Here is a 144,179-nt window from a genome sequence, read left to right as displayed (position 1 = left end):
TTGGAAGTGAGGTCAGGAGCAGCAGCGAGGCAGTCAAGGCACCATCTGCCATTGCAGGTGAGGTCAGGAGCAGCAGCGAAGCGCCCATGTACAATAAGAACATATGAAGGTCTGCTCACTTTCCGAGGCACCATCTGCAATGGCATGTGAAGTCAGGAGCAGCAGCGAGGCACCCATGTACTATAAGAACATATGAAGGTCTGCTCACTTTCCGAGGCACCATCTGTCATTGCAAGTGAGGTCAGGAGCAGCAGCGAGGCGCCCATGTACTATAAGAACATATGAAGGTCTGCTCACTTTCCGAGGCACCATCTGCCATTCCAAGTGAGGTCAGGAGCAGCAGCGAGGCACCCAAGGCACCATCTGTCATTGGAAGTGAGGTCAGGAGCAGCAGCGAGGCAGTCAAGGCACCATCTGCCATTGCAGGTGAGGTCAGGAGCAGCAGCGAGGCGCCCGTGTACAATAAGAACATATGAAGGTCTGCTCACTTTCCGAGGCACCATCTGCAATGGCAAGTGAAGTCAGGAGCAGCAGCGAGGCACCCATGTACTATAAGAACATATGAAGGTCTGCTCACTTTCCGAGGCACCATCTGCCATTGCAAGTGAGGTCAGGAGCAGCAGCGAGGCACCCATGTACTATAAGAACATATGAAGGTCTGCTCACTTTCCGAGGCACCATCTGCCATTGCAAGTGAGGTCAGGAGCAGCAGCGAGGCACCCATGTACTATAAGAACATATGAAGGTCTGCTCACTTTCCGAGGCACCATCTGCCTTTGCAAGTGAGGTCAGGAGCAGCAGCGCGGCACCCATGTACTATAAGAACATACGAAGGTCTGCTCACTTTCCGAAGCACCATCTGCCATGGCAAGTGAGGTCAGGAGCTGCTGCGGGGCACCCATGTACAATAAGAACATATGAAGGACTGGTCACTTTCCGAGGCAGCATCTGCCATTACAAGTGAGGTCAGGAGTGGCAGCGAGGCACCCATATACAATAAGAACTTATGAAGGTCTGCTCACTTTCCAAGGCACCATCTGCCATTGCAATTGAGGTCAGGATCGGCAGCGAGGCACCCATGTACTATAAGAACATATGAAGGTCTGCTCACTTTCCGAGGCACCACCTGCCATTGCAATTGAGGTAAGGAGCGGCAGCGAGGCACCCATGTACAATAAGAACATATGAAGGTCTGCTCACTTTCCGAGGCACCACTGCCATTGCAATTGAGGTCAGGAGGTCAGGAGCAGCAGCGAGGCACCCATGTACAATAGGAACATATGAAGGTCTGCTCACTTTCTGAGGCACCATCTGCCATGGCAAGTGATGTCAGGAGCAGCAGCGAGGCACCCGTGCACAATAGGAACATATGAAGGTCTGGTCACTTTCCGAGGCACCATCTGCCATTGCAAGTGAGGTCAGGAGCAGCAGCGAGGTTCCCATGTACAATAAGAACATATGAAGCTCTGCTCACTTTCCGAGGCACCATCTGCAATGGCAAGTGAAGTCAGGAGCAGCAGCGAGGCACCCATGTACTATAAGAACATATGAAGGTCTGCTCACTTCCCGAGGCACCATCTGCCATTGCAAGTGAGGTCAGAAGCTGCTGCAAGGCACCCATGTACAATAAGAACATATGAAGGTCTGCTCACTTCCCGAGGCACCATCTGCCATTGCAAGTGAGGTCAGGAGCGGCAGCGAGGCACCCATATACAATATGAACATATGAAGGTCTGCTCACTTTCCGAGGCACCATCTGCCATTGCAATTGAGGTAAGGAGCGGCAGCGAGGCACCCATGTACGTTAGGAACATATGAAGGAATGCTCACTTTCTGAGGCACAATCTACAATTGCAAGTGAAGTCAGGAGCAGCAGCGAGGCACCCATGTACTATAAGAACATATGAAGGTCTGCTCACTTCCCGAGGCACCATCTGCAATGGCAAGTGAAGTCAGGAGCAGCAGCGAGGCACCCATGTACTATAAGAACATATGAAGGTCTGCTCACTTCCCGAGGCACCATCTGCCATTGCAAGTGAGGTCAGAAGCTGCTGCAAGGCACCCATGTACAATAAGAACATATGAAGGTCTGGTCACTTTCCGAGGCATCATCTGACATTGCAAGTGAGGTCAGGAGCGGCAGCGAGGCACCCATATACAATAAGAACATATGAAGGTCTGCTCACTTTCCGAGGCACAATCTACAATTGCAAGTGAAGTCAGGAGCGGCAGCGAGGCACCCATGTACTATAAGAACATATGAAGGTCTGCTCACTTCCCGAGGCACCATCTGCAATGGCAAGTGAAGTCAGGAGCGGCAGCGAGGCACCCATGTACATTAAGAACATATGAAGGAATGCTCACTTTCTGAGGCACAATCTACAATTGCAAGTGAAGTCAGGAGCAGCAGCGAGGCACCCATGTACTATAAGAACATATGAAGGTCTGCTCACTTCCCGAGGCACCATCTGCAATGGCAAGTGAAGTCAGGAGCAGCAGCGAGGCACCCATGTACTATAAGAACATATGAAGGTCTGCTCACTTCCCGAGGCACCATCTGCCATTGCAAGTGAGGTCAGAAGCTGCTGCAAGGCACCCATGTACAATAAGAACATATGAAGGTCTGGTCACTTTCCGAGGCACCACCTGCCATGGCAATTGAGGTAAGGAGCGGCAGCGAGGCACCCATGTACATTAGGAACATATGAAGGAATGCTCACTTTCTGAGGCACAATCTACAATTACAAGTGAAGTCAGGAGCAGCAGCGAGGCACCCATGTACTATAAGAACATATGAAGGTCTGCTCACTTTCCGAGGCACCATCTGCCATTGCAAGTGAGGTAAGGAGCGGCAGCGAGGCACCCATATACAATAAGAACTTATGAAGGTCTGTTCACTTTCCGAGGCACCATCTGCCATTGCAAATGAGGTCAGGAGCAGCAGTGAGGCGCCCATGTACAATAAGAACATATGAAGGTCTGCTCACTTTCCGAGGCACCATCTGCCATTGCAAGTGAGGTCAGGAGCGGCAGCAAGGCACCCATATACAATAAGAATTTACGAAGGTCTGTTCACTTTCCGAGGCACCATCTGCCATTGCAATTGAGGTCAGGATCGGCAGCGAGGCACCCATGTACTATAAAAACATATGAAGGTCTGCTCACTTTCCGAGGCACCACCTGCCATTGCAATTGAGGTCAGGAGCGGCAGCGAGGCACCCATGTACAATAAGAACATATGAAGGTCTGCTCACTTTCCGAGGCATCATCTGCCATTGCAATTGAGGTCAGGAGCGGCAGCGAGGCACCCATGTACAATAAGAACATATGAAGGTCTGCTCACTTTCCGAGGCATCATCTGCCATTGCAAGTGAGGACAGGAGCGGTAGCGAGGCACCCATATACAATAAGAACATATGAAGGTCTGCTCACTTTCCGAGGCACCATCTGCCATTGCAAGTGAGGTCAGGAGCAGCAGCGAGGCACCCATGTACAATAAGAACATATGAAGGTCTGCTCACTTTCCGAGGCACCATCTGCCATTGCAAGTGAGGTCAGGAGCAGCAGCGCGGCACCCATGTACTATAAGGACATATGAAGGTCTGCTCACTTTCCGAGGCACCATCTGCCATGGCAAGTGAGGTCAGGAGCTGCTGCGAGGCACCCATGTACAATAAGAACATATGAAGGTCTGGTCACTTTCCGAGGCTACATCTGCCATTGCAAGTGAGGTCAGGAGCAGCAGCGAGGCACCCATGTACTATAAGAACATATGAAGGTCTGCTCACTTTCCGAGGCACCGTCTGCCATTGCAATTGAGGTAAGGAGCGGCAGCGAGGCACCCATGTACTATAAGAACATATGAAGGTCTGCTCACTTTCCGAGGCACCATCTGCCATGGCAAGCGAGGTCAGGAGCTGCTGCGAGGCACCCATGTACAATAAGAACATATGAAGGACTGGTCACTTTCCGAGGCAGCATCTGCCATTGCAAGTGAGGTCAGGAGCGGCAGCGGGGCACCCATATACAATAAGAACTTATGAAGGTCTGCTCACTTTCCAAAGCACCATCTGCCATTGCAATTGAGGTCAGGATCGGCAGCGAGGCACCCATGTACTATAAGAACATATGAAGGTCTGCTCACTTTCTGAGGCACAACCTGCCATTGCAAGTGAGGTCAGGAGCAGCAGCGAGGCACCCATGTACAATAAGAACATATGAAGGTCTGCTCACTTTCCGAGGCACCACTGCCATTGCAATTGAGGTCAGGAGGTCAGGAGCAGCAGCGAGGCACCCATGTACAATAGGAACATATGAAGGTCTGGTCACTTTCCGAGGCACCATCTGCCATTGCAAGTGAGGTCAGGAGCGGCAGCGAGGCACCCATATACAATAAGAACTTATGAAGGTCTGCTCACTTTCCGAGGCACCACCTGCCATTGCAATTGAGGTAAGGAGCGGCAGCGAGGCACCCATGTACAATAAGAACATATGGAGGTCTACTCACTTTCTGAGGCACAACCTGCCATTGCAAGTGAGGTCAGGAGCAGCAGCGAGGCACCCATGTACAATAAGAACATATGAAGGTCTGCTCACTTTCCGAGGCACCACTGCCATTGCAATTGATGTCAGGAGGTCAGGAGCAGCAGCGAGGCACCCATGTACAATAGGAACATATGAAGGTCTGGTCACTTTCCGAGGCACCATCTGCCATTGCAAGTGAGGTCAGGAGCAGCAGCGAGGTTCCCATGTACAATAAGAACATATGAAGATCTGCTCATTTTCCGAGGCACCATCTGCAGTTGCAAGTGAAGTCAGGAGCAGCAGCGAGGCACCCATGTACTATAAGAACATATGATGGTCTGCTCACTTCCCGAGGCACCATCTGCCATTGCAAGTGAGGTCAGGAGCAGCAGCGAGGCACCCATGTACTATAAGAACATATGAAGGTCTGCTCACTTTCCGAGGCACCTTCTGCCATGGCAAGTGCGGTCAGGAGCTGCTGCGAGGCACCCATGTACAATAAGAACATATGAAGGTCTGGTCACTTTCCGAGGCATCATCTGCCATTGCAAGTGAGGTCAGGAGCGGCAGCGAGGCACCCATATACAATAAGAACATATGAAGGTCTGCTCACTTTCCGAGGCACCATCTGTCATTGCAATTGAGGTCAGGAGCGGCAGCGAGGCACCCATGTACTATAAGAACATATGAAGGTCTGGTCACTTTCCGAGGCACCACCTGCCATTGCAATTGAGGTAAGGAGCGGCAGCGAGGCACCCATGTACATTAGGAACATATGAAGGAATGCTCACTTTCTGAGGCACAATCTACAATTGCAAGTGAAGTCAGGAGCAGCAGCGAGGCACCCATGTACTATAAGAACATATGAAGGTCTGCTCACTTCCCGAGGCACCATCTGCCATTGCAAGTGAGGTCAGGAGCGGCAGCGAGGCACCCATATACAATATGAACATATGAAGGTCTGCTCACTTTCCGAGGCACCATCTGCCATTGCAATTGAGGTCAGGAGCGGCACCGAGGCACCCATGTACTATAAGAACATATGAAGGTCTGCTCACTTTCCGAGGCACAACCTGCCATTGCATTTGAGGTAAGGAGCGGCAGCGAGGCACCCATGTACTATAAGAACATATGAAGGTCTGCTCACTTTCTGAGGCAACACCTGCCATTGCAAGTGAGGTCAGGAGTAGCAGCGAGGCACCCATGTACAATAAGAACATATGAAGGTCTGGTCACTTTCTGAGGCACCATCTGCCATTGCAAGTGAAGTCAGGAGCAGCAGCGAGGCACCCATGTACTATAAGAACATATGAAGGTCTGCTCACTTTCTGAGGCACCATCTGCCATTGCAGGTGAGGTCAGGAGCAGCAGCGAGGCACCCATGTACTATAAGAACATATGAAGGTCTGCTCACTTCCCGAGGCACCATCTGCCATTGCAAGAGAGGTCAGGAGCGCAGCGAGGCACCCATGTACTATAAGAACATATGAAGGTCTGCTCACTTCCCGAGGCACCATCTGCCATTGCAAGTGAGGTCAGGAGCAGCAGCGAGGCACCCATGTACTATAAGAACATATGAAGGTCTGCTCACTTCCCGAGGCACCATCTGCCATGGCAAGTGCGGTCAGGAGCTGCTGCGAGGCACCCATGTATAATAAGAACATATGAAGGTCTAGTCACTTTCCGAGGCATCATCTGCCAATGCAAGTGAGGTCAGGAGCGGCAGTGAGGCACCCATATACAATAAGAACATATGAAGGTCTGCTCACTTTCCGAGGCACCACCTGCCATTGCAATTGAGGTAAGGAGCGGCAGCGAGGCACCCATGTACTATACGAACATATGAAGGTCGGCTCACTTTCTGAGGCACCACCTGCCATTGCAAGTGAGGTCAGGAGCAGCAGCGAGGCACCCATGTACAATAAGAACATATGAAGGTCTGCTCACTTTCCGAGGCACCATCTGCCATTGCAAGTAAGGTCAGGAGCAGCAGCGAGGCGCCCATGTACTATAAGAACATATGATGGTCTGCTCACTTTCCGAGCCACCATCTGCCATTGCAAGTGAGGTCAGGAGCAGCAGCGCGGCACCCATGTACTATAAGAACATATGAAGGTCTGCTCACTTTCCGAGGCACCATCTGCCATGGCAAGTGAGGTCAGGAGCTGCTGCGAGGCACCCATGTACAATAAGAACATATGAATGTCTGGTCACTTTCCGAGGCATCATCTGCCATTGCAAGTGAGGTCAGGAGCAGCAGAGAGGCACCCATGTACTATAAGAACATATGAAGGTCTGCTCACTTTCCGAGGCACCACCTGCCATTGCAATTGAGGTAAGGAGCGGCAGCGAGGCACCCATGTACAATAAGAACATATAAAGGTCTGCTCACTTTCTGAGGCACCACTGCCATTGCAATTGAGGTCAGGAGGTCAGGAGCAGCAGCGAGGCACCCATGTAAAATAGGAACATATGAAGGTCTGCTCACTTTCTGAGGCAACACCTGCCATTGCAAGTGAAGTCAGGAGCAGCAGCGAGGCACCCATGTACAATAAGAACATATGAAGGTCTGCTCACTTTCTGAGGCACAATTGCCATTGCAATTGAGGTCAGGAGGTCAGGAGCAGCAGCGAGGCACCCATGTACTATAAGAACATATGAAGGTCTGCGCACTTCCCGAGGCACCATCTGCCATTGCAAGTGAGGTCAGGAGCGGCAGCGAGGCACCCATGTACTATAAGAAGATATGAAGGTCTGTTCACTTCCCGAGGCACCATCTGCCATTGCAAGTGAGGTCAGGAGCAGCAGCGAGGCACCCATGTACTATAAGAACATATGAAGTTCTGCTCACTCTCCGAGGCACCATCTGCCATGGCAAGTGCGGTCAAGAGCTGCTGCGAGGCACCCATGTACAATAAGAACATATGAAGGTCTGGTCACTTTCCGAGGCATCATCTGCCATTGCAAGTGAGGTCAGGAGCGGCAGCGAGGCACCCATATACAATAAGAACATATGAAGGTCTGCTTACTTTCCGAGGCACCATCTACCATTGCAATTGAGGTCAGGAGCGGCAGCGAGGCACCCATGTACTATAAGAACATATGAAGGTCTGCTCACTTTCCGAGGCACCACCTGCCATTGGAATTGAGGTAAGGAGAGGCAGCGAGGCACCCATGTACTATACGAACATATGAAGGTCTGCTCACTTTCTGAGGCACCATCTGCCATTGCAAGTGAAGTCAGGAGCAGCAGCGAGGCACCCATGTACAATAAGAACATATGAAGGTCTGCTCACTTTCCGAGGCACCACTGCCATTGCAATTGAGGTCAGGAGGTCAGGAGCAGCAGCGAGGCACCCATGTACATTAGGAACATATGAAGGTCTGCTCACTTTCTGAGGCACCATCTGCCATTGCAAGTGAAGTCAGGAGCGGCAGCGAGGCACCCATGTACTATAAGAACATATGAAGGTCTGCTCACTTCCCGAGGCACCATCTGCCATTGCAAGTGAGGTCAGGAGCGGCAGCGAGGCTCCCATGTACTATAAGAACATATGAAGGTCTTCTCACTTTCCGAGGCACCATCTGCCATGGCAAGTGAGGTCAGGAGCGGCAGTGAGGCACCCATGTACAATAAGAACATATGAAGGTCTGGTCACTTTCCGAGGCATCCTCTGCCATTGCAAGTGAGGACAGGAGCGGCAGCGAGGCACCCATGTACAATAAGAACATAAGAAGGTCTGCTCACTTTCCGAGGCACCATCTGCCATTGCAAGTGAGGTCAGGAGCAGCAGCGAGGCACCCATGTACAATAGGAACATATGAAGGTCTGCTCACTTTCTGAGGCACCATCTGCCTTTGCAAGTGAGGTCAGGAGCAGCAGCAAGGCACCCATGTACTATAAGAACATATGAAGGTCCTCTCACTTACCGAGGCACCATCTGCCATGGCAAGTGAGGTCAGGAGCTGCTGCGAGGCACCCATGTACAATAAGAACATATGAAGGTCTGCTCACTTTCCGAGGCACCACTGCCATTGCAATTGAGGTCAGGAGGTTAGGAGCAGCAGCGAGGCACCCATGTACAATAGGAACATATGAAGGTCTGCTCACTTTCTGAGGCACCATCTGCCATTGCAAGTGAGGTCAGGAGCAGCAGCGAGGCACCCGTGCACAATAGGAACATATGAAGGTCTGGTCACTTTCCGAGGCACCATCTGCCATTGCAAGTGAAGTCAGGCGCAGCAGCGAGGCACCCATGTACAATAAGAACATATGAAGGTCTGCTCACTTCCCGAGGCACCATCTGCCATTGCAAGTGAGGTCAAGAGCGACAGCGAGGCACCCGTGTACAATAAGAACATATGAAGGTCTGCTCACTTTCCGAGGCACCATCTGCCATTGCAATTGAGGTATGGAGCGGCAGCGAGGCACCCATGTACTATAAGAACATATGAAGGTCTGCTCACTTTCTGAGGCCCCACCTGCCATTGCAAGTGAGGTCAGGAGCAGCAGCGAGGCACCCATGTACAATAAGAACATATAAAGGTCTGCTCACTTTCCGAGGCACCACTGCCATTGCAATTGAGGTCAGGAGGTCAGGAGCAGCAGCGAGGCGCCCATGTACAATAGGAACATATGAAGGTCTGCTCACTTTACGAGGCACCATCTGCCATTGCAAGTAAGGTCAGGAGCAGCAGCGAGGCACCCGTGTACAATAAGAACATATGAAGGTCTGGTCACTTTCCGAGGCACCATCTGCCATTGCAAGTGAAGTCAGGAGCAACAGCGAGGCACCCATGTACAATAAGAACATATGAAGGTCTGCTCACTTCCCGAGGCACCATCTGCCATTGCAAGTGAGGTCAAGAGCAGCAGCGAGGCACCCGTGTACAATAAGAACATATGAAGGTCTGCTCACTTTCCGAGGCACCATCTGCCATTCCAAGTGAGGTCAGGAGCAGCAGTGAGGCACCCAAGGCACCATCTGTCATTGGAAGTGAGGTCAGGAGCAGCAGCGAGGCAGTCAAGGCACCATCTGCCATTGCAGGTGAGGTCAGGAGCAGCAGCGAAGCGCCCATGTACAATAAGAACATATGAAGGTCTGTCCACTTTCCGAGGCACCATCTGCAATGGCATGTGAAGTCAGGAGCAGCAGCGAGGCACCCATGTACTATAAGAACATATGAAGGTCTGCTCACTTTCCGAGGCACCATCTGCCATTGCAAGTGAGGTCAGGAGCAGCAGCGAGGCGCCCATGTACTATAAGAACATATGAAGGTCTGCTCACTTTCCGAGGCACCATCTGCCATTCCAAGTGAGGTCAGGAGCAGCAGCGAGGCACCCAAGGCACCATCTGTCATTGGAAGTGAGGTCAGGAGCAGCAGCGAGGCAGTCAAGGCACCATCTGCCATTGCAGGTGAGGTCAGGAGCAGCAGCGAGGCGCCCATGTACAATAAGAACATATGAAGGTCTGCTCACTTTCCGAGGCACCATCTGCAATGGCAAGTGAAGTCAGGAGCAGCAGCGAGGCACCCATGTACTATAAGAACATATGAAGGTCTGCTCACTTTCCGAGGCACCATCTGCCATTGCAAGTGAGGTCAGGAGCAGCAGCGAGGCACCCATGTACTATAAGAACATATGAAGGTCTGCTCACTTTCCGAGGCACCATCTGCCATTGCAAGTGAGGTCAGGAGCAGCAGCGAGGCACCCATGTACTATAAGAACATATGAAGGTCTGCTCACTTTCCGAGGCACCATCTGCCTTTGCAAGTGAGGTCAGGAGCAGCAGCGCGGCACCCATGTCCTATAAGAACATACGAAGGTCTGCTCACTTTCCGAGGCACCATCTGCCATGGCAAGTGAGGTCAGGAGCTGCTGCGGGGCACCCATGTACAATAAGAACATATGAAGGACTGGTCACTTTCCGAGGCAGCATCTGCCATTACAAGTGAGGTCAGGAGTGGCAGCGAGGCACCCATATACAATTAGAATTTATGAAGGTCTGCTCACTTTCCAAGGCACCATCTGCCATTGCAATTGAGGTCAGGATCGGCAGCGAGGCACCCATGTACTATAAGAACATATGAAGGTCTGCTCACTTTCCGAGCCACCACCTGCCATTGCAATTGAGGTAAGGAGCGGCAGCGAGGCACCCATGTACAATAAGAACATATGAAGGTCTGCTCACTTTCCGAGGCACCACTGCCATTGCAATTGAGGTCAGGAGGTCAGGGGCAGCAGCGAGGCACCCATGTACAATAGGAACATATGAAGGTCTGCTCACTTTCTGAGGCACCATCTGCCATGGCAAGTGATGTCAGGAGCAGCAGCGAGGCACCCGTGCACAATAGGAACATATGAAGGTCTGGTCACTTTCCGAGGCACCATCTGCCATTGCAAGTGAGGTCAGGAGCAGCAGCGAGGTGCCCATGTACAATAAGAACATATGAAGCTCTGCTCACTTTCCGAGGCACCATCTGCAATGGCAAGTGAAGTCAGGAGCAGCAGCGAGGCACCCATGTACTATAAGAACATATGAAGGTCTGCTCACTTCCCGAGGCACCATCTGCCATTGCAAGTGAGGTCAGAAGCTGCTGCAAGGCACCCATGTACAATAAGAACATATGAAGGTCTGCTCACTTCCCGAGGCACCATCTGCCATTGCAAGTGAGGTCAGGAGCGGCAGCGAGGCACCCATATACAATATGAACATATGAAGGTCTGCTCACTTTCCGAGGCACCATCTGCCATTGCAATTGAGGTAAGGAGCGGCAGAGAGGCACCCATGTACGTTAGGAACATATGAAGGAATGCTCACTTTCTGAGGCACAATCTACAATTGCAAGTGAAGTCAGGAGCAGCAGCGAGGCACCCATGTACTATAAGAACATATGAAGGTCTGCTCACTTCCCGAGGCACCATCTGCCATTGCAAGTGAGGTCAGAAGCTGCTGCAAGGCACCCATGTACAATAAGAACATATGAAGGTCTGGTCACTTTCCGAGGCATCATCTGACATTGCAAGTGAGGTCAGGAGCGGCAGCGAGGCACCCATATACAATAAGGACATATGAAGGTCTGCTCACTTTCCGAGGCACCACCTGCCATGGCAATTGAGGTAAGGAGCGGCAGCGAGGCACCCATGTACATTAGGAACATATGAAGGAATGCTCACTTTCTGAGGCACAATCTACAATTGCAATTGAGGTCAGGATCGGCAGCGAGGCACCCATGTACTATAAAAACATATGAAGGTCTGCTCACTTTCCAGGGCACCACCGGCCATTGCAATTGAGGTCAGAGCGGCAGCGAGGCACCCATGTACAATAAGAACATATGAAGGTCTGGTCACTTTCCGAGGCATCATCTGCCATTGCAAGTGAGGACAGGAGCGGTAGCGAGGCACCCATATGCAATAAGAACATATGAAGGTCTGCTCACTTTCCGAGGCACCCTCTGCCATTGCAAGTGAGGTCAGGAGCAGCAGCGAGGCACCCATGTACAATAAGAACATATGAAGGTCTGCTCACTTTCCGAGGCACCATCTGCCATTGCAAGTGAGGTCAGGAGCAGCAGCGCGGCACCCATGTACTATAAGAACATATGAAGGTCTGCTCACTTTCCGAGGCACCATCTGCCATGGCAAGTGAGGTCAGGAGCTGCTGCGAGGCACCCATGTACAATAAGAACATATGAAGGTCTGGTCACTTTCCGAGGCTACATCTGCCATTGCAAGTGAGGTCAGGAGCAGCAGCGAGGCACCCATGTACTATAAGAACATATGAAGGTCTGCTCACTTTCCGAGGCACCGCCTGCCATTGCAATTGAGGTAAGGAGCGGCAGCGAGGCACCCATGTACTATAAGAACATATGAAGGTCTGCTCACTTTCCGAGGCACCATCTGCCATGGCAAGCGAGGTCAGGAGCTGCTGCGAGGCACCCATGTACAATAAGAACATATGAAGGACTGGTCACTTTCCGAGGCAGCATCTGCCATTGCAAGTGAGGTCAGGAGCGGCAGCGGGGCACCCATATACAATAAGAACTTATGAAGGTCTGCTCACTTTCCAAAGCACCATCTGCCATTGCAATTGAGGTCAGGATCGGCAGCGAGGCACCCATGTACTATAAGAACATATGAAGGTCTGCTCACTTTCTGAGGCACAACCTGCCATTGCAAGTGAGGTCAGGAGCAGCAGCGAGGCACCCATGTACAATAAGACCATATGAAGGTCTGCTCACTTTCCGAGGCACCACTGCCATTGCAATTGAGGTCAGGAGGTCAGGAGCAGCAGCGAGGCACCCATGTACAATAGGAACATATGAAGGTCTGGTCACTTTCCGAGGCACCATCTGCCATTGCAAGTGAGGTCAGGAGCGGCAGCGAGGCACCCATATACAATAAGAACTTATGAAGGTCTGCTCACTTTCCGAGGCACCACCTGCCATTGCAATTGAGGTAAGGAGCGGCAGCGAGGCACCCATGTACAATAAGAACATATGGAGGTCTGCTCACTTTCTGAGGCACAACCTGCCATTGCAAGTGAGGTCAGGAGCAGCAGCGAGGCACCCATGTACAATAAGAACATATGAAGGTCTGCTCACTTTCCGAGGCACCACTGCCATTGCAATTGATGTCAGGAGGTCAGGAGCAGCAGCGAGGCACCCATGTACAATAGGAACATATGAAGGTCTGGTCACTTTCCGAGGCACCATCTGCCATTGCAAGTGAGGTCAGGAGCAGCAGCGAGGTTCCCATGTACAATAAGAACATATGAAGATCTGCTCATTTTCCGAGGCACCATCTGCAGTTGCAAGTGAAGTCAGGAGCAGCAGCGAGGCACCCATGTACTATAAGAACATATGATGGTCTGCTCACTTCCCGAGGCACCATCTGCCATTGCAAGTGAGGTCAGGAGCAGCAGCGAGGCACCCATGTACTATAAGAACATATGAAGGTCTGCTCACTTTCCGAGGCACCTTCTGCCATGGCAAGTGCGGTCAGGAGCTGCTGCGAGGCACCCATGTACAATAAGAACATATGAAGGTCTGGTCACTTTCCGAGGCATCATCTGCCATTGCAAGTGAGGTCAGGAGCGGCAGCGAGGCACCCATATACAATAAGAACATATGAAGGTCTGCTCACTTTCCGAGGCACCATCTGTCATTGCAATTGTGGTCAGGAGCGGCAGCGAGGCACCCATGTACTATAAGAACATATGAAGGTCTGCTCACTTTCCGAGGCACCACCTGCCATTGCAATTGAGGTAAGGAGCGGCAGCGAGGCACCCATGTACATTAGGAACATATGAAGGAATGCTCACTTTCTGAGGCACAATCTACAATTGCAAGTGAAGTCAGGAGCAGCAGCGAGGCACCCATGTACTATAAGAACATATGAAGGTCTGCTCACTTCCCGAGGCACCATCTGCCATTGCAAGTGAGGTCAGGAGCGGCAGCGAGGCACCCATATACAATATGAACATATGAAGGTCTGCTCACTTTCCGAGGCACCATCTGCCATTGCAATTGAGGTCAGGAGCGGCACCGAGGCACCCATGTACTATAAGAACATATGAAGGTCTGCTCACTTTCCGAGGCACAACCTGCCATTGCATTTGAGGTAAGGAGCGGCAGCGAGGCACCCATGTACTATAAGAACATATGAAGGTCTGCTCACTTTCTGAGGCAACACCTGCCATTGCAAGTGAGGTCAGGAGTAGCAGCGAGGCACCCATATACAATAAGAACATATGAAGGTGTGGTCACTTTCTGAGGCACCATCTGCCATTGCAAGTGAAGTCAGGAGCAGCAGCGAGGCACCCATGTACTATAAGAACATATGAAGGTCTGCTCACTTTCTGAGGCACCATCTGCCATTGCAGGTGAGGTCAGGAGCAGCAGCGAGGCACCCATGTACTATAAGAACATATGAAGGTCTGCTCACTTCCCGAGGCACCATCTGCCATTGCAAGTGAGGTCAGGAGCGCAGCGAGGCACCCATGTACTATAAGAACATATGAAGGTCTGCTCACTTCCCGAGGCACCATCTGCCATTGCAAGTGAGGTCAGGAGCAGCAGCGAGGCACCCATGTACTATAAGAACATATGAAGGTCTGCTCACTTCCCGAGGCACCATCTGCCATGGCAAGTGCGGTCAGGAGCTGCTGCGAGGCACCCATGTACAATAAGAACATATGAAGGTCTAGTCACTTTCCGAGGCATCATCTGCCAATGCAAGTGAGGTCAGGAGCGGCAGTGAGGCACCCATATACAATAAGAACATATGAAGGTCTGCTCACTTTCCGAGGCACCACATGCCATTGCAATTGAGGTAAGGAGCGGCAGCGAGGCACCCATGTACTATACGAACATATGAAGGTCTGCTCACTTTCTGAGGCACCACCTGCCATTGCAAGTGAGGTCAGGAGCAGCAGCGAGGCACCCATGTACAATAAGAACATATGAAGGTCTGCTCACTTTCCGAGGCACCATCTGCCATTGCAAGTAAGGTCAGGAGCAGCAGCGAGGCGCCCATGTACTATAAGAACATATGATGGTCTGCTCACTTTCCGAGCCACCATCTGCCATTGCAAGTGAGGTCAGGAGCAGCAGCGCGGCACCCATGTACTATAAGAACATATGAAGGTCTGCTCACTTTCCGAGGCACCATCTGCCATGGCAAGTGAGGTCAGGAGCTGCTGCGAGGCACCCATGTACAATAAGAACATATGAATGTCTGGTCACTTTCCGAGGCATCATCTGCCATTGCAAGTGAGGTCAGGAGCAGCAGAGAGGCACCCATGTACTATAAGAACATATGAAGGTCTGCTCACTTTCCGAGGCACCACCTGCCATTGCAATTGAGGTAAGGAGCGGCAGCGAGGCACCCATGTACAATAAGAACATATAAAGGTCTGCTCACTTTCTGAGGCACCACTGCCATTGCAATTGAGGTCAGGAGGTCAGGAGCAGCAGCGAGGCACCCATGTAAAATAGGAACATATGAAGGTCTGCTCACTTTCTGAGGCAACACCTGCCATTGCAAGTGAAGTCAGGAGCAGCAGCGAGGCACCCATGTACAATAAGAACATATGAAGGTCTGCTCACTTTCTGAGGCACAACTGCCATTGCAATTGAGGTCAGGAGGTCAGGAGCAGCAGCGAGGCACCCATGTACTATAAGAACATATGAAGGTCTGCGCACTTCCCGAGGCACCATCTGCCATTGCAAGTGAGGTCAGGAGCGGCAGCGAGGCACCCATGTACTATAAGAAGATATGAAGGTCTGTTCACTTCCCGAGGCACCATCTGCCATTGCAAGTGAGGTCAGGAGCAGCAGCGAGGCACCCATGTACAATAAGAACATATGAAGGTCTGGTCACTTTCCGAGGCATCATCTGCCATTGCAAGTGAGGTCAGGAGCGGCAGCGAGGCACCCATATACAATAAGAACATATGAAGGTCTGCTTACTTTCCGAGGCACCATCTACCATTGCAATTGAGGTCAGGAGCGGCAGCGAGGCACCCATGTACTATAAGAACATATGAAGGTCTGCTCACTTTCCGAGGCACCACCTGCCATTGTAATTGAGGTAAGGAGAGGCAGCGAGGCACCCATGTACTATACGAACATATGAAGGTCTGCTCACTTTCTGAGGCACCATCTGCCATTGCAAGTGAAGTCAGGAGCAGCAGCGAGGCACCCATGTACAATAAGAACATATGAAGGTCTGCTCACTTTCCGAGGCACCACTGCCATTGCAATTGAGGTCAGGAGGTCAGGAGCAGCAGCGAGGCACCCATGTACATTAGGAACATATGAAGGTCTGCTCACTTTCTGAGGCACCATCTGCCATTGCAAGTGAAGTCAGGAGCGGCAGCGAGGCACCCATGTACTATAAGAACATATGAAGGTCTGCTCACTTCCCGAGGCACCATCTGCCATTGCAAGTGAGGTCAGGAGCGGCAGCGAGGCACCCATGTACTATAAGAACATATGAAGGTCTTCTCACTTTCCGAGGCACCATCTGCCATGGCAAGTGAGGTCAGGAGCGGCAGTGAGGCACCCATGTACAATAAGAACATATGAAGGTCTGGTCACTTTCCGAGGCATCCTCTGCCATTGCAAGTGAGGACAGGAGCGGCAGCGAGGCACCCATGTACAATAAGAACATAAGAAGGTCTGCTCACTTTCCGAGGCACCATCTGCCATTGCAAGTGAGGTCAGGAGCAGCAGCGAGGCACCCATGTACAATAAGAACATATATAGGTCTGCTCACTTTCCGAGGCACCATCTGCCATTGCAAGTGAGGTCAGGAGCAGCAGCGCGGCACCCATCTACTATAAGAACATATGAAGGTCTGCTCAATTTCCGAGGCACCATCTGCCATGGCAAGTGAGGTCAGGAGCTGCTGCGAGGCACCCATGTACAATAAGAACATATGAATGTCTGGTCACTTTCCGAGGCATCATCTGCCATTGCAATTGAGGTCAGGAGCTGCTGCGAGGCACCCATGTACAATAAGAACATATGAAGGACTGATCACTTTCCGAGGCAGCATCTGCTATTGCAAGTGAGGTCAGGAGCGGCAGCGAGGCACCCATATACAATAAGAACTTATGAAGGTCTGCTCACTTTCCGAGGCACCATCTGCCATTGCAATTGAGGTCAGGAGCGGCAGCAAGGCACCCATGTACTATAAGAACATATGAAGGTCTGCTCACTTTCCGAGGCACCACTGCCATTGCAAATGAGGTCAGGAGGTCAGGAGCAGCAGCGAGGCACCCATGTACAATAGGAACATATGAAGGTCTGCTCACTTTCCGAGGCACCATCTGCCATTGCAAGTGAGGTCAAGAGCGCAGCGAGGCACCCATGTACTATAAGAACATATGAAGGTCTGCTCACTTCCCGAGGCACCATCTGCCATTGCAAGGGAGGTCAGGAGCAGCAGCGAGGCACCCATGTACTATAAGAACATATGAAGGTCTGCTCACTTCCCGAGGCACCATCTGCCATTGCAAGTGAGGTCAGGAGCGGAAGCGAGGCACCCATATACAATAAGAACATATGAAGGTCTGCTCACTTTCCGAGGCACCATCTGCCATTGCAATTGGGATCAGGAGCGGCAGCGAGGCACCCATGTACTATAAGAACATATGAAGGTCTGCTCACTTTCCGAGGCACCACCTGCCATTGCAATTGAGGTAAGGAGCGGCAGCGAGGCACCCATATACTATACGAACATATGAAGGTCTGCTCACTTTCTGAGGCACCACCTGCCATTGCAAGTGAGGTCAGGAGCAGCAGTGAGGCACCCATGTACAATAAGAACCTATGAAGGTCTGCTCACTTTCCGAGGCACCACCGCCATTGCAATTGAGGTCAGGAGGTCAGGCGCAGCAGTGAGGCACCCATGTACTATAAGAACATATGAAGGTCTGCTCACTTTCCGAGGCACCATCTGCCATGGCAAGTGCGGTCAGGAGCTGCTGCGAGGCACCTATGTACAATAAGAACATATGAAGGTCTGGTCACTTTCCGAGGCATCATCTGCCATTGCAAGTGAGGTCAGGAGCGGCAGCGAGGCACCCATATACAATAAGAACATATGAAGGTCTGCTCACTTTCCGAGGCACCATCTGCCATTGCAATTGAGGTCATGAGCGGCAGCGAAGCACCCATGTACTATAAGAACAAATGAAGCTCTGCTCACTTTCCGAGGCACCACCTGCCATTGCAATTGAGGTAAGGAGCGGCAGCGAGGCACCCATGTACTATACGAACATATGAAGGTCTGCTCACTTTCCGAGGCACCACCTGCCATTGCAAGTGAGGTCAGGAGCAGCAGCGAGGCACCCATGTACAATAAGAACATATGAAGGTATGCTCACTTTCTGAGGCACCATCTGCCATTGCAAGTGAAGTCAGGAGCAGCAGCGCGGCACCCATGTACTATAAGAACATACGAAGGTCTGCTCACTTCCCGAGGCACCAATTGCCATGGCAAGTGAGGTCAGGAGCAGCAGCGAGGCACCCATGTACAATAAGAACATATGAAGGACTGGTCATTTTCCGAGACACTAATGCCATTGCAATTGAGGTCAGGAGGTCAGGAGCAGCAGCGAGGCGCCCATGTACTATAAGAACATATGAAGGTCTGCTCACTTCCCGAGGCACCATCTGCCATGGCAAGTGAGGTCAGGAGCGGCAGCGAGGCACCCATGTACAATAAGAACATATGAAGGACTGGTCATTTTCCGAGGCACCAATGCCATTGCAATTGAGGTCAGGAGGTCAGGAGCAGCAACGAGGCACCCATGTACAATAAGAACATATGAAGGACTGGTCATTTTCCGAGACACTAATGCCATTGCAATTGAGGTCAGGAGGTCAGGAGCAGCAGCGAGGCGCCCATGTACTATAAGAACATATGAAGGTCTGCTCACTTCCCGAGGCACCATCTGCCATGGCAAGTGAGGTCAGGAGCAGCAGCGAGGCACCCATGTACAATAAGAACATATGAAGGACTGGTCATTTTCCGAGGCACCAATGCCATTGCAATTGAGGTCAGGAGGTTAGGAGCAGCAGCGAGGCACCCATGTACAATAAGAACATATGAAGGACTGGTCATTTTCCGAGACACTAATGCCATTGCAATTGAGGTCAGGAGGTCAGGAGCAGCAGCGAGGCGCCCATGTACTATAAGAACATATGAAGGTCTGCTCACTTCCCGAGGCACCATCTGCCATGGCAAGTGAGGTCAGGAGCGGCAGCGAGGCACCCATGTACAATAAGAACATATGAAGGACTGGTCATTTTCCGAGGCACCAATGCCATTGCAATTGAGGTCAGGAGGTCAGGAGCAGCAGCGAGGCACCCATGTACAATAAGAACATATGAAGGACTGGTCATTTTCCGAGACACTAATGCCATTGCAATTGAGGTCAGGAGGTCAGGAGCAGCAGCGAGGCGCCCATGTACTGTAAGAACATATGAAGGTCTGCTCACTTCCCGAGGCACCATCTGCCATGGCAAGTGAGGTCAGGAGCGGCAGCGAGGCACCCATGTACAATAAGAACATATGAAGGACTGGTCATTTTCCGAGGCACCAATGCCATTGCAATTGAGGTCAGGAGGTCAGGAGCAGCAGCGAGGCACCCATGTACAATAAGAACATATGAAGGACTGGTCATTTTCCGAGACACTAATGCCATTGCAATTGAGGTCAGGAGGTCAGGAGCAGCAGCGAGGCGCCCATGTACTATCAGAACATATGAAGGTCTGCTCACTTCCCGAGGCACCATCTGCCATGGCAAGTGAGGTCAGGAGCGGCAGTGAGGCACCCATGTACAATAAGAACATATGAAGGTCTGCTCACTTCCTGAGGCACCATCTGCCATGGCAAGTGATGTCAGGAGCAGCAGCGAGGCACCCATGTACAATAAGAACATTTGAAGGACTGGTCATTTTCCGAGGCACCAATGCCATTGCAATTGAGGTCAGGAGGTTAGGAGCAGCAGCGAGGCGCCCATGTACTATAAGAACATATGAAGGTCTGCTCACTTCCCGAGGCACCATCTGCCATGGCAAGTGAGGTCAGGAGCGGCAGCGAGGCACCCATGTACAATAAGAACATATGAAGGACTGGTCATTTTCCGAGGCACCAATGCCATTGCAATTGAGGTCAGGAGGTCAGGAGCAGCAGCGAGGCACCCATGTACAATAATAACATATGAAGGACTGGTCATTTTCCGAGACACTAATGCCATTGCAATTGAGGTCAGGAGGTCAGGAGCAGCAGCGAGGCGCCCATGTACTATAAGAACATATGAAGGTCTGCTCACTTCCCGAGGCACCATCTGCCATGGCAAGTGAGGTCAGGAGCGGCTGCGAGGCACCCATGTACAATAAGAACATATGAAGGACTGGTCATTTTCCGAGGCACCAATGCCATTGCAATTGAGGTCAGGAGGTCAGGAGCAGCAGCGAGGCACCCATGTACAATAAGAACATATGAAGGACTGGTCATTTTCCGAGACACTAATGCCATTGCAATTGAGGTCAGGAGGTCAGGAGCAGCAGCGAGGCGCCCATGTACTATAAGAACATATGAAGGTCTGCTCACTTCCCGAGGCACCATCTGCCATGGCAAGTGAGGTCAGGAGCGGCAGCGAGGCACCCATGTACAATAAGAACATATGAAGGACTGGTCATTTTCCGAGGCACCAATGCCATTGCAATTGAGGTCAGGAGGTCAGGAGCAGCAGCGAGACACCCATGTACAATAAGAACATATGAAGGACTGGTCATTTTCCGAGACACTAATGCCATTGCAATTGAGGTCAGGAGGTCAGGAGCAGCAGCGAGGCGCCCATGTACTATAAGAACATATGAAGGTCTGCTCACTTCCCGAGGCACCATCTGCCATGGCAAGTGAGGTCAGGAGCGGCAGCGAGGCACCCATGTACAATAAGAACATATGAAGGACTGGTCATTTTCCGAGGCACCAATGCCATTGCAATTGAGGTCAGGAGGTCAGGAGCAGCAGCGAGGCACCCATGTACAATAAGAACATATGAAGGACTGGTCATTTTCCGAGACACTAATGCCATTGCAATTGAGGTCAGGAGGTCAGGAGCAGCAGCGAGGCGCCCATGTACTATAAGAACATATGAAGGTCTGCTCACTTCCCGAGGCACCATCTGCCATGGCAAGTGAGGTCAGGAGCGGCAGTGAGGCACCCATGTACAATAAGAACATATGAAGGTCTGGTCACTTTCCGAGGCATCCTCTGCCATTGCAAGTGAGGACAGGAGCGGCAGCGAGGCACCCATGTACAATAAGAACATAAGAAGGTCTGCTCACTTTCCGAGGCACCATCTGCCATTGCAAGTGAGGTCAGGAGCAGCAGCGAGGCACCCATGTACAATAAGAACATATATAGGTCTGCTCACTTTCCGAGGCACCATCTGCCATTGCAAGTGAGGTCAGGAGCTGCTGCGAGGCACCCATGTACAATAAGAACATATGAATGTCTGGTCACTTTCTGAGGCACCATCTGCCATTGCAAGTGAAGTCAGGAGCAGCAGCGCGGCACCCATGTACTATAAGAACATACGAAGGTCTGCTCACTTCCCGAGGCACCATCTGCCATGGCAAGTGAGGTCAGGAGCAGCAGCGAGGCACCCACGTACAATAAGAACATATGAAGGACTGGTCATTTTCCGAGACACTAATGCCATTGCAATTGAGGTCAGGAGGTCAGGAGCAGCAGCGAGGCGCCCATGTACTATAAGAACATATGAAGGTCTGCTCACTTCCCGAGGCACCATCTGCCATGGCAAGTGAGGTCAGGAGCGGCAGCGAGGCACCCACGTACAATAAGAACATATGAAGGACTGGTCATTTTCCGAGGCACCAATGCCATTGCAATTGAGGTCAGGAGGTCAGGAGCAGCAGCGAGGCACCCATGTACAATAAGAACATATGAAGGACTGGTCATTTTCCGAGACACTAATGCCATTGCAATTGAGGTCAGGAGGTCAGGAGCAGCAGCGAGGCGCCCATGTACTATAAGAACATATGAAGGTCTGCTCACTTCCCGAGGCACCATCTGCCATGGCAAGTGAGGTCAGGAGCAGCAGCGAGGCACCCATGTACAATAAGAACATATGAAGGACTGGTCATTTTCCGAGGCACCAATGCCATTGCAATTGAGGTCAGGAGGTTAGGAGCAGCAGCGAGGCACCCATGTACAATAAGAACATATGAAGGACTGGTCATTTTCCGAGACACTAATGCCATTGCAATTGAGGTCAGGAGGTCAGGAGCAGCAGCGAGGCGCCCATGTACTATAAGAACATATGAAGGTCTGCTCACTTCCCGAGGCACCATCTGCCATGGCAAGTGAGGTCAGGAGCGGCAGCGAGGCACCCATGTACAATAAGAACATATGAAGGACTGGTCATTTTCCGAGGCACCAATGCCATTGCAATTGAGGTCAGGAGGTCAGGAGCAGCAGCGAGGCACCCATGTACAATAAGAACATATGAAGGACTGGTCATTTTCCGAGACACTAATGCCATTGCAATTGAGGTCAGGAGGTCAGGAGCAGCAGCGAGGCGCCCATGTACTATAAGAACATATGAAGGTCTGCTCACTTCCCGAGGCACCATCTGCCATGGCAAGTGAGGTCAGGAGCGGCAGCGAGTCACCCATGTACAATAAGAACATATGAAGGACTGGTCATTTTCCGAGGCACCAATGCCATTGCAATTGAGGTCAGGAGGTCAGGAGCAGCAGCGAGGCACCCATGTACAATAAGAACATATGAAGGACTGGTCATTTTCCGAGACACTAATGCCATTGCAATTGAGGTCAGGAGGTCAGGAGCAGCAGCGAGGCGCCCATGTACTATAAGAACATATGAAGGTCTGCTCACTTCCCGAGGCACCATCTGCCATGGCAAGTGAGGTCAGGAGCGGCAGTGAGGCACCCATGTACAATAAGAACATATGAAGGTCTGCTCACTTCCCGAGGCACCATCTGCCATGGCAAGTGAGGTCAGGAGCAGCAGCGAGGCACCCATGTACAATAAGAACATTTGAAGGACTGGTCATTTTCCGAGGCACCAATGCCATTGCAATTGAGGTCAGGAGGTTAGGAGCAGCAGCGAGGCACCCATGTACAATAAGAACATATGAAGGACTGGTCATTTTCCGAGACACTAATGCCATTGCAATTGAGGTCAGGAGGTCAGGAGCAGCAGCGAGGCGCCCATGTACTATAAGAACATATGAAGGTCTGCTCACTTCCCGAGGCACCATCTGCCATGGCAAGTGAGGTCAGGAGCGGCAGCGAGGCACCCATGTACAATAAGAACATATGAAGGACTGGTCATTTTCCGAGGCACCAATGCCATTGCAATTGAGTTCAGGAGGTCAGGAGCAGCAGCGAGGCACCCATGTACAATAAGAACATATGAAGGACTGGTCATTTTCCGAGACACTAATGCCATTGCAATTGAGGTCAGGAGGTCAGGAGCAGCAGCGAGGCGCCCATGTACTATAAGAACATATGAAGGTCTGCTCACTTCCCGAGGCACCATCTGCCATGGCAAGTGAGGTCAGGAGCAGCAGCGAGGCACCCATGTACAATAAGAACATATGAAGGACTGGTCATTTTCCGAGGCACCAATGCCATTGCAATTGAGGTCAGGAGGTCAGGAGCAGCAGCGAGGCACCCATGTACAATAAGAACATATGAAGGACTGGTCATTTTCCGAGACACTAATGCCATTGCAATTGAGGTCAGGAGGTCAGGAGCAGCAGCGAGGCGCCCATGTACTATAAGAACATATGAAGGTCTGCTCACTTCCCGAGGCACCATCTGCCATGGCAAGTGAGGTCAGGAGCGGCAGTGAGGCACCCATGTACAATAAGAACATATGAAGGTCTGGTCACTTTCCGAGGCATCCTCTGCCATTGCAAGTGAGGACAGGAGCGGCAGCGAGGCACCCATGTACAATAAGAACATAAGAAGGTCTGCTCACTTTCCGAGGCACCATCTGCCATTGCAAGTGAGGCCAGGAGCAGCAGCGAGGCACCCATGTACAATAAGAACATATATAGGTCTGCTCACTTTCCGAGGCACCATCTGCCATTGCAAGTGAGGTCAGGAGCTGCTGCGAGGCACCCATGTACAATAAGAACATATGAATGTCTGGTCACTTTCCGAGGCATCATCTGCCATTGCAATTGAGGTCAGGAGCGGCAGCGAGGCACCCATGTACTATAAGAACATATGAAGGTCTGCTCACTTTCCGAGGCACCACCTGCCATTGCAATTGAGGTAAGGAGCGGCAGGGATGGAACCCATATCCTATAAGAACATATGAAGGTCTGCTCACTTTCTGAGGCACCACCTGCCATTGCAAGTGAGGTCAGGAGCAGCAGCGAGGCACCCATGTACAATAAGAACATATGAAGGTCTGCTCACTTTCCGAGGCACCACTGCCATTGCAATTGAGGTCAGGAGCAGCAGCGAGGCACCCATGTACAATAGGAACATATGAAGGTCTGCTCACTTTCTGAGGCACCATCTGCCTTTGCAAGTGAGGTCAGGAGCAGCAGCAAGGCACCCATGTACTATAAGAACAAATGAAGGTCCTCTCACTTACCGAGGCACCATCTGCCATGGCAAGTGAGGTCAGGAGCTGCTGCGAGGCACCCATGTACAATAAGAACATATGAAGGACTGATCACTTTCCGAGGCAGCATCTGCTATTGCAAGTGAGGTCAGGAGCGGCAGCGAGGCACCCATATACAATAAGAACTTATGAAGGTCTGCTCACTTTCCGAGGCACCATCTGCCATTGCAATTGAGGTCAGGAGCGGCAGCAAGGCACCCATGTACTATAAGAACATATGAAGGTCTGCTCACTTTCCGAGGCACCACTGCCATTGCAAATGAGGTCAGGAGCAGCAGCGAGGCACCCATGTACAATAGGAACATATGAAGGTCTGCTCACTTTCCGAGGCACCATCTGCCATTGCAAGTGAGGTCAGGAGCGCAGCGAGGCACCCATGTACTATAAGAACATATGAAGGTCTGCTCACTTCCCGAGCCACCATCTGCCATTGCAAGTGAGGTCAGGAGCGGAAGCGAGGCACCCATATACAATAAGAACATATGAAGGTCTGCTCACTTTCCGAGGCACCATCTGCCATTGCAATTGGGATCAGGAGCGGCAGCGAGGCACCCATGTACTATAAGAACATATGAAGGTCTGCTCACTTTCCGAGGCACCACCTGCCATTGCAATTGAGGTAAGGAGCGGCAGCGAGGCACCCATATACTATACGAACATATGAAGGTCTGCTCACTTTCTGAGGCACCACCTGCCATTGCAAGTGAGGTCAGGAGCAGCAGCGAGGCACCCATGTACAATAAGAACATATGAAGGTCTGCTCACTTTCCGAGGCACCACTGCCATTGCAATTGAGGTCAGGAGGTCAGGCGCAGCAGCGAGGCACCCATGTACTATAAGAACATATGAAGGTCTGCTCACTTTCCGAGGCACCATCTGCCATGGCAAGTGTGGTCAGGAGCTGCTGCGAGGCACCCATGTACAATAAGAACATATGAAGGTCTGGTCACTTTCCGAGGCATCATCTGCCATTGCAAGTGAGGACAGGAGCGGCAGCGAGGCACCCATATACAATACGAACATATGAAGGTCTGCTCACTTTCCGAGGCACCATCTGCCATTGCAATTGAGGTCATGAGCGGCAGCGAAGCACCCATGTACTATAAGAACATATTAAGCTCTGCTCACTTTCCGAGGCACCACCTGCCATTGCAATTGAGGTAAGGAGCGGCAGCGAGGCACCCATGTACTATACGAACATATGAAGGTCTGCTCACTTTCCGAGGCACCACCTGCCATTGCAAGTGAGGTCAGGAGCAGCAGCGAGGCACCTATGTACAATAAGAACATATGAAGGTATGCTCACTTCCCGAGGCACCATCTGCCATGGCAAGTGAGGTCAGGAGCAGCTGCGAGGCACCCATGTACAATAAGAACATATGAAGGACTGGTCATTTTCCGAGACACTAATGCCATTGCAATTGAGGTCAGGAGGTCAGGAGCAGCAGCGAGGCGCCCATGTACTATAAGAACATATGAAGGTCTGCTCACTTCCCGAGGCACCATCTGCCATGGCAAGTGAGGTCAGGAGCGGCAGCGAGGCACCCATGTACAATAAGAACATATGAAGGACTGGTCATTTTCCGAGGCACTAATGCCATTGCAATTGAGGTCAGGAGGTCAGGAGCAGCAGCGAGGCACCCATGTACAATAAGAACATATGAAGGACTGGTCATTTTCCGAGACACTAATGCCATTGCAATTGAGGTCAGGAGGTCAGGAGCAGCAGCGAGGCGCCCATGTACTATAAGAACATATGAAGGTCTGCTCACTTCCCGAGGCACCATCTGCCATGGCAAGTGAGGTCAGGAGCGGCAGTGAGGCACCCATGTACTATAAGAACATACGAAGGTCTGCTCACTTCCCAAGGCACCATCTGCCATGGCAAGTGAGGTCAGGAGCAGCAGCGAGGCACCCATGTACAATAAGAACATATGAAGGACTGGTCATTTTCCGAGGCACCACTGCCATTGCAATTGAGGTCAGGAGGTCAGGAGCAGCAGCGAGGCGCCCATGTACAATATCATGCATATCATACTATTCAGAACCTTTATCATAACCTGAAGATGTTGGGCTACGCTTGGGATGGAGCACATGATTCAAGGAGGATTTCTCAAACATAAAAGGAGGCGCTATCTGTAGGGAAGGGACTGAGCTAATGAGAGGGTGTGATTACCAATTCCCCATTTCTGTTATCGCAGGGATACCCCTTAGCATTCTGTGTCGCCCTTTCATCCGCAACCTCTTTGTGCACAGGACGGGACAAATGCTTAATAACTGGGAGATGATTCACTATCTGGAGTGGAACTACTCACATGGATAAAAAAAAGTCCCTGCTTAAGATCATAAACTTGCCCCTGAATGCCACAGGGATATTGTGCCCCACAATCTCTGGGATGTGTCACCCAGCCAGTTTCTTTACCACAGCGATAGGCCCAGGGATATAGTCCCAACACACGTGTTGGCTTCTCTGTTTCTCTTTGCTCCAGAAATACTCACTCTCTGATCCTCAGGTCGCCTTCCTGACTCCTTGGCATCCTAGGATCCCACTAGCGAGGAACTCATCTTACTCCACCCCTTAGGGGATACCCTGCATCCGGAATTTCATCCCTCTTTCCTATGTGTTAATGTCACTATTACGAACAAGAATGTCTTCTGTTGTTGTCTGGCTGACGTTATTAGCATCCACCAGCCAAAGGTCAACCTCCTGGGCGTGACCCTCCGTGGGCTCTGGCTTCCCCCTTGTTGGTGCATGGCCATTCCTAGAATGTAACATGGCACTCCTAGCACTGTTGTGGCATGACCTTGTTGTCTGACCCTTCCCAGGGTCTGTGGTGTAGCCTCCTGCTGGCTCTGGCTCCTTCTCCTTCCTGGGGATATGCTATCGATCGTGGCTGGCCCGCTGCTTGTAGCTTATTTTCCTTAAACCACTGCGTTCCCTGCTCGAAACCTTTAATATAGGGCCTGTGGCGCTGGCCCTTTAAGGGCGCGCACGCGACAGGGTGACATTCACCCCGTCCCGTGCGCAGTATAAATAAACGGGGCGTTCCCGGCGGCCTCAGAGCCACCGGGGAGCCCACACAAACTGCATCACGTCTCCGTGTCTGGTGTGTATGCGAGTGGGGGGCTCACGGTCATGCAGTCTGAGTGAAGGCCAACAGTGGCGACGAACGATCAGACCCAACCCCGGGACAGGCGGTGAGCTTTGCAGAATGCGCGGATGATCTGACATGAGTGCATTTTGCAAAATATGCCGCGGAGAGGGGAGTGAGACACGCGGTCGGCGGCCATTTTGTTAAACAGGCCCTGGGAGGTCACGGCTTCATACCGAAGCGCCAGTGAGCCATCCAAGCCCAATTTTTGGACGATCCAGTGGCTGATAGCCACTAGAAGCAGCACATGTCATTTTCATAGGGACTTATTTACAGTTTCACTGTTTTTCACCGAGTACTTGGGTGAGGCACCAAGAAAGGCCTGCTAGGTGCGCACTTTGGGGCCCACCCTGCTCAATTTTCGGATCCTCCACATCTGCCTGGTTACCCGATCTACACATCGTGGAACTGTCTATGCCTGGCTGCATCTGAGGAACATTGGTATCCGTGGGCTGCCTGTGGCTACATTTAAGGGCCATCCACTGCAGAGGAACACTGTCTTGTGTGGTGGTGAGTTGCGGCCCCATTACTTGTACATCCCTGGGGTGCCTGTGCGCTTACCACCATGAGCCAAGCTGCAGCGGCTGCGGCTACCCCCCAACAACCGGCTGCTCCTGCACACCAGCCACCACCCATCCTGCCACCAAGACCTTTGCCCAAGCCACCTGGTGCCCTACAACCAATGCCTGAGTTTGATGTCTCAGGCACACCATCAAGCCTGGGACCAAGGTGGAAGATGTGGATGGACAGACTCGAGATGTACTTCAGGGCCACAATGGAGACTAGTGATGACAGTAAGTTGCCCACCCTCCTATACTGTGCAGGCCCTGCGGTACATGAGATATTCCTAACCCTGCAACCAGCGGATGGGTCATATGCAGCAGCGAAGGATGCGCTCCACAACCATTTTCTGCCGATGGCAAATGCAGATTATGAACGTTTCCTCATGGGGGCTGCGCGACAAAAGGATGATGAGACTCTTGATGTCTTCTATGGGAGGTTGCGCAGACTGGCGGTACCGTGTGCATGTAACGACCCAGACACCATGATTCGTAACCAACTCATACAAGGGTGTGTGTCTGGCAAGCTGCGGCGTCAAATCCTGCGAGAGCCTGGCATCACCCTTCCCCGCATCCTAGAACTTGGCAGGTGCCATGAGGTGTCCGAACTGTGGGCAACCAGAATGGAGGCCGGAGTGCGCCCCAGCAAGGCGGATGACATCTGTGCAGTTGGCAGAGGCCGTGGGTTGAGACGCCCGGCGAGTAGCCAAGAACCAAGAGCACAAGCAGGGAACAACTCATGCCTGAAATGCGGATACGATCTCCCGAACCCAGCAGAGTGCCCAGCCATGGGTATAAAGTGTGGCCAGTGTGGGGGTGCGGACCATTACGCCAGGATGTGTAGGGCCACAACTCCGAAGGTGGTTCCCAGGGGACCCATCCGGGCTGGTTTCTTCCGCCCCCAGAGGTCGTCTAATGTCGCCCAGGTGGACCAGGGTGATGATGGTGCCCCTCAGGAGGGTGACGAGGAGGAGGACGAAGAAAACGTGTTCTTTGTGTCCAGCGTTGGCGTCCTGAAAAACAACTCCAAGAGACAGCCCAGGTGTAATGTGTTGGTCAATGGGGACTCAATACCAATGCTAGTGGACACCGGTGCATCAGTCAATGTGATGGCCAGAGAACACTATGACTCTATGCAACCCCCGCCAGCTCTGGCGGTGCCGAAGGCACGTATCTTCACTTTTGGGGGCGACCAGCCAATTCCCCTAGACGGCGTGTTTGTGGCAGGGGTCAAGTACGGCAACACATCAGTCCGAGCAAGGTTCTACGTCACACCGGTGAGCAACAACACCCTGCTATGCTGTGCGGCGGCAGAGGCCCTTGCTATTGTGACATTTGCATACTCGGTATACCTGAACGACATACAGGTATTGCTGAGCAAGCATGCTTCCCTGTTTGAAGGAATAGGACAGATGGTGGGTGAACCTGTACGGCTACATATAGACGAGTCAATTCAACCAGTGGCGCTCAAACATCGGCGAGTACCCTTCCACCTTAGAGACCTGGTGGACCAGGAGTTGGACAACCTTTTCGGCTTAGGCATCATTGAAAAGGTGGAAGGCCCCACCCCGTGGGTGGCCCCCATTGTAATTGCCCGCAAGCCCAAACAACCCGACGCAGTGAGAATCTGTGTGGATATGCGTCTCCCCAACAAGGCCATAAAGAGGGAGCGGCATCTAACCCCCACCATTGATGACATTATAACGGAACTGCAAGGGGCAAAATTCTTCTCTAAGTTGGATCTAAGAGCAGGGTATCATCAGGTGGTCCTGCACCCCGAGTCCCGCTAAATAACAACATTCACCACTCATCGGGGGTTGTACAGATATAAAAGGCTGAGCTTTGGGGTCTCATCGGCGGCAGAGGTGTTTCAAAAGATCATCAGAGGGGCATTGGCGGACCTGGATGGAGTTCTTAACATCAGCGATGACATCCTGGTGTATGTCAAGTCAGAGGCGGAACACCTGGCACGCCTGGCCAAGACATTTGAGCACCTTCGCTTGCTGGGACTCACTCTGCACAGAGACAAATGCGAGTTTCTCAAAACTACCACTGAGTTTTTTGGATTTGTTTTCAAGGCGGACGGCGTGTCACCTGATGCCCGCAAGGTGAGGGACATAAAGGAGGCCAGACCACCGGGGAATGTAGCTAATGTGAGGAGTTTTCTGGGCATGGTCACGTATTGTGGCCGCTTCATCTGGAATTTGGCGTCCCGCTCGGAGCCATTGAGGACACTAACGAAGAAGGACACCGTGTGGCAGTGGGGGCCGCTTGAACAGGCAGCTTTGGATGACATCAAAGCGCCCTTGCTGCTGAGGACACCATGGCGTTTTTTGATCCGAGCCTACAGACTGAGATTGTCGTAGATGCTAGCCCCTATGGTCTGGGGGCGGTTCTCACACAGGTCGGGAGTGATCAGGAAGTCCGCCCGATAGCGTACGCCAGCAAGGCACTCTCCGACACCGAGCAACGGTATTCGCAAATCGAGCAAGAGGCCCTGGCGGTGCTGTGGGGTTGCAGACATTTTCACCTATACATCTTGGGGTGACCGGTGACTGTGATTACGGACCACAAGCCTCTGTTGCCAATCATGGCTGGCTCCTCATCCAAGCCACCAGTGAGGATAGAGCGCTGGATGCTTGCGCTCCTCGAGTATGGAGTTTCGCTGATCTATCGTCCGGGAAGTAATAACGTTGCTGACTACCTCTCCAGACATCCGATAGGGGGCTCCCAGTTGTCCACGTCAGCAGAGGAGGCGGATGAACACATTCGGCTTGTCATAGAAACGGCAACCCCAAACTCGATGCAGGTGGAGGAGCTAGAGCACGCGTCAAAGAAAGATGAGTGTTTTGAAATACTGAAAACGGCCATGGAGCAAGGTGCTTGGAAGACTGTGTTGGAAGCTTTGGGCCGAAGAACAAATGAGGCCAAAGTGGCGCTGGAACAATTCTGGCGGGTGCATGAAGAATTGACATTCTCAGATTCTGGGCTTCTGCTGAGAGGAGACAGGATTGTGATCCCCCAGGCCAAGATTCAGCAAATTATCGCCCTGGCGCACCAGGTTCAGCAAGGCATCCCCAAGACAAAGGCTCGTCTCGGTCAAAAGGTGTGGTTCCCAGAGCTGGAAAGGAGAGTGGAGGAGTTTGTGGCATCATGCGTGTGGTGCCAGGCTGCCTCACCGGCCTAGCGTAAACCATCCATCGAAACGATGCCCCAAGGGACCAGGCCATGGGAAGTGGTTCATGCTGACTTTGGGTCCACAACCAGGGGCACCCACTTCCTAGTGGTGGTGGACGAGTGGTCTCGGTACCCTGAGGTCGAGTTTGTGGAGTCGGTGGCGTTTGACAAGGTGGTCATAGCACTGGAGAAGGTCTTTGCCACCCATGGCCTACCCACTGTCTTGTGCTCCGACAATGGGGCGCCCTTCCAAGGAGACATCTTCGCAGACCTCATGAAGGACTATGGCATCCATCATAGAAAGGTCACTCCACTCTGGCCTCGGGCAAATGGGGAGGCAGAGCGCATGATGCGCACACTAAACAAAGTGTTTAGGATCGCTCAAGGAAAGGGCGAGTGCCTACAAAGAGCACTGTATGTGTTCCTACGGGGATACCGGACGACACCCCAATCCTCCACGGGTGTGGCACCAGCAGAGGCACTGTCCCAGCAATGCCCGAGAGACATTATACCTGAGGTGGGGAGCGAGAGCCGGCTGTCATCAACAATGACGAGGGCGAAGAGGAGAGAAGGGCAAGGACTGAAATGGAAAACAACAGAAGAGGTCTGAGACCCCCAAGGATTGCCCCGGGAGACGAAGTGCTAGTGAGGAATCGTCACCCACAGGGCAAAATGTCTCTCACGTATGAACCGGCTCCATTAGATGTAGTGGCGGTCAAGGGATCTATGGTGACTGCATCCAATGGAACAGCATCAGTGACTAGGAATGCCAGCTTCTTTAAGAGGCTGGGTGAGCCGAGGGCAGAGGCCATGGAGGACAGGGGCCTTAAAGATGCACCGGACGAAGGTGGGGGTTGAGCCCCCACAGTGGACTCTCCGGCGCGTGGGGGGCCAGGTGAAGGGACACCAGCCAGAGAAGCAGGCAGGAGGTACCCCCTGAGAACAGGGCGTGGGAAACCTGCTGTAAAGACTGGTAGGGGGGTCTGTACTTCTGCTCTCTATATGTAGAGGAGAGGCACAGAGGACCCCATCCAAGATTCTCTATTATTGGTAAACATGGTCGAGCAATCAAGGCCTAGATTCTCAAGAGGTGATGCAGGCTGGTTCTTAAGTACAATGTAGTCCCCAAGCCCCCACAAAGGCAGGCCCACACACTGTATTGGTTAGAACACAGTCTTTATATAATCAATATTCAAGGTTATGTACACTATCACAATAACTCACTTTGTACTCAGGAAAATCAACAATGGCAAATATATACAATTCTAAAGTGGTACCACCCTTTGTATTAGATCTCATTAAAGTGCATCAACCATACTGTAACAATGTCACACAGATCAGTCAAAGTGAAACCAGCAATAGAGAGAGGAGAGAAAGTAAGATGGTTGAAACAATAGGCAGAATACTGGCCCCTACCAAGAGACACAGTTCTGTGTGGAGATCCCCCACCTGGGCAACCTGTAAAATAAGATATATAGCACAAGCCCAGTCCATAGATTGTTCAATAGTCTTATTCCCTCCTATAATGTTTTTACTCCCCCAATGTACCTGGTGGAGTCGAGTTCGTGGACGAGGCGTCGACAGATCCTTCTTGAGTGACCCCCTTTAAAGCAGGAGTCACGGATCATCGAGAGGTGGCGAGAAACTCGGCGTTCGGCGTCGGGGAATCGACGACCGTTCTTGAGTGCCTTCCCTTTAAAGCAGGAGTCACGGGTCGTCGAACGTCCGACAGTGAACAGGGTAGAACGATGTCGATGAGGCGGCAGCTTCGATCCGAGCGGTGCTCGTCGACGACAGAGCGTTGGCGTCCTGCAAGGAAGAGGCGTGCGGGGCACCTCGGTGACAATAGTTCTGGACTGCAAAGAGATGATGAAGAACTGTGGCCCAGCAAGGGCGTCGAGTCGTCGGCATCTCTGTGGTCTTTGGGTGGCGGGAAACCCACCGGCGGATAAAGCGGGCGACGATGCAGACGAGAGCGTCCATTGATCAAATGAAGTTCTTAGGCAAACGTGAGCACGGCGGCTCCGGTCGGCGACGGCCGTCGTCGACGGTGGCGGTCAACAGTCCGGGCGCTTCTCTTTGGGATTCCGCGGCAGTCCCCGTCTCCGGTCGGCAGCCTGTCGTAGGCCTGTCTACCAGGGAGCGTTGGCAAAGATCAGCTGTGCACGATGATCCCTCGTAGCTCGGGAAGAGGGCGCCTTACCAGGTCCTCTCTGGGTCAGTCCTTGGAGACACAGCAGCTTTCAGATCGACGAAGTAGAGCAACAGCAAGACATCTCTTCCAGCGGGGCTTCAAGGTTAAGCTTCAGTTACTCCAGTTACTCGTCGTAGTGGACTTCAGCTTCTGAACACGATTCCTAGCAGTGAGAGGTCCCCAGATATACTGTTGATCTCCCATTCATTCCGCTGGGTCACACTCAAACATCCAATCACGACTACGGGCATTCATGCAGTCAGTCAGCCAATCAGGCACACAGTGCATTCAGGCCATTCTCCTCCCTCTCAGACACTCACAACAAGGAATGTGGATTGGGACAAGTACCCAGCCATTCAACACTACACACTGCATTCAGGCCAGTTTCGGGCAGGGCTGTCTCAGTCTTTGTCTCTCATGCCAGAAACCAGACAGCCACAACAAGAAGTGCATATTGGTCACACACTCCATTCACCCAGGTCCCACCCACAGGAGGTACCCACAACATACAGTCACTGGGAAGGCTCCAGCTAGTCTGCCCGGGCCTTCACAACAACACCATATATGGAACTTCCACCCAACGCCAGTCAGGGGGAAGGGACAGAGTCAGTGTTTCCCAGGTCTTTGGGAAAACAAGGTAATAGGCAATAGAAAGCAAGAGGCCACAGGGGCCATCTTGTTTCCTATCAGGAATCAAATGATTCCAATGGCAGGGCCTGGGCATCCCAAAATGGAGGACACCCAGGGCACCTGTCAAATTCAGCATTGAGCTGCCACCAGCCCATACCCTGCTCTGCGGGCCACCCATAGGTGCCCAAAAACATACATTAGGGGCACAGGGTTGTACCCCCACCCATGGGTGCCATAAGGGTATCCCATGGGTCTGTATACCAAAAGAAAAGAGAGAGCTGCACTGCCAGGAGTCCCACATGAACTCCTGTGCGGAAAACACGACAGAACACATGATAAAAAGCAGTAAAGCACAAGTATACGGAGGCCCTGTCCCTCCGATGCATTTCCAGCATCACACCTGCCTTTTATACAGACTATGTGACAGACTGAGATGGTAAGGCTGGTCGGTAGAGACGCCCAGGCCGTTGGGCAAGGTGCCATCGGGGGATCCAGTGTGGCTGTCAATAAAAGGGGGACTGTTGGGTTTTATAATGTGTGCTGTTAAATGTGTGGTAGTTTAGATCCTCTCTTTTCAAGTTTTGTTGTTATGGAAAAGGAGGAGTGTGGCACTGGCCCTTTAAGGGCGCGCACGCGACGGGGTGACGTTCACTCCGTCGCGTGCGCAGTATAAATAAACGGGGCGTTCCCGGCGGCCTCAGAGCCACCGGAAAGCCCACACGAACTGCATCACGTCTCCGTGTCTGGTGTGTATGCGAGTGGGGGGCACACGGTCATGCAGTCTGAGTGACTGCCAACAGGGCCGTCCTTACATTGTAGGGGGTTTATTGGACAATGTTTGTGATTTGCTTTGGGCCATCGCGCTGGCTAAAAGTCCCTTCTCATTCATCTCCCTATAAACTCTCTCATATGTGGTGTTATTCCTTCCCTCCCTCTCCTTAATGGTCTGATTGCGGGGCCCTCTGGTGATCGGGTGCAGGAAGCCCCTGTCCGCCATCTTAAGATCAGGAGGAAATGTGCACACTAGTGCATACATGCCAACCCTCCCGATTTAGGGGGGAGACTCCCGATTTTTCAGGGGAAAATACTGCTATTTTTCACGTTCTCCCACCTAACATTGTACTTTCCCCAATGCATTCCTATGGGTAAATTGTTCTCTCCCAATTTCTCTGAAAGAATCTCCCTCCCAGGTGCCTCGGAATGTTGGCATGTATGCTAGCGCATGAATCTGCATCCTGTCCATAGGATCACTGGTAGGTAATCCTGGTTTTTTCTATCAAGTGTCTCCGGATTCCTTTGCTGCAGTGTTCTGTGTACGTAGTGTGCACCCAGCAGCTGTGTTAATGCCAGGCAATGAGCAGAGCATTCCCCTGGGCTACATAGTGTGAATCACAACTAGAGATGAGCGACTGAGCCATGTCGGACACTTTCTACCTACGCTGGGTCTCTCACGCGTGGCAGTGATGTGTCTATGAAGCCTTTAGCCTGCGGAGGTTGGGGGGAGGAGAGGTTGCCTGAGAGATGCTCTTTTAACTATCTCTGGGTAGCTGACCACAGTGCTCATGGGTTTCCCTGGCTCCCAGAATACCCCATATCATTCACAAGTGGTCTCCTAAATATGGCTTTCCCCCACCTGTGAACCACACAACTGGCAACGTACCCCAAAGGGGAGGGTGGAGCAGACGAGAGCAGGTTGTTGACATTGAAAAAGAGTGCTGTACTGTCAGATTACTAAAAGGAACATACAAGTAGCTGCATGTTGGATAAGTGCAAATGCTCATAGAATACAGCACTACTCTTCATTACCGGCACCCTTGTTTCCGGACCGGCAAACTTATAATGAGGCCCTGTGTCTGTCTCATATGTCGGACTCATCACATATGGTGTCAGGGTGGGATACAGCCTAGTTGACCAAAACTGAGGGAGCCACCTAAGAGTTAAGATGGATCATGTCATCTCTACCCCTGGGAATAATGTCCACTGGGAAGGAATGGGTTATAGTCATCTTTTCCCATAGTAGGTCCTATACCATAGAAACAGAAAATGATCAGTCCCACTGTAGTCTCGTAGGACCACAAGAATAGGGTAAATTGAAAGGCTATGAACCCCATCCCTTAAATTCCCAGACCGATATGGCTTTCTCCCAACCTCCTGTGGTGAGGAATGCACAGAAGGGTCATTCTCGTCCTTCCCTCTCTGTGATTCTGTGATCTCCCATTTTTTGTACAGGGCTCTGCTGCTTGCCATCTGGGTTTGCGATCTACAAAATCCCATACATACATATTGACCTTTTGGGCATTTTCCTTACTGGGGGAGCAATGATGTGAACCACTGTGCTCTCATCTGCATTTCCATCCGTCAAACAAGCATATGCATACATTTTTCAAAGTGTATGTCAACATGACATGATGTATTTTAGAAATGCTGCATGTGGTATTTCTAAAATATTACATGCTTGGCATGACTTTGCCACCCTAAATGTGATAAGCCGGTCCGATAGCACAGCGAGTAGAACGCCCGCTTTGACATCCATTCAGAGCCTGCTGACGCAGGCTCGAATCCCGGCAGGGCCAAACTCAGTCTTTCATCAGCCTTACATCCTTGCGAGGTCGATAAATGAGCACCACACACCGTAGGTAATAATAAGCAGCGCTCAGATACCTGAGGGTTCGTAGCGCTATATAAATGCTAAATTATTATTATTATTATTATTATTTATTATTATTATCATTATTATTATTATTATTATAATAAAGTCCCAGTTTACTGTGACAATGCCAGTGGCCTGGCCTTGCCAAGCGGATGGTAACACTTCTGAGCCAGGGCGGGAGGCCTACCAGGGAGAAATCCACAGCCAGTCCTTCCCTTCAGGACAGTTGCAGGTGGGAGAGTCTGGGTTCCTGTTTGCCCCCCACCATGTCCCAGTATGTTTTTGGGCAGTAAAGTCTTGTCTCACACCTTGCCTCCTAAGCCAAAAGCTTGCCAGTGTCTTTATCTCTATTGCAAATACAGCAATGCGAACCTCAAGAGCAGCGAGAACACGATAAGTGATTCGAGCCCACCAGAGCCTTATGTGAATGGAACCTCCAGGCCCAGAGCAACATCCAGCGAGAATGAGCAGCGCCGGAGCTGCAGACTCACGCAACCACATAATAAACCACAGCGTCTGGGTGCTATTAGTGCCCTCGTGCTCCTCTTCCGGGCCACCCTCTAGGCTTCACTCGCCCACCTGTCGGACCGCCCCACCCTGCCTCTGGCGCTCTCCTGAGCTCAACACCTGCTGAGCCACTGCCTCACGACCGCCAGCGGGATCACCTCACCCTGCCCAGGACTGTGCGCCTGCAGAGCCCCTCACCAGAACCACCAGTAGCTGGGTGCTGTTGGCCCCCTCGAGCTCCGTCTCCAGCCCACTTTCTGGCCCTCATTCGCCCACCTGCTGGGCCGCCTCCGGCGCACTCCTGAGCCCACCACCCACAGGTACCTTGCCTCACTACCGCCTCCTGGGCCACCTTGCCCTTCCCAGGACATTGCTGTGCCCCTCGCCGGAACCACCAGCATCTGGGTGCTGCCACTGGTCTTCATTCCCCCCCATGCTGAGCCGCTTCATCCTTGCCTCCGGTGTGTTGGGTGTCCTGACCCACGTTTAAGCTATCATGCTACAACATTTGGTGCTGTGGGCTTAGAAAATTCAAGATGGCGGAAAACCCACATGTGCGCCGAAATCCAGGAAAGCTGCGCAGTTTGTGCGCACACCAAAATGGTTGCCTCACTTGCCACCCACCAGTGCGAGAATGATAGGCCGGGTTCCCATGAGGGAAATGGGTTGCCAAAGGAAAAACAGTAGCGCCGGTTAGCTTCAAAGCGTTTTAAAACCACCCTGTGTTTCTCTGAAGGCAGGCTCAAAATGTCTATTTTAAACATTGCAACACATCTAAAAACTCACTGGACACCAGCAGACATTTGGTAGAATGGAGTGTTGTGTGCCTACAAAATCTGGGAAATGAAGAGCCCAAAACAATGCTTATAACAAAACTGCTATGGAGTCAGCAGTTTAAGTTGCACTGGATTTAAAGACACTAAAATCGAAAATGTTTAGATTAAATGAGTGACCTATGTTTGGTGTCACATGCCTTTGTAACTGTTGAAATGTCATAGTTTTGCACTTAGAATCAGCATTCTAGCTGCATGTGTAAAATTGCAAGTTAATTTAAAAAGCAACAAAAAAAAACATGACAGTTAGCTGAAAGTCTGGCTTAAGGAACTTGATTTTGCTTGACAGCTACCCCCATCAGGAGTGAAACTTGAGTCACAACTGTGTTCCCAGGCCTATCTGCCTTTTGCTGGCCACACTAAGGATATACCATCTCTCTGATAATTGAATTAAGGGGAGCCCCCTACAGAATACAGGAGCTCTGAACAATGTAACCCCCTTCACCCAGGCAGATGGTTTATGGCAGGAGTCGTAAATGGTCGTAAAAAGTGGCTTCCTCCTGAAGGAAAGGGGAGGAGCACTGTCTGTGAGAGCAAGCTAGCTTGGCAGAAACTGGAAAGACTGGTTTCTGTACCATGTGACCTGAAAAGACACACCTCTATAGCCAGAATATGGTTTTAGAAAAAGATGAATAACTCATAGTACGGACATGTGAAAATTTTATAAATGACACCATAATTCTTGTGATTTTTCTGCCCACATTTTAAGAGGTTTTTCGAACCGGTGGCATGTTCAGGGGGGTTTTAGCGGAAAAGAGGATATTACTCAAAATGTGTGCATGTGAAAAATCTGACACTTCATCAACTAATGTCCATACTCCTTGCGCACATGTGTGTAAATTTGGGGTAATGTACGGTATCGCAAACCAGTTAAAAAGTGCAAAATATTGCCATTTCTGAATGCAAGCTCCCAGGAAGAGCAAAGTTTGGACAGGGTATATCTCCTGTGATATGTGATGTGTGCATGTAATTTTAAACCAATGTTTACCTGTGCAAATATGTCTTTTGTTATCAAATATAGAATGTGTGCAATTTGACAGGGGAGTGTCCTCTCTGCAAGCCATAAAATGACATCGCTCTGACTCACAGTTCCTTCCCCAATCAAGTGAGAAATGGAAGTTTGACCAATTAGAAGCTGAGAGAGAGGTAGGGTCAGTGATGCTCACACACACCCATTTTCAAAACACATAAAAGCAGAGAGACAGGACAGATAGGGACCTTCAAATCCATTTGCAGCTGGAAGCTCTGCCGGGAAAATCCATACCTTGCCTCCATCAAACCTCCAGAGAGCCAAACTAGAGACTTCAATCTATCCAGAACCAGAGACCCAGACCAGACCAGCAGGGTAGAGCTGACCTGTTAGCAGAACCAGAGAGAGAGCAGACCCAGATCACTGTGAAGTGCAGAGACCAGAGTCCCGTCTAAAACCTGACCAGATCCATGGCGAGGCCCATTTCACTCAAGAATATAGTGTGAGTACCTAGAAAACTGTGCAGAACCAATCTCTTAGTTAAAATAATATAATCCAAGCTATTTTAATCTAAGTAGAACTGCCTCCTAACTGTCACCTGTCATTTGCAAAGCAGTCACCTGTCATTTTCTAGTTGCAAGCTGCACTTGTCTTTTTGAACTTTAAAATTTCAAATCTGAAAAACGACCTTTATTCAATCGCTCATATCTCCGCGACCGTTTGTGCTAGAGACTTGCAGTAACTTTCATCTGGAAGCTGAGATCCTAGGCTTTCTTAGGACCCTAAAACGATAGTGATATTCCTTGTAGTTCCTCTGTAATAGCGCTCGGCGCATTCACGAATTTTACCGCGATTTGCAAATTTCTTCACGTGTAAAAATCAGCTGCTGCTTGCCTTCCATTTGCCAGAAAATCGTTTGCCTCATAAAAACTATCCCTGAATCATTGCAAGAGTGAGCCTGAGCTAATATTAACTAGATACCACTCACCCTGAATCTCTAGAGGGAATTAAAAGCATTTTTAGCATATATTTTTCACTCCATTGCCAGCACATATCAAAGCATTTTGGGCCTGTGTTTTCAAAACTCCTATCTGTTTTCTTTAAGCGTGCTTGGGGGGGATTGAACTGAATTACATTGATTGCATTTCTGAGAACTGTGTGCTTTCCTCCCATTTCCTTGCATTGCATAAAGAGGGGGGGAGTGAATAGCCAGAGAAAAGTGATTACATTGTTTGGTTGAAATCATATTGAGTATTTTCTGTACTGCATTCATTGAATATTGCATCCACCTGAGCTTACATAAAGCATTCTGTACCACCTTCTTCTTTTGTTCCTATTCACCTGTGTGCTACCTTATCCATTTCATGTCAACTCCTTATTGATTATAGAGAAGCGTGTTGGTGCCAGATTCTCCGTTGTTAATCTTTATCATATCAGATTAAGTGTGCTATTCAATTATTAATTTATTATAAAGTGTGATATATATATCTATTGTTTAAATTATCAAATAAACCTTTTAACTTGCAAAACAGAACTACTTCTTGGCTCAGTGGGGTCAGGAGGATTCCAAGAGAGGGGTGTTATATAGGGGTAGTCATCCAGAACGCATGAACTGGACATAAAGGTATATCAATAAGGGTTTTCATTCAGTATTCTAGACTAGGCGTTGACTTAGCTGTAGTGTTGAATTGAATCCTCTTACAAATTGGGGGCTCGTATCCGGGATTCTGGGTTAGAATACCACTTGTGCGGCTTAATACAGTGTGCTAACTGACAGTATACATACATCCAGTCGGATCACCACGCTGCATTACGCTGTGAAGCATTCCTCAAAAGGGACACTCCAAGAAAAGTTCTGTTCTGCAAAAATAAAATACAAACTTCTGTAAGTCAGGACAGAGACCAATCTCTAGAATGACGACCTTAGTAGACATGAAAATAGCCAGAGAGCACCTCTTGCATAAGCTATTTGTGAGAGGTGAATGGACCGAACAGGGCCAGGATGCGTGGTTGCAGGCAATCACACAACAGGTCACTGAAACACGGTCAGATATATATAGAGATCAGGGTCCCTTACATGTGGCCCTGAGTGAACTATATATGGCTCCTAAAGCCAAAGAGGAACACAATAAGATTGCCAGGATAGCAGCATACCTGTACCTATATATGGGAGACATGCAGGATAGATGTGCTGAAAGCCAAAATCTGGCAAATAGGCAACAGATGGGGTTAGAGAAGGTCCAATCTGACCTGGTCTCTTCTGAGCAGAGGCTGCAGAGGAGCCAGGAGTCAGAAAATGACAGCAGACGGTACATCACTAAAATAAAGGAGGATATGGATGTGCTGCAAAAGGAAAAGTCAGAACAGGATACCAGATTTCTGGCCTTGCAGAAGGAACACCAAGAAGGTTTGGACTCCCTACTGCAAAGCCAGAAAAAGCTGGAGCAACAGCTCGACTTCAATAGGGCATGTGCTGAGCAGGTAGTCACCCTGCAAAGCCACCTAGATAGGGAGAAGGCAGAGAGCAATAAACTGATTCTGAAAGACCTGGATACCCAGGCAGAGTTTGATCAGGAGCGCCAGAAAGCTGGTGCCTTCCAAAGGCAAAGGGACGACCTGACGGTACAGATGCAGACTCTTAGTCAGGAAAGGGACACCTTAGGCCAGGAAGTCTGCCACTTAAAAAGAAAAATGGAAGAAAATCACCTGGCCCTCCAGGGGCTGGGTGACCTCCAAAAAGAAAACCAGAACTTGGTAGAGCACACCAGAAGGGTGGAAGATGCTCTGGCAAGAAAGGAGCAGGCCGGTAGGGATGGGACTCAGGAGGTAAACCTCCTGCAGCAAAGACTGGCCCAGTTCTCCAGGACCAACCAGGAAGCACAGAGGGAAAATGAGGCCCTCTGTCAACACAATGATAGGCTCCAACAACAGGTAGCGATGCAGGAGAGACTGATAGAGTCTAGTAAGGCCTTGACTGAGGAACTGAAAGCACAAATGCAGGCTCTTGCATTGCAACAGGGAGCAGGGGCGGATAGAGATGAGGTCCGCTGGGAAAGAGAGACTCCTGACCATAACCTCAGGAGCCCTAACACCAGGGGCCTTCATCTCTCCCAGTCCCTGGACTCTACCACCCCCATGTCCCCTGGCGCACATGAGCACAGGGCCACAGGGATGGCAGATTACTATCCAGCTAAAAGTATGGGGCTCATAGGCCAGTACCACTCAGGAATGGAGGGGTGGGCATCCGGGTATGGGCACCCAAGTACAGTACAGTTCAGTGGGGAACCCCAGGAGAGTAGGCCCATTAAGGGCATCCTGAAAACCTCTGCCCAGTTAGGTCAGTGGGGGGGGTACCCAGCAAATCCTGGCAGCAAGGAGGGATCTGAAGACTCCTCTGAGCGGTACAGGAAACAGGAGACCAGGTCCCCACATTCTGCCAGCCATTCCCAGGCTCGCAGAATCCGGGAAAACCTGGAAGATCTGACGGGAACCTCTGGGAGCAGTGCCTCTGAGTCAGAGGATGAATGGACAAGAGTTACCCGAACCAAAAAGGCCAATAAGGCAAAAAGGGCCTTGCTTAAGGACCCCTTAAAGCAGATTAAGGCGATCAGGAGCGTCATCACACCTTACCATAAGAACGCTAAGTATTCTGTTTGGGAGCACTTAGAGTTGTTTGAGCAAATGATGGAGACTTTCCATTTGAAGGACAGCCAAAGCTGTATTCAATATGTAAAGTGGACCTTCTCCCCGGAATACTCCAGTTTCTTTGCGGGGCTGGAGGACCAAAATCATTTAAGATGGTCCACCTATAAGGCGGCCATCTTGAAACATTTTTCCATTCATAGAAATCCTCAAGAGGCTCGCAAGGCAGCCTACAATTTGCAATGTGGGGAGGATCAGGCCCCACAAGAATTTGTGCAAGAACTGAAACGTGCTTTTGCGCAGACCACCAGAAGGGTGCGCACAGACAGTAGAGAATTCATCAATACATTTTTTCATGCCTTGCCCAAATACATAATGACCCAGCTCGTGAGGGATTTTCACGAGAAAAGATCTTTAGACTGGGTCCTTGAGCAGGCTACCCGGATCTATGAGGTGCAGAAACCGGTAGATAGCAAAAATAATGCTCAGAAAAACCCCAAAGCCAACAGCACCCCTGCTGCTGCCAAGGTGGCAGAGGTAAAGGTCACCCCCGTTTTAGAGTTGGAGATGGGGGGGCCTAAAAACCTACCTGCACCTAATAATGCTAGGCCCAGAAGGTCCTCGGGCCAGTCACAGACAGGGAGCCAGGGAGGCAGCCCCACAAATGGGGTCCCTCGCTCTCCTGATTATGTAAGTCCCCGTTACAAGGGAAATCGACCCATCCTGGGTTATGTGTGGACTCCTCCAGCCCAAGGGGGGGGATCCAGCCAAGCACCTAACCCAGGGAACTTCCCTCCCAACTTCCCACAGGAGGGCAGAAATTCTCCAAATCCTGGGCAGAACTTTTTCCCCAGGTATCCACCCAATTTCCAACCCCAAAATCATCCATCCTTCTTTCCCCAATTCCCTGAGCCCAGACAACCTAATCCGGGAGAGGGGAGGCCAAGGGTGGAGGGGTACCCAAATCTTCCCAACCCGGGGTATTACCAGAGGAGGGACAGCTACCCTTCCCGGGATCAGCCCAGGGGAGAAAACAGGGCCCCGTATCAGCCTGAGCGGGTTTCCCAGTTAGAGCGCCAGGTTCAAAACATGGCACGGGATCTGGGTCACATACTGAGGGCTCAGCAGAACCCTCAGACCGGCATGCCGGCGCAGAACGCACCCAACTCTGGACCTGGTGCCCCAGAACAATGACGGGGGCAGCACCCCGATAACTCACCGGTTCCCAGGGAGGAGGCACAAAGGGAAGGGGGGTGTAAAGCCTTGGAGGAAGCTTCCTTCCTCACTTGTAAACAGCCCCTGGAAACCCAGGAACCGGAAACAAAATCTCTTGCCCCTGAAAGTCTGCCTCCTAAGGAGCAGAGGGGGGTAGGAGAAACAAAAGACCCAAACAGACTCAGTTTGAGGAGGAGGTACAGGTCTTCCAATTTGAGGGAGAGGGATCCTCAGAGGATCCTGGCAAAAGGATCTTCTCCTTCAGAGAGGGGGGAACTCCTCCCAAAGAAAAATGGGTCCCTAGGGATGCAAATCCAGACTGGGGAGATGTGGAGACTGAGCTACCGCCGCCCACTATCTCATCCCAGAACCAACAGCAAGAAAATCCCCTGGTTCAAACCCATCCTGGTGACTGCCTCCAAAAAGGGGGGGGCGGCCCAGAACCGGAGCCAGGGGAACCCAAAATGGCTCTGATCTCCAGTTGCCAACGTTTTCTTTCAGATTCCCAAGGCTCTCCACAGAATTCTGCCCAAATCTCTTCGCTAGCGATGTCCAAAACCAGAAAGTTAGCCCACCAGTTGTCCAAAAATGTGCATTATCTGTGCCCCCTTGAGGAGAAGGAGGGAAGATACTATGCCCCGGTACAAGTACAGGGGCAGGGTACAATTTCAGCGCTGGTGGACACGGGATCTCAAGCTACCCTTCTGTCCAGAAGGGCCTTTGACGAACTGAATGCAGGAAGGGGAGAGAATTATCGTATTCCTCTCACCTCTCTTCCTGGACAACTCCAGAACTTCGACGGGAAGGAAATTCCCGTTGAGGGGACGGCAGACTTGGACATTAAAATTGGGCGACACAAGTTGAAACACCCGGTCATAGTTGTGACTCCAGAGGGCACCCCTTGTTTACTAGGGAATGACCTCCTGAGAAGGTTGTCACCCCTAATAGATTGCGTAAACAGGGTCCTCTGGACCCAGACTAGCCGACCAATAAAATTAAAACAGAGTGTCAACCATGTTAGTTTAAACGGCACCTGCCACATGGTTGAACAAAAGTCTGACCAAGTAGAGTTCCACTTCCAGAATAACCAAATTCCAGACGTGACAGTAATAGCAGTAGGACAACAGACTGATGATGGGGGGTCCTCTCTATTTCTGAAAATCAACCTTCCTTCCAGTTTAAGGTGGTATTCCACGCTGGAAGGAAACACTCTGAAATTCTATACTAATCCACAATCAGAAACTCCCACTCCTATAGTCCAGAAAGATGTGAAATCAGCTCAGAGCCTGGCTGATATTCAACAAATTGGAGAGCAGTTGTTCATCCCTGTTCAGTTAAATGATGGGAAGGACTCTGTTCTCGCTCGAGTGTGTGTGAACAACGGTAAGAGCTTCATCAGCGAAGCCATGTTTCGCCAACTCCCAAAAGATCCAGCCATTCCCACCTTCAAACTGATAGACAAATGGGAAATGGACCTGGAAGCACCTAATTCCAAACATCTCCTGCCAAGCAGGTGTATGCTCAAAATCTCCATTGGCAACAAGAGCATAGTCCACAATTGATGGGTCGTGCGAGACGTCACTGCCGCCTTTTACTTAGGCAGTGACATTCTCAATCGCTTTGCCATTAGTTTGGACCTAATAAACTTCAAAGCTTGGTCCCGATTAGCGGATAATCCCATGGGCTTTGATGATCCAGAAAAAGCATTTAGGTCAGCTCAATTGCTACCTTATGCAGTTGAAATTCAGATTAAAGAGGAAGTCACCATCCCAGAAAGGACCCGACAATTCTCCCTGGAAGTGAAGGTTAAAAGGGGACAAGAGTTGAAAAACCCTGATGCTTACATACATCTAAATGCTTCTCTCCAACAGCAAGGGTTGGGGGTAAACCCAACTCCATTAGTCAACATAGAACATGACACCATTCCAATAGAGGTGGATAACAGCGACTTAAAGAGTATTACTCTAGCCGCAGGCACCATTATTGGAATGGCGGTTGATGACCGACATTTCTCCATTGATCTTGGAAATGAACTGTTAGGACCAATCCCCAAGGACTGTTTTGACAGTGACAGTGATGACAACGCAACACCAGACAGAATTTTTACCCGGCATGGGGGGAACTTCCTGGTGTACACTTCCTGCCCCTATGGTAAGGAAGATGTGACTTGTGACTTCAGGAGGGATGAGGTGATTTTCCAGGTCCATGAGGGCTGCCTTTCCCACCTGAAGCCTCCAGTCCAAATCAGCACTCTGACCAGGGACTTCTCCACCCAGCTGGAGGAGGCCGCTGAGATAGCCAAACCAGAAGCCTTTCCAGGCTTCAGGCAGATGGTGGAAGAGAGAGTCAACCTAGCTGATGCCTGTGTGACTCTGGAACAGAAGCAAAAGTTGAAACAAGTTTTCTTGGATTTCCAAGATCTCTTTGCGGTAGACTCATATGACTGTGGTCGCACTGACATCCACACAACAACAATCCCCACGGACCCTGGCATGACTCCTGTATTTGTGAAGCAATATCGTTTGCCTCTCGCATCAATGGAATCCCTTACTGAAATAATTAAGAACCTTGAGTCCCGGGGAATAATCCGTCCAGTCCACAGCACCTTCAATAATCCGGTGCTGGGAATATTGAAGCCAAACGGCCAGTGGAGACTCTGTGCTGACCTTAGGGAGCTCAACAAACGGGTCCATACTTCCCGATGGCCACTGCCCTACATTGACCAAGGGCTGGCCCAGATCCAGGGGTCACAGGTATTCACTGCAATAGACCTGACCAATGGATACTGGACCGTGCCTGTCAGTAGGGAGGACCAATACAAGCTGGCTTTTACCTTTGGGGGCCAGCAATACACATGGACCCGGACTCCCTTCGGATACCTCAACTCCGGTAATGAGTTCAATATTTTCCTACATAAGGCCATGCCCGACCTGGGTGCGAGGGGTAACCTGGCTTATGTAGATGATGTCCTCATCAAAAGTTCATCTGTGGAGGAACACATAGCGGAGATCCGTTATGTTCTGACCCAGTTGAGAGCCGCCGGAGCAAAACTTTCCTTTCAGAAAGCACAGTGGTGTAGAACCTGTGTTAATTTCTTGGGGCATGAGATTACTCCTCAGGGTCTCTGTCCCCAGGAAAAGAAAGTGGAAGCACTTCAGAAACTGAAAGACCCCACAACTCTGCGGGAACTAAGGAGCCTCCTTGGACTGACTAATTACAGCAGAAAGTTCATTGAGGGCTACGCAGAGATCACCAGACCCCTGATTCATCTCCTGAAGGGGGGGGTCAAGTGGGAATGGGGTCCAGAACAATCCGAGGCAGTAAAACAACTCAAGAGAAGCCTCTCACAAGCGCCTTGCCTAGCTTACCCTGTCAGAAACAAGGAGTTCTTCCTGGAGACAGGGTTCTCTAATACGTGCTTGACGGCAGTATTATACCACAAGCATGACAAGGTCAATAAAGTAATCTCCTATGCGAGCAAAACTTTATCCTCTGTGGAGGAAAAATTCAACGATTGTGAGAAGGCACTCCTGGCAACGGTGTGGGCATTGAAGAATTACCGCCCGTTTATCCAGGGGGAACACATCATAGTGGAGACTCCACACCAGCCTCTGCAATATCTCCAAAGTGACAGAATCCGGGCCGGAAATGTGAGTAATTCCCGAATTACTTCCTGGATTCTATCAATGCAAGGCTTTCCTGTGGAGGTCAGATATGGCCAAAACAAGAAGAGTCCCCTCGCGCAAGGTCTGGCTGACTTGCATGATTGTGCCAGAGAAAACTGTCTCGAGGACGAAAGTCTGAAAATCAAGGACAACATGGAGGCATACCTTAATTCCCCACACAAAGTCTTTGAAGAAGACAAGTGTGAGGGAATGCCCACTGTGTATGTGGATGGATGCTCTTACCATGTTAATAACAACGGGGAGAAAGAACTGGTGGCCGGCGTAGGGAATGCATGGGTGAATGAGTCCCCAGAACCCTCCGCTGGATACAAAATTGGTCCCCGAAGTAGTCAGGTGGCAGAATTGATGGCTGTGCATCAGGCCATCCTCACTGCTGTCCAGCATCAACTCCACGGACTGGTCATAATCACAGATTCGGATTATGTACGGAACGGGTTCGTGGAGCACCTGGTTAATTGGAAAACCAGAGGCATGTTATGTGCTAACAACAAACCCTTGAAACATGGGAAGTTGATCCAAAACATTGATGATCTGGTCACCTCGAATGAGATGACCATCTATTGGAAAAAGATCAAGGGTCATTCCAAAGTAGAGGGACCAGACAAAACTGGAAATGACTTAGCTGATCAGCTGGCCAAAACCGGGGCCATCCAAGCGGGTCTAATTGAGATTGAGTCCCTGTTGGGGGAAATCCAGGTCACTGCTATCACTATGTCCCAGACAAATGCTCACAACGACCTTTCAATTGCACAATGGAGTAAGGAGACCCCTGATGCTGATTTGATTACCGCTCAGAAGGGGGATCCAATAATTGGTAAATTTTACCAGCACCTTGAGGACCCTGAGAACTTTCCCCTGACGGATACCGATTACATTGGGAAAGAGGACCTAAGAGTGTTGATGAAATGTCCAAAAATGTTCCGAATCCAAGACGGTTTGCTGGTAAGGAAATCCAAAGCTGGCCACGATCAGTGGGTAGTTCCTACCTCATTCCGAAGCCTGATGTTAAGTCACGCCCATGATGCGGCCACCGCCGGTCATAGGGGGTTTCACACAACACTGGAAATCTTAAGAGAGGTTGCATACTGGCCACACATGGGGCAGGACCTCGACCAATACTTGAAGGGGTGTCTCGTGTGTGCACAATTTCAGCCATCATCCCTCACGCACCGCGCGCCTCTCCAAAAGCGGGGGATGACACTGCCATGGTCAGATTTACAAATCGACTTTGTAGGCCCCGTGATTCGCTCTGCTAGGGGGAATAAGTACATGTTGACTGTCACATGCTTGTTCACCAAGTGGGTGGAATGTCTCCCAGCCCCAAAGTGCAAGGCAGAAACGGCAGCTGCCTTGATGATTAACCACATCTTTTCCCGTTTTGGTCTACCTCAAAGGATTGAGTCAGACAGAGGTAGCCACTTCACCAGTGAAGTAATGACAAAGATGTGGGAGATACTGGGGGTCAAGAGAAAGCTGCATATTGCTTACAGGCCAGCTTCTTCTGGGGCAGTAGAGAGATATAACCGGACAATTGTGAGCATATTAAAGAAGTTTGTGGCAGATTCTGGGCCAAGTTGGGATATCCGATTACCTCTGGTCCTAATGGCCATCAGATCTACCCCTTCATCTGCAACCAAAATGTCACCATTTGAGTTGATGACTGGGCGCAAGATGGTGCTTCCGCAGCATTTGCTCTACAGGACCCAAGAGCAGACACTGATAAATGCCTCCACTACTCATGAGTATGTGGAGAATTTAAGGAAACACCTTCAACATGCTTTTGCTTATGCTCAGCGGAATCTAGAAAGATCGGCTGATAGCATGAAGACCCATTATGACCTGAAAACTTCCAGGAAGGAATATCAGGTGGGAGACCGGGTCTATCTATACAACTTCCAAAGGAACCAGGCCAAGCAGCGCAAATTTTTGCCTACATGGAAGGGACCCTTTGAGATCATCGACAAAATCTCCCCTGTGGCCTACAAAATCCACATCCCCAAAGGTCCTTTGGCAGCGGGGGAAGACAAGTGGGTCCACATAAACCAGTTGAAGTGTTGCCATCCCAGGCACGCTCTGCAACAACTGGAGGAATCCTCTGGAATCCTAGCGGGTACTGTCTCGGACTAATTCAGTTCCAATCATAAAACATACCACATCTAGTCTCTAAAATATTGTGATTTGCATGAAACTGTCTCTTAGTTATACTGTTTTTTTTTTCAAAATAAGAATGTAATGTTTCGTGATGATGAAATGCATATGCTGCCCCACTATCTCAACAGTGGTGGAAAAACGTCTATGAGTAGGTATTGCCGCTCTTCCTTTGTCGTCCTAGGAGAAAGAAAACCTGGAGACGGGCCAAGGAGGACGATCCGGAGACCGGGAGCAGAGACGCGATGGGCCCTGTGTACCGCCCAATACTCCCATCAGGACCGGCGAGGAGAACCGATCGATCAGTACCGGATGGAGAAGAAGATGCTGAGCTGTGCCATTTGCAGAATTGGAAGAAGATTATGCGGACAGACCGGTGCGTGGGTCAAAACCCTTGTGCACCCGACTCCCCATCGACTCAAATTCAAAGTGCAGTCGCGTGGGGGGGCTTGTTGGGTGTCCTGACCCACGTTTAAGCTATCATGCTACAACATTTGGTGCTGTGGGCTTAGAAAATTCAAGATGGCGGAAAACCCACATGTGCGCCGAAATCCAGGAAAGCTGCGCAGTTTGTGCGCACACCAAAATGGTTGCCTCACTTGCCACCCACCAGTGCGAGAATGATAGGCCGGGTTCCCATGAGGGAAATGGGTTGCCAAAGGAAAAACAGTAGCGCCGGTTAGCTTCAAAGCGCTTTAAAACCACCCTGTGTTTCTCTGAAGGCAGGCTCAAAATGTCTATTTTAAACATTGCAACACATCTAAAAACTCACTGGACACCAGCAGACATTTGGTAGAATGGAGTGTTGTGTGCCTACAAAATCTGGGAAATGAAGAGCCCAAAACAATGCTTATAACAAAACTGCTATGGAGTCAGCAGTTTAAGTTGCACTGGATTTAAAGACACTAAAATCGAAAATGTTTAGATTAAATGAGTGACCTATGTTTGGTGTCACATGCCTTTGTAACTGTTGAAATGTCATAGTTTTGCACTTAGAATCAGCATTCTAGCTGCATGTGTAAAATTGCAAGTTAATTTAAAAAGCAACAAAAAAAAACATGACAGTTAGCTGAAAGTCTGGCTTAAGGAACTTGATTTTGCTTGACAGCTACCCCCATCAGGAGTGAAACTTGAGTCACAACTGTGTTCCCAGGCCTATCTGCCTTTTGCTGGCCACACTAAGGATATACCATCTCTCTGATAATTGAATTAAGGGGAGCCCCCTACAGAATACAGGAGCTCTGAACAATGTAACCCCCTTCACCCAGGCAGATGGTTTATGGCAGGAGTCGTAAATGGTCGTAAAAAGTGGCTTCCTCCTGAAGGAAAGGGGAGGAGCACTGTCTGTGAGAGCAAGCTAGCTTGGCAGAAACTGGAAAGACTGGTTTCTGTACCATGTGACCTGAAAAGACACACCTCTATAGCCAGAATATGGTTTTAGAAAAAGATGAATAACTCATAGTACGGACATGTGAAAATTTTATAAATGACACCATAATTCTTGTGATTTTTCTGCCCACATTTTAAGAGGTTTTTCGAACCGGTGGCATGTTCAGGGGGGTTTTAGCGGAAAAGAGGATATTACTCAAAATGTGTGCATGTGAAAAATCTGACACTTCATCAACTAATGTCCATACTCCTTGCGCACATGTGTGTAAATTTGGGGTAATGTACGGTATCGCAAACCAGTTAAAAAGTGCAAAATATTGCCATTTCTGAATGCAAGCTCCCAGGAAGAGCAAAGTTTGGACAGGGTATATCTCCTGTGATATGTGATGTGTGCATGTAATTTTAAACCAATGTTTACCTGTGCAAATATGTCTTTTGTTATCAAATATAGAATGTGTGCAATTTGACAGGGGAGTGTCCTCTCTGCAAGCCATAAAATGACATCGCTCTGACTCACAGTTCCTTCCCCAATCAAGTGAGAAATGGAAGTTTGACCAATTAGAAGCTGAGAGAGAGGTAGGGTCAGTGATGCTCACACACACCCATTTTCAAAACACATAAAAGCAGAGAGACAGGACAGATAGGGACCTTCAAATCCATTTGCAGCTGGAAGCTCTGCCGGGAAAATCCATACCTTGCCTCCATCAAACCTCCAGAGAGCCAAACTAGAGACTTCAATCTATCCAGAACCAGAGACCCAGACCAGACCAGCAGGGTAGAGCTGACCTGTTAGCAGAACCAGAGAGAGAGCAGACCCAGATCACTGTGAAGTGCAGAGACCAGAGTCCCGTCTAAAACCTGACCAGATCCATGGCGAGGCCCATTTCACTCAAGAATATAGTGTGAGTACCTAGAAAACTGTGCAGAACCAATCTCTTAGTTAAAATAATATAATCCAAGCTATTTTAATCTAAGTAGAACTGCCTCCTAACTGTCACCTGTCATTTGCAAAGCAGTCACCTGTCATTTTCTAGTTGCAAGCTGCACTTGTCTTTTTGAACTTTAAAATTTCAAATCTGAAAAACGACCTTTATTCAATCGCTCATATCTCCGCGACCGTTTGTGCTAGAGACTTGCAGTAACTTTCATCTGGAAGCTGAGATCCTAGGCTTTCTTAGGACCCTAAAACGATAGTGATATTCCTTGTAGTTCCTCTGTAATAGCGCTCGGCGCATTCACGAATTTTACCGCGATTTGCAAATTTCTTCACGTGTAAAAATCAGCTGCTGCTTGCCTTCCATTTGCCAGAAAATCGTTTGCCTCATAAAAACTATCCCTGAATCATTGCAAGAGTGAGCCTGAGCTAATATTAACTAGATACCACTCACCCTGAATCTCTAGAGGGAATTAAAAGCATTTTTAGCATATATTTTTCACTCCATTGCCAGCACATATCAAAGCATTTTGGGCCTGTGTTTTCAAAACTCCTATCTGTTTTCTTTAAGCGTGCTTGGGGGGGATTGAACTGAATTACATTGATTGCATTTCTGAGAACTGTGTGCTTTCCTCCCATTTCCTTGCATTGCATAAAGAGGGGGGAGTGAATAGCCAGAGAAAAGTGATTACATTGTTTGGTTGAAATCATATTGAGTATTTTCTGTACTGCATTCATTGAATATTGCATCCACCTGAGCTTACATAAAGCATTCTGTACCACCTTCTTCTTTTGTTCCTATTCACCTGTGTGCTACCTTATCCATTTCATGTCAACTCCTTATTGATTATAGAGAAGCGTGTTGGTGCCAGATTCTCCGTTGTTAATCTTTATCATATCAGATTAAGTGTGCTATTCAATTATTAATTTATTATAAAGTGTGATATATATATCTATTGTTTAAATTATCAAATAAACCTTTTAACTTGCAAAACAGAACTACTTCTTGGCTCAGTGGGGTCAGGAGGATTCCAAGAGAGGGGTGTTATATAGGGGTAGTCATCCAGAACGCATGAACTGGACATAAAGGTATATCAATAAGGGTTTTCATTCAGTATTCTAGACTAGGCGTTGACTTAGCTGTAGTGTTGAATTGAATCCTCTTACAGGTGCTCTCCTGAGCCCACCACCAGCAGGACCCTTTACCTTACTACCGCATCCCGGGCCGCATTGCCCTTCCCAGGACTGTGCACATTGTTGAGCCCCTTGTCGGAACCACCAGGGTCTGGACGCTTTCGCTGCTCTTCACTTGCCCGCCTGCTGGGCCGCCTCACCTTTGCCCCTGGCACCCTCCTGAGTCCACCACCTGCAGGAGCCTTTGCCTTACTACCACCTCCTGGGCTGCCATCGTCTGGCTCTGCCACTGACCTCTCTGCTATGGACGCTCTGCTGCTCTCTGCCCTGGACGCTCTGCTGCCCTGCTGATCTTTCCAGCTGCCCTTGATCGCACCCTGCTGCAACCCTTACTCTAGGCCCCTGCTGTTGCCCTTCTTGCCCCTGCCCCTTGGGACTCCTCCTAGCCTCGGCTACCCACCCCTCTGCCCTGGACGCTCTGCTGCCCTCTGCCCTGGAAGCTCTGCTGCTCTGCTGACATCTCCAAACCCCCTTGATCACTTCCTGCTGCATCCCCTATTCCTGGCCCCTGCTGTCCTCACCTCTCCTACACTCACCAGCACTTACTCCTTTCCCTTCCTGCCATGCACCCCATCTGTCTCTCCCTTCGACGTCTTCCCTCCATCTCCCTCCCCCTCTCCCTCCTCCTCCTCCTCTACCTTCCCCTCATCCTAAGGTCCACCCCCTTGTCCCACCTCCCCCCTGCCCACCCCTCGCTCCCCGCACTATCCCTTCTCGCCCCAATCTTATCCACCTCCCCACTGCTACCCCCTCCAGCATCATCAACATTGCCCTCTGGAATGCCCGTTCCATCTGCAATAAAGCCACTGTGACCCTTGACCTGTTCTTCCGACTCAATCTTCACTTCCTCTGCATCACTGAGACTTGGATCCTCCTCTTCAATTCCACTGTCCCTGCGTCTCTCTCCACCTCCTTCTCTCATGTCTCACACCCCTCTGGTCGCGGAGGCGGCGTTGGCCTCATTTTTCACCCTAAATGTCTTTCCTCATCCCTTACCCTCACCCTCCCCACCTTCTCTTCCTTTGAATTTCTTTTCAAATCCTTCACTTATCCTCACGCAATCTCCTTCTTAATTATTTATAGACCTCCTGCCCCCCTCTCTTCCTTCTATGAAGACCTTGACCATCCTCTCTCTCTCATCTCTCCTTCCCCTACTCCTCTCTCAGTCCTTGGCGACTTCAACCTCCCTCTCTCATCCACATCTCATTCTTATCCTCTTCTTTCACTGCTTGACTCCTACCTCCTCTCTCCCCTTCCTACCCCCCCACTCACTCCTCTGGCTCCACGCTCGATCTCATCTTTCTCTCTTCTTACTCTTCCTCCCCTGTATCGTCTCTTCCTAACTATCTCTCTGACCATGCCTTGCTCTCCTTCTCCCTCACTACTCCCCCCTTATCTTCCCCCACCTTCCCCTCCTCTCCCTCCTTCTCTCGTCGCGACCTCCGCAACTTCAACCCTACTCTCTTCCTCGACTCCTGTTCTTCCTCCCTTCCCCCCTCTCTGATTTCGCTTCCCTCTCAGCAGATGACACCCTCTCCTCACTGTCCTCCTCTATAACCTCCAGTCTTGACCAACTCTATCCTCTCACTTCCTTCTCCCCCTCTCACAAACCTTCCCAACCCTGGCTCTCTTCACACCTTCTGTCCATGCGCCGCCTCCTCCGACGCCTCAAACGACGCTGGATCAAATCCCCTTCTCTGACTAATCAATCCTCTTATTTCTCATATCACTCTCTCTACGACTCTTGCCTCTCATCTGCCAAGCGCTCCTGCTACTCTACCCTATTCCACTCACAAGCCTCTCATCCTCGTTGTATCTTCCAGACCCTCTCTCGGCTCCTCTCCCCTCCCACTTCTGACCCTTCCACAAACTCTCCCCTCTCTCCCTCTGACTTTGCTAACTTCTTCTCATCCAAAATCCTCTCTCTTTGCCAGAACATCCTCTTCTTCCTTCTCCACCCTTCCCCCCTCCCCCTCTTCCAGCTCTGCCAACTTGTCCACTTTTTCTCCTATCACCCCTGCATGTGTCTCCCACCTCCTGTCCAAAACTCACCCTACTGCTGGCCCCTCTGACCCCATCTCCACCTCCCTCATCCCCAAAATGTACCCTCTCCTTATTACCTACCTAACCACCTTCTTCAACATATGTCTCTCCTCCACCACCTTTCCTTCAGCTTTCAAACATGCTACCATAATCCCTATCCTGAAGAAACCTTCCGCTAACCCTCTTCTTGCCTCCAACTTCCGGCCAATCTCCCTACTGCCCTTTACCTCTAAGCTCCTCGAGCGCCTTGCCGACTCTCAACTTTCAACTTTCGTCTCATTCCACTCCCTCCTCCCCAACTCTCAATCTGGTTTCCGCCCTAAACACTACACTGAGACTGCCCTCACCTATGTCCTCAACTCTCTCCTCACTGCTCGCTACGCTAAGCAATGTTCAATTCTCATCCTCCTTGATCTTTCTGGAGCTTTTGATACAATAGATCACCCCTTACTTCTTAGCACTCTATCCTCCTTTGGCTTCAAAGACTCTGTTCTCTCCGGGCTCACCTCTTACCTCTCCAATCGATCCTTCACTGTTTCCTGGGGCAGCCGTTCCTCCTCCAGCCTCCCCCTGAACTATGACGTCCCTCAGGGTTCCATGCTGGGACCCTTTCTTTTCTCTCTCTATAACTCCCTTCTCTCCCCAGTCAACTCTTCTTTCGGCATTTCCCACCACTTTTACGCCGATGACACCCAACTCTTTCTTTCCTTCTCTTCCTTCACATCTGACCTCCACCTCACTCCTTCTTCCTGCCTCACAGCCATAAAAGATTGGATGTCACCCCACTTTCTTTCCCTCAATACTGACAAGACTGAGCTGCTTTTCTTTCCTCCTAACACTCTCTCCCCTTCTCCCCCTCCCTTCATCCACTTTCCACCTTCCAACCTCCCCATATCTTCCCATGCCCGCAATCTCAGCCTCCACCTCGACTCCTCTCCTTCTCCAACCACATCTTTCTAACCTCTCGAGCCTGTCGCCACCACCTCTACAACATCCGCAAGATCCACTCCTCTCTCACATTCCATGCTTCCAAACTCCTAATCTCCTCCCTTATTTTCTCCCGCCTTATCTACTGCTCCTCTCTCCTCTTTGGACTCCCTGTCTCTCACCTAACTCCCCTAAAATCCATCTACCACTCCTCTATTCGTACTCTATGGGCCTCGTTACAAATCGCCCGGTATGGAAACAACGGTGGCGGTAAACCCGCCGCCACCGTTGTTTCCATGCCGGGCGATCACAACTCCTGCAAGCGGGAGGTGATGTTCCCGCCAGGTTTGACCTGTCGGGTTTAACACCGCCCGCCTGCAGGCAGACAAGGAAACACCGGCAGCATTACGAGATGCTGCCAGTGTTTCCATGATCCCCATTCCCATTGAGTCCTCAATGGGAATGGGGATTAACACCATTCCGCCTCCGTGATTCGTGGGAAACCGGGGTTGTAATGCCCCGGTAATTCCGGGAATCACGGAGGCGGAATGGTAATACGAGTCCGGCGGTAGCCAGGCGGTTTTACCGCCACGGTTACCACCGGACTCGTAATGAGGCCCTATGTCTCCTCGGCCCTCGAGACTCTATTTCTTCCTCTCTCTCTCAACTTGACTGGCTTCCCTTCCTCTCACAACTGAAATTTCAATTCCTCTGTCGTGTCTACAAATCTCTCCATGACCTGCCCCCCCTACCTTTCCTCCCTCCTCTCATTTTACTCCCCCTCCCGCTCTCTCCGCTCAGCAAACCTCTACCTCCTCACTGTACCCCCAGCCCCATGTGCCTCCTCACGCTTCCGCTCCTTCCAACTCTTGGCCTCCCTACACTGGAACTCCCTCCCGCTCTCCATCCGCTCCACCCCTACCTACTCATTTTTCCGCCACTCCCTGAAAGCCCATCTTCTTCACTCCCCCCCTGACTTCCCTTCCCTACCCCTCCCCTTCTACCCTTTCCCTCCCTCCTTTTCCCCATCCTCTCCCCTTCCCCTCTGACCTTAAATTGTTAACTAATACCACTTAGGGGCATTGAGGACACCAGATCACTCCCCCTTCCCTTCCCCTTCCCTCCTCCCTCTCCCCCTACCTCAAATCCTACACCGTCCCTCACTTCACCTACTCCCTCCTCTCCCCACCCTTGTAAATTGTTCTACTTATTGTTCTAATGACCTGTTCATGTTTGTAAATATGCTTCTCTCACTTTTGTACCTGTTGATATATTGTAAAGCGCTTTGGCTTAAAGAGCTATATAAATTCAATAAACATAAACATAAAGGCTGGGAGCACGGATCTAAACACTAAACCACCAGGGACATGAAAATGGGTATAAATCCCAAACATTTACCTCCTTGCTTGGGACAACACCATCCACAGACCAGCTACGACAAAGGGGGACTTGGTAAAACACAGGCCACCATTGCAGGATCACAGCTGACCCGCAAGGAGAAAGGTGGAGGGGCTTAGCCCAGTATTTAGCAACTTTAGTGTCTGTTACACATACCAGGAGGGGAATACAGGGCCAGATTGACTGGGTTTAGCAGACCAATGCAAGCAGGACGGTAAGTACAAAAGGGGAAACGGGATGCAGAGGATGTGAGCTGTTGAGGTGAAGTCAGAGGACGAGGGGGTGGCAGACCAAGAGACCAGCAAGAGGAAGGAAGTAGATGTGAATTGCGGAGGCAAATTTGGGCTCAGTTGAGGTATGGGTTAGTGCTACTGTGGGAGTGGGCGTGAAAGTGTAACAGGTATGGTTAAGGGAGCAAGTGTAGGGCATGAATGTGAAGTGATTGTGTGAGTGATGTGGAGTAATGTTGAGGGAGTAGTAGTGCACCTGGTAGAGGTAGATCCGGACCTCCAGGGGACCTGGTTGGTTTTGATTGAATCCCTGTGTCACTAGGGATCAGCCAGCAGAATACCAATACCCTGGCTACACCTAGAAACCAAGTGCTATGCCTGTGTGATCGGAAGACATATTTCTTACCAATAACCCAGAAGGCTTATGGTGCAAGCTGCACAGGTTAGCCGGATACAGAAAAGTTCACGAGGAGTGAAGGGTCCAACTAACATCTGGGGAGACTTAGCTGGTGGACAAGGACAGGAGGAGTCATAGGAAAGGACGGAAGAGTGTTAAAAGGCCAGTATTCTGGTTTTATCAAGAAGGGATGGGAACCCCTCTCAGTCTGGTGTGGAGGCCTACCAGGAAGAAATCACAAGCCAGTCCTTCCCTTGAAGAGAACAGAAGCAGTTGGGAGGACCCTGGTTCCTGTCACATCCCCTCTTGTGCAAAACAAAAGAGGTGATGCTGGAAGGTGTAGAATTAATCTTAACGTCTGGCCTTGCTCTGGGCAACCCTCCCGCCCATCGTTCTTCGCCTGCCAAGCCATTACAAAAAGGGAAAGACCATATGCAAATTAGGCTTGGTCCCGCCACAAAAGGAGCAGTCCAGCCAGAACTTCTCTGCCAAATCCCTTCTGTAATACTGCATGTTTGGCATGACTTCATCACAACTGCTGTGGTTAGACACTTCAGAATGCTGCATGCATTAAGGCTTTTTACATGTAGAATTCCAGTGGGAAACATTGCCAAACTTGTCATAGGGGCCTTTAAAACCAAACCACGGTGTGCTAAGATTGAACTAAAATAATCTTTTTGTGTTGCTAGAAACCAAGCAAGAGATGTGGGAAAAAATGCAAAGAAGACGAAATTGCAGCCCTTGCCATCAGCACTCTTTGTATGTCTTTAGCTAAAAGAAGCAAATACAGATAATTTAATTAAACTCGTGCTGGTCCCTTTCTTCAACAGGACATAACTGCAACTTATGAACAAACTACAATGAGAAAATGAAATGTTCCTTTGCAAAAGAAATGCATTTAAACACCTTAAAACGATATTTTTCTATTCAAGCTGATCGAAAACCCAAACCCCCCTCTGGTAAACTAAATGAATCCTCTAGTTTCTGCTAAAATGAAGAGGAAAGGGGCTCTCAGCTCCTCCGGAGCTCTGATCAGTGCTCTGCTGCTTCTGCCTGCAGGGGCCTCAGATGCTGATCTCCAGCAGCTCAGTGCGCTGCTGCTTCTATCCGCAGAGGCCTCAGCCGCTGATCTCCGGCAGCTCGGTGCTCTGTCGCTTCTGTCTGCAGAGGCCTCAGCCGCTGATCCCCGGCAGCTCGGTGCATTGATGCTTCTGTCTGCAGAGGCCTCCGCCGCTGATCTCCAGTAGCTCGGTGCTCTGCTGCTTCTGTCTGCAGAGGCCTCAGCCGTTGATCTCCAGCAGCTCGGTGCTCTGCTGATTCTGTCTGCAGAGGCCTCAGCCGCTGATCTCCAGCAGCTCGGTGCTCTGCTGCCTCTGCCTGTAGAGGCCTCAGTCCCTGATCTCCGGCAGCTCGGTGCTCTGCTGCTTCTATCCGCAGAGGCCTCAGCCGCTGATCTCCGACAGCTCGGTGCTCTGCTGCTTCTGTCTGCAGAGGCCTCAGCCGCTGATCTCCAGCAGCTCGGTGCTCTGCTGCTTCTATCCGCAGAGGCCTCAGTCGCTGATCTCCAGCAGCTCGGTGCTCTGCTGCTTCTGTCTGCAGAGGCCTCAGCCGCTGATCTCCAGCAGCTCGGTGCTCTGCTGCCTCTGCCTGTAGATGCCTCAGCCGCTGATCTCCAGCAGCTCGGTGCTCTGCTGCTTCTGCCTGTAGAGGCCTCAGTCGCTGATCTCCAGCAGCTCGGTGCTCTGCTGCCTCTGCCTGTAGAGGCCTCAGCCGCTGATCTCCAGCAGCTCGGTGCGCTGCTGCTTCTATCCGCAGAGGCCTCAGCCGCTGATCTCCAGCAGCTCGGTGCTCTGCTGCTTCTGTCTGCAGAGGCCTCAGTCGCTGATCTCCAGCAGCTCGGTGCTCTGCTGCTTCTATCTGCAGAGGCCTCAGTCGCTGATCTCCGGCAGCTCGGTGCGCTGCTGCTTCTATCCTCAGAGGCCTCAGCCACTGATCTCCGGCAGCTCGGTGCTCTGCTGCTTCTGTCTGCAGAGGCCTCAGCCGCTGATCTCCAGCTCCTCCGTGCTCTGCTGCTTCTGTCTGCAGAGGCCTCAGCCGTTGATCTCCAGCAGCTCGGTGCTCTGCTGCTTCTGCCTGTAGAGGCCTCAGTCACTGATCTCCAGCAGCTCGGTGCTCTGCTGCTTCTGTCTGCAGAGGCCTTAGACGCTGATCTCCAGCAGCTCAGTTATCTGCTGCCTCTGCCTGTAGAGGCCTCAGCCGCTGATCTCCAGCAGCTCGGTGCTCTGCTGCTTCTGTAGCGACGGTGCTCTGCTGCTTCTGTCTGCAGAGGCCCGAGGCGTTGCAATGGGGGGCCAAGGGGTTTATAGCCCCTGATCTTTTGGTCGTAGCCCTGGATAGAATCTCAGGAGCTACAACCAAAAGGCTAGCTAGCCCCCAATCCTGACAGTTCCGACATCAGCGTAGCCCTGGGTCTTTTACAGACCTAGCAACACCCCTGGCAGAGGCCTCAGACGCTGATCTCCAGCAGCTTGGTTCTCTGCTGCTTCTGTCTGCAGAGGCCTCAGCCGCTGATCTCCAGCAGCTCGATGCTCTACTGCTTCTATCCGCAGAGGCCGCAGCCGCTGATCTCCGGCAGCTCAGTGCTCTGCTGCTTCTGTCTGCAGAGGCCTCAGCCGCTGATCTCCAGCAGCTCGGTGCTCTGCTGCTTCTGCCTGCAGAGGCCTCAGCCGCTGATCTCCAACAGCTCGGTGCTCTGCTGCCTCTGCCTGCAGAGGCCTCAGCCGCTGATGTCCAGCAGCTCGGTGCTCTGCTGCCTCTGCCTGTAGAGGCCTCAGTCGCTGATCTCCAGCAGCTCGGTGCTCTGCTGCTTCTATCCACAGAGGCCTCAGCCGCTGATCTCCAGCAGCTCGGTGCTCTGCTGCTTCTGTCTGCAGAGGCCTCAGCCGCTGATCTCCAGCAGCTCCATGCTCTGCTGCTTCTGTCTGCAGAGTCCTCAGCCGTTGATCTCCGGCAGCTTGGTGCTCTGCTGATTCTGTCTGCAGAGGCCTCAGCCGCTGATCTCCAGCAGCTCGGTGCTCTGCTGCCTCTGCCTGTAGAGGCCTCAGTCGCTGATCTCAAGCAGCTTGGTGCTCTGCTGCTTCTATCCGCAGAGGCCTCAGCCGCTGCTCTCCGGCAGCTCGGTGCTCTGCTGCTTCTGTCTGCAGAGACCTCAGCCGCGGATCTCCAGCAGCTCGGTGCTCTGCTGCTTCTATCCGCAGAGGCCTCAGTCACTGATCTCCAGCAGCTCGGTGCTCTGATGCTTCTATCTGCAGAGGCATCAGCCGCTGATCTCCAGCAGCTCGGTGCTCTGCTGCTTCTATCCGCAGAGGCCTCAGCCGGCTGATCTCGGGCAGCTCGGTGCTATGCTGCTTCTGTCTGCAGAGGCATCAGCCGCTGATCTCAAGCAGCTCGGTGCTCTGCTGCTTCTATCTGCAGAGGCCTCAGTCGCTGATCTCCAGCAGATCGGTGCTCTGCTGCTTCTGTCTGCAGAGGCCACAGCCGCTGATCTCCAGCAGCTCGGTGCTCTGCTGCCTCTGTCTGCAGAGGCCTCAGCCGCTGATCTCCGGCAGCTCGGTGCTCTGATGCTTCTATCTGCAGAGGCCTCAGCCGCTGATCTCCGGCAGCTCGGTGCTATGTGGCTTCTGTCTGCAGAGGACTCAGCTGCTGATCTCCAGCAGCTCGGTGCTCTGCTGCTTCTGTCTGCAGAGGCCTCAGCCGCTGATCTCCAGCAGCTCGGTGCTCTGCTGCTTCTGTCTGCAGAGGCCTCAGCCGCTGATCTCCAACAGCTGGGTGCTCTGCTGCCTCTGCCTGCAGAGGCCTCAGCCACTGATCTCCAGCAGCTCGGTGCTCTGCTGCCTCTGCCTGTAGAGGCCTCAGTCGCTGATCTCCAGCAGCTCGGTGCTCTGCTGCTTCTATCCGCAGAGGCCTCAGCCGCTGATCTCTAGCAGCTCGGTGCTCTGCTGCTTCTGTCTGCAGAGGCCTCAGCCGCTGATCTCCAGCAGCTCCATGCTCTGCTGCTTCTGTCTGCAGAGGCCTCAGCCGCTGATCTCAAGCAGCTCGGTGCTCTGCTGCTTCTATCTGCACAGGACTCAGTTGCTGATCTCCAGCAGATCGGTGCTCTGCTGCTTCTGCCTGCAGAGGCCTCAGTCGCTGATCTCAAGCAGCTTGGTGCTATGCTGCTTCTATCCGCAGAGGCCTCAGTCACTGATCTCCAGCAGCTCGGTGCTCTGCTGCTTCTGTCTGCAGAGGCCTCAGCTGCTGATCTCCAGCAGCTCAGTGCTCTGCTGCTTCTATCCGCCGAGGCCTCAGCCGCTGATCTCCAGCAGCTTGGTGCTCTGTTGCTTCTGTCTGCAGAGGCCTCAGCCGTTGATCTCCAGCAGCTCGGTGCTCTGCTGATTCTGTCTGCAGAGGCCTCAGCCGCTGATCTTCAGCAGCTCGGTGCTCTGCTGCTTCTGTCTGCAGAGGCCTCAGCTGCTGATCTCCAGCAGCTCGGTGCTCTGCTGCTTCTGTCTGCAGAGGCCTCAGACACTGATCCCCAGGAGGCAGATGTCTCAGACACCGATCTCCAGCAGCTCGGTGCTCTGCTGCTTCTGTCTGCAGAGGCCTCAGCCGCTGATCTTCAGCAGCTCGGTGCTCTGCTGCTTCTGTCTGCAGAGGCCTCAGCCGGCTGATCTCCGGCAGCTCGGTGCTCTGCTGCTTCTGTCTGCAGAGGCCTCAGCCGGCTGATCTCCGGCAGCTCGGTGCTCTGCTGCCTCTGCCTGCAGATGCCTCAGCCGCTGATCTCCGGCAGCTCGGTGCTCTGCTGCTTCTGCCTGTAGAGGCCTCAGTCACTGATCTCCAGGAGGCAGATGCCTCAGACACTGATCTCCAGCAGCTCGGTGCTCTGCTGCTTCTGTCTGCAGAGGCCTCAGACACTGATCCCCAGGAGGCAGATGCCTCAGACACTGATCCCCAGGAGGCAGATGCCTCAGACACTGATCCCCAGGAGGCAGAGGCGGGACTAAGCAGGACACACCCACAGGCCATGAGGAAGAAGGCATGGAAGTGCAGCCTGCATGGAAGGACCTGTCATCAACATCCATCTTACTATCATTTACTTCAGTTCTCTACTGTGGCCTTTATTTACTTCACTTTATTTACTCTGGCTTCTGTTCGCTTCCGCGTTAAACGGCTTCCGTTCCGTTTTAAAAGCTACGTCACTTCCGTGTCAAATGCTGTCGTTGACTTCCGGTTTCAAAGAGTCCTCACCCGGATGTCTAGCTGGACGGTTTTGTTTCCTGTGCTGCGGCCTGAGCTGGGTGTAGCCCCCACTTCCCAGCAGCAGAGGCCCCATGTGCATAGGGGTGTGCAGCTCCCCCCTGCACGCGTGCATTGCAGCATGAGCAGCTGACCTCCTGCATGCACCCAGAGGAGGGAGCAGCCCAAGGAGAGGTGTCCCAACCCCAGTGCCTGGGCCCCCATGCACAAAGGCAAGCAAGGAGGTGAGGGCGAGTAATGTTATCCAATGGGGGCAGCCAGGCTGCAGACTGTGTCCAGGGGCTCTGGGGATTAGGGTGCAGGAAGAGGGCCTGTGCTGCTTGCTTTGCTGTGCTCCCAGATTCCCTGGCTTTTCTGTGCATGCAGAGGCCCTCACTAGGGGTGTGCAGCTCCCCACTGCACGCGTGCATTGCAGCACGAGCATCTGACCTCCTGCACCCAGAGGAGGGAGCATCCCAAGGAGAGGTGTCCTAACCCCAGTGCCTGGGCCCCCATGCACAAAGGCAAGCAAGGAGGTGAGGGCGAGTAATGTTATCCAATGGGGGCAGCCAGGCTGCAGACTGTGTCCATGGTCTCTGGGGCTCAGGGTGCAGGAAGAGGGCCTGTGCTGCTTGCTCTGGTGTGCTGCCAGATTCCCTGGCTTTTCTGTGCATGCAGTGGCCCTCACTAGGGGTGTGCAGCTCCTCCCTGCACGCGTGCATTGCAGCACGAACATCTGACCTCCTGCATGCACCCAGAGGAGGGAGCAGCCCAAGGAGAGGTGTCCTAAACCCTGTGTCTGGGCCCCCATGCACAAAGGCAAGCAAGGAGGTGAGGGCGAGTAATGTTATCCAAAGGGGGCAGCCAGGCTGCAGACTGTGTACAGGGGCTCAGGGTGCAGGAAGAAGGCCTGTGCTGCTTGCTCTGGTGTGCTCCCAGATTCCCTGGCTTTTCTGTGCATGCAGAGGCCCTAACTAGGGGTGTGCAGCTCCCTCCTGCACGCGTGCATTGCAGCACGAGCAGCTGACCTCCTGCATGCACCCAGAGGAGGGAGCAGCCCAAGGAGAGGTGTCCTAACCCCAGTGCCTGGGCCCCCATGCACAAAGGCAAGCAAGGAGGTGAGGGCGAGTAATGTTATCCAATGGGGGCAGCCAGGCTGCAGACTGTGTCCTGGGGCTCTGGGGATTAGGGTGCAGGAAGAGGGCCTGTGCTGCTTGCTTTGCTGTGCTCCCAGATTCCCTGGCTTTTCTGTGCATGCAGAGGCCCCATGTGTGGAGGGGCCCTCACTAGGGGTGTGCAGCTCCTCCCTGCACGTGTGCATTGCAGCACCAGCATCTGACCTCCTGCACCCAGAGGAGGGAGCATCCCAAGGAGAGGTGTCCTAACCCCAGTGCCTGGGCCCCCATGCACAAAGGCAAGCAAGGAGGTGAGGGCGAGTAATGTTATCCAATGGGGGCAGCCAGGCTGCAGACTGTGTCCATGGTCTCTGGGGCTCAGGGTGCAGGAAGAGGGCCTGTGCTGCTTGCTCTGGTGTGCTGCCAGATTCCCTGGCTTTTCTGTGCATGCAGTGGCCCTCACTAGGGGTGTGCAGCTCCTCCCTGCACGCGTGCATTGCAGCACGAACATCTGACCTCCTGCATGCACCCAGAGGAGGGAGCAGCCCAAGGAGAGGTGTCCTAAACCCTGTGTCTGGGCCCCCATGCACAAAGGCAAGCAAGGAGGTGAGGGCGAGTAATGTTATCCAAAGGGGGCAGCCAGGCTGCAGACTGTGTACAGGGGCTCAGGGTGCAGGAAGAAGGCCTGTGCTGCTTGCTCTGGTGTGCTCCCAGATTCCCTGGCTTTTCTGTGCATGCAGAGGCCCTAACTAGGGGTGTGCAGCTCCCTCCTGCACGCGTGCATTGCAGCACGAGCATCTGACCTCCTGCATGCACCCAGAGGAGGGAGCAGCCCAAGGAGAGGTGTCCTAAACCCTGTGTCTGGGCCCCCATGCACAAAGGCAAGCAAGGCGGTGAGGGCGAGTAATGTTATCCAATGGGGGCAGCCAGGCTGCAGACTGTGTCCAGGGGCTCTGGGGATTAGGGTGCAGGAAGAAGGCCTGTGCTGCTTGCTCTGGTGTGCTGCCAGATTCCCTGGCTTTTCTGTGCATGCAGAGGCCCTCACTAGGGGTGTGCAGCTCCCCCCTGCACGCGTGCATTGCAGCACGAGCAGCTGACCTCCTGCATGCACCCAGAGGAGGGAGCAGCCCAAGGAGAGGTGTCCTAAACCCTGTGCCTGGGCCCCCATGCACAAAGGCAAGCAAGGAGGTGAGGGCGAGTAATGTTATCCAATGGGGTCAGCCAGGCTGCAGACTGTGTCCAGGGGCTCTGGGGATTAGGGTGCAGGAAGAGGGCCTGTGCTGCTTGCTCTGGTGCGCTCCCAGATCCTCTGGCTTTTCTGTGCATGCAGAGGCTCTTACTAGGGGTGTGCAGCTCCTCCCTGCACGTGTCCATTGCAGCACGAGCATCTGACATCCTGCACCCAGAGGAGGGAGCAGCCCCAGAAGAGGTGCCATCAACCCTGTGCCTGGGCCCCCATGCACAAAGGCAAGCAAGGAGGTGAGGGCGAGTAATGTTATCCAATGGGGGCAGGCAGGCTGCAGACTGTCCAGGGGCTCTGGGGATCAGGGTGCAGGAAGAGGGCCTGTTCCGCTTGCTTTTGTATTTCTGTTTTTTTCAGAATGGTTATTTTCTCTACACACTGTGAGCAGTATTAATGTAATCCACGAGCAGCTCGAATCTGGATGGACTAGGGGTGTGGGAAAAGGGATTTCAGTAAACGTCGTTAGGGTGTCAGACCCCTAATTGCCTTGGCTCACTCTGAGGCTCTGTCTGAGGAAACAAGGGCCACACACTGATCTATGCGGTGAGGTTTTGGGGCAACTCCATGATATGTCACCCTCTCTCCCTGGGGCATTTACATCCATGGCACACTGGTAAAGTTAACGGTACCAAACTCATTTATTTAATCTGGTATCTGTTACCATGCTGGTGGCATACTGACCGCCTACATGTTCCATACGTCTGCGATATGCTTGCTCCATTTTATTTTTGTGTAAGTATTCTCGGTTTTAAGTGCTTCATTTATAATGGCGGGAAAGCCAAAACTACTCGTAGTAACACATAATGCAAACAGAAAAATACGTACGTTGTGACGAGCGCAGGGGTTACATCCCTTTTTATCCCCAAGGAAACACTGCTCCAATAACTAAGTTCCATTGAGGCCAAAAACGTATTATAACTTCCCCTGCTAAGGAAACACATATACCAGACCACATTGTGTTTAAGGGAATGAATTCCCAGGACATATGAGGCTGCAATGAGGAAGAATCCGGAAAGCCCTACAATGGATAGTAAATGCACGCCTACTGTGACGAGGAGGCCATACATGGATGCAAAAGAGAAGCTGGAAGAACATTCTAGTTGCTGCGCCTTTAGGGAGACTGACACAAGAAGAAAAGGGAACAAAGGACAACGACACAGCATGGCTGCCTCCAAAATCGGGTCCGGGTTCCCTGAATGGGGAAATACCGGGCCATTCTGAGTATGGAGGGCCCGGTATTTCCTCCTTCAGGGAACCCGGGCCCGGTCCTTTCCCAATCCCATTCGAGCCCCCATAGGGCTCAATGGGGAGGGAGTTAACAACGGGCCCATTACAAGAGGGCCCGTTGTTAGCTCCCTGGTCCCCTCGCGGGACCCGCTATGGACGTCTGGATAAACCAGACGTCCAGAGCGGGGTCCCTCGAGGGGACCTCGTAATAGTGCGGAATACGTTTAACGGCGCCAGCACCATTACCGGCGCTGTTAAACACATTCCGCACAACTTGTAATGAGGCCCTAGGTATTTGATATGGTCTGATCTCCAACATAGGCCTACATCATCAAGATCAGTCTTTATGCATGTTATTGAGAGTGGAAGAAGTTCTCTTTTATCTTTATTTAGTTTGTAGCCAAACACTTTCCCATAGTTTTTTATAAGCAATATTGTCCTCCTCACTGTAGGATTGGGGTTAGAGAGAAATATAATACCATCATCAGCGTAGGCAGCCAATTTAAGGTGGAAATTGTGGGTTAGTATGCCTGTAATGTTTGTATCTCTTTTGACTGACTCCAGGAGCAGTTCAAGAGCCAGAATTTAGCAAAGCAGGAATAGTGGGCAACCTTGTCTGGTGCCTCTGTTTAGGGGGACTAAGGATGAGACAGTGTTATTAACCGTCACAGACGCTCTGGGTGTGTGGTAGAGGGTTTTGACCAGATCTATAAAGGGATCGCCGATTCCATGCCATCTTAGTGTTTCGAACTTAAAATTCCATTCCAAGCGATCAAATACTTTTTCTGCATCTAGGGCCCCCATAAGTCTTATTCTAAATTAGGGTTGGGGAGAGATAATATGTCTGCTACTAATCTAGTGTTGTCACTGGCGTGTCTGCCTTTTACGTATCCGACCTGGCCATTTTATATGTGAAATGGAAGAGCTTTTTCTAATCTAGATGCAAGGATTTTGGTGTAGATCTTACAGTCAACATTTATTAATGATTTGGGTCGGTAATTTTTAGGGTCGCAGGCATTTTTGTTGTTTTTCAGTAGGACAATAATGTTGGCTTCCCAGAAAGTCCCAGAAGGAGGCGCTTTATTTCGAAAGTGATCATATAAATTTAATAAATTAGGAGATAAGGTGTTCATGTAAGTTTGGTAGAATTCTATTGGTAGTCCCTCAGGCCCGAGAGATTTCTTTTTATTCATGGAGTAGAATGCTTTCGTTATTTCCCAGTTATTGGAAACTGGGAGTTTAGGCTCTCTAGGTCTATATTAGGTTTAAATGTGGGTGCATTAGCTGGAAAAACATGTATGTCATCCTGAATGTTGGGGGTTGTGTAGCTTTCAGAGGAGTACAGTGTGCGGTAGTAATCCGCAAACACCTGAGCTATATCAGAATCTCTGGTACATGTTTTCGCGGACTTGCTCTTAATGGGCTCACATTTTGTTTTCTCTTTTCTTCCTTTCAGGTATCGAGCTATACGTTTTCTGGATATATTTGAGCTGCCATGATATTTTAACTTAATATTTAATAATGTCATGTTGGTTGATGGGGATGATTTTTTATTTTATCAGTTTTTTATGGTTGGTGCAGAGTTTTCAATTTGAAATGGTTTGGCTGTTTAATTATTGTAAGGGTGTCTTATAATTCTTTCATGTATTTCTTTTTTTTAATGCGCTCTACTGATTATTTTGCCTCTTAGCATGGCTTTAAATGCGTCCCAGGTAGTTTCCATAGTAGTGAGATCTGGTTGGTTAATGGAGAAAAATTCCTGACAGAAAAATGCAATCCCTTATATAAATTCTGTGTCTTTTAGTAGTGCTATATTAAATCATCATCTTCTATTGTGGTTATCTGTGTGGTTAACTTCCACCAATGATACGGGTGCGTGGTCTGAAAGAACAATCGGTCCTATATTCGCATTGATGATCTTATTCCTGGTGCAGCAATTAGTTAGAAATTAATCTGTTCTCGTGTATGATTGGTGGGTGTTGGAGTAATGGGTGCAATCTAAGTCTCCCGGGTTCCAGAGTCTTCATACATCGGAAAGATTATATTTTTAAAATAATTTTTAGGAGTGATTTGTGAGCCTTACCACCCGAGAACCTTACTTTGGATTTCGTATCGAGGATTGGATAAATCAGGAAATTCCAATCTCCTTCGAAGATGAGAATACCATCTGCCATGGGTTCTAGTTTTTTACTTGGAAAGTTCCAAAATGATGCCTCGCTACATGTTGACGCATATATAGCCATTATGTGATATTTGCTACCGTTGATAGATGATGAGCAGAGCAGCCATCTCCCCCCCCCTCCCGAATCAGATTCAGTATGAGTGATTGATGCATTGATGAGTGTGATAACCCCGATTTTCTTACCAATTGCCTGAGAATAGTAACAGAAATCGAAGGGTCTTTTTGGTTTAATAGCTTTGTAATAGTGGCCAGAGGACTATTAACAGCCTCCCTATCTACATGCAAGAGGAACTGGGCCCTGGAAATCCCCTACCCCATGAACGGAAGACTCAGCCATAGGACAAAGTTTAACTGTCTTTAATACACATTCAAATAACAGAGATTGCAGCATGAACAACGTAACATTCTCCACACGCTCTCGTGGAAAATGTCAGATGGTTTTGTTAGTGCGTGACTTCACACAGTGTGGTAACATCCAAAAAACCTAACCGTGGAAGTGATTGGCTGGTGAGGTGAACTGCATATGTTTTTTAATAAGGGATTAATATATTCATTGGGTAAACCATATCTGGGGGCTGCTTCTGAGACCACCTCCAAAAGCATGAAATTCAGAGTTACAGGTTATTTTGAAGGTGGTTAGCCAATGCAACATAGTTTAAGCCTATTATGGATGGTGAATAGGGATTGGATAGAAAGGATATTCTCATCCTTGGAGTCTTGGACAGGTACTAGGCCAAGTGCAACAACTCAAGGTAGCGGGAATGACCCCGAAGGTGATGCATGTTCCCAATAATTTACCTTCTCCGATCTCCTAGGCCGTGAGACAGAACATTCATCTTTGAACCTGTGTTACATTTTTATCCCCCTGCCTTTAGTTCGATTGTACAACGCACATTTTCTGGTCTTAGAAGGTAAGTGGGCACGTAAAGAAGTGTGTGCCCAGCACTTGGGGTTGGCGCTGGTAGGGAACCTAGGCCACAGTCACAAGGTTGCATACATGGAAACCTTCTTGTAGCCCCCCAATCATTGTGGGTTTTCTCATTCAACTTTCACAGAGTTCTTCCAGAGTTTACTCTCGTTCTGAGGTAGCGCTTGTTTACTAGTAATGGTTCTGAGGTGGTAGAAGCCCAGCCAAACACTGGGGAAAGCCGGGTCTGGAGACTGTGCCAGAGAGCAGGGAAGCATGGAATGCTCTGGATGGAAAGAGGCAACAGCATTCCACTTGAAGGAAGTGTCCTCCTTACAGGTTTCACAGACTCTGGAGAAAGTCAGGTAAGTAGAGAAGGTGGCAGGAATAGTACCGTTTTACTTCACTTAAAGAAATCTAGGGCTGCTATTGGGAACAGAGAGGGATAGAAAGACCATGCAGGAGGTTCCCTCAGGGGGAAACATGAGCACAACAGCATAAGCCAAACATCGGCAGCTCTGGGTGAAAGATTTTATGCTGCCGGCATACTCTACCTGTAAAGTTCTGCAGGCTTGGGTTCATGCTTAAATCCAAACACTATTAATAGAACTGGTCATGTCTGGTCTTGGCACCATAGATTTCACTCTCCAGGGCGGCAGTAGTGATGACCATATATGGTTACACGTCTATCCCTCTCACTCCTGTCCACAGTATCTGAGCACTCCACTCCACCGTCTTTTCTCCTTATCTGCTCCCTCCTGCCCACAGCAGCTCCTCTGCTGCCACTGTACCCTACTTGTAAATTCTGCATGTGTCCTCTTTGCACAGCGCTCCCTTGCTTCTCAGCTAGGATTGCCATACATACATTGTTTGTTTCTACATCATTCCGAGTATGGACACCCCTCGGGTGCGTCCACCTGTACCAGTCCATCCACACGGCCTGCTACATGAGGAGTCCGGCATGGAGAACAGGGTACTTCTCGCACCCTGACACCTGATGAGCTTAGGGTACATATGCTATTGACATTTCTGATGTGTCCTCAGATGAGGGCTCATCAGGGGAGAAGAAAAACAGCAATAACCCCACGGCCATACACAGGAGGGCTAGAATTAGACATTCATTTTAACCAACTGAAAGAAGAATAGAGGTCAAAGCCTTGGCATGATAAAGAGAAATTGCACAGACCTCTTTTCAAGAATGAAAAACTAGCTTTCTCGGTCTTTTAACATGGGGCAGACTTTGTAGAAAAAGATCAGAGGCATGTCCTTCGGCACAGATTACGGGTACTGATGGGTCTCCTATTCATCAAAAGGGCTTTCTTCCAGTATCGCGAGTGCACTTCTCTGCCAGATACACTGTGTCCCCATGTGTGGATTCTCGACCCCGTCACACATTGGTTTCTTATTCTCGGGTCCTAGACCCCTTTATACAAATGCCTCTTGCGCTGTCCAGGTACCTGGGCAGCCACCGTACTTTCTGTAAGGGTTCCTGATCACTCACCTCACTCTCCTACGCGTCTTCTTACGGTTCTTCTGTGGTGTTTCCTATTTGCGCGCTGCCATGTGCGGCTCCCCAGCACTACCTGGAAGCCAGCCTCGCGTACCTGTCAGGTCATCTCCTGCGGCGCTCTTCTGCCCTAGTACCCTCTGCCTCTTCGGGCTTCGGTTCTGCAGTCCTTTCTGGAGCAGGTAGGGATGCCGTAATTTCCCCAGACATGTCCGGTCAGCAGTTGTAGGACCAGCTTCTCAGTCTGTGGTATGGTTCATTCGCTTGCTGTACCTCCGGAGAGTGACAGACCCTCGCTTTAGTCCTTCTTCCCTGTTCATGTTCCACTGATTTACAGATTGTCTGTGTTGACTAGAATGCTGATCTTGGTTGCTCAGGGTGTTCCTTATTAATCTGCGCCTCCTCTTCGTCTCAGTATTGATGTTCTCATCCTCAACTGGATTATTTGTACTCTTCTTCGTCCCAGTTTTCACAAATGGCTCGCATAGGTAGTCCCTACTCCTCCTCCTCATCCCAATACTTTTTAGGCAGGTCAGATAATCTACCCTACAGAGGTACATGGAAGTGTGTGGGTTTATGGGACTCTGTATAGGGTAGGAGGATGAGGGAGATGGGGATATGTTTTGGGCATACCGTATTCTGCCTGGGCAGTCATCCCTAGTCCCATAGGGAGGGATGGGAGGGATCCCTCCCTATGAGATCCATTCACTGAGTACCACCCGCAGGGGGACTATCGGGTAGCGGCCTCTTCTCCCTGGCCTCATGGGAAGGGGGTACCCATAGGAGAGAAGGGACGACCTCCAAGGATTCGTCACAGAACAGAAACCGTGTCCATGCACACAACAGATGGGCCTTAACTCTGGTTTTGTTATACCATTTTATTTTTCTTCTAAAATGCAATAACTGCCCGTGGGTAACTCTGCACTCGCATCTATTGTGAAATGCCTTATTTTGGTCTCCAAGTATTGTACCTTCATGGCGTTCCAAAATGCAGGCTTCTCAAGGGGAGAGGTGATGTGATGTTTAGGCCAATTTAACTTATGCCATATTCATTACAATTGTGTTTAGGCCTATTTAACCTATGCCATATTCAATATTCATTACAATTGTGTTTAGGCCTGTGTTTAGGCCTATTTAACTTATGCCATATTCATTACAATTGTTCTTTTCTCTCTTCAGAGTCTTGAGGCTTGATCATCCAAAAGTCTGAATGGTAAGAAGAAAATCCACAAGGAGAAAAGATAATTGCAGAACTCACTTGAGCCTCTAGGAGCAACTCCAGCAAATGTTACTTTTCGTCCCTGCTTTGCCTCGGTCTGCCCATCACCTCTCCCAGCCTGGAGCCTCTGGCAGCCTGAGCAGCCCTCCCCGAGGGCAGCCGGGGGAAGCCTGAGCAGCTCTCCCAGCCTGGAGTCTCTGGCAGCCTGAGCAGCCCTCCCTGCGTGCAGCCTCTGGTAGCTTGAGAATCCCTCCCTGCGTGCAGCCTCTGGCAGCCTGAGCAGCTCTCCCAGCCTGGAGCATCTGGCAGTCTCAGCAGTTCTCCCAGCCTGGAGCATCTGGAAGCCTGAGCAGCTCTCCCAGCCTGGAGCATCTGGCAGCCTGAGCAGCTCTCCCAGCCTGGAGCATCTGGCAGCCTGAGCAGCTCTCCCAGCCTGGAGCATCTGGCAGCCTGAGCAGCTCTCCCAGCCTGGAGCATCTGGAAGTCTGAGCAGTTCTCCCAGCCTGGAGCATCTGGAAGCCTGAGCAGCTCTCCCAGCCTGGAGCATCTGGCAGCCTGAGCAGCTCTCCCAGCCTGGAGCATCTGGCAGCCTGAGCAGCTCTCCCAGCCTGGAGCATCTGGCAGCCTGAGCAGCTCTCCTAGCCTGGAGCATCTGGCAGCCTGAGCAGCTCTCCCAGCCTGGAGCATCTGAGCATCTGGCAGCCTGAGCAGCTCTCCCAGCCTGGAGCATCTGGCAGCCTGAGCAGCTCTCCTAGCCTGGAGCATCTGGCAGCCTGAGCAGCTCTCCCAGCCTGGGGCATCTGGCAGCCTGAGCAGCTCTCCCAGCGTGCAGCCTCTGGTCGCCTGAGCAGCTCTCCCTTTGTGGAGCCTCTGCAAGCCTGAGCAGCTCTCCCTGTGTGGAGCCTCTGGAGGTCTGAGCAGATCTCTACCAACCTGCCGCCTCTCTCAGCTTCAGCAGCCCTCCCAGCCTGGAGCCTACGGGTGCTTGAGCAGCTCTTGCAGTCTGCAGCCCTTGTAATCCTTTAAATACTGAGCAGCTCTTCCGACCTGGATCCCTTGAAAGCCTCTGAAGCTCTCCCAGCCTGGAGGCCTTTGCAAGCCTGGTCGGCTCTCCCAGCCTGGAGGCCTTTGCAAGCCTGGTCGACTCTCCCAGCCTGGAGCCCTTTGCAAGCCTGGTCGGCTCTCCCAGCCTGGACACCTTGCACGACTGATCAGCCTTTCCAGCCTGGATTACTTAAAATTGTTATCAGCCCTCCAAGCCTGGAACCTTTGAAAGCCTTAGGAGCTCTTCCAGCCTGGGGCCCTTGAAAGCCTTAGGAGCTCTTCCAGCCTGGGGCCCTTGAAAGCCTTAGGAGCTCTTCCAGCATAGGGCCCTTGAAAGCCTTAGCTCTTCCAGCATAGGGCCCTTGAAAGCCTTAGGAGCTCTTCCAGGCTAGGCCCTTGAAAGCCTGGGCATCTATCACTACCTTGTACCTCTGGGTTTCTGAGCAGCTCAAAGAACCAGGAGTCTGAGCCTCTTACAGGGCCTGTCCCCCAACATGGCTCTGTTAGCCACACTGCAGCGCTTGGAAGCCAAAATGGATCACTTGCAGAATACCGTTGGGGACATACCCATTAAAGTTGCAGAGATTATTAAAGAAATCTGGCTGACATCTGAGGATTCCTTGAAAAAGGATGAATTGTCAGTCGAGAGGCTCAGCCCTGTAATGGACCGTGATTGCGTTGTCAGTAGCTTTCCTAGGCAACCGAGACAGCGTCGGCAAATGCGGATTTCTCATGGACGGAGTCAGCAACAGAACCAGTGTATACAACCAGTGTTTAGTAATGGGAAGAGTCAACACAAGAAATGCATACCGCAAGTAATCACTGAAGGACAGGGTCAACAGCAGAGGCGAGGCCTACGAGTGACACCCGGTGGACATGGGCAGGACGTCCAGATCCATGGTAACCTGAACCTAGATCAGGGCATCAAGCTGGAACCACACAGTCCTGAAGAGAACCAAGACCCACCACACATGCTTTATGGTGAACCGAGCCCAGACTGGACCTGCAGTCTACTGCCATCATGCACCGATGAGCAGAATCCAAATGAAAACTACACAATCCAAGTATTGAGCCCTGAGGGGCTGGATCCAGCTCAGAACTGCAAACTCGAAGCATTGTGCACCGATGGGCAGGGTCCAGATCAGCAAGAGCCTTTGAGCACGGATGGACATGGTCCAGATCAGAACTACATGCTACACGCATTGTATGATGATGGACAGGGTCCAGCTCAGCAATACAACTTAGAAGCAGTGCTTTCAGATGACACCTATAAGTTGGCACACGCCTATCCTGATGGGCAGGATTCTCTTGATGCTCTACCAACCCTGGGCTCAACCAGCCATTCTGAAGATGAAGTTTCCTTTGTAGACTCCTATGTGAACGCAAATGTAAAGCCAGTGATGCCACTGCTGAAAGATACTCCAGGTATGTATGATTTACCATAGACACTTGTGTCATTAGGCTTCACGACTGGTAGACATGCATGCCCTTATACTCAGTCTTTTGTGTAAAAGCATGTTATGCAAGAAGAGGAAACCCCCTTTGCAAGTGAATAAAAGTTTAAATAATACAACTATGCTGTGCCTACAGGAAGCTGTTTTCACAAACCATTTTAAATCTCCTGGGGCTACAATTACCTTCACCCCATTCATAGTCAGCACTAATTGACCTTAAGGCCCAAATTGACGAGCTGAGAGACAAAGGGAAATCTGCCTTATTACTCCTTCTTGATCTCTCAGCAGCGTTTGACTTGGTGGATCACAATGTCCTATGTAACCACCTTGATTCAGCAGCACACTTCTCTCAGAAGGCCATAGTCTGGATCCAAACCTTTCTAAGTAACAGGACTATGAGAGTCTTTTCACCCACAGCAGCAGCAGACCCTATCCCCATCACCTGTGGAGTACCTCAGGGCTCATGCGTCTCACCCACAATGTATAATATGTTCACCCCTTTTTTATGATCTGGATTATCTCGGTATCACCTACACTAACTATGCAGATGATACCCAGATTCGGTTATAGGTCAAAGTTTCGAATGCATAGGATCGAATGCCAAAAGGGTTGAATCAAAAAGACCTAAAACCAAAGGGTCGAATATTTTTTTTTTTTTTGGGGGGGATCCCCCACAAAACTCCCTTTTCTGTGGTAAAACCACTTTTTCTTCTCGATCCTTTTGCATTAGGTACTTTAACTGGACACCCCCAGATTCCCATACCACTTACTGGGGAATATGACAAGGATTTGGCCTTGGTAATTAAAATATACCTCATCATCAAGGCATGGATGGCACTCCATGGTCTATGCCTGAATGATGACAAAACTTAACTCATCATTCTTGGAACTACGCCTAATCTCAACAAACTTGGTCACAAATAAACCTCCTTTTAATATTGATGGTAAAACCATCAAGGTTGCCAAAGAGGTAAAAACCTTAGGCTTCTACCTGGACTCTAGCCTTACCTTTGCCAAACAGATTAATGCGATGGCCTCTGCCACGGCCTATACATTTAAACTGATTAGAGCGGCCAATCCATTTTTATCTAAATGTAGCTGCACCACCTTGGCCAGAGCTCTAATGTTGTCCAAATTGGACTATTTCAATGCCCTATATCTGGGCGCCAATAAATATACTGTCAGAAAAACTCAGACCTTACAGAATAACGCTCTTAGAGCAGCACTAGGTATAGCTAGGAAATAGCACATTTCGGAGGTAAGGAGGAAGAATAATTGGCTCTCCACTAGCGATACAATCCTGCTAAAAACTGCCTCACTAACTGACAAGTGCCTAAATAACGCGGCACCCCGTTATCTCATAGACAGAATTAATAGAAAACCATCCAACCGACCCACCAGAGCGCCTACTCTAACTGTCTGACAGTCCCAAGTTTCAAACTGACAAAAGTAGGAGGAAGCAGTTCACCAGTCAAAGCTGCTCAGTTCTGGAGCTCCCTCCCCCCTCTCTGAGGGCAGACCAAACTTACTCCAACTTCAGACTCCACATCCTTAACTGGTTCAAAGAAAATGACCACTAATCTACTTCAGTGACTATCCTACTATCCCCTCTCACCTGCATTGTAAATAGACATCAATTTGCTTATATCATCTCTCTGTCTTCCAACTATGCTATATGTATGTATTTTGTTATATATATTTATCTTAGCATTGTATTTTGACTGTTTCTTTGTGTAACTATGCAACTTTGTTAACCACAAGCCGAAAATAATCATGTACCTGCGCCCTTCTACCCTCGGGTCTGGCGCACATTATAAATAAATAAACAAACAAACATGTTCATGAAATTATCAAAACCCTAAAGAAGCCTCTGGCATTTACCATCTGATACAGTATAAATCTTCATCGGAAATGTAATATATAAACAGGTCAACAGTAAAGTCTCTTGGAAAAAACTGAAATTCAGAGAAATGTCACACAGAACAATGAATGCCTTATTAACTGTTTAGGAGTGTATGCCTTCTCCATGCTCTCGCCAGGCTGTTCCGCTCATTATCACCCGTCCCCATGTAAGAATCCATTTTCTGAAGACCATGGTCAAGGTATTTCAGGGGTGGCATGAGGCAAGATTGCTCAGTAATTGTAGGGTTCTTCGGAGTCTGTGATTTTTCTTTTCAGAATGTTTGATGTAGGCATCCCTTAAATGCTTTTGGTATAATTCCCAGGGTTCAGTAGCCCCTGGCTGGCATTCCCATTCCCCAAACTTCAGAGTATGGGTAGAGTCGGGAGGAACGTCTTAGGACGAAGGAGCGGATGCTCAGCAAGGAGGGAAAAGGAAGGGTTAACTAAAGAAGGCGATGTCCAGCATCCAGTCCCTGTTCCCAGGGCAAGGTCCAGCAATAATCAGCCGCAGGTTCTTTTGTAAGTGTTCTTGTGCTGCTGGTGGTCTTTTGCTTGCTCTTTGTCCTTTGGTTGATTTGAGGGCCGCCTCAAGACTGTTACTGAGGCAAATTCTGGATTGAATGCTTCTTGCCCTAGGGGATTCTCCAGTGTTACTGAGACAGGACCAGTGACAACTCCCCCACAGCCCCTCTTTGCATTTGCAGGTATGGAGTACCCCCCCCCCCCCCCCCACCCAAACATGGATACTCCGAGATGGTGTTCTCCTCCCCTGACCCCAATCTTGGGTTCTCAAATGTTATAGGCTTGTTGAATGGAGTAGTGACCTGGCTGATGTCTGTTCTTCCCTTTAACCTGACTGGTTCTATGCCGATGCTTCATGGGCACAGCTGCCCACTTGGCTGCCTCACTGTATGTAGTTGCTCTCTTTCATTTGGCAAACAAAGGTTCTGACTCTCTGCTGATCGTTCTCCGCGCACTGCAGCGCCGCCCTCTTTCTGGAATGCCGCCATGACGCCCATACAGTCATGGTGCTCTCCCCTTTTCTATGCAGGTGCTTATAGGGTGATTGGCCCAGTGAGTGTCCCATGAGTGACTTTGTCCATGATTGGTCTTCTCATAATGGCTCGTCCGCTTCCCCGTGTGTTTAGGTTGGTGCCAGTGCCCTGTCCCCTGCAGTGTCCGGCGCGACTGATCCTGTGTTACGGCTTCCCTGCTTGCTAGTGTTTGTCCTCCTGCTCACTCTGGATGCTTCACTGCATGTTTTCTTGTGTGGCTGTAGGATGGCCATGTGACTCTGATCCACCCTCCATGCCAGGGCTTGCGCAAACAATGCGCTGCCTGCTGCGTCCCGATCTGCACCGTGAGGAGGCACCAATTAACTCACCTGTCATGGGCTGAGACTGGCTTTAGTGGGTTTTTCTTTCCTTACAAAGCCTTGCTAACACCTGGACACCTCTCTGAACCCTTTTGTTAACTGTCCCACAAGTCCTATTTCTCCTTGGGGATGAGACTGCTGTGACCGCCTAGATCCTCTTATTGAGGCCTGGGGGACCTCCAGGAGACCCCAATGTGGATTCTCCAGGGTTGGCGCCCGCTGGCTCCCCGAGTTGCAGGTACTGTCACAATGTTATGCCTGAATTTTCTTTGGAGTTTATTTTAGATCTGTATTGCTATTTTAAATCACACCACGCATGCCCACGGAGAGTACTGGAGGAGAATTGCTGATGCACTGGTCCCATTTCACCTTTGTTGTGCAATGCCGTTTAAAAACTAAAATCTAATTTTCTTCCAACAAAACATTGGGCTGTTATTAAAACCAAGTGGTCCTGTGAAATTCGCAGGATCAGAGGTTTATCCGATACGAGCGCTTGTCGCTTATGTGAAAATAAAACCGAATCCATCAGACACTTGCTTCTGTTATGCCCGAAAAATCAGAACCTGAGAGGGGCCTACTTGAAACATCTAATAGTGGACGATCGTGGGTGAGACGAGGACACCTGGTGGAATAGACTGATCAGCGGAGACAGAATAACCTGGCTCCTGGCAACCGTGAAAATATTGGAACACACGATGAAAATGATAAGTCACGGGGTCCCACCCTGGCTAGTTACCGTGAAATTCACTTCTTCAGTTCTCTTTTGTAACATTCTTTTGAATATACACAAATAAAAAAAAAAAAATAAAAAAAAAATTAAAACCAAGTGGTTGCATGTACATCCAACAAGATGTACCCTTTGGAGTAAGAGGCATCACACAGAAGCTGGGCAAGGCTATACCACTGAACTGAAAAGCTTCACAGACCCAGCCATCTTACTGACATCAACACACATGCAAGGGAGGCAAACACAGAAAGCAGGGACAGATTCACAGAGCCAGCCAGCTCACTGACATCAACACACCTGCAAGAGAGCCAAACAGTGAAAGCAGGGACAGCTTCACAGAGCAAGCTTACTGACATCAACACACATGCAAGAGAGCCAAACATTGAAAGCAGGGACAGCATCACATACCCAACCAGCTCACTGACATCAACACACATGCAAGAGAGCCAAACAGTGAAAGCAGGGACAACTTCAGAGCCAGCCAGCTTACTGTTATCAGCACACATGCAAGGAAGGCAAACACTGAAGGCAGGGACAGCTTCACAGAGCCAGCAAGCTTACTGACATCAACATACATGCAAGGAAGGCAAACACTGAAGGCAGGGACAGCTTCACAGAGCCAGCCAGCTTACTGACATCAACATACATGCAAGGAAGGCAAACACTGAAGGCAGGGACAGCTTCACAGAGCCAGCCATCTTACTGACATCAACACACATGCAAGGGAGCCAAACGCTGAAGGCAGGGACAGTTCACAGAGCCAGCCACCTTACGGATATCAACACACATGCAAGGGAGGCAAACACAGGAAGCAGGGACAGATTCACAGAGCCAGCCAGCTTACTGACATCAGCACACCTGCAAGAGAGCCAAACAGTGAAAGCAGGGACAACTTCAGAGCCAGCCAGCTGACTGACATCAACACACATGCAAGGAAGGCAAACACTGAAGGCAGGGACAGCTTCACAGAGCAAGCTTACTGACATCAACATACATGCAAGGAAGGCAAACACTGAAGGCAGGGACAGCTTCACAGAGCCAGCCAGCTTACTGACATCAACATACATGCAAGGAAGGCAAACACTGAAGGCAGGGACAGCTTCACAGAGCCAGCTTACTGACATCAACACACATGCAAGAGAGCCAAACATTGAAAGCAGGGACAGCATCACATACCCAACCAGCTCACTGACATCAACACACATGCAAGAGAGCCAAACACTGAAAGCAGGGACAGCATCACATACCCAACCAGCTCACTGACATCACTGACATCAACACACATGCAAGAGAGCCAAGCAGGGACAGCTTCACAGAGCAAGCCAGCTTACGGACATCAACATACATGCAAGGAAGGCAAACACTGAAGGCAGGGACAGCTTCACAGAGCCAGCCAGCTTACTGACATCAACATACATGCAAGGAAGGCAAACACTGAAGGCAGGGACAGCTTCACAGAGCCAGCTTACTGACATCAACACACATGCAAGGGAGCCAAACACTGAAGGCAGGGACAGCTTCACAGAGCCAGCCAGCTGACTGACATCAACACACATGCAAGGAAGGCAAACACTGAAGGCAGGGACAGCATCACATACCCAACCAGCTTACTGACATCAACACACATGCAAGAGAGCCAAACATTGAAAGCAGGGACAGCATCACATACCCAACCAGCTCACTGACATCAACACACATGCAAGAGAGCCAAACATTGAAAGCAGGGACAGCTTCACAGAGCCAGCAAGCTTACTGACATCAACATACATGCAAGGAAGGCAAACACTGAAGGCAGGGACAGCTTCACAGGGCCAGCCAGCTTACTGACATCAACATACATGCAAGGGAGGCAAACACTGAAAGCAGGGACAGCTTCAGAGCCAGCCTGCTTACTGACATCTACACACATGCAAGAGAGCCAAACATTGAAAGCAGGGACAGCATCACATACCCAACCAGCTCACTGACATCACTGACACCAACACACATGCAAGAGAGGCAAACACTGAAGGCAGGGACAGCTTCACAGAGCTAGCCAGCTTACTGACATCAACATACATGCAAGGAAGGCAAACACTGAAGGCAGGGACAGCTTCACAGAGCCAGCCAGCTTACTGACATCAACATACATGCAAGAGAGCCAAACACTGAAAGCAGGGACAGCATCACATACCCAACCAGCTCACTGACATCACTGACATCAACACACATGCAAGAGAGCCAAACACTGAAAGCAGGGACAGCTTCACAGAGCAAGCCAGCTTACTGACATCAACATACATGCAAGGAAGGCAAACACTGAAGGCAGGGACAGCTTCACAGAGCAAGCTTACTGACATCAACACACATGCAAGAGAGCCAAACATTGAAAGCAGGGACAGCATCACATACCCAACCAGCTCACTGACATCAACACACATGCAAGAGAGCCAAACACTGAAAGCAGGGACAGCATCACATACCCAACCAGCTCACTGACATCAACACACATGCAAGAGAGCCAAACACTGAAAGCAGGGACAGCTTCACAGAGCAAGCCAGCTTACTGACATCAACACACATGCAAGGGAGCCAAACACTGAAAGCAGGGACAGCTTCAGAGCCAGCCTGCTTACTGACATCAACACACATGCAAGGGAGCCAAACACTGAAGGCAGGGACAGCTTCACAGAGCAAGCTTACTGACATCAACATACATGCAAGGAAGGCAAACACTGAAGGCAGGGACAGCTTCACAGAGCCAGCCAGCTTACTGACATCAACATACATGCAAGGAAGGCAAACACTGAAGGCAGGGACAGCTTCACAGAGCCAGCTTACTGACATCAACACACATGCAAGAGAGCCAAACATTGAAAGCAGGGACAGCATCACATACCCAACCAGCTCACTGACATCAACACACATGCAAGAGAGCCAAACACTGAAAGCAGGGACAGCATCACATACCCAACCAGCTCACTGACATCACTGACATCAACACACATGCAAGAGAGCCAAGCAGGGACAGCTTCACAGAGCAAGCCAGCTTACGGACATCAACATACATGCAAGGAAGGCAAACACTGAAGGCAGGGACAGCTTCACAGAGCCAGCCAGCTTACTGACATCAACATACATGCAAGGAAGGCAAACACTGAAGGCAGGGACAGCTTCACAGAGCCAGCCAGCTTACTGATATCAACATACATGCAAGGAAGGCAAACACTGAAGGCAGGGACAGCTTCACAGAGCAAGCTTACTGACATCAACATACATGCAAGGAAGGCAAACACTGAAGGCAGGGACAGCTTCACAGAGCCAGCCAGCTTACTGACATCAACATACATGCAAGGAAGGCAAACACTGAAGGCAGGGACAGCTTCACAGAGCCAGCTTACTGACATCAACACACATGCAAGGGAGCCAAACACTGAAAGCAGGGACAGCTTCACAGAGCCAGCCAGCTGACTGACATCAACACACATGCAAGGAAGGCAAACACTGAAGGCAGGGACAGCATCACATACCCAACCAGCTTACTGACATCAACACACATGCAAGAGAGCCAAACATTGAAAGCAGGGACAGCATCACATACCCAACCAGCTCACTGACATCAACACACATGCAAGAGAGCCAACCATTGAAAGCAGGGACAGCTTCACAGAGCCAGCAAGCTTACTGACATCAACATACATGCAAGGAAGGCAAACACTGAAGGCAGGGACAGCTTCACAGAGCCAGCCAGCTTACTGACATCAACATACATGCAAGGGAGGCAAACACTGAAAGCAGGGACAGCTTCAGAGGCAGCCTGCTTACTGACATCAACACACATGCAAGAGAGCCAAACATTGAAAGCAGGGACAGCATCACATACCCAACCAGTTCACTGACATCACTGACATCAACACACATGCAAGAGAGGCAAACACTGAAGGCAGGGACAGCTTCACAGAGCTAGCCAGCTTACTGACATCAACATACATGCAAGGAAGGCAAACACTGAAGGCAGGGACAGCTTCACAGAGCCAGCCAGCTTACTGACATCAACATACATGCAAGAGAGCCAAACACTGAAAGCAGGGACAGCATCACATACCCAACCAGCTCACTGACATCACTGACAACAACACACATGCAAGAGAGCCAAACACTGAAAGCAGGGACAGCTTCACAGAGCAAGCCAGCTTACTGACATCAACATACATGCAAGGAAGGCAAACACTGAAGGCAGGGACAGCTTCACAGAGCAAGCTTACTGACATCAACACACATGCAAGAGAGCCAAACATTGAAAGCAGGGACAGCATCACATACCCAACCAGCTCACTGACCTCAACACACATGCAAGAGAGCCAAACACTGAAAGCAGGGACAGCTTCACAGAGCAAGCCAGCTTACTGACATCAACACACATGCAAGGGAGCCAAACACTGAAAGCAGGGACAGCTTCAGAGCCAGCCTGCTTACTGACATCAACACACATGCAAGAGAGCCAAACATTGAAAGCAGGGACAGCATCACATACCCAACCAGCTCACTGACATCACTGACATCAACACACATGCAAGAGAGGCAAACACTGAAGGCAGGGACAGCTTCACAGAGCTAGCCAGCTTACTGACATCAACATACATGCAAGGAAGGCAAACACTGAAGGCAGGGACAGCTTCACAGAGCCAGCCAGCTTACTGACATCAACATACATGCAAGAGAGCCAAACACTGAAATCAGGGACAGCATCACATACCCAACCAGCTCACTGACATCAACACACATGCAAGAGAGCCAAACACTGAAAGCAGGGACAGCTTCACAGAGCAAGCCAGCTTACCGACATCAACATACATGCAAGGAAGGCAAACACTGAAGGCAGGGACAGCTTCACAGAGCAAGCTTACTGACATCAACACACATGCAAGAGAGCCAAACATTGAAAGCAGGGACAGCATCACATACCCAACCAGCTCACTGACATCAACACACATGCAAGAGAGCCAAACACTGAAAGCAGGGACAGCATCACATACCCAACCAGCTCACTGACATCAACACACATGCAAGAGAGCCAAACACTGAAAGCAGGGACAGCTTCACAGAGCAAGCCAGCTTACTGACATCAACACACATGCAAGGGAGCCAAACACTGAAAGCAGGGACAGCATCACATACCGAACCAGCTCACTGACATCAACACACATGCAAGAGAGCCAAACACTGAAAGCAGGGACAGCTTCACAGAGCAAGCCAGCTTACTGACATCAACACACATGCAAGAGAGCCAAACATTGAAAGCAGGGACAGCATCACATACCCAACCAGCTCACTGACATCAACACACATGCAAGAGAGCCAAACACTGAAAGCAGGGACAGCATCACATACCCAACCAGCTCACTGACATCAACACACATGCAAGAGAGCCAAACACTGAAAGCAGGGACAGCTTCACAGAGCAAGCCAGCTTACGGACATCAACACGTATGCAAGGGAGGCAAACACTGAAAGCAGGGACAGCTTCAGAGCCAGCCAGCTTACTGTTATCAGCACACATGCAAGAGAGGCAAACACTGAAAGCAGGGACAGCTTCAGAGCCAGCCAGCTTACTGTTATCAGCACACATGCAAGAGAGGCAAACACTGAAAGCAGGGACAGCTTCAGAGCCAGCCAGCTTACTGTTATCAGCACACATGCAAGAGAGGCAAACACTGAAAGCAGGGACAGCTTCAGAGCCAGCCAGTTTACTGTTATCAGCACACATGCAAGAGAGGCAAACACTGAAAGCAGGGACAGCTTCAGAGCCAGCCAGCTTACTGTTATCAGCACACATGCAAGAGAGGCAAACACTGAAAGCAGGGACAGCTTCACAGAGCCAGCAAGCTTACTGATATCAACATACATGCAAGAGAGCCAAACACTGAAAGCAGGGACAGCTTCAGAGCCAGCCAGCTTACTGTTATCAGCACACATGCAAGAGAGGCAAACACTGAAAGCAGGGACAGCTTCAGAGCCAGCCAGCTTACTGTTATCAGCACACATGCAAGAGAGGCAAACATTGAAAGCAGGGACAGCATCACATACCCAACCAGCTCACTGACATCAACACACATGCAAGAGAGCCAAACACTGAAAGCAGGGACAGCATCACATACCCAACCAGCTCACTGACATCACTGACATCAACACACATGCAAGAGAGCCAAGCAGGGACAGCTTCACAGAGCAAGCCAGCTTACTGATATCAACATACATGCAAGGAAGGCAAACACTGAAGGCAGGGACAGCTTCAGAGCCAGCCAGCTTACTGTTATCAGCACACATGCAAGAGAGGCAAACACTGAAAGCAGGGACAGCTTCACAGAGCCAGCAAGCTTACTGATATCAACATACATGCAAGAGAGCCAAACACTGAAAGCAGGGACAGCTTCAGAGCCAGCCAGCTTACTGTTATCAGCACACATGCAAGAGAGGCAAACACTGAAAGCAGGGACAGCTTCAGAGCCAGCCAGCTTACTGTTATCAGCACACATGCAAGAGAGGCAAACATTGAAAGCAGGGACAGCATCACATACCCAACCAGCTCACTGACATCAACACACATGCAAGAGAGCCAAACACTGAAAGCAGGGACAGCATCACATACCCAACCAGCTCACTGACATCACTGACATCAACACACATGCAAGAGAGCCAAGCAGGGACAGCTTCACAGAGCAAGCCAGCTTACTGATATCAACATACATGCAAGGAAGGCAAACACTGAAGGCAGGGACAGCTTCAGAGCCAGCCAGCTTACTGACATCAACATACATGCAAGGAAGGCAAACACTGAAGGCAGGGACAGCTTCACAGAGCAAGCTTACTGACATCAACATACATGCAAGGAAGGCAAACACTGAAGGCAGGGACAGCTTCACAGGCCCAGCCAGCTTACTGTTATCAACACACGGCCAAATTGAATTTTGAAAGGCTTGAAGATGCGATTGAGGAACAAGGGGGAGAACCAGCAACAGAGCGAGCCGACACCACGTGGGTACGCAGGCAGAAGAACTCTGTCCGATTACACAATAGTAAAAACTGCTGGCACCAGAAGCTCTTGGGAAGAGGCGAGAAGAAATCAAAGTGGTCATACAGGGGTCTTGTAAAATCCTCTGTACCGTCGAAAGTCTTTGACCTACAGATTATTGTGAAGCTAAGGGAAATGAATCCCGCTTGGTGAAATGAGAGCATGAACATTGTGTTGTAGAAGTTGTCGAGAGTGAACCCGGCAGAAGGAAGCCTGAAGTGCTGTTTTGTTTAAAGAGACATTAAGACTTGTGAGAGTAAACGGTATTGGAAGACCAGAGGAAGTGACTTGTCCCCCTTGTCAAGTGGGTCCGAGTCCGGTCGAGGGAGATCCAGGGGTAAAAAACTATCACCCAAAGTTTATTAAGAAAGGAACTGTTCAATTGATTGGTTGAATACGATACGTGCGGGGTTAGCGCCTGGAAGAGGGGGACTAAGGGATCAAGCCATCACCCAACGTGAGCGGTGGAAAATAACTTTTTGTTTGTTCGTTTGTTGATGAATACATCAGGCCCTCGAGGGCAAGAGACTCTTTAATGAAAAGAGACCTTCCCATCGAAGAACCTGATATCTGGAACGGAACTGTCGGCTCGTGCTGGGATGGCTCGAGCGTGTGCTGTGCTTCAAGGTCCCACCTTGTCCCGTGCTGATAACGTGGGGATAGGAGACTCCTGGCAATCACATCCTGACTTATCATTTGAGAACGCTTCTTTCTTTATTGAAACCCTATCTCACACTCTTTCTGTAATTAGTTGTAAGGACGCTTGCTTCCATCTTAGATTTAAGTTTAGGTTTAGGCGTTTTTCCACCCTGCATTCATTGTTCAATAAACAGCCTTGAACTGTGATCACTTGTGTATATCTTTACTGTTGCCACCATGAGTTCCTTAAACATTCCAGTAGTTACTTCACTGTCAGTGGTTTCAGTTTCATTGGGACATCAATGGTCTCTTGTAGGTTGCTAATCGTCATAGGACTACCTATAATTGGCCCGCATAGACCACCAGCGGAGTAGAGCCCTTTTAAGCAACCTTGGCCTCTTTGAGAGTAGTCACTGATGCCTCCCTGATAGGTTGGATTGCTCACCTTGGTAATCTGATAGTGACCAAAGTGAAGTCCTCTGCTAGGGTGAGGGAGCACATTAACCTCATTAAACTACAATCAGGTTGGCCTGATTGCTTTCCTTCCATTTGCGCAGAACGTGTTAGATCCTAATGGACATATCTGTGGCCATGCATTTCCTCAAAAAAAGAGTTGGTATGGGTTTGCTGCCTCCTTGCTGGCAAGCAATGCGAGTGTTGTTCTGGACTCTGGATAATGACCTCTCTCTCCATGGCCCACTTTGCTAGGACAGAGAGCATAGTTGTGGATACCAGGAACAGTGACTCATCACTATCCCCCAAGTGCGACCTGTGCCAGGAAGTTCTGTATGAGATCTTCACTTCTTGAGGGACCCTTCTAGTGTACCACTTTGCCTGCAGTGTTAACTGGGATCACGAGTTGTTCTGCTTCAAGAATATTCCTTGGAGGGGGGCTCAACGGGAACATGGATTGTGTTCCCACCTGTTCGTGTCATTCTGCTGGTTCTTCGAGACTGGGGAAATTTGGGCCCACCCTGATCTTGCTGGTTCTAGACAGGGGCCAGAGGATGTCACATCTGGAACATCTCCATCTGGCCGCCATGTTGCCTCCTGGTGAGGATGGGCCTGTTCTTCCAGTTAGAAGGCAGAGTCCTCCATCTCAACCCTAACCTTCATGCTTGGCTATGGAGAGGCTGATGTACAAGCCTGGAACTTGGCTGACAATGTCCCGGATGTTCTCGGTTTGGTGTCGAGGAAGGAGTCAAACCCTTTTGTGTTAATGAAATGGCATCTTATGAAAAATCTCTACCAAGTTATTCGCCTCACATTTCTGTCCCCTCACATTTACTACCTGTATTCCTTGTCAGGTCAGGATGCCAACTTTGTTTGTACCAGAGTTTCCGGCTTTAGGTGATAGTTCTTCGCTCTCTTTCCACCTCCAGGTTCCATAGTACTTTCAGGAAACAACGAATTGGAAGAAGAAATTCCTTACCTTCAGTAATGGTATTTCTGATGGATTAGTCCTTCCAACAATGCCTCATCACCTTCTCAACCTATCCCTCGTTCAGAGGCTCGTGACCTTTTGCAGTTCTGTGATCCCTCCACATCAAATATGGGCAGGACTAGGGTCACGGTGTCCAGCTGGTGAAGTCACACCCCTAAACGCTAACACCAGGAAACAATACAACTGTTAGGGGAAAAAGGCCCGAGTCGGTCTTGTAAGGCTAACCTGATTTAATCTCACACAAAAATGAGAGCAACAGCAAAGAACTCTGCTGCCAAGAACGTTCTGCCAAAAAAGGGTTCAAGCAGAGGCTTAAGAGGAGGCACATCATCATTGTGACACAACACTATACAGTAAAACCCTGCGCGGCTGGTTGGTGTGCACCTATACATGATCAGCCTGCTCCATAAGGGATGTCAGGTCATTGGTTCTAGCCCTATCCGTCAGTCTTCCATCTTGTGGGCACAGCAGGGATCATCTTCTTCTCACTGACGAAGGTCAAAGAGCAAATTAACTGCACTCCTAAATCCTAACACAATGGTACTACATCATTATACTGTGCACCTGACTGGTTTTAAGATTGGCACAAGGGAGGTTCAGGGGCACTCTGACCTCCACACACACATTTCACTCACTCCCTCTCGCGCCAACCAGCTCCAAGTTCTCCACCCTCGTTTTGAACTATAATGTATTCCTCCAGGCACCTCGCAATACAAATCATGATTGTTGTTCAAAGACATGCAATGTCCATTCTCTTTTAACATTCAGGGCTTGGTGGTCGAAGGTCACCTGGTGCCATGGAATTCATGGATCTTGGGGCTTAGTCAGTTATATGGTCTATAACTTGTGGTGGCCTGGGGGTGGGCCAGGTCATGTTTGGCCAGTGTGAGATAATATGCACACCAGACGCTGGTCTATGATCATGGCCCTGTAGGGCACATTCCTTTCGGGTACAAAAACATATGTGCATCACTGTTAGAACAATGAATGAGCTTTGTGGCGGTTGGGGGTGTGGATTGTCCATATGGGAGCTCCGGCATTGCTGTAGGTTTCCCTTTTCTCGCAGCTACGGCCTAAGGCACTAGGGCATTAAATGCTGCATTCACCACCCAGGCCTTGTCTTCTAACTATGATTACTAACATCTACGTAAAATGGCAGTCTTGCTCGTACACTATATGGGTTGATTATATTGGGGGGATCCGACCACCAGCCCCATCCCCCTGGCCCATTATAGTGCTTAGAAGCGCTTAGGGGGTGGGACGGGATGCCCACTTCCCAACATTCCCCCCTTTTGTTACTTCTACAGAAACAAACTCCTTAATACGCCTGCTGTCCCACTGTCTCCGCTATGCTTTCATGTATGGCTGTGTTCCCTTTATTGGCATCCAAGCCCTGCATACTGATCTCAAACTCCCCCCCTACGCACATATTCCTCAGGTGAGCAAGTCATATAGATGCAAACCCCACCAGTTCCACCCAAATATCTGTGTAGTTCTCTAGATCCGGGGGTGGAGTAATGATGGTGTGGTATAGGCGGTCATCTTCATATCTATACGGGATTGGGAGCATTTCATACTTAGAGCCACTCTGTGGAATATCAGTCTGTACTTCACTATCAATGGTAGGATGAACCAGTCACTCTCCTGTACTCCTCCCTCCTTCATGCAAACTCCCAGGCCATGGACAGCTGCAATGATGTGGGATAATGACGCATTCTCTGCATCTTCTGAAGGCACGAATGTGCAGCAGGAATCAACAAACATTGTGCAAACCCTGCCTTCCATTGCTGTTAACATGTCCAGCACGTAGCGGTTTTGCATCGTCATAAGTCTTAATGCACGCAACTCAACTTTGATCATGTTGAACCTGTTCTCTGTGTCATTCGCGAGCTGGACCAGCTCCCAGCGCGCGATCTGCAGCCATCTGGCGTTTGCTGCGGCCTGCACTCCCGGCAACAGTAGAGATGCGAAAAAATGATTCGGCTGACCTGAAGAGTCTGTACTACTGTGGTATTTCAGCAAGCAATGCGGAGGGATCTCCAGGGTTCTTTTCTTCTTTTTCGAATACAGGGGGGGACTAGTTGGCTCCTCGGCAGGCAGTGCTCCCCCTTCAGGTGTTCTTCTGGGATTACTAGTAGCGCTGAGTGCAGTGTGGCTAGTGAACAATAGCCCCTCCATGATGGTGGGAAGTGCAAGTAAGCTTGTTGGCCACAGACCCAGTACTAATACATCCATCACAGCTGCCGTTCCCCTCTTCATGTCTGCAATCAGGAGAGTCTTATTGCAACGATCGTTCGAGCCGACAAAGACTGTACCCTTACTGCGGAAAGAAAGTTCATATGCTTCTTCCCTGTGCACCCGCACCAGCTTTTCCATTGTTGCAATCCACGTCAGCTTTGTGATATGTTCTGTGCAAATTGCGGTACCGTTATTTGCACTTTCCCCATTCCCATTGAGCCCTATGGGCGCTCAAATGGGAATTGGGAATGGTATTTCCAATGGGGACTTACCGGTCCCGCAAGGGTCGACTAGACCGGTAAGTCCCCATTGAACTAGGGCGGACTCGGTTCCGGTATTGGAGGTAGTCATGGCGCTAATAGCGCAATGATTACCTCCAAACTCGGAATGAGGCCCTTGATATTTTTGGATCGTCGTTGCACTTCACAAGATCTGGACCCACCATTTGCATTTGCACACTCTGTGCCTGGAATGTTCCTTTTATTCTGCATAGCGCAAGAAGAACTAGGCATTGTGCCTCTCTAATTGGGACTGCTTGCAGTACTAACACCTTGGGAGCCCCTGACGCATGTGGTATGAGCGAACACACTTAACAGCTTCCATTCACAACGTTTCTTCCCACGCCACCCATGCCAATATATCAACTGTTGGTAAACTCAGGTGTCGTATATCCTCAATCGCATCCAAACCCAACCCTTGATACATATAATACTTCTTTCGTGCTTCCCTCTTCATTCTGCTATGCACGCTCCCAGGGTGCCGGCCTTAACGTTGCTATCGAAAATTTCATCATATTGTTTTGAAGTATTAAACAGTCCTCTAATTGCTGCAAACCAACTCTTTACTATTACCCTCATTGCCAATTGTGCACGCACGCTAGCTGTTGTTTTGTTCCTGCTATAATCATCACCAATACTTGTATCAACACTATTGCTACTCCTATATGCAGTTTCATTATTATTGTTAACATTCATGTTGCTACTTATATATGTACATCCACTAATATTGTTAACATTTATATGTACTGTCCCGTTACCCCTTTTAAATGACATCCCCCTATAACAAACGCTCCCCAATAAACCGCAAGAATGCCATCAATATCATACATAAACCTGCATTTTCTTCGGAACTCTACTTAACCAACAGTTATTTATATTGGTGAGGTTCATCTTCTTCTCTCCTGAAATGGAAGCAGAATGCACAGAACAAAAAAAAGGAGCGACCTACCAGACGTACCTTTACACATAGAGAAAGAGAGAAAGAAAGTGAGAGAGAGAGAGAACTCTCGAAAAAATAAAAAATGCAGAGCTAGCCGCTGAGCTTTGGCCCATTATAGGAGTGTGTCCCTGCACACTTACTGTGCCTGCACAGGCCGGTGAGGTAGATGGGGCACAGATACTACTGCCACTCCTTTAAGATGACTGAAATGCTGACGTCCTGTCTGGAGGCACCCTGCAGACGTCGGAGAGGTGGACCCAATATCTCAAGCCCTTTACCTTCACAGCGAAGTTAATGAAAAACACCACCTCTCAGGGCCTGTGGAACATAGGGTTGTTCCACTTACGCACAAAATTGCGAATGTACACAAAGTCACCAGGCAGCAGCGGTTGTGTGGTCATTCACTTCGGATTTGTTGACGTGGTTGCTACATCTGTTGTGTCTGCTGGGTCTATTCTATTCTTTTTAATGTTACAGTGCGCTAGAACGCCCTCAGGCCTCGGAGCACAACAAAGATACAAAGAACAGACAAACATTACTCATAATATTACCAATAAATCAAGACGCCAGAAGGTTCAAGGTTCCAGTAAGACGATAGAAGCAAATACAATCTAAGTACCACCACCATCAAATAGGTTGGTTTTCATGGCCTTTCTAAATTGTAGGTATGATGGCACTTTCCTGAGCATTTTAGGAAGATCATTCCACATCTTAGGCCCCCATGCATTAGAACTGCAATCCCCGTATGATTGAAGTCTGAAACGTGGTTGATGTAACAGCTCTTTGTCGTTTGAACACAAGATACATCTAAAAGGTATTTTCTTCAGCCGATCTTGTAATTTCCGCGGGCGGTATGAGCAAGGCACTTATAGACTAGGCAGGAAGCCTTAAAACAAATCTTCTGAGCCACAGGGAGCAAATGCATCTTCCTCCGTGCATTGGTCACATGATCTCTGCGCCTCAGTCCACAAACAGCCCTAACTGCTCCATTTTGTATGGTTTGTAGTTTCTGAATATTAGCAGCAGAGATACCCACGAATAGTCCATTCCAATAATCAAGCCTTGTATTTACAGTTGCCATAGCTATTTAGGCACGATTTTCTTCAGATAAGTAGGGTCTTATCTGCCAGAGCAAATGAATAGTATAAGTACAACCTGATCTGATATATGCAACTTGTTTATCAAAATTTAAGTTGCAATCAAAGAAGTCTTGATTTGGCTAGAGACCTCAACAGACACCCCTCCAACTTGTTAAGCTCTGTGGCGAGGGTCAAGAGCCTTGATTTTGGCCGCACTTCCCACTGCAAGAATCTCTGTCTTCCTGTCATTTAGGGCTAGGACATTATCAGACATTCAGGTCTTAATGCCAGAGAAGGTTTTAGCAACCAACTCTGCATCATCCTCATAGGAGCCTATGAGTTCCAAAACCAGCTGTGTATCACCGGCAAAATTTGCATAGCTGACTCCCATACCGTCGAAGATCGAAGAATAACTTTGAGTAAATGTTATACCGTAAAGGGGACATGATGGAGCCTTGAGGCACTCTACAATGCAGGATGCCTTCCTCCGACTTAAAGTCCCCATGTGTTACTCTAGCCCTCCTCGGACCGAGAAATGAACTAAGCCAACCAATGGCGGGCTTAGAACATCTTCCCACTTCCATTAACCTGTCCGCCAACCTCCTATGATCAAAAAGATCGAAGGCGGCAGACAGGTAAAGTAACAGCAACATAGCAATTTTGCCTTTATCTACTATCTCAGACAAAATGGATATGATGTCGATGAGTGCAGTTTCAGTACAGTGATTCTTCCGGAATCCAGATTGTCTGCTTGATAGTAAACATTCCTCTTCGATAAATGTAGTAAGTTCAGAACCAGCAATTTTGTCTATTATCTTGAGAATGAATAGCACATTTGGCTATTGGCCGATAATTGAATGGGTCTTGAGGATCTGAGCACTCTTTTTTTCAATAGATGGGTGATCCAAACCTCCTTGATGTCTGCCGTTACAACCCCTTCGGCAAAAGAACGATTTATAATAGTTGTAATAGGAATAGCCATGCTCCTAAAAATGTCTTGAACAAGGATGCAGGAAATATATCGCCTTTACAACTGGCAGTCTTTAATTGATCTACCATGGATAGTACATCCTCAATCGTAACTTGCCTAAAGGAAAGGACTCGTCCATCTTATACAAACGGGAAACATAGTTCTGAGCAGCAGGTAAAAGGCTGGTTGCCTGATCAAGAAAATTCAGTGTTATAGACAATGTATGTTTTCTGCCTTTATATATGAAGGCATCCTGGATGTTTTTATGCGAGGCATCATTAGCCTGGAATGGAAGTTCTTGGGCTTTCCCTTTGAACTCATCTAGGATGTGGAAGAGCTCACCAGTGCTAGATCTAGCACCCAATAGGCGCTGCTCCAGGGTTTCTTTTTTTGCTGCCAAGATAACATTCTTAAAATGTTTGGCCGCCTCTTTATAGACTGCCAGAGTATTATTATTTGGACATTTACGTCAACTTCTTTCCGCAGCTCTCTTAATGTGTCGGGCTGCTAGCACTTCTGAGGAAAACCATTTGCTTGCACTTGGAGAAATGTCTTTCCTTCCATAGCTAGCTTTAAGTGGTGCTAGCTTATCATACTAATAGTTTAATATGCTACGCAATTGAGATGTAAATGCCTCAAGTGTACTGGATTCATCCATTGCTGTCACTAATGGCAAGCATATACGTGTAAAAGCCTCATGGGTGACCTTGCTGGTACATCTACTCATAGATGATTTCATGTGTGATGCCACTTTCTTTACCCCGATATCTGGGGTAAGGAGTACAAACTGGATAAAATGATGATTGGACCAGCAACACGTCTCAACCTTTATAGGGGTAGTCAGCTGGCTTCTTGTCAGTATCCAGCCTAACGTATTCCCTCCTTGATGGGTGGCTACATTAACTAGTTGTTTATAACCTAACTTTGCCATAAGATTCAGCATGGAACAAACCTCTGGGTCAGTAATCTTATTTGCCCATAGATTAAAATCTGAAGCCATTATACATGGAGTTTGTGGTTTAAGAAAGGAACCCAAGCAAGCCAATAACTGCTCCTGAAATTCTGGCAGAGCAATAGGTGGCCGATACAAGATAATTAGACTAAGGGCCTCATCACGAGTCTGGCGGTAACCCTTAAATGCGGTGGTAGCGCTATTACCGCCACATTTAAGGGTCCACCAGATCATGGCTTTGGCGGATTTCCCCCCAGCTGTAAGCTGGGGGGAAATCCGCTGCAAAATTGCCGATTTTCAGCGCGATTACCGCCGGCAGGAAATTCACCGGCGGTAATAGCGCGAATTTTCCCCATTGGGCCCAATGGGGAATGAGGAATTCCCAAATGGGTCCAATGGGAAATGGGCAATAACCCTTCCGCCAAACCCGTGATCCGGCGCTAATAGCGCCGGGGGGTTTGGCAGTAGGGCTTTTACCGCCCAACTTGTGGTGAGGCCCTAAGGGTGGTAATGGGGATGAAGTGTAGTTTCACTAACAAACCCTCACAAGAATTTTATATTATTATTATTTGCATTTTAAAAGCGCTCACACAGCCCGCGGGTTTTGAGGCACTGTTACAGGAATAGTTTTATTTGTTGTTGTTTATTTTTTTTTTTGCGTAATTGTTTTGTCTTAGTTGCGCATTTATAACATGGTTAAATACCCAGAGGTTTCTAAGCGCGGACCCGGGGATCGAACCTTTGGTGCTTCGTGTCGTCTTGCTTCCAAGGCGAGCACGTTGCCACTGAGCTATCCTCCCGTGTACTACAGGTAAAAAACATCAATGAGTCTCTAAAAATAATAGCTACACCACCTTCCTTCTGTCCTTGGCGATCTGTGTTTAATGCTTTATACCCCACCGGAGTAGCAAGTTGCAAAAATGTTTGGTTAGTATCACCAAGCCATGTCTCAGTAATGAGCATAAAATCAACATTTGCGAACAAAATATAGTCTGCAATCTCTGTAGCATGTCCTGCTAGAGAGCGCATATTCAAAAGCACTGTTTTCAATGACATACAGGCTTGAGGATATTGATTAACATTTACGGGGCTCAGTGGTATAGAACTACTAATATCCTCTATCATACTCATAGCTGGCTCATTTAAGCTTGTTTTAATTTGAGCTGTTTCTGCTATTAACTTGTCTGAGTAAGAGGTTTGTGTGTCAGGCAGAGAAGCTACTATGGAATCTCAGACCTCTGCCTGCAATCTAACTTTACGGTTAAGCTGAATGCATTTAATAAGCTCACTGCGAGACATACTTATTCCTTAAGGACAGGACGTTGTAGCTATTCTACAGTAACAATAAACACTATGCACCTTATGAAAGTAAAATCGCCAAGAGAAAGCCTTCAGGTCTCCTTTTCACCTTCCTTACACAAACTGGCACTAACCGGTCCGTTAGTGCCAGTAGCGTTCGTGCCTGCATTGGGAATTTATACTGGAGGAAGTCTGGATAATGTAGTTCCCAAGACTTCCACCACGCGTGCAGGAACAGACGTTTCTGCTTTAAATCGCTTGTCTAGTGATCAAACAAGGTAATTCAGTGCTTACAAGAAAGAAACAATGGAATATATCAACTAACGCTGCAGTCTAAAATATTAAAATTTAAAAATCACAAAACTGGCAATAATAGCAGCCAGGTAATGCTAAAAACAGTCTACAGGTAATAGGACAATGCACAGCTATCAATTCTGGGAGGTGCAAACTGTCAGGAGACCCATTTAATTGCAAGCATTAGTGTGGTCAAATAATCTTTGAACTCGTCACCTAACACTGATGCTGCCCTATGTGCGTCAGAAGCTCTTCTTACCCATCATATCTTCTTACAGGTGATATGGCGGTGTGCCTTCACTGGCCAGTGACCATGTTGTGAGGTGACAAATAGTGCTCTTTGCTGGGCTGTGTGCATATACTGAAGAGGGCCAGGGGAAAGCAATGCACCCAGTTCTTTCTCAACGTGGTTCACAGTTTGGACAATTTGCTTTTGAGGAGCCCGTTGATCATCTCCACAATGCCGTTGGCCTGTTGGTGGTAAATTGAACACATCCGGTGCCTAATGCCAAGTAGTGCTGTGACATGCTGAAACAGTGCATTGGAAAAATGTGTGCCCTAGTCTGACCTTTAAAACCTTGCATGCACCCCATCGAGGGAAAACCTCACGTTCCAAGAATCTAGCAGCACATTTGGCATATGGATGTCCACAAGGACCTGCTTCCACCCATCTTGAGAAAGGGCAAACCACTACTGTGAGGTACATGTAGCCATTGCAACGCTCACCCATGTTGGCTTCATCTATCTGTAATTCACGGAACGGGCCAGTAGGGTGGGGAAATGGGTCCCGTAACGTCCATAGTGTAATCCCTTTACTGAAACTTTGACATGCAGTGCAATGTATGACCATTTCTGTGATGTTCGGTATAAACCAGTCCTGTATATGTTCTGCAATGTGCTGCTTCGAACTCTGGGATGGGTAGTGTAACTGTTCAAATGCTACTACTCGCAGCTCCTAGGGCATTACTGTCTTCCCAGAGCTCTCTTGTCTCCACAATAGATCTGATGAGCATTGCTTGCAACCCCTTCGTAGCCACAATTCTTTCTCCCTTTCTGGTGCCCTTCCTTGTAACTCAATTATATAGGAGATTGGCAATGCTGTGTAAGGTACTGGACGTTCGCTTGCTGGTGGGGTGGTCACGATGTACTCAGCAGGCAGATACGCCGCCATTTTGGCTGCCGTGTCGGCTGCTTTACCCATTGATATTTTGTCTGTCCCATCAGTGTGGGCGGCGTGCTTGATGACCGCCACAACAGATGGCTGGGATAATGTTTCTAGTAGTGTTTCTAGCTGTGCCACATGCTGCACTGGAGGCCCATCCGCCCTCCGAAACCCCCTTCTCTTCCAGCGGGATAGACCGGCATGAACAGTTGTTGTGACGTACGCTGAGTCTGAATAGATTGTGTATTTGTATTTATTAAGTTTATATAGCGCTTTACGCCAAATCGCTTTACATTATAACAACAACGAGAGTACAAAGAATAATAACATAGAAGCATAATTACAACATGAATCAAACCAATGAAACAGTAAGTAGCACAATTTGCCTAGGTCGGTGAACAGGAGAAGGGAAGGGGAGGAGTGAGGGAAGAGAAAAGGGAGTCAAGTCAGGGAATATAGATGAAGCTTCAGGGAGAAAGGAGAAGGAATAAGAGGGAAAGGAGAGGGTAAGGAAGATGGGTAGGAGGGGAGAAATGAGGTAAGTGAGAGAGAAGAGAAGGAAGGAAGGAAGAGGGTCAGGGAGGAGAATGGAGAAGAAGAGATTTCAAGGAGGCGCGGAAGGAGGAGTAGGTGGCGATAGAGCAGATAGAAAGAGGTAGAAAGTTCCAGTGTAGGAGGGGCCAGGAGCTGAAAGGAACGAAAATGCGAAGATGCACATGGGGACGGGGGAACAGTGAGTAGGAAGAGATCAGCAGATCGAAGGGACCGTGAGGGAGTGTAGAATGAGAGGAGGGAAGAAAGATAGGGGGGGTGCAAGGTCATGGAGAGATTTAAAAACGAGACAGAGGAATAGGAATGTAAGTTGGGAGGGAAAGGGAAGCCAGCCAAGTTATGAAAGCGAGGAGGATATGTCGTGAGGAGCAAGAAGACAAAGGGTATGGATAGCGGAATGGTAGATAGATTTGAGGGGAGCAAGATGAGATGCAGGGAGTCCAAAGAGGAGAGATGAGCAATAGAAAAGACGAGAGAAGATGAGGGAAGAGATTAAGAGTTTAGTAGCATGGAAGGTGAGGGAGGAACAGATCTTTTGAATATTGAAGAGATGATAGCGACAAGAGCGAGAGGTAAGAGAAATATGGTGGGAAAAGGAGAGGGAGAAGTCGAAGTGGAGACCTAGATTGCGAGCATGAGCAGAGATGGGGAGATTGGTAGGGGGAAAGTGGATAAAAGGAGGAAGGAGGAGGGGGGAGGGGGACGCATGTTAGAAGGAAAGAAAAGGACTTCAGTCTTGTCAGAGTAGAGGGAAAGAAAGGGGGAAGACATCCAGTTTTTGATAGTGGTAAGACAGAAAGATAAATTGAGATGAAGGTTGTTAGGGAGAATTCTCTGTTTAGGCTGAATTTCCTAACCTAGTGAGTCCCCCAGCAGCTTTGTTGGATTTCTGGAGTTTGTTTTTTTCTCCTGCCAAGAGTGAGACTCTTATTCTCCCACTCTTGGACATGATTTGAGGTATTCCTTTGACTGTTAATGTGTTTTATGGGCTCTGGGGTCTTTTACTCCAAAGGGTCTCATGTGTTTTTCCTATGTGTGTTACACAGCACCCTCAGTGCAGTAACACAGGGGTGTCCCAGAGGACCCCCACCATAGACTCCATACCCTGGGACTGACTACTGTCTCCCAGGGCATGTAAAGTCACCATTGGCTTTACTAGTCCCAAATTTACTAACAGAACCAGTACAAACCATCCTATTGTGGATTTACTGGTAGGGGCAATTCGATTGCCCCTGGGTCTGTTGTTCGAGGGGGCACTGTCCCGTCCCCCCTCGTCGAGTTTCTGGCTGGTGGCAGTGGTTACCACACGTAATATTCCTTAAGAATTTATTTAACTTATCCATGTATTTAACTCGCACCACTTTTTGGTGCAATGTTAAAGATGCCGCCGGTTTATTTATTTAATATTAATTCACCGGTAGGGTCTTTGAGCAAGAACTCGGTTTTAAAATGGCGTTTGTGTTCGCCTCTGTAACTCCAAACCAAAGGTCGAGCCCTTTGTTCCACTTTTGGCGGGCTTCTACACAGAAGCCCTCCAAAGTGGTGCCACTCTGTCTGGGTACCACAGGGGTTGTGGTAGGGGTTTAGGCACCTTGGACTAAGTTGCCTTGCCAACTAAAGTCGCACTCTTGCGTGATTGGCCCAAGGGGTGAGCCACCCCGCTCACCACTTAGCATGTTTGATTGACAGCTAGGCTGAATGAATGGGGGTATCTTGCATAAAAGCAGGGCTTTTGGGACTGGAACTTATGAAGTCGCCACAGGACCTGAAAATCCGATGAGGGAGAAGCTGAGCCGACCTGCTACGACGACACCACCGGTGGGGCCCTGCTGAACCGACTCACCACTTCCCAATGACAGAGGAGATCTCCCTGCTGGAGAGTTTTCTTCCCTTGACTGGTGGGAACAACCAGTTTACCTTCTTTTCGCTTCCAGGACATCCAAGTGGTCGAATTGCCTGTGCCAAGCACCCCGGCAACCGGATAGCCACTTACCACTGAATCGCGAATAAACGGATCGCTCCTTTTAATTGAGAACCCCACGGCTGGTTTCTTCCCTGGCAGTGCAGCAACCGTCTGCTCTCCTCCACGACGAGATCTTCTCTTCCCCCAGACGAAGCACCCTCTTGCACCCGCTGCCAGGAACAACTGCCTCCGCTGGAGCGTTCTCACCATTTTAAGGTACCGTGTCCGCCAGGCTTCCCTTGCTATAGATTGCTACAAGGTAATAATAACTCCTTAACCTTCTGGACTCGGCTGGCCGCCTTGACCATCTAACTGGTCCCTTTCTCTGGTCCAACTCTTTCTGAACCTTTTTGCGAGACTTTTGGTGCACTTTTAACCGTGTGACCTTGGACACATTTCATTCGGAGCCTCTTAAAGTGGTTCCGGCCATTTGAACTTTGACTTTACGGTTTTAACCTGCCTTCTTCTCTCACAGTGTTCTTCCGAAAGTGTTGGGATCTGTTCCTATCTTTGCTCTGCCTTTCTCTCCCTTTGAAACCAGGTTATTAGAGTGCCATCTTCGTTAAGCGCTCACCGCTGTCAAAAAAAAAGTGTTGCTTTACTTAAGACTTGTCTAATAACCGTTTAAGGGAGTGCATATACTTTAGTAGCTACGTTTTTGAACTACCTGATATTTGTGCCAGTGTGTTTAATTAGATGTGCATAATAATAATAATTATATCTCTTTTACACCAAGCTCTGGTCAGTGTTTGCTTGTACTATTGTATTCTTTTGACCTATTGTGTATGCCCTGTATACTGCCTAACTCTTCTTGAGAGAAAACTGACTGCTCCGCCACAGCTACCAGGTAAATCTGGGTGGTACAGACTGCTACCAATTGGGTTACTGCCAACCACCTGTAGTCTTAAATCTTTTGCAGTGGTCCCAGAGGGAACTGCACAGGTTTCGGCCTAACAAAGGTCAGGAGTGAAAGAAGAGAACGAGAGGAAAAGCTGGGTATAGTCTGGGTGAAAATGGTAAGAAATACCAAATGAAGAGATAATGGGGGCAAGAAGGGAGGTGTAAAGTGAGAAAAGGAAAGGGTCAAGTACAGAGCCTTGGGGAACACCGTAGTCCAAGGGGAAAGTGGAGGAGGTACGACCGCCCCAGGAGACCGCAAAAGTACATTTAGAGAGGTAGGAGGAGAGCCAATTGAGGACAGAGCCTTTGAAGCCAAAGGAAGAAAGAGTATTGAGGAGTAAAGGGTGATCAACGGTATAAAAGGCAGCAGAATGGTCAAGGAGGATGAGGACAGAGGATTGCTTAGCGTAGCCAGCGGTAAGGAGGGAGTTGAGGTCATATATGAGAGCAGTCTCAGTGGAGTGTTTAGGGCGGAATCCAGATTGTGAGGGGGGAAGGAAACAAAAGCTGAGAGTTGAGAGTAGACAAGGCGTTCAAGAAGCTTAGAGAGGAATGAGGAATGGTGACATGGCACCTTTGGGATGCTCGCAATTTTTCAATGAGCACTATGAGTTCTGCTGCCTGTGCAGAATAATGCATGGGCAATCTTTTCATAACCACTGCCTGTACTCCCCTTCTTCAAGTTGCACCACCACTGCCCCTGTATGTCTTTGTCCAGTCTCTTGGTCAATTGTGGATGATCCATCAACGAACACTACCTCACCCGCCGTCAATGCGAAATCTTTCGCTTTATGGATGTGATCCTCCGCCCCCTCGTATGTGGCAGTCTTGCACCGTTGAATCTTCAGCAATGGGCATATCTGTTAGGAAGGTGGCATGATTCACTGTTTTGCATCGAACCACATGAATGTGGGGCTTTGAAATAATCTCGTATGCAGAAGATCTTTGTGTAGTCAGGGTGGATTTGGACATCCCCAGGATGGCAAATAGAGAGTGTTCCACATACAATGTAACTGACCACCCCATTACAATAGTAGAACTTTTTTCTATTGAAAATGAATGCGAACTGCCCTTGCATCACTGAATCTAGTGTGCCGTTGTAATAGGCCAGAGGCTTATGGCCCATAGTGCTCTTCTGTGCCAACACTGTGGTTATGAGCTGGCCATCTGAATGTGAGAATAAGTAAAATTCCTGTGTGTAATCTGGGCTGGCGAGTACAGGTGCTGAACTGATAACTTATTTTAGATCCTCAAACTGTTTGATCATATCTGCAGTCTACTGTAGCTTATGATCTTTTGTTTTTTGTGCTTCCTTAAGGGCATGCTGTAGTGGTCTTGTGTATGCCGCGTAATCTAAGATCCATGCCCCACAGTAGTTGCACAGCCCCAAAAACTTCTTCATTTCTTTAACTGAGGCAGGTCTGGGGATGGAACGTTCTGACACTGCCCTATCTGGTAGTATTCTTTTACCATTCGCTGATATGACCTGCCCCAGATAGAGAAGCTCCTGTTGGCAGTATTGAAACTTAGCCTTGTCGACCTTGTACCCATTATGGGCCAGCAATTGTAGGAGTATAATGAAATCCCTTCGGCAGTGCTGCTCACTGTCACTTAACACTAGCAGATCGTCCACATACTGGATAATCGTGCTGGGTACCTGAATGTTCCCAAACTCAGCGTGCAGTATTCTGTTAACGATGCTCGGACTCTCACAGTACCCAAGAGGTAACCTAGTGTGTTCGAAACTCATTTGGCCATGTGTAAATGCTGTGAGGTACCTTGACTCAGGATGGAGTGGAATTGAGAGGAATACATTCTTCAAGTCCACTACAGTGAAGTATGTGGCTTCTTTGGGGATACTGCATTGAATTGTCACAGGATTGGTAACGACCGGAAATATTTCTGTACCACATCATTGAGGGGGCATACGTCCTGAATCATTCTCCAATCGCTCCATGTTGATTTCTTGACAGGGTATATCGCTGTGTTACATGGAGACGGGGATGGCACAATAAACCCCATGTCCAGTAGGGCCTGTATTGTATTTCTGATAACCTCCTCTGCCTCCCTTGATACCGGATATTGTTTTACCCTAGGTTGCAACGCACTTGGCTTCAGTTGTATACGCACAGGGGTCACGTCTTCCAGTAGTCCCACATCATGTGGATTTGTAGTCCACAAATGCAGAGGCATGTGTTGTAAGTCTCCGTCAAGAAATAGAGGTGGAGTTAGTACTGCCATCAGGGCGCTCTGCACCCTTTGGTACTGTACCGTTATGTCGCAGGGGACACAAATCTCATTTTTGTCATTGTTCTTAAACAGCTTGTCATCCATCACTTCCTTTAACTGTACTGTTGGATCTATACAGAGCACTGTGTGCCACTCGCACCCGTCCTTGTTTATTCCTAGCACGACAACCCTCTTGTCAGAGACCAACAATCCCTGTAAATCCAGCGACAATATTGTTCCTGCCACCACCTCAGGTGACACAACTGGATAAAAGATCAAATCTGTAGGCACTCGCCAACACTGCTTGGCAATCTGAGGCACCACCACCATGAGCACAGTAATACCATACATGGACATGTCCAGGTCCACGGGAGTCCCGCAAACCACCACCTCCCTTGTCATTGTGTGTATTGCCAACATTCCCCTTATGTTGCACAACCAGGTGTGGAGCAAACTATACCGTGATCTGTGAATGATATTGTCATGTTTAATTTGCTGAGCAGATCCCTGCCCAGCAAATTAACACAGGACTGTTCCAAATATAGTAAGAGAGGCCATACCACCATCCCTCCTATACCGCTAGCTCCTCGGTGTATGGAACCGTGGAAATAGCCCCAGAGATTCCCTGCATGTCAAGATATTTACCTGATGACTGGTAATTCCCCTCCATGATGCATGATTTTGTTGCACCGGAGTCCACCATAAATATGAGCTGCTTGTTTCCTATCTCAGCCTCCACCAAGGTTTCCTCTTCAGGGTGGATGGATGTTGTTAAGACCGGACACGCAAGTGCTCTCTGTGGGCTGTCCTAATAGAGATATGTGTTCATTCGAGGGATCAGGGGTACCCCCATCACTGTTGTTCCTCCAAAGGGGGCGGTGATCCCGCTCGGTACCCTATTGACTAGGGCAGCACTGTCCTGCTGTGGCGGGTGCCACACTTGTATGTCAGATGCTTGAGGCTGCTGGTTATATGTTTGGTGTTGCTCCTATAGATACCCTTGATTCTAAAACCTTTGACCCTGTTGCGGATGTCCTGACCTTTGGGGGCCCTGCTGCTGTGACCCCTAATGATACCCCATTGCTGACCTGCTCCTGCATTCCCTTGAAAAATGCCCCCACCTCAAACAATTCCACCATTTTGATGGTCCAGACTCGCCCCCTTTGGGTCCAAATCCGCCCCCTCGTATTCCTCGGAAGCCCCCTCTTCCTCGTTGTGGTCCTTCTTGCTGCCACTGTGGGCTGGGATACTGTAGGCCCCGCCCCAGTGTCCTTGTCCTCCTTCAGCCCAGAGCGCAGCAATGGTGGCACTCATGACCTGTTGGGTGCTCTCTGTCCTCTCCACCTGTACTGGCATTGACACAGGTGCTTGGACATCAACTTTAGCCAATTTCTTTTCCACCAGTTTCACTTCCTCCATTTTAAGCCTTTGGGCTGTTTATCTGTCCTGCTCCTTGATTCTTTTGCAATGGTGTACTATTATACTCTGTATCTCCGGCCACCCCTTTGCTTCGATACCCACAATCTTATCTAACGCCTTCTGCACTTCCTTTGGCAAGCCCCTCTTTGCAATAAAATAGAAAAATAGTATTAAACGATCCCACGGCCCTCCAGTTTCAGCTCTCCAAATCTCTTGTAATTTAAGAACGAATTTAGCTGGGTCCTCAACATCACCCACTGTACACTGCATCAAGGGCTGTACATTGGGGGTATCTGGGAAAGCCCTTCATAGTGTATCCCACACCTGAGATCTAATTCCATTGAACCATCCTCCATCATGTGCTTTGTCGTACAGGGTTGTTCCCGGATACCCAGCTTTCACCCACACATCCCCGGCCTGGTCCCCAAATATATCAACCATCAAGCTCTTGATATCACCCACTGCCCTGGGTACCCCTGCTGTTTGCTTTTCAAACTCATATATCTACTTAATCGCCCCTGCTGTGAGCTGTGGGAGAGACTTAATCAAGTTGTTTTTATCCATCTGGGGCCATGGCACATACTGTGCCCTACCTGCTCCATTATGTATGAGAGGCATCTGCATCTTCGCCCCACTTCCCACACCCTTCTTCATAATTCCCCTTTTCCTTGCAAACGCCATCCGGCGACCCTTTTTCTCAACCTGCCGCCCACAAGCATTCTACTTAGGGGTATTCTCAGCCACCTCTTCATCCCTTCCTTTGTCTTCACCTGTCCCTCATCAAATGTGCTATTGTCGTCCTACCTTTCATCGTTTCCCAACACCGTATTGCACCGTCCCAAGGGTATCCACTCACCCTCGCTTCCCTCCTTCTCAATACATACATTTCTTATTCTGTCATAATCCAACCTGAACAAGAAGTCCCCCGGAGTTGATGGCGAGTTGTCCACAGTCTGCACAGTCAACCCAGTGTTTTTTCCATGGCTGTCGTTTTGCTGGAGAGTGGAGGAGGAGCTGCCCATAAAACCTCACTCTCACCGCGGACCGGCCGCGCAGTTGACGGCAAGTTGCCCACAGTCTGTACAGTCAACCCAGTCTTTTTTCCGTGGCTGTCATTTTGCTGGAGACTGGAGGCAGAACTGCCCATAAAACCCCACTCTCACCGTGGAGCGTCCGCATAGTTGATGGCGAGTTGGTCACAGTCTGCACAGTCCGCGCAGGAAGGCGAGTTGGAGGAGGGCCGGATCCTTTGGAGTCCGTCGCTTCTCCAATCCACAGTAATGACACCATCCACCCCTACGCCTAAAGACGAGGCAACAATATCAACGGGTAAGCGAGCCTACCAAAGGTCACGCCTGCCGCGGCATCAGCTCCTTCCCCGGTCCCAGCATCTAAACCCTTGTTGAAGGGGTTAAATGGACATATGGTACGCTATGTGTGTAGATCGGCAGTCAGACCATTCTATTCGTGCTGGCATCTGTTTGATAGGTTGCCTGGGAGATGGCAACCCAGAGCGTGAACCAAGTAACCACTTCCTCTCACGTGGTGTTACTCTAATGTATTTAGTGACACCTTTAAGTAAATTCAGTGTTTACACTAACAGACAAATTGAAAATAAAAGCATTGAAATTCTGTTTTTTACATTAAAAGTACATATCCATCGAAACTTTTTCATCAAATGGATATGTACTTTTAAATGTAAAAGATAGCATTTCGATGCATTTATTTTCTAAATTAAAACGTTACATGGAGCTGTCCAGTGCTGACATCTCGGCACTGGCCTGCTCCTTGTAACATTTTAATGTTTCTTTGTATATTGGGGGGGGTGTTCCCCCCCAATCCCTCCAAACCCCACGCCCACCCCCCCTTAACCCTAACCCTTAATCTAACCCTTACTCTAACCCTAAAACTAAACCTAAGTGTAATCCTAAATCTAACCCTAACCCTTAATTTAACCATAACCCCTAACCCTTAATCTAACCCCAACCCTAACCCCAACCCCAAACCTAACCCTTAATCTAACCCTTAATCTAACCCTTAATCTAACCCTCAATCTAACCCTAGCCCTTAATTTAACCATAATCCCTAACCCTTAATCTAACCCTAACCCCAACCCTAACCCCAACCCCAAACCTAACCCTTAATCTAACCCTTAATCTAACCCTTAATCTAACCCTAAATCTAACCCTAACCCCTAACCCTATCCATTGAAATTAACCATCGAAAATGATTCAATGAATATGCTTATCGATGGAAAGGCAATTCAATGAATAATTTTCAATGGAAAGGTATTTGATGGAAAGGTGTTAGATGGAAAGGTCAGATACCCTGAGAGCCTGCTGGGCTTTGATTTAACACAGGTGAAGGTACCTACGGAGACTGTTGAGACATCACCAACTCAAGAAGTGATAGCCAGGAGAGAGGGAGGATCAGCAGGAAGTGCCAGCATTGCAGCTCCTCAGAGAAAAGCTGATTTAAGAACTTCACAACACTTCCTAGACCCTCTGCGGACGGGTCGAGTACTCTAGGGCCCAGAGCCTAACTAGAGCGTGACCATCAAACCGGACCAGTGTTCGGACCAAACCCTAAATTTTAGAACCACCACTCTGGTCTCGCACAAAGTGTTAAATCATCTGACTGGTCCTCGCTTCCTAGTACTCAAGCACTTCATGATCAAGCGTAGCCACCCAAGAAGCCCTATAATCCGGCACCAAAGAAAGCTTGCAGAAACTTGGATGGGTTTACGATGACACGACTAAAGAGGGCCTCATGGAACAACAGAGGTTTCAACCATCTTACAGAAACCAGTGATGTAAATTTGGCAGATTACGACCGGATGTGTTTCCAGGAGACTTGGCTATGTGAAAACTGGGACTTGATGGCTATGAACTTACCTTGAGCCCAGAAGTAAAAGGCAAAAAAGGAACACCCACATCAGGCCTACTAACGGCGGTAAAATCAGGGAGCAACCTCAACCTTCTGAAAACTAACCCATCAAGCATATTCGCTCAAGCCACCTGAGAAACCACAAGTCCAAAATAAATCATCTACTATGGTAATAATCAACCTCTACTGGAACCCACAACCTGATTGGCGATGCATATATTAACCAACATACCTCATACATCATCTTATGTGGATATTTAAATGCAAGATGCATAATTTTGTACATGAGGGTTCCAAGGTGGAATACACCCCCCCCCCGCATAGAATGCCACTGCACAGTAAAGCAGAGTCTACAACTCAGTTTATAAACAGAGTCCATGTCTTTCGTATCAACACAATCCCGAAACAATGCAGAAAGTGATTTGTGGACGGAAAGTTAAAGACTTCTGGACCTTAGTGAAGTCCTTTGGAGGCAATGCTGTCGACCTGCAGCTGAACAATGTCAGTGAACAAGAATGGATAAGTAATTTCTCAAAACATTTTAGTGCAAAGGAGATCCCTACTGTCACTCCAGACCTAACAACCATGACTGGACCCTGGGATATTCCACACGATGTACAAGACATTAGGGGGATAATCCAGAAACTTAACTTTTCACGAGCCCCTAGCCCAGATGGTTTAACAAACTACTTGCTAAAAGAACACCCGGAGGAAGGGTCCAAATTCATACACAAACTCTTTTTTCAGATTATTCTAACTTGTCAAATTCCAAGCTCCTGAAAGAAGGCGATAGTGGTCCCAATTTCTAAAAGTGGAGAGAAAGAAAATGATAATGATTACCGCCCTATCGCCTTTATGAATGTAATTGGAAAGATATTTGGCTCGCTACTCCTACAGCAGTTCAAACAATGGTCCTCCATGACAGGTTGTAACAACCCTTTCCAAATCGGCTTTGTTGAAGGCATTGGCACAGCTGTAAATATATTACTTCTTACTGTGCTGAAAGAAAGAGTACAGGAAAGTAAAACTAAGATTTTCGTGGACCTTGTTCAAGCATTCGACCAAGTGAAGCAACGACGAATGTGGGAAAAACTGGCTGCTCAGAACGGCCGAAAATCATATTGGAACCTTTAATAACCGCAAGAGGTGTAAAACTAGGATGCTCAATGGACCACGGCTTTGTTCAATTTTTTCTGCCGGATATTAAGCAGCCTCAGGTCTCACTCAGATGTTTTCCACCAACTGTAGGTGGCATCCTGTTAAGCTGTTTACTCTATGCTGATGACTTGGTCCTGATAGACTAAACTCCAGTTGGCTTTCAGCAACAGCTAGACAACCTCCAAGATTACATCGATACAAATGCCTTAGAAATAAAAAAGAAAAACAAAAATAGTGTGCTTTGGAAAATCTAACTGGCAGAAAAAATCAACAGAAACTGTTTCTTGGCCATACACCAATTGAACAAGTCAAATCGTTCAAATATTTAGGAGTATGGCTTAACAACATGTTAAGTAGTCAGCTGGAGACAAACAAGGTTTTCTTTCACAGTGGTTTATTGCACAACAAATACTGGTCACAGATCAATAAATTCAGCCAACTGATGACGGTTCTTTTCACCTCATAGGCATAGGCGTTGTGCCTTACTTTACTTGCAACTTCCACTGCTGGCCTTAATTAGTTCCAAGATAACAGCCAGGCGATTACAGGCTTTTCACCCTTCAACCTGTCCGCCGGCCATGAAAACGAAATTAACAAAATGTCAATAGTACACACTTCACCACTCCGAATCCTTCTTCTTAGGCGGCCGTTTCTCTCCACTGGAAGGTCTTGAGCCTTGGACCGGGTACGGTGTCAATCTGTGAGCTTTCCGCTTACTACTAGTAAGCCCACTCGTATTCTTGGCTGGTCTCACTCCACTCGGGTGCGGCGTCTCTCGCCACGCGCTGCTCCTGAAAAATAAGACGCCTCCTGAGTCTCTTGGAGTTGCATTTAACCCTTGTCCGGCCCCTCCCCCGTAATCAGCCCCATGTGTTCTCAGCAACGGTTTTAACACACCTGATTCAGATTCCCCACCTCCTCCCTGTCCGTCCACTGTGGGCTAACCCTGTACTTTGGTTGTGTTCGGACGGTTTTAACATAAGGAAACCCGGTTCTTCCTTTCCTCTTTCTCCTTTCTTTACCCATCGGTGTGCCTCCCCCCTGATGCAGTATTTCGTGGGGCATTTTGGGATCTGTAGTTTGTCTCTTTTCATTGATGGCCAGCACTTGACGGGACTCTTCCCCAACCCTCTCCTTTCTCCCAGTATCCAGGGCGGCTGCCACCGCTTCCACCTCACATACTCCCCCCAAGGACCCATGCCGTTCGGGCAAGTAATCAGCCACCATCTGATATTTTCCTGGTTTATGCAGAGTAACGAACTGGTAAGGCTGGTAAGGCTGTAGCGTCAAAAACCATCTCAGAACTCTATGGTTTGAGTCTTTTTGTGTAGCCAACCATTTTAGTGGTGCATGATCGGTAAAAATGGTAAACCGTCTACCCAGTAGGTAATATCGAAGAGACTCAACAGCCCATTTTATGGCCAGGCATTCCTTCTCCAGCGTTGAGTACGGAATCTCGTGTGGAAGCAACTTCCTACTGACGAAGGCTATTGGGCAAAGATTTTGCTCAGTCCCCTGGGACAGCACTGCTCCTAAACCACATCCCGAGGCATCCGCCTGCAAATAGAATTCTTTTGAAAAGTCAGGACAATGGAGAACAGGTTTTGTGGAAATCATCCGTTTCAGCTTCTGGAATGCTTGCACTGCCTCCGGGGTGATCTGTAGGGGACGGTTGGTTTTCAGCGCATCTGTAAGCGGTGCAGCTATGGTAGAGAAGTGTGTCAAGAATCTCCAATAGTACCCGACAAACCCCAAGAAGGCTCAAATTTCTTACCTAGTTTCGGGAGGCCTGAGCTTCTGTAGGGCTTGAATCTTGTCCAAAAGGGGGGTTATCACCCCTCCCCCCACTGCATACCCCAAGTATTTGGTTATGTGTGCTGCCAGTTTAGTCTTTTTCGGGTTAATGTGCAGACCAGCCTCTTTTAATGATTGTATTACGTGGGTCAAATGTGCCAGGTGTTCGTTCCACGTATGGCTGAAGATCACTATGTCATCCAAGTAAGCCGCAGCATATTCTTTGTGTGGTCTCAAGATTTAATCCATTAATGCCTGGAATGTGGCCGGTGCCCCATGCAAACCAAAGGGTAGGACAATGAACTGAAATAAGCCTTGAGGTGTCGAAAAGGCGGTTTTCTCCTGATCTGATTGGTTGAGGGGTATCTGCCAATATCCTTTGGTTAAATCCAGGGTGCTCAGGAATGAGGCTGAACCCAGTTTTTCTATCAGTTCATCAATTCTGGGCATCGGGTAGGCTTCATAGTGGGATATTGCATTCAACTGCCGAAAGTCCATACAAAACCTAGTAGTCCCATCAAGTTTGGGTACTAGGACCACTGGTGAGCACCATGCGCTTTTAGATGGCACAATGGTCCCCAGTTTGAGCATGTTATCTATTTCCTTGGCCATTTCCCCACGTTTTGACTCCGGAATTCGATAAGGCCTGAGCCTTACAATTTTCCCTTCCTCCGTGGGTATAGAGTGGGTAGCCATATGCGTTCTTCCTGGTATTCCTGAAAAAAATCCCAGCCACCTGCTTCAAGGTATCCAATAATTCAGTCTTTTGGGATTCACTCAACTGTTCCCCCATTTCCACATCTTGAAGACTACTATGGCTATTAGGGACCATTTGCTCTGAGGCTGACATGTCTGAGAGTGTTGAACATAATATGTCCGTTGTTCCTTCTTTCCATAGCTTGAGCAAGTTAATGTGATAATTCTGAAATGTATTTTTCCGTTCGGGTTGTTCCACCTCTTTACAGGTCCCAATGTTTTTGTTATCTGATACGGGCCCTTCCACTGAGCCAACATTTTGTTCGTATGGGTAGGCAGCAAAACCAATACCTTATCTCCTACCTTCAAAGTTCGAGGTCGGCTCCCTTGATCATAATACTTCTCTTGTCTGTCTGGGGCCCTCCGCAGGTTTTCTTGAGCAAAGTCTCTCAGTTTACCTAGATGTTCTTTTAGGTCATTAACATATTCGGTGAGTGAGGTTCCCCCTGTTGTTCCCAGGTGTCTTTTAGTAAACCCAGTATGGACTTGGGCTGTCTTCCGAATAACAATTCAAAAGGGGAGTATCCGGTTGAGGATTGCGGGGTATCCCTTAGTACCATCAACACCCAAGGTAGAACCCGATCCCATCCCAACCCTGTGGGGCTGGTGGCTCTTCTTATCATCTATTTAATAGTTTTGTTATATCGTTCCACCAACCCATCCATTTGGGGATGGTACACTGAGGTTTTCAAGTGTTGAATTCCTAAGGTCTTACACACCACCTTCATAACCACTGACATGAAGTTACTCCCCTGGTCTGTCACTATCTCCAGGGGAATTCCCACTCGAGCAAAGAACGGCATAAGCACATCGCATACCTGTCTTGCTGAGATTCCCCTTAAAGGGAAAGCTTCGGGATAAAGAGGGGCATAGTCCACAATCACTAAGAGAAACCGGAACCCTCTACTGGTGGGCTCCAATGGCCCTACAATGTCCATCCCTATTCTCTGGAAGGGTTCCCTAATCAGGGGCATTCTTTGTAGAGGTGCTCTAGCCGGTATATGATGACTAGTTTTTTGACATATGGCACACTCTTGACAATATCTGGCTATTTCCGCATATACTCCAGGCCAGTAGAAATTCTGCAACACCCTTTTCACCGTCATGTTTTCCGCTAAGTGCCCCCCTGTTGTGTGATCATGGGCCAGTTGGATCAGAGTTTTCCGGTATGACTGGGGAACCAGCAATTGCTCCCTCTCCTGATTATCGGAACCTCTGGTCACCCTATATATTAGCCCTTGGTTTTAGTTGAAGTATGGAGTAGTAACTGGGGTCCCTCTCATTGCTTGGGCTTGTTCCCTGGCCCTTTTTAGGGTTTCATCCAGTCCGGTTTTGGTCCGGAACGAGGGAAGATGGTCTCCCACTCGCCAGTCTATGAGGGCAGTTTCCATTCCTTTTCCCCTGTTCTCTTCCATATTTCTTCTCTGGCTTTTTGTGAATTTCCCCCTTCTAATTGGTACCCCAATCTCTGTTTTGGCAAATGGAGCTTCCTTTAACCATTTATCGAATTCTGGAATATCTGTCCCTATTAGGACCGGGGCTGGTATGGCCAGAATAATGGCTACTTTAACTGGTATCTCTTGTCCCTGTAGCCCCAACACAATGTCTTTCGTAGGATACCTTTTTACGTCCCCATGCACACATTTAATGTCAATGGTTCTCACCTTTCCTGGATCTTGCTCACATGCGGTTGTATGGCCGTCTGTCTGCTACCGCTGTCCATCATGGCTTGTTGGGGACGTCCATCCACCGTTACCTCTATCACATAGGGCAGTTTCTTCCGATATCCTGGAGCTTGTAGTGTTCCAATGTCCATTGGTTCTGCCTTGGTTTTTCTGGCACAGAACCGGGCTATATGGCCCCATTCCCCACATTTGAAGCATTGGGGTGCCTGTCCCTTTAGGACACTGGTTCCGTTGTTGGTTTTAGGGTCTGCCCTATTCCTGGGTTCTTGGATTGCTCCCCTGTAATTGCTGCGCATAATAGGAGTTTCGTTGGGGGGCTGGTGGTGTTGTGAATGTGCGGGGTGTTCCGGCTTTTTGATAGGCGGTGGCCACATCTATGGCTTCCAACAGAGTAAGGTGGTGATGTTGCCTTACCCACCTTTGGATGGGACTAGGCAGGGCGTCATTGAATTGTTCCAACATTACCTTTTCCTTAATCTGTCCAATCGTGGCTGTGTTGGGTTGTAGCCATTTTTCTGCTAAATCCTGTATGCGGTAGAACAGTTGCCTGGGGCTCTCTCCGGGTTTCAGTTTGGTTTCACGAAACTGGAGCCTATAGGACTCCTCATCCATCCCCAGCCTTTCCAACACTGATTTCTTGATGTCCACATATGGGGTGTCCCCTGTGGGATTGGCAGCCCGATAGGCTCCCTGCATTACTCCAGTAAGCAGGGGCGCCAAAAAGAAAGCCCATCTGTCCTGTGGCCATTGTGCTGCTCGGGCTATTCTTTCAAAGTTTACAAAGAAATAACTAGGGTCATCCACTGCCTGGTATTTTTGAAGTATGGTAGGGGGAATAGCTGGATGCGCCCGTTGGTTAGCCATTGATTCACCCAGAATCCTCAATGCTTCTCTTCCCTGTTCTTGTGCTGCTGTTTGCACTTGTAGAGCCTGTTGTAGGGCCTGCCGGTCCGCCTGGGCTTGATGTCCTTGTACTTGTACCAACTGCTGTAGTTGCTGTTGGCCTTCAGCCAATGCTTTTAACATGGCTTCCATACTGCTGGTGGTTATGCGTTCCTCTGCAATCCCACCGCTGCCACCACTGTTAAGTAGTCAGCTGGAGACAAACAAGGTTTTCTTTCACAGTGGTTTATTGCGCAACAAATACTGGTCACAGATCAATAAATTCAGCCAACTGATGACGGTTCTTTTCACCTCATAGGCACAGGCGTTGTGCCTTACTTTACTTGCAACTTCCGCTGCTGGCCTTAATTAGTTCCAAGATAACAGCCAGGCGATTACAGGCTTTTCACCCTTCAACCTGTCCGCCGGCCATGAAAATGAAATTAACAAAATGTCAATAGTACACACTTCACCACTCCGAATCCTTCTTCTTAGGCAGCCGTTTCTCTCCACTGGAAGGTCTTGAGCCTTGGACCGGGTACGGTGTCAATCTGTGAGCTTTCCGCTTACTACTAGTAAGCCCACTCGTATTCTTGGCTGGTCTCACTCCACTCAGGTGCGGCGTCTCTCGCCACGCGCTGCTCCTGAAAAATAAGACGCCTCCTGAGTCTCTTGGAGTTGCATTTAACCCTTGTCCGGCCCCTCCCCCGTAATCAGCCCCATGTGTTCCCAGCAACGGTTTTAACACACCTGATTCAGATTCCCCACCTCCTCCCTGCTCCGTCCACTGTGGGCTAACCCTGTACTTTGTTTGTGTTCGGGCGGTTTTAACATAAGGGAACCCGGTTCTTCCTTTCCTCTTTCTCCTTTCTTTACCCATCAGTGTGCCTCCCCCCTGATGCAGTATTTCGTGGGGCATTTTGGGATCTGTAGTTTGTCTCTTTTCATTGATGGCCAGCACTTGACGGGACTCTTCCCCAACCCCCTCCTTTCTCCCAGTATCCAGGGCGGCTGCAACCGCCTCCACCTCACATAACAGCACAATTGAAACCATGATGGTGGACCATCTAAAAGAGAAAAGCAAACCATTGGTCAACCAAGCACTGGCACTGAAAAATAAGTTTTGCCGTTTTACCGTACTGCCAGTGGTGAATTACTACAAAACAAAGGTGGTTCCGTCCCTGATTTATGGAGCGGAGACAATGGCAAACATTCCGAATATAGTATGGCACTGGCTAAAGGAACTCTTTTGGAAAAAGGTTCTGGGCCTCCCAATGTCCACACCGATTTAGATCATTTGCCGAGTGCTTGGCCTGCTATCCTTAAAAACCATGGTAGAACGGAACAGTCTGGCTTTGTACAGAAAATGTCTTCTACCTCCTCGACCCCCGATCTTGGACTTAATAAATAAGGAACTTACATCACAGACCAGCCCAACGTTAAAAAACTGGGCAAGAAATAAAACTGAGAAACTTAACGAATTTAAATGCACCATTGATGAACTGTTATCAAATCCGACGAGTAAAAAAGAAGTTGAAAGAGACTGACTGGATATCTACTCTTGCAACCGTTGCTTGCTGCCGTTCAGCTGCGCATCTTGTGATGGAGACCCGAAAATTAGTTCTCCCAGGCTAACTAGCACAGTTTCCTAACAGATTCTATCGAGATCAATTTCTTAGAGCTTGTCTCAACCCGCTGCCCACAAATGAAGTTCTTGCAATACAAACTAAATCCAACCAGAATCAATGTCGTTTTGTGTAGTAGATCCTAGTGTTGAAACGCTGAAACACCTTTAGTTACTCTGCCCAGCTCTAACCAAAGAGGGAACGAAAGAACTTGGCCAGCTGATGTCACAATTTTCCACTCTTGACTTGGAGGACTGGTGGACCACTCTGATGAACGTAGAAAAGACTTTACATGTGATAGCAGTCGTCACGTTTATGGAAAAAATACTCCAATAAAATGGAAAGAAATGTCTTCCTTTAAGGAATCTCCCATCGGATATTTTCTAAAACTTCTTTTAGGATTATTATAATAAACATTATTACATAAAACTGTATGAAATGTTGATGCCTTTGCTAAAATATTGTAATCAATTAAAGCAAATAAAAAAGAAAATATCCATCCTGAGCAAGAAGTCCCCGGATTTCCATTCTTTTGATCCTTTTTCCGACAACCTTAGTTTTCTTGAGGATACCCGCACCCTGTTCAGCTCTGCTCACAACTCTGCCAAGATTTCCTCAAACTCTCTTTGCCTGACACCAGTGTGTGCCGATAGTTCAGGCGGGGTTGCATATGGGGATGGGGGACCGGTAGCCTGTGGTGTTACTGATGCTGAAGGGGTCCCTATCACAGTGGGCGCATAGGTTGGATTTGTGTACCCTTCTGCGGGACATTCTATCAAGGGATATAATTCCCTGTGCTCTGCTGGCACCCCACCCTCTCCTCCCCTCCTGCACTTTCCATCTTTCTGTATCTGTGCCCCCACTCCGTCCCCTTGGTCCTCTGTGTCCTCAAACATTCGCCAAAGGTCCAAAATATATTTTCTCCTCTGTAGCTGTTTCCCCTTATACTTAGCTACTAAGAATGTGGACATATGTTCCAAGATGCTCTTATTGTGGGAGTCCTGCTCTGGCCGTGGGCAGGGCACCACCCCCTCCTCCCGTCCCCGCGATCTGCTTCTTTCCACCCTGTCACGATACAGTGGCAGGGCCTTGTACATATACTATATTGGTGTTTCTCCCCCCATGCAGGTGATGTCTATGTTTTACTGACCCCACAAAGCCCTGGTAACGCGCCACGCATGCTGCTGCTGCTTGGGACATAAAAAAGGAAACCATTCACCACCATTTTCTGTTCCCCTCTGCCACGCACACACAGTACTTCACACAACCGTTCAATGCCACACCACGCCGCGACACGCACAATTAATGCCCCTTTTAGTGGCTGTTCTTCATCTAATAAAACACAAACACAATAAGCTAAAATAACAACCCCTACTTATTCTAGGTCCACTACTTATATGAGACCACTACTTTAATTTCCGTATTCCTCCTTTTAAATAATATATTTTATCGTGGTACCACCTTCCCTCCTCCTGACTTACCTTTGCCTTACCTTATAATGCCTTAACAAAATAGTCTCTTTATAATACAAACATCAATAAGTAATAACACAAACCACACCTATGTCATATCAATGAACTCGCTCTCCACGTGTTCACACTTCTCACACTTCCCCATGCATCTGTCCCCTACTTGTTATCGCTTATAAGAGTCTACTCACATGTGCATGCTCACCCAAACTCCACCGTCATGGGGTTCCAACACCGGCCTGCACTCTCCTCGGAGCCGCGCCCGCTTCAAAGAGCAGAGAGAACTCTCTTAAAATGTCTCCTGCTGCACCACTCGGAACACATGTTTTTTCAGGACAGGTCGCTGCAGGTGGGCGCGGCTCCTTTTGGAGAAGCTGCCTGGAAGCCTCAGCAAATACGGGTGGTGCTGGGTTCATGTCGGGGTCACCAATTGACGCCCCTAAACGCTCACATCAGATAAAATACAACCCGCTAGGGAAAAAGGCCAAGTCGATCTTGTAAGGATAACCCATTTTAATCTCGCACAAAAATGAGAGCAACAGCAAAAAACGTTCTGCGAAAAAGGGTTCAAGCATAGGCTTAAGAGGAGACAGATCGTCATCGTGATGCAACACAATACAGTAAAAACCTGCGCGGCTGGTTGGTGTGCGCCTATACACGATCAGCCTGCTCCATAAGGGATGCCAGGTCATTGGTTCCAGCCCGGTCCGTCCACCTGCTGCGGAGATGATGATCTTCTCTCTGACGAAGGTCAAAGAACAAATGAAGTACACCCCCAACACAATGCTACGTCATCATTACTGAGCACCTGACAGGTTTTAAGACTGGCACAAGGGAGGTTCTTGGGCACACTGACCTCCACACACACATTTCACTCACTCCCTCTCGCGCCATCCGGCTCCAGGTTCTCCACCGTTGTTTTGAACTATCCTTTATTCCTCCAGGCACCTCGCGATACACGTCATATGATTGTAGTTCAAAGACGTGCAATGTCCGTTCTCTTTGAACATTCAGGACTTGTTACTTTAGGGTTGGTGCTCGAAGGTCACCTGGTGCCATTGAATTCAAGGATCTTGGGGCTTAGTCAGTTATATGGACTATAACTTGTGGTCGCTTGGGGGGTGGGCCGGGTCAGGCTTTGGCCAGTGTGAGATAGCATGCACACAAGGCGCCGGTCTATGTGCTTAGGCGGGTGGGACAGGGTCGCCCCCTTCCCAACACTGGCTCTCTCTCTCTCTATATATATATATATATATATATATATATATATATATACACATATTTTGTTTAATAGATTGCAGTCCTTGTCGGCTTTGTTTTCCTATTTCAGCAATTTGTGTGCCAAAAAGGTTAATATGTTTACCTAGATTCTGCACCCTAAGTGCTTATATTGCGACTGCAGCAATATTCTGAATAAATTTTCTTTTTAAAAACCCACTTTTGTGGGTTGCGCTTCTGGTAGAAACATTATCGATAACACATTGATTGTTATTCCATGAATTGTACTATCTAGGATCCTGGCGAGCTGAAGGCAATCAAACCAAAGGATGAATACAGAAAAAGAAGATAAAAGTAATTAGAAAATGTCTGAAAATAAGAAAAAATTAGAGAAAAATTAATGATAAAAGATATATGAGAATTCAGAGAGAACAATATTTATAACAAAGAGAATTCAAATTTAGTATCTCTCCTGAAAAACCACGGGCACATACCGTGGGGGAAACACGTGTTGAGAGAAACAAATATGTATATATGAACGTTAATGATCTAATCTATGAATGAAAATCAGAGTTGCATGAAAATTTATGCAAAGAATAAATACAATTCATGGAATAACAATCAATGTGTTATCGATAATATATATACACATATATGTTATGTTACTTTGCATTTATATAGCGCCTTATGTACCATTGGTATGGTCTCAAGGCGCTGGTATGTTGAACGCCCTCGGGAACCGAAGTTCAAGTCAATAGAGAGAGTAGAGAGAGTCAAAGGTGCGTGTGTGCACCGGATATGTGTGCAGCTGGTGTGGCATTCGTGTGCTAGCTGCTTCTTAGCGGCAGGTGTGGTGGTTGGGAGATCAAGAGTATGTGTTCGTTCTGGTAGGTTTTATCCAGACCGATTCTGGCTGCGTTAGGCCTGAGGAGAACGCCTAGGCTGGAGGATGTGTAACCAGCAGTGTTTAGTTAGGGTGATGGGGAGTATGAGGCAGATGATGGTATGAGAACAGCTATACCGAATGGTGTCATAGTATCGCTGTGTTCTAGTTGAGAGGTGGTGTAAAGAAGAGAGTAAGCGTGGAGGTGTTATATGGTGGTTGACCTTAGATGTTTGAGATCGGGCTCACTCCAATAGTTCCATGTACTCCATCTGTTCCATGTACTCTGACTGTTCCTTGCATTACTTCCGTTTCAAGCACTCAAACCCGTTCTTTTCCATGCTCTCTCAATCATTCCATGCACTCCAAACCATTCCATGTAAGTCACGCCATTCTATGCACTCCAATCCGTTCCATGCACTCCAATCCGTTACATGCACTCCAATCTGTTCCATTCACTCCAGTCCGTTCCATGCACTCCAGTCCGTTCCATGCACTCCAATCCGTTCCATGCACTCCAATCCGTTCCATGCACTCCAATCCTTCCCCGCACTCGAAACTGTTCCATGCACTCCAATCCGTTCCATGTACTACTAGCCATTTTATGCACTCCAACCATTTTATTCAATGCTCCTTTCATTCGTTCTACCCACATTATCCTTTATCCATGCTTCATCCATCCACATGAGTCATCTTCACATGTTCCACCCATATTACACGTTCCATCCACTTCACCGGTTCCACCCACTTCACTGGTTCATCCACCTACTTCATCCGTTCTACCATTTCACCCATTTCACCACTTCACCCGTTCCTTCAACATATTTCATCCGTTCCTTCCACATATTTCACCCGTTCCTTCCACATACTTCACCCGTTCCATCCACATACTTCACCCGTTCAATCCACGTACTTCACCCGTTCCATTAATGTACTTCACACGTTAAGACACCCTAAATTGGCTCAACACCCTACATCTGCTCAACACCATCACGCCCTACATCCACTTAACACCCTAAATCTGCTCAACACTCTACATCCGCTCCACTCTATTATCCACTCGGACAACCTACATCCATACCACAACCTACATCTGCACCATACTATTATCTGTTCCACGCTCTCATCCGCTCTATGCCCCCATTCATTTTGCGCTCTCATCTGCTCCACGCACTCATCCGCTCCACGCACTCATCCGCTTCACACATACGTCCGCTCTGCGCACCCATCCGCTCTGCGCACCCATTCGCTCTGCGCACTCATCCGTTCTTACGCACTCATCCGTTCTTACGCACTCATCCGCTCTACGCACTCATCAGCTCTACGCACTCATCCGCTCTACACACTCATCTGCTCAACGCACTCATTTACTGAACGCACTCATCTGCTCTGTGCTTCATCCACTCCACCGACTTCATCCGCTCCACTCACTTTGTTCATTCATCCTGCATTATCGTTCAGCCCATGTCACTTGTCGTACGCACTCGATCCGTTCCGTGCTCTCCATCTGTCCCATGCACTACACCCGTCTCATGTACTCGAATCGTCTATTCTGTACTTTCCGTATGTACCATGCACTCATACATTCCATGCCATCTGACTGTGTACTAATCCGTCTCCTGTATTCATCTTTCCATCCTCTTCACTTTGTTCATTTCGTCCATTTTGTTCCTTTCGTCCATTGCAATCATGACATCCATTTAATTGATTTAAACCTCATTACTGCTTTCGTACAATTTATTCTTTTTATCCACTTCATTGCTTTGATCTACTTTACTCATTCTATTCTGTTTGTCCTTTTAGTTTACATTAGAGGTTATTAGTTGTCAATTTCTCGCTTGAATCTTGATGCTGTATTGTTATTTGTTCAACCAAACATCACAACCAGAGTCTCGGTGTGCCCCTTGGTGGCTGAAAATATATCTCAAACCAAAATAATATTGGAGATTAATTTCTTAGATGCGGGATCTGTGAAGAACATTACTGATTTGTTGATCTCTAAGCTAGGAATCATAATGGTTTCTGCTGGAAGGCATCACCTGAACACTTGTGACGCCATTTACATGGGACATATCCAAATACACACAAGACTAGACTTAACCGCGATACACCAGATCAAGGAAAGAGTATAATGACAATCTTAATGGATAGTGGATGAAGCACGGCAAGAGCTACGCAAAGCTACATATGATATGATATGATATGATATTTATAACGCGCTTAATACCCAGAGGTTTCTAAGCGCGGACCCAGGGATCGAACCTGTGTTGCTCCGTGTCACTTTGTTTCCAAGTCGAGCACGCTGCCACTGAGCTATCCTCCTGGACGATACATCTACATCTTGGTATTCCAACCCTACAAGCTGCCCAAGGGTTATGACCCATCACTTGGTATCCTTACCCAAGGCTAAATAGAAGGGCTTTACTTGAAAGGCTAACATGAATGGAACTCTCACCTACTTCCCCTCGGAATAAAAGCCAAATTATGGAAGTATCAGGGATAGCTTTAAACATATCTGCAGAATGTGCTTACACCTGGTAACACTCCCCGGCACATGCTTAACTCTCACCAGTGGGCTTCCTGCTTTGCAACTCAACACCTTGTCCATCCGAATGGCGATGCTCTTTCTTTTTGACAGCCATGGTTACCACCTTCTTCTGAAACCCTTTTTTCCTCCCCTTTAGTAGCTCTTTTCAGTGGCTGTGACAGGCATTTAACACTTTACAAAACTGAAGATAAATATATACATTACATTTTCTGTAAACCTGCTGACTATACAATGACTGCAGAGCCCAATCTCAGAGCCTTCTACTGTCCCTACATTGACATTCCAGAAAGCGTAGTGGCACCATATCCTGTACCTATTCTATAAACATTTCCTCCAGACACTGACTCAAGGACAAGGGTCTGCACCACATCCTATAGGAGAACTGTAAACAAGGCTGTGGGAATAGACACCCTTACTTCTTGGCATGGGACCTTGAGCTGGAGGTCTAATTCTTTGCCCATCTTATGCACATGGCTGCCTCTCGTTGGCCCCAGAGCTAGAGATCTGTACCAGGACCTGTGCACATTGCTTCAGGGCTTATCTCCCCCTTACCCACTAGTATCATGCTCTCCCTGTTCACAATGCCTGGTATTATATTTCTGTGTGCACATAGAACACTAGTTCACTTCACACTTTTTGTCTACATTAAACAGTCTAAGGAGAAAACAAATAATGAGAACAAATGTATTAAAACCACCTAAACATTCAGCAGAAGGTCAAGAGAGATGGTAATTGTTTCGCTCTTTAGACATCTGACATTGGGGAATCCAAAACTGGAAAAAGAGACATTTACTCACCTGAGCCTCAGGCACCACCATGTGTTCGAACTGTTTTGCTACAAACTCCAACCCCAATCAACTGGCATGAACCGCCATGCTTGGTCCTTGTGGTGGGCTTGGCGACGCTCTCCTCAATTCGCGAGCACCATTTTTTCCTCCAAGATGCCACCGCTCCCCCCCCCCCCCCCGCCATCAAGTGTGGAAGCATTTGCTGCGGTCTAGTTTTCGTGAGGCACTCCGTTGCTTCTTCTGGTTTCCGGATTTCGGTCTTATCAGATGCCACGACTTGCAGCTCCTTGCGTCTCAATGCAGGTAATCCTCCATGCTCAGCTCTTTTCCCCGTTCTCTGTTGTAGCCCTCTGTCTCCTTGGTTTCCTCCCCCTTGGCCTCCTTAGTGGGCTTCCTTGCTGGTTCCTCTTTCTTGGAATTCCTCCCTTGACCTGGCTGCTGGGATTTTCCTTGGGACACTTGACTTTTCCTTCTGTTCCTGTCCATATTTGTTGCCTGGTCTGGCCTGCTTGGATCTTCTTTGCTCATCGGCCCCTGAGGACTAAAGTATCATTGCAGCACAGGTTTTTCCTTCCCCTTTGGAGGAAGGTTTTTCTCCTGTGCCCCTTGTCTTGGCTTTCTTCTCCAGAGGTCACCCGGCATGGGATTACACCAGTAAGGCCGTGTGGCGTCTGGAGAGACTCGCCCATATCTAAACACAAGACCCGTAAGGGATCCACCGAAAGCAAGACCCTTCAAGCAAAGACACAGGTGAGTGTCATCCCTGATTCTGACATCAATTCCCCCAACCAGTTGTCCCAGATTAGGTTGATTGAAGCCTGAGCAGCTCCATCACCCTGCAGCCTCTGAAAGTCAAAGAGCAACTCTTCCAGCTTGGGGCCTTTAGCAGCCTGTGAGCTGCTCCCCCATCCTGAGGCCTCTTGAGGTCTATTACCAGTCTACCCAGCCTGGGGCCTCTTGCAGCCTGTGATCCGCTCCCCAGCCTGGGGCCTCTAGAATCCTGTGAGCAGAGATCCGAGCCTCTATGCCCCTGGCACAGTTTTTGAGCAGCGCTCCAATTATGGAGCCTGTGGAAGTATAAAGACTGTGCTCTGGGACAGGCAAATAGGTGAAGAGGGTACAAATGCCATACCATATTTCAGGGGTTCTGTGAAGACTGTTACCACAAAAATGGTCAGGAGCATAATGTGAACAGATTTTTTGCAAGTATATGGATTATTATGGCAGCAAGCAGCAGGAGCTCAGGTGCTTGAAAGATGCACGAGTCTGTGCTGCTAGTATTGGAAGTCTCCAACATGACCCTCTTAGCCTCACTGCAGCGCCTAGAAGGAAATATTGAACACTTGCAGAATACCGTTGCGGGCATGCTTTTTAGGGTAACAGATGACAAGAACCAAATCAGTCTAACAAAGGCCAAGGACTACTGGAAGGATAATGTAGCATCAGTGGAGGTTCTCAGTCCAGTAACATGCAGAGACTGGAATGTCAGCAGGTGTCCAGGGGAGATGAGCCAGTGTCCTCAACCAGGGTTTCCATATGTACCAGGACAGCAACAGGGCAAGAAGAGACCCATGTTCGAGAGAACGCCACCGTTACTGTTTGGGCAGAAGCTAGAGTAAGTCCAAGCATGACCCCGTTTCATATCAGGTGTCCCACACTGGGCAGGGTTCACTTCCTGTAAATGTAGAGACTCTAACAGCCCTGTCTGTGAGAAACAGTGAAGTCTGATATTCTTCTATTCAAAACCACTGAAGGTATGTTTGTGTTTACCATAGACCCCTATCGAGAAGGCAACAGGCTGTGAGATTGCATCATTTTGACCAAATGCAGAATGTCTCAGAAACTCCTCTTATATTTATTTTAATAAGGGCGTTAGTAACAACAGGTATTTGTTAGATTTTGAGAATAACAGACAGTTATTCATTTACAAAAGCTGTTATAGTTATGTGCAAAATCCGTTTCCCCACTGTAAACATGGGTTAGTTAAATGATAAAACTGAAAATCCAGAAGAAACTGGTTTGCACAAACCAATTTTACACCATAGGGCAAAACATCAGTGTCTCTGCTCAAAGCAATGCACATCTCTTGAAACCAAATCAGGCTCAAGGGTCCTCCGTTTTGTTCTTCAATCCTTACCCAACTTCCTCCATGTGGGTAACACACTTTAATATTTAACCCATTTTGTATGAAAATGTCCTTTTTCATTAGTAATTTCTTAAAGGACAAATTCCGGTTCAGGATATAAACCACAGGGAAAGCCATGCATCCTCGTTAATACACTTTGCCTTGTTAACACGTTATGCCCTCTCAGAAGGCTTTCATGTTTTTCTAGTCATTGTAAATGCCTTCATGTTTGTCTCATTTTAATCACACACAATTGAGCAAGGGCATACAAACCCACCTCGAGAGGAGAACACAAACTCCTGACAATCAATTAACACAAATTTGATTCGAATGGATTCTGCTAAGGTTCTTATTTAATATATAAGCAGCAGGTGTTATATTACACGTGAAAAATGAACATAGGATATTCAACATAGTACATAAAAACATACAGACCCTTAGCAGCATCCATTCGAATCAAATGTGTGTTAGTTGATTGTCAGGAGTTTGTGTTCTCCTCCTGAGGTGGGTTTGTATGCCCTTGCTCAATTGTGTGTGATAAAAGTTTATTTACCTGGGTAGAGCAAGGCATTAACCAAGCGCCCTTTTGTATGAATTGTTCATGTTTGTCTCATCCATGTAAATCCTCTGACACTTGCTATTTTATTGAAGGCCGCAGACTACATTAGTAAGTTTTAAGCTAAGGCTGAGAAATTAGCAGCCACACAGGCGAGGTACCAGGCTCCATCTTGCAGTGCCCGACGTTAAATTAGTTGTACTTTTTAATATAGTTCTTTCACACCTTTGCCACATTACCTTTCGGACTCATAAGCTTGTTTCCTGCCTGTGAGAAGATATTGTTTTAGACATGTATATTATTTTTTGCTTCTGCAATCCAAATATTTACTTCATTGCAATGCAGAGGAAAGAAAATCATTGATTACTAACGTGTTATCGTTAAAAAACATGTGTGGAAATATTCTACCAATAAGCACCCGAGCTGGGTGCAGTAGCCAACCCTGTTACATGGAAGGTGGGCATTATTTATATTGAGAGCCTGCGTTCACCTTCACCTCTGGCTCTGACCCGCACCACTGCAGACTGGTCCCAACTAAAAAGAAAAAAGAAATCATACTTTCACACGGGAGTGATGAATGAATAAAAATAAAAGAATCCATACGTTATCATGTTTTCTTCTCCTTTGCCTCAGCCGGGGAGTGTTATTCCTTTTTAAGTGGCACTTCCGGCTTTGTTAATGGACTTCCAGTATCTGGGTGTGGCGGGAGAGAAGTAAACATGGCCCCAAGTACACTTTGTCTTCTTTTATTTGGTAAAAGTATTAGCACCACATTCATTGTCATGGGTGCTAATGTTTGGTGGGCTGCCAATGGTGCTGCCAAGCCTTGTTGAAGCAACGTAGTTTTTCAAAGACCATAATCTCCTGGGGTACCCGGGGGGCAGGTTCCTGTTGCCTAAATGCATATTCCCACTTTTCCTTTCCTTATGGGCATACAGTTGGAAGATTACAGCTGTACTTGGGCTGGAAATGGAATCACATCGGAAAGCTTGGCATATTCGGGGTGAATGCTCTTTGCACCACACTTCTGTTCGTCATCCCTATTTGCGATGAAGTATTATCACTGGGCATATGTCATTTAAACTTGATGCTGTGCAATGGGATGCTAAAGCTCTGTATCCTGTCTTTTTCTTTTCAACAGGCAACATGGCCATTACTAATACAAATCGAAGGTGTGCTGTCCAGTGGAGAAAGAGAAATCTCGTGGAAGATGGGCAAGGCCAGTCCACTGAACTAGAGAAGAAATCTACAAGCTCACAGGAGAGTCAAACACCCTGCACAAGTACTGAAGGCAGGAAAAGCATGACGGACCCAACCAGCATCCCAAGCTTCCAGAAATGTCAGATTAAAGAAAGACTCAAAACATGCACATATTGTGAAAAGCAATATCTTCTGCGCTCTGAACTTATGGAACATTTGAGGACGCACACAGAAGAGAAAGCTCTTTCATGCAGGGTCTGCGGAAAGTGCTTCTCTAACCGGCCCAGTCTAATAATACACAAGAGATCTCACATGGGGGAAAAACTTTATAAGTGTATGGAGTGTGAGAAATGCTTCACGCAGAGCTCCAGTCTGTACACGCACCAGAGGACGCATACAGGGGAGAGACCATATATGTGCACTGAATGTGGAAAAAGCTTTGCTGAGAAATCTAGTCTGTTCAAACATCAGAGAACCCATACTGGGGAAAGACCGTACCAATGTACAACGTGTAAAAAAACCTTTAGTCAGAGCTCAAATCTGTATAGACATCAGATACTCCATATTTTGGCAAGACCATAGGCATGGACGGCGTATAAGAAAATCTAAGAAAATCTTTGCATAGATTTAGACGTATGCAACCATCAGAGGATCTTCTCGTGAGAAGTATTACAGTGCACAGTGTGGTTAAAAATGTACTCTTCTCTAGCCTGAAAAGATGTCAGAAACACCACATTGTGGTGATAGTGGATGAGAGGTGTCGGAGGTTGTGTTAATAGTGTTGCATCTTTATAAATAACAAACATACATTCTCTGGTGTTGAGGCATTGCCCACCATATTTATAGTTCCACAATTGAAGGCCAGGTATACATTAGGAAAATATTGAGAATTGAAATATGTGCTGCGCCTAGAACCGTTAAGGGGCCTGATGGGCTGCGGTGCACACTGCAGAGCCTTATCCTAGCTAGGCCTGGCTAAGCAACAAAGTCAGTTCATATATGTGTACAAAACTAGCTCCAGCTTGGAACGCTAAGCCCAGGACAAACACAACAAGTAAAGCAATGCAAGCAGCAAAACATCCAGGACAGTTTAAGTACCGGGACATAGGAACACAAGACAGCTGTATGGAGCACAGGCTTTATTCCATTTATTTATATGCTTGCAAAGCACACACTACAAGCTAAATTGTCACTTTCTATAGCCCTCATCAGGTCTTTCAAGGAGGTGAGAAACAAGCTGTGAGAAGCGGAGAAGGGTTTGGGTCACCCTTGAACCCAGGTTGTGATGCTCTAAGAAAGGGGATGCAGGTACCCCTGAAGACCATGCTTGTAAATATTGGGTTGGATCTTATACTAGCACGGGATGTGATGGACTTTCATCAGTGCTCATCCGATGAAGTGAACTCCGAAGAGAGCCCCTCCTAAGCAGTATCCATCCTGAAACGTTAGCGTACTTTGGACGTTTGAGTCCATTTGACATTTTTAGTATAACTTGAGTTGATCCTGACATTTTTGCTGAATTTATTCTGATAATTTCTATTATTTTGCGCAGCCCTTTAACATTTTCTCCAGTAAACATGTTACATTGTAGCTTCTGGTCATTTGATTGCATGTCTGGATTATGACAGTCTGTATCAATGGCCAGAAAATGTCTACGTTAAGTCACATGGGCCAACACCACAGTGGTAGACCGACCGGTCCCTGCTTCAGTTGAGTGTCTCTCGATTGCCGCAAAGCCAGCTAGTGGGCCCCCTAGATTGATTCCGACTGTCTTCTTTTCTTTTTAAAGTTCATTTGGAATTCTCCATTAACACTGAATATATTAAAACTGCACCCATTGCATAATTACAAACTTGTGTAATGTGTGTTGTTTTAATGTATTTATTGTTACTGGAGGAATCCAAATACACTTTAAAAAGAAAAGAAGACGGAAGCAATCAATCTAGAGGGCCCACAAGCTAGACTAGTGGCAATCGAGGGACACTCAGCTACTGTCTTAGTAACAATCTAAATTGATGCCAAAATGGCACGATTGACTGTAACTGTAAGTATAACTTTCTATTAATGTATGGTATATGCTTACACCATGTTATCTTGCAGGATTTCTGAAGACATGTTCTCTGTATAGGGCTAATGACCACATCTCAAGTTATGTCAACTAAGCTATTCTTGTCTTTCCTGCTTATGTACATTAATCTTTTATAACATGCTCAATACGGTAGACCATTCTCTAAGCACGGGACCGGGATTCAAACCTGTGTTGCTCAGCGTTGTCTTGCTTTCAAGGCAAACACGTTGCCCCTCACAGCTACAAATAAGCATTGCTGTCTCTCACATTGTACCTGCTATTTCTTTAAAAAACAAGTAATGTTAATAGAACTACAGAATATGGTTTGGTCACTGAGAGATATGTATGCGACACAATAATGTCTAGTTTTGTTTTACCTCCGAAGGATGTAGAGTGTTCTTCTACGATCTATTACTTTGTTAAAATAAGGATAGGTGTTGGGCCCTCTGTTGTGTGATTATTTCCATTGGAAAATGTTGTTTTGCTAATGCAATTACCTTATAAAAGATATCTGTATCACATCAATTGTCAGAGTGTCTCACTCTGGGGACTGCATAAGCATGCACTGTTCTACTCTAAAGAAGAAACACTTTCAAAACACAGGCTGTACTGGTAGGGTGGGCTCCTGTATAGTGAGCCTGTAGTCTCTGTGCTGGCGGATGTGTTACAAAACGTTAGAAAGCCCTGAGTTCTGTGGCTGGTAAGACCAATACCTACTGCAGAGGTGAGGTGCAGTGATGAATGGGGTTGGGACTTCAGGGATCTTAGCATCTGAAGGAAGCACCCTGTTGTAAGACCAAGACCTTATGGGTACAGTCAGCTAATATAGCCTTCCAGCCTGATGAGCCCAGAGGCTTCTACTCAGAGAGACTGGTATTTCCCATGGGCTTCTACTCGGAGAGACTGGTATTTTCCATAGGCTTCTTTGGAAGGTGAGGCTGAATGAGATTGAGTGACTACTCATTGCCACTGCTGTCAATATCTGTCTTGTGCCGGTCTCCTTTTCTAGTAATTCATGTGGTTCCCCAAAGACTAAAGCTACCAGCACTCACCGCCCTTCTCATACCACTGAAAGGGCTATTGGACCTCAAGGAGCAACATCTTCTAGAGTGGATCACGGGCTACAAGTACCACAGTGCACCTGGGGCCAACAGCCAAATCCAGGCCTGGACCAGGAAAGAAACGGTTGCACTGTTGAAAATGACTGTCCTCACCCATCTAAGAGATGAATTGGAAACCCAACACACACCACAGGGTCCCCAGGCATACTGCAGGAGAAACACCGGAGCAGCTGCAACAGAGATGGTGCCAGTGGTGAGCTGTACAGCAGTAGCAGAGACCAGGGAACACACCCACAAATCCATATGGATAGTGAAGTACTTGAATCCAGGAAAGGAACATAGAGCAAATGATATCAGAGACTGCATGGTTGACTGAAAGAAAATGGAGGCTAAAAAGAAGGCGGGGCTAAAGGCCCTTAAGAAGACTGCAAGGAAGAACTGCAGCTCAACGGGTGGAGGATAGACAAAACCGAGATCCGTCCAGGTAAACAGCTGACCCGAATGCCCAAGGAAGTTTCTAGACAATGGAGGGTTATATAAAACCAGGACAGTCAGTCTGCAGTAAAAGGTGTTGGGTGAGGTCAAAGGAGGTTCAGGAGCACCAAGAGATCAGAGGAGTCTGCAGCAGATGGAGAAGGAGTTGGAGAAGAGTACTGGCGTGTTTTATAGAGAGTGAAGTTAGGGTGGTTTGATTGAAAGAATGGTACCAGTTTTGAGATTTGTTGAATGTCTGTGAGAGTGAGATAAGGTGAGAAAGAATGAGAGGATGATAGAGAGTAGGAGGGTAGAGAGAGAGAGGAGTGAGAGGCGAAGAAAAGTAGAGACCCAGAGGTAGAGTGGAAAGGAGGAGTGGAGGAAAGTGTGAGAGAAGAAAACAAGAACATCAGAGGGGATAAATTGCATGAGAAGATGAATAGGCCTTCATTGTTTAGGTCATTTAGAAATGTCCATAACAGAAAGAGGGGGAAGACTACAGCCTTTAGGCCAACATTGAGTAGAGCCTGCTTAGACAGCAGAGAACCCCTGTCCAGAGAGGAGCCTGGGCTAAGGAGATGGTTGCCCCTCCTCCCCCAAGGGTGAGGGCAAGCGTAAAGGGATCACCCACCAAATCAGTGCCTTTGTTCATTAACAGTTTTTTAATAAAAAGAGGAACAAGCCTACTGATAGTGTCAAGTGATTTATTGACAACAGTCAGAAGTGGGGATAGTTTAAGTCCCGATACAGACACCTACCTCAAGAGTAACACATAGAGCTAAGCACCAACAGTCCAAAACAGTACCCCAGAGGGTTTCCTTGGGAAGCTTTCAGACTCAGGGTGGAGGAACTCAGTTGGCGCTGTGAGAAACCTGAGGGTATTCTCCCAGGAAGACCTTGAGAATCCCTTATTCAGGTGGCCAGGGACGAGCGAGAGAGGATCACCTGGTTAAGGGAACCCGGGTTATGCTTGGAAGAATGGGCCGGGTGAGACGCAGTATTATACCGGGGAAGAAGAAGAAGAGGAGGGTGGGCTGTACCACATATACCCCCCTTCCTCCCATTAAATCTCTCCTACCCAAATCTGCCATCCACTCCGTATATAACAAATCCTCTAGGATCGAACACCCCGGTGCATTCAGAAACCATCTCTCTCAGAATTCCTGCTTTCCTGTCCCCCATCCGAATACTCTCCATCATTCTTCTCCACGTTCCTCTGGTTATTCCGTCCCGAACACTCCTTCTACTTGGACTAAACACTACCATTCCCACAATCCCCCCAGTTCCTTTAACAATAACAATCCCGCCCATTTCTATCAAGCTCCCCCTTCTAAGGTCATCAACCCTTCTGATATGACGGTTTTAATGCCCTATTGCACTTATTCACACTGTAGAAAACCACAGATTAACCCTAAAACTATTTACCTGAACTATCCCCATACCAGGGTCAGGCAAAGTCAGGCAATGGACCAGAAGCATACACCTGACAGCCTTTACCCTTCCCCACAGGGATAAAAGGTGGAGCTCAATAGCACAATACGAGCAAGGAAGACCGCACGAAGTAAGAGCTAACTCAGCAGCAGTTCAAGAGGAGGAGAAAGACGGCGCAGACCAAGAGGGTGACAAGGAGAGAGTCGGCCTTGCCCTTTCTGACCAAGTCCTGTGGAACCTCCGCAGAGGGAATGATAAGTCTGCGAACAATGGCCAACGTGAGTTGCAGCCGATGTGAACGGTACACAAGACCCTCCTCCGCTGATTACCAAGCCGGGGAGAGACGGTTGTCTCTGTGGAACCTACCTTGACTCCAAGGAGGAAGAAAGCCAAGCGGTTCATCGCAGCCGTCGAGGGGAGTGTCGACAAGAGGCCGAACTGTGTTGAACGAAAAGTAGCCAAGGGCTAAATTGAACTTTGAAAAGCAAGTGACACTAGTAACTAAAGAGGGGGGGAAACCAGCAACAGAGGAAGCCGGCACCACGCGGGTGTTCAGGCAGGAAAAACTGGGTGATTATCCAATGGTAGAAAGACTACCATAACCAGAAGCCCTTGGGAAGAGGCGAAAAGAGGTTAAAGTGGTCATACAGGGGTCTTGTAAAATCCTTTGAACCGTCGAAAGTCTTTGAGTGGCAGATGATTGAGAAAGCTAAGGGAAGTGAATCCTGCATGGTGAAGATTAATACATGAGCTGTATTTCAAGAAGATTAGCAAGAGTGAACCCAGCAGAGGGATGCTAATGAAAAGGGGCAAAGTAAGTCCCGTTATGAATTATCTATAATCATTGGCGAGAGTGAACCTGGCAGAGGGAAGCTGACAACCGAAGGTCGGTGAAAGTGAACCCGGCAGAGGGAAGCGACAACCAAAAGGTGGCGAGAGTGAACCCGACACAGGGAAACCAGTAACGAGGGGCAAATCCCGAAAACCTATTTAAAATGAACGGAATTGTCAGCTCGTGCTGGGATGGTTCGAGTGTGTGCTTTGTATAAAGACCGGAGGGGGGTGTCTGTACTCCTGCTCTCTATATGATAGAAGAGAGGTACAAAGGACCCCAGCCAAGATTCTCTATATTGGTAAAACGTGGCGAGTAATCAAGGCCTAGCTACTTAGGAGGTGATGCGGGCTGTTACTTAAATACAGTATAGTCCCCAAGCACCAACAAAGGAATGTCCACACACTATGTTAGTGAAAACACAGCTCTTTGTATAAATAAGGTTCACGTTATATACACAATCACTGAAACACACTTTGTGCTCTGACAATTCTAAAATGGTAAATATATACAGTTCTAGGTGGTACCACGATTAGTCTGATTCCATTAAAATGCATCAACCGTACTCAGTTCAAATAGCATACGAATCAATACAGCAAAACAATATCAACCATAGAGTTTAGGAGGAAGACAAGTTGGTTAGACAATTGGCAGAATACTGGCCCTGTTACCTAGACACAGTTCTGTATGAGGATCCCCCCACCTGCGCAACCTGTACATGAAGATGCACTACAAGCCCAGTCCATGTATTGTCTATTAGTCTTATCTCCTCCTATGAAAGTTTGACTGCCCCAAAGTACCTGGTTTCGTAGAGTTCTTCGGTGAGTCGTCGACAGACCCTTCTTGAGCGCACTCCCTTTCAGGCAGGATCCGCGGGTCGTCGAGATTCGGTGAACAAAGGGTGAACGTTGTTGTCGATCGAGCAGCTTCGATCTTCGCTGTGCTCGTTGACGAAAGCTTGTGACGGTCCTGTGAAGAAGAGTCGTGCGGTGCACCTCGACGGCGAATGTTTGTTGCCGCAAAGAGTCTATGAAGAACTTTGGCCCAGCAAGGGTGTCGAGTCGTCGGCGTCTGGCGCCGGTGAACGGGACGTGACCACTACTGGTTTCAGTAGCTTCGTCAGCCTCTCTGAGGTCTTCGAGTGGCAGGAAACCAACCGGCGGATTCTCCTCGGTCGTCGGCGGCCTTGACTTTCTCCGGGAGGACGAAAGCGGTCGACGTGGGGGTGAACAAGGGAGTACTTGGATCAAATGTTCTAGGCAAAGGGAGCACTGTGGCTCCGGTCGGCGATGGTGGATGGCTGTCCAGTGCTTCTCTTTGTTCTCCTCGGCGGTACACGTCTCCGGTCGGCAGCCTTTCCTAGGTCTGTCTACCAGGGAGCTTTGGCAAAGATCAGCTGGTGCACGGTGGTCCCTCGTAGCTCGGGAAGAGGTCTCCTAGCCAGGTCCTCTCTTGGATCAGTTCCTTGAAGGCACAGCAGCTTTCAGATTAGCGAAGGACAGCAGCAGCAGTTATTCTTCTTCCAGTGGGCTTCGAAGTTAAGCATCAGTTTCAACTTCAGCTTCTGAACGATTTCTAGCAGTGAGAGGCCCCCAGATATACTGTTAATCTCCCATTCACTCTGCTGGGTCACACTCGGACAGCCAATCAGGCTCATAGTGCATTCATGCCACTCTTCTCCATCCAGACACTCACAACACAGAATGTGGATTCGGACAAGCACTCTGTCATTCAGCACTACACACTGCATTCACCAGGTTCGGGCAGGGTTGTCTCAGTCATTCTGTCAACCACCAGGTACTAGATAACACAGAATGTGTATTCGTCACACACTCCATTCACCCAAGTCCCAACCCACGGGCTTTCCCACAACATACAGTCAACGGGAAGGCTCCAGCCAGTCTGGCCTGGAATTCCCCACATCACCATATATGGAACTTCCACACATCAGCCATTCAGGGGGAAGGGACAGAGTCAGGGCTTCCTGGGACTTCGGGAAAAGTAAGGTAACAGGCGATAGAAAGCAAGAGGCCACAGGGGCCATCTTGTTTCCTATCAGGAATCCACTGATTTCAATGACAGGGCCTGGGCATCCCAAAATGGAGGACTCTCAGGGCACCTGTCAATACAGCACAGAACTGCCACCAGCCCGTACCCTGCTCTGTGAGTCACACACAGGTGCCCAAAAATATACACTAGGAGTACAGGGTCGTACTCCAGCGCATGGGTGCCATAAGGATCTGTTCACCAAACCAAATAAAGGAAGAGCCGCACCGCCAGGAGTCCCATATGAACTCCTGCGTGGAAAAAAAGACAGAACACATGATAAAAAGCAATAAAGGACAAGGATTTGGAGGTCCTGTCCCTCCGATGCATTTTCAGCATCACACTTTGCCAGCTAGAACGGAAATATCAGCTTGTGCTGGGGTGGCTCGAGCGTGTGCTGTGCTCCAAAGTCCAACCTTGTCCCATGCTAAAAACGTGGGTAAGCGAGACCACACGGCAATCACATCCTGACTTATTATTTGAACACTGTTTCCTTTAATTTTGATACCTTATCCCACACTCTTTCTGTAGTTAGTTGTAAGGAATATGTAATAGGGTTTTCTTAGTATAGGCCCTTTTATTTTAACAACACCACTAGGACTGCCTTATTCTTCATTTGATGGCCGACGCTTGCTCCCACCCTAGATTTAGGTGAGGCATTTTTCCACCCTGCATTTATAGTTCAATAAACACCCTTGAACTGTGATCACTTGTGTCTGTCTTTACTGTTGCCACCATGAGTTCCTTACAGCGCCCAGCACAGAAGTCTAGCCTTATATACTATAACAATGCTGACAACAAAACGAAATGGTGGGGCTGGCATGAGCAAACAGAAAGGTCAGAAAGAAGAGGAAATGGACTGGGCATCTGAAGAGGGCCACTGTAGTAAGCCTCAAGATGTGGAGCTGACCGCCTGTAGTCCAAACCGTGCCATGCTCCTTACTCTCACTTGCGGGATGAGAGGTGGTGAAGTAAACACCTAGAATGGGAGAAAACTCAGGATGACTTCATAGTCCAACTCATCAGAGTGTCAACCAGGCCAGATTCAAGGAATGAAAGACTACGCAATCCGAGGAGAACACCTGGGCCACAGATTAATACTATGTTCTACCCGAAGAGCATCACTACAAGATGGCTACAGGAGCATGAAGACCAGGACCTCCGGGAAACACAGAAACCCCATCAAGTTCAGACTGTCTGTGAAGGCCAGAGGCTTGAGTCTTACACATCCTGGGAAGTATTGTGCAATGAGTTTCATCCATTCGCCTGACAAAAGATAAACCACCAGGAGGGGGAGCAGATATTAAAAGGACACTTAAACATGGATAACCTTCTTGCACAGCTTGTGCAGAGTGTGAGATTGGCATGGTGCAAAGAGGGAGACACAGACACAAGGATACAGTTTGAAAACCTTTATTTCAACATATGGATTGGGGTAATTCCTAACTTGCCCTATTCTATATGGTAGTAAACTCAACCATGAAAGGAAACTAGTCCACAGTCTGTCAGTCAAAGTAAAAGAAATGTCTGCCTCTAACCTAAGCTTGCCCTCACTTCTAGAAAGATACTGTGTAGGGGTTTGGACAACATAACAAAAGGGTGTAAGACAATATCGTCTGCATAGCACTGCAGCTTTTCTTCTTCAATGTTCATTCGATCATGTAGGAGCTTTCCCCCGCTCCCTTCCCCAAGCTTGAGTTACTCGGGATCAACAAAAAGTTTTCTTGATTCACACAGTTCTAACAACATACTTTCGGGGTTCCCTGGGCGTTCCTGTTTCCAGATTTAACAGCCCTCTTGAGTTTATAGTTTACAATGCAATTCCAATGCTCCCTGGTCCCAGACCACAATTTCATACAGTTCATTTCACAACTTTACACAAGACTTTCTTGCTTTATCCGTTGACAGGGATTCCCTTCCACAACATATCCACGACTCCACCAATTCTTCGTATCAGAGACTTTCAAATGCGCATATAAAACTTTCCTCTATGCGTGACCACTCAGACACCTTGACTCTCATGGGATTGTGGCCCAGGCACTCTGTCTTAAAAGTTCCTTTAATAATTCGGGGTCTCATCTCGCTCTTCCTGTATCGCGCAGCTCACCCACTCATGCTTTACTCTTAGCTCCACTTCGAGCATCACACAGCTCCCCTGCACTTCAGAGGGATCTTTCACTTTCAACTGAGTCTTTCCAGAACATTTAAACGTACACGCTTTTGTTCCGTTACTTAGTTGTTTTCCACTTTTGCACAATTAATGTTCACAATGGATAATTGAAGCTTTCTCTTCAGTGTGTCTCTCATCCTACGCTTGTCTGGCTTTTCTACATACTATCGATCGCACTTCGCGTCTTTCACCAACCGGGTTCCCTTCTGGCTTTGGACTCACCGGTTGTGATCAGCGCAGCTGTTGTGGTTTTCTGTATCGAGGTTAGTGACTCCTCGCTTACCCTGCGATGCTCCAACACTCCTGGCTGGCCTCTCTGGCCCAGGGGAACAAACACCTTCAAGGTTTCTGTTCTTATAGAGCAGATTTCCACGCCAACCCCTTCTGGCTCCTTGGATACACAGCTCCCTCGCCAGGCTCTCTCAAACCAAAGCCTCTCAGCGTCTCGGCGTTCAGTACTCCACCAGCCTCTCTTGGGGTGCTCAGGCCTTCTCAATAGCCTATTAGCTCGGTCTCGGACTTGGGTTCCTTCGGCTCCAACTCGTTTGCCGTCTCTAATGTGGTTGCTCTTTTTTATACACCTGAGGAGTATTAACAGGGTTCAGGTGGCTACAATGATCACTCAGTGCCTGACTTCGCCTGATCTTGTTATCGGGACATTCATAAAAACAGTAGTGTTCCTTTGAGTGTAGCTGTTCCCGTCTGGATTGTATCGTGATGATTTAAACAAGGATAGTTCGGGAAAGAATGAGGGTCTGGCTGACAGTTGTCATGTAGGCTGAGGGGATGTCGGCTAGGGGGTGTTCAGAAAGGGGGGGGATACCATGTCTCACCTTTGGGTAATCCCTCCCCAATCCCAGAGGACCCTCCACCCAGGTGATCCTCCCTCGCTAGTCCGCCCCCAGGGTCGGGGTTCCATAAACGATGGCCCGCCCCATGCCCCCTGTTTGGAAGATCCCCAGGAGTGGGAAGGGAAACCCCTCAGGTTTTTCACAAGAGTCAAGCAGCTATCGAAAGAAGGCATTGGGAGGCACTATCAGAACTAAAGAATACCTTCCACAATAGGCACTAGCCAACCCTCCCTATCCACTGACCACAAGTGGTGGACCAACAATAGTCAGGTCTGGAGGCCTGCAGGGTAGTCAAAGGATTCAAGATCTGGGAGAATCCTACCAGAAATCCAGGGAAGTCAGAATCCAAGGAATGCCTCAGGAAAATCCAGAGAAGCCCTACCAAGACACCAGGCAAAGAACTGGCATAAGAAAAAAGTGACACGCTGGCCAGAGAGAAGCCTGAAGAGCCAGCCACAAGCCAGGCAGGAGCCATGACTGCAGGAATGGTTGCTAAAACCCAACCTCCCCAGGAATCATTCAGTCTGAGCACAGAACAAGTAGCAGTTTATATCACCAAAGAAGCAATTATCAGAAAGCCTGAAGAAAACCAAGGAGAGGGCAGAGGTAGTTGCTGGAAAAGATGAAGGGAGGGATCAGGTAGATGAGATTGGAGGGGGATGTATGAGAGAGAATTGGCCCAAGTGGCGTTTGGGAGGTCAGTGAATAATGGGAATGGGCAGCATGGGGGAGTGAAGGGAAATTAGGGGTGGGGTGAGGCCATGGGGAGTACAGGGAGACAGAAAAGTAAGGAGGCGGAGGAGAAGGATTTGTAGGAGCATGGTATGCAATGAGTGATGGAGAGGACGAAGGGTGGACCACAGGGTCCTGGATAACCAGGCAATGCATTTCAATAAATCGCATGGTGCTTCGTGACCAAGAAATGTAATTTAAGAAATCACAGGGATCTAGGAGAAAAAGAAATGCAATTTGCAAGGTGATGTTAGTATATGCATTGGTGGAAGTTCATAGAAGTGATCGAGCATATTTTGAAAGTGGAATTTGCGTGGTAGTTCTGCATTGATGGGGAAAATTGATGAAGTGGGTAATTGGGCAGAAGAGGTGGCCCTAGGGCCAAACAGATTAAGCCATTTGCTATGGATGCCAGGCACCTCTATACAGTGATTATAATGGATGCGCAATGATTGCAAGTGGCAATTATCAGACTGCTTTCAAAATGGAGACTCAGGGACAAAGGCCAGACAAAATGGTGGTTCAGGTGCAGCTGAGCTAAAGAGTGAGCAGTTTTCGACTGCGGGATTCTGCCTTCGCACTGTACTGGTGCATGCTCTGGCGGAATTGTTCAAACTCTTCCATGATTCCATAGCTTTCTAGCAGTGTATCAGTGGTCCTTTGTCCACATGCGCGCGCGCGCACGCACGCACGCACGCACGCACGCACACACACACACACACACACACACACGCTGAACACAAATGCTCGTTCTGCCCACACACCATACCTACACATTGTACAATGCTTATACAAAAGCTAAAATGATTGCCTTTGACATTTCTTGGTTATTCTAGTGGCGTTAAATGCAATGGGTGTTCCAGTTACTTGACTGTTTAGGTAAGGCGTGCTAATGAGACCAGCTGCCCACTCTGTACATGAGGCCAGGCCTCATTATTTTATGATTATTAGGGCATTTATTGAGGGGAGCAGGGAAACAAGGGAGTGGGGAGCTAACTGGGGAGGGAAAAGGCAGCAATTTGTCAGCAAGGATCTACAAGCAACCAGGGGAGGAAACTGTGTGGAGAGGAAAGCGTGTGGATGGAGTCTAACTGCAGACCAGGCATTAGACGGCGCTAGCCTAAGCTTGCTGATCAAGCACCCGCATGGATTGCAACAACTCAAACCTGATGCCTATATATTGTGTGGTCCATGTATTCAGCCCACGGCTGCACTATTATACTGTTACTAATCTAACCCATGCGCAACGCTTTGCCTCTCTGCCATTTCGTCTTGCCTAGGCCTGTTACATGTAATTAACCAGCACCTAGTGATTAGCCTATTACCTGCCTTTCAATAAGCTAGTGTTCAGTGTTCAGGCCACTGCCTTTTGTGCACTAGCCTTTGTCTAGTGATTAGCCCTTTTTCTGTTTTTGCAATTAGCCAGTGTCCAGTAACTATCCCATCACTTGTATTGCTCTAGCCTATGTGTGATTACCTACCTACTTGATTACCTGCACTGCGCTAACCTACATATGTGAACTAGCCCTAGAATCCAATCTTCTGATTAGCCCACTACCTATACCGCCTCACCTGTTGCATATTAACCAACCCTTTGCATTAATCGGGACTAGCTTATGCCTGCTACCCTCAATTAGCCAGCGCAGACTGATTAAACTATTGCCTGCCCTGTTCTAGCCTGTATGCGAAGTCTAGCCCCTGCCAATAATCTATACTAGACATTACATTAGCTCTGCATAATAATTTGCACCCCTGCTCTATATTGCATTATCTTATGCCCACTGTGCTCCTGCTCAGAGAGTTGGTGGTTTGTTCTGCTCAGTGGGCTCCTGCTTGGAGTGTTGCTACTTTGTTCTGCTCAGTGTGCTCCTGCTCAGAGTGTTGCTGCTTTGGTCTGCTCCTCTGCCCTGTGTGATGCTGCTTCTGCCTGCTGATCGGAGTGTTGCTACTTTGTTCTGCTCAGTGTGCTACTGCTCGGAGAGTTACTACTTTGTTCTGCTCAGTGTGCTCCTGCTCGGAGTGTTGCTGCTTTGGTCTGCTCCACAGCTCAGCTCTCTGGGCTGCTACTGCTCCTGCTGCTCGGAATGCTGCTGCGTTGTTCTGCTCAGTGTGCTCCTGCTCAGAGTGTTGCTGCTTTGTTCTGCTCAGTGTGCTCCTGCTCAGAGAGTTGCTAGTTTGTTCTTCTCAGTGTGCTCCTGCTCAGAATGTTGCTGCTTTGGTTTGCTCTGTGTGCTGCTGCTTCTATCTGCTGCTCAGAGTGTTGCTACTTTGGTCTGCTCAGTGTGCTCCTGCGCAGACTGTTGCTGCTTTGGTGTGCTCCTCTGCTCTGTGTGCTGGTGCCTCTGCCCGGTACTCAGCTTCCTTAGCGTGTTGTTGCTTCTGCCTGCTGCTCAGAGTGTTGCTGCTTTGTTCTGCTCAGTGTCCTCCAGCTCGGAGTGTTGATGCTTTGGTCTGCTCAGTGTGATGATGCTTGGAGTGTTGCTGCTTTGTTCTGCTCAGTGTGCTGCTGCTCTTAGTGTTGCTGCTTTGTTCTGCTCAGTGTGCTCCTGCTCGGAGTGTTGCTGCTTTGTTCTGCTCAGTGTGCTGCTGCTTTGGTCTGCTCTGTGTGCTGTTGCTTCTGTCTGCTGCTCGGAGTATTGCTGCTTTGTTCTGCTCAGTGTGCTCCTGCTCGGAGTGTTACTGCTTTGGTGTGCTCCTCTGCTCTGTGTGCTGGTGCCCCTGCCTGGGACTCGGCTTCCTCTGCGTGCTGTTGCTTCTGCCTGCTGCTCAGTGTTGTTGCTTTGTTCTGCTCAGTGTGCTGCTGCTCGGAGTGTTGCTGCTTTGGTCTGCTCAGTGTGCTCCTGCTTGGAGTGTTGCTGCTTTGGTCTGCTCCTCTGCTGATGCTTCTGTCTGCTGCTCAGAGTATTGCTGCTTTGGTCTGCTCTGTGTTCTGCTGCTTCTGCCTGCTGCTCAAAGTGTTGCTGCTTTGTTCTGCTCAGTGTGCTCCTGCTCGGAGTGTTGCTGCTTTGGTCTGCTCCTCTGCTCTGTGTGCTGCTGCTTCTGCCTGCTGCTTGGCCTGTTGCTGCTTTGGTCTGCTCCTCTGCTCTGTTTGATGCTGCTCAGCCTGTTGCTGCTTTGGTCTGCTCCTCTGCTCTGTGTGGTGCTACCTCTGCCTGGCGCTCGGCTCCCTCGGCGTGCTGCTGCCTCCTGTTCGGCCTGTTGCTGCTTTGGTCTGCTCCACTGTGTGCTGCTGCTTCTTCCTCCTGCTCGGCCTGTTGCCGCTTTGGTCTGCTCCTCTGCTCTGTGTGCTGCTGCTTCTGTCTGCTGCTCGGAGTGTTGCTGCTTTGTTCTGCTCAGTGTGCTCCTGCTCGGAGTGTTGCTGCTCTGGTCTGCTCCTCTGCTCTGTGTGCTGCTGCTAATGCCTTCTGCTCGGCCTGTTGCTGCTTTGGTCTGCTCCTCTGTGTGCTGCTGCTACTGCCTTCTGCTCAGAGTGTTGCTGCTCTGGTCTGCTCCTCTGCTCTGTGTGCTGCTTCTTCTGCCTGCTGCTGCTTTGGTCTGCTCCTCTGCTCGGTTTGATGCTGATCAGCCTGTTGCTGCTTTGGTCTGCTCCTCTGCCCTGTGTGGTGCTACCTCTGCCTTGCGCTCGGCTCCCACGGCGTGCTGGCGCTTCTGCCTGCTGCTCGGCCTGTTGCTGCTTTGGTCGGCTCCTCTGCTCTGTGTGCTGCTGCATCTGTCTGCAGCTCGGAGTGTTGCTGCTTTGTTCTGCTCACTGTGCTCCTGCTCGGAGTGTTGCTGCTTTGGTCTGCTCCACAGCTCAGCTCTCTGTGCTTGAAAGGGGCCCGAGGGGTCCCTCGCGTTATGGAAACAAGGAAAATCACCACACAAGATAGATACGCCAGACACAAGGTTGTATTCCCAAAAGCTAGGGTTTATTGCAAAGCAAATAGTCTCAGTTGGCCAACTCGGTCTCACACCCCGCGACGTGTATCTCTAGACCTCGAGGGACGCAAGAGAGCGAAAAACGTACATCAGTTACATATATACAAAATGCACATCATACAATCAGTTGTGACATATTTAACACCGCCCTTTATGGGGTTTCTTTGAACTTGGTTTGATGATGGACAATTTCGACGAATATGACACCTTCAAATATCTATTTTAGCAACAATATGCAACATTGCAAGTTTAGAGACATCTTTCCTTTGTTGAACAGAACACAGTGCTTCTGTTCTTGCAAGCAAGCTACATACCGGGGAAGAATCACATTCATGCTATCTTTGTGTTGCTATTCGTGTACTGGGAGCCGACACGCTCTACTGGGCTCAGGAGAGGGGGGCCATAAGAACAGCTTAATTCAAGCCTTTAGCTGCTTTATTCTAACATTTTCTACCATATAACGAGACTGGCTGGCATCTGTGAAATGATTAAATGCCCTGCTGCTTTCCTTCAAGGCTCCATTCGGGAGGGGACTGGGCACTCCTCTCCGAAGCTGTCTATGTTGTATTTTCCATGAATATCTTGTTAGCCTCGCTGCCTTGCTCTTTCACATTTGAATCAACAATGTAACAATCGAGCAGAACAAGCAAGAATACGTTTTCGGCAAAGCAGTTTTGAACAGAAAGCAATGAGCAATCGTTAGAGAGCAAAATGGTGATCCTTGTTACAGCAAAATGGCTGCACATTGCTCAAGCTCGAAAATCTGTATTTCTATCGTTCTGTACATGAGACGTTTGGCCTTCGGCCACCAAAATACGTTTGCCGTTGATCGTGAGAGGTGTCCATTTTCCTGGACTGACAAACCCTCCTTTTGGCTGTATGCCAAGCATCTCTGTCAAGTCTCAGAAGGGATGAAAGGGTTTCAATCCCCTCTCCCGAACCACAGAAGCCGAATAGATCGACCCTCCCACCGTGGTTGGCACGGGCGTCTGAATGTAAAAACACAGATAACCACGTGGCAGCCAATGGGGGGAAGACGGAGTTAGGGAAAGGGGGTGCAATGACAAAGGAAAGGTAGGGAATAGAGAACATGCATATATATATATATATATATATATATATATATATATATATATATATATATATATATATATATATATATATATATATATATATATATATATATATATATATATATAACACAGAATACTGAATACTGAAACCTCTGTATACCTGACTACTGCCTGAATGTACTAAAGTAGGAACTTGGGTTCTTAATTACCCTACACCATACCCCTGACCATACCCACGACTCTGACCATATAGCAGACAAAAGCAACATCAACTGTATGGTACACACAAGGGAATACGCCCTTCATGAATTTAACATGACACATGGCCCCGTGGGCTGACATTTAACATAAGCAGACAGAAGCAAAAGAACATAAATTGTGACATTCCTGTCATAATGAGACTGGACCCCTTCCAATTGGTAAAGAATCTTCTCTGCACTGAGAGTATTGCCTCATACTCCAAGTGTAACCCGTGTAACTTGCACTGGTTTACAGCAAGTCTCTCAAACGTAACACACAATATTGTGTTCTCAAGATTCACATGAATACTAGGAGGTACTTATCTTAGCGTCCGGGTGCCTCGCAAGAACACCCGGACCACAGGAACTGCCGCCGTGAAGCGCCGTAGCCTCTGCGTGCTACTGCCGTGCATAGTCTGCAGGCAGTGATAGAAATGAAGTCACCGCCGCGGGCCGCGTAGAAAACGAACTTACAGGAGGCTGCTGCGGGACTCACGTGAATACTAGAGTC

At 48.9% G+C, this 144,179-nt stretch overlaps 1 protein-coding gene across 3 annotated transcripts; it reads left to right on the top strand.

Annotated features, from left to right (window-relative positions):
• The first annotated feature begins 63,904 nt into the window (after positions 1–63,904).
• Positions 63,905–128,635, top strand: LOC138565544 (zinc finger protein 629-like). 3 transcript variants are annotated; one of them, XM_069642989.1, is made up of 3 exons: positions 63,905–64,134; positions 73,250–75,758; positions 126,715–128,635. In XM_069642989.1, the coding sequence occupies exons 2-3, from the start codon at positions 74,828–74,830 to the stop codon at positions 127,353–127,355; spliced, it is 1,572 nt and encodes a 523-aa protein (XP_069499090.1). In that variant the 5' UTR covers positions 63,905–64,134; positions 73,250–74,827; the 3' UTR covers positions 127,356–128,635. The 3 variants fall into 3 exon arrangements, with proteins under 3 accessions (XP_069499090.1, XP_069499089.1, XP_069499088.1); XM_069642988.1 differs by having other exon boundaries at positions 63,905–65,315; XM_069642987.1 differs by having other exon boundaries at positions 63,905–66,483.
• The last annotated feature ends 15,544 nt before the right edge of the window (positions 128,636–144,179 follow it).

This window comes from Ambystoma mexicanum, chromosome 1p (assembly GCF_040938575.1).
Source record: "Ambystoma mexicanum isolate Mex_15411 chromosome 1p, UKY_AmexF1_1, whole genome shotgun sequence".
Taxonomy (NCBI): domain Eukaryota; kingdom Metazoa; phylum Chordata; class Amphibia; order Caudata; family Ambystomatidae; genus Ambystoma; species Ambystoma mexicanum.
The sequence above is the reverse complement of the archived record's forward strand: the minus strand, read 5'-3'. Positions and strand labels throughout refer to the sequence as shown.

Bases quoted from the DNA above. Each gene is read 5' to 3' on its own strand.
- LOC138565544 (XM_069642989.1), top strand. From the start codon at position 74,828: ATGGCTCTGTTAGCCACACTGCAGCGCTTGGAAGCCAAAATGGATCAC. The intron at 75,759-126,714 runs GTATGTATGATT...TCTTTTCAACAG, and splicing joins ACTGCTGAAAGATACTCCAG to GCAACATGGCCATTACTAAT.